Here is a 124,384-nt window from a genome sequence, read left to right as displayed (position 1 = left end):
TTGTTGTGTGGTTTACCGCAGCAGCAAAGTCCCTTTCCCTTACCTCCGCTGTGTTTATCGATCCCTTTATTTAGCCCGATGTTACTTTCACTCATCACACGTCTCCTCACGGTTACTGACACCGCGGGGCTGCTGCAGCCTCTTGGTCTGTGACACAAACACCACTGCTGTGAAGACAAACCCAAGGGAGCAGAGCAGCAGAGCTGAGGCCTCACCTCTGACGCTCCCGGTGCGCAGCAGCCATGGACATCGCCGCAGCTCCTGCCCTGCGGAGCACGAGCTTCGCCCCGACGCCTTCACAGCACCAGGAACCTGCTCTCGAAAGGAGTTACAACAAGGACATGGTTCCATAGAATCACAGGATGGTTCGGGTTGGAAAGGACCCTAAGATCACCCAGTTCCAACCGCCTGCCATGGGCAGGGACACCTCACACTAAACCATCCCACACAAGGCTCTGTCCAACCTGGCCAACGGGCAAGAAACGACCGCAGGGAGAACCTCCTGCCCCCACCTGACCCCTGCCAATGGAAGCACTGGGAAAAATAAATGGGAACCGATACCAAACTGATGATGACTGCTCTTCCCTGTGAGGGTGCTGAGGCGCTGGCACAGGGTGCCCAGAGAAGCTGCGGCTGCCCCATCCCTGGCAGTGCTCAAGGCCAGGTTGGACACAGGGGCTTGGACCAGCCTCTAGCGAAAGGTGTCTTGAACCACTCCTGTCATTTCATGTGTTCGCTAACTTAGCCTTCAGCTTCCCCAGCCTATACAATGGAATGGCATCAGCCCAAGTGCTGAGTTTTCAGGTGCGGAAATGAAGAATACAAGTCCTGCAAAGCAGCACCCACAGAACATGGTGGGATGCAGGGCTCTTGTTCTAAAGATTTTCACAGCAAGAGCAGATTTCCTCACAACACACAAGTAATGCTTTTGTTATTGCCAGGCTTACAAATGTAGCCTGTAATGCGAGTCAAGCTGTGACCTTTCAGGATGATGCAAGATCAGCAGTACTAAATCAAACACTGACACTTTAGTGATTAATCCCACAAATAAAACCATTTCTGCTCAGAAATGCAGACAGAGGAGTGTGAGATCTCCTCCTGCTCTGCCTTGCTACAGCTGAGCTCTGGGTGCAGTTCGGTCCTACCGGCTCTCACAGGAAATGTGAAAAGGCCTGGGCAAAGGCTGAGCATTCAAGTCAATAGCAGCAGATCTACCAATAATACATCATTGAAGAGAGGCTAATGAAGGCAGGAGGAAATATTCTCCTATTCATATGAAGTTCGTTCCTTTTACAGCTGTCCCTGACAGATCCCATCTTCCCTCCCCTCTGCCCTCCTGTGACATCCTCCCAGATGCATTTTCCCCTAAGGGAAGTGTTAATTTTACCAGCACAGCCAACCCCGCTCACACAGCAATCCCTGCCCTCCTCTCTCTGGATCTGCTGCTGGCCCCTTCCCTCCACCCGCAGCAGATGTACCAAGCTGAGCTACGGCACCAGAGCCCCTTCACACCACTGTGGCTGCTGAAGCTGCAGTAACCTGGCACAAAGTGCCTTGGGGCTGCCATAAAACCAGAGCAATTTGCCAGACTGCAACAGTGACATCTGCCCAAGGCTCCAAAAGCTGCAACTGTGCAGAGCTTTCCTTGAACTGACTTCTTCTAAAGCATAAATCCTTCCTTTGAGCCATTAACAGCAATGCAATCTATATGCAGAATGCAGATCTCCAGGGCTCAACAGAAAACTGTGAGCGCATCCAATCTTATTTGCTGCCCAGAATGTAACATCTAACGCTGGTATACTGACACATAAAGCATCATAGCTGCCAACTATGTGCTCTTGCTACTAGAGAATGAACAGCACTTGGACTTGGGGACTTCTTTACACTACTCCACAGCCATTCAAAACCGTTTTTTCTGCCTCTATAATACTAAAGAAAGGATCCAGACCATTGCTTTTGTATTACTTGCACAAATCTCAACTGATTTGCTGGCTGCTTTTCCTCCACAGATACCAAGGCATAACAAACAGAACACGAATCAAAGTGTCGCAGGGACAAGGAAGCCTTCTTGCCATGCAGGTATTTTGCCTGTAACTTAGGTGAACAACGCTCTGGCATTGTAAGGTGGCAAGGCAGTAGCACCAGTACCTCACCACAACCCTGCTCTGTATTCACAGAACTCCCTGAAATCATGAGAAAATATTCCACTTGGATTTTTCAGAAGCCAAATTAAAATCAGGTTATTATAAATAATGACATTTGGGAATAATCCTGTTCTTGAGCCCTTTAGCTCCACATTTCCAAGCCTTTCTACACAGCCACAAAACAGATGTGCTCATTTTTAAATTGAAGAAAAAATAAACCAGATTCTTGGGAAGCGAAGGAACACAAAACAAAACCCCCAGTGTTGGGAGACCAGCAACAACATTCTGAGAGCTGAGAAAGCTGTCATCTACCCAGCCGGTCAGACTGGAGAACAGTGAAGAGTCTCTCCTCAGGAAGCCTCCATTGCTGAGCTCTGCAGCCCTGATGTGGGAACCAGCTACACTACAACCTCAAACCAAAACACTTCAAGAACTACCACAAAGGATGGTGTTTAAGTCTGCTTAAGCAAGTGTATTGGTCTAATTCCTCTGCAGGTGCACATTAAGAATGCTCCTCTCCTTCCTGAGAGCACTAGAGAAGTAGGGTGACAAAAGAGAAGTAGCAATTTCTGCAACAGAGAAAGGGAGAAGCAGAAAGTGTCTGGCTATCCTCTGCTCCCTTAATAAGCTCTGAAACCCTATAGCTTGAGCAACCCAAGAAGAAACCCCAACACAGAAGAAAACTGATGCTAAACCTCAGGAGAACTTCCCATAGATGGACAGGCCCTGGCCAGCGGAAGGGCCAAGACCTGTCAATATGCATGGAAACAAACCGAAGCTCTTAGGAAGAACGTAAGTTATTCCATAACAGTGACAATACCTCTGATGGGAAAGGTCCCAAACTGAGGCATCCCTGATCCACTGCTCCTAAAGCCTCCAATAGGAAGCCAATCTCTTGATAGCCGTGTGTCCTTCCACGTTCCTCTGCTTCTGGCACTTCTGCTTTTCTTCTGCCCCTTCATACCCTCTCCCATCTAGAAAGGAAACGGGAAGAACAGAAAATACTAGCACGGTAGGACAGCAGAATTGCTGGAGCTTCATTACAACAGAGATCTGGGGCAGTGGGCAGTGATTTCAAAGGATCTCAGTTCATTTGCTCTTCTCTCGTAACTAAAGTTTTGTATTTCTTTTTGTGGAAAGTTTCACTGGAGAAAACAGCCAATGACTAAACTGTGGAAGTCCAGTAAACCACACAAACATCACTAACACCACTCTGTACTCCAACAAACTGCAGGTCCTGGCAACCTATTCATACCTTGTACTTGGTTCAGGACCAGTTCTCTGCATTTCACTCAGGTGACAAGGAAAGGGTTCTTTCTCCCCTGGAGAACAATTCCACTCTAGGGTGAGATCTAATCAGAAATGCTTGGTAATTAAGAACATTAAAAAAACCCAAACAAGTCCAATTCTTACTTGCTTCTTGCTTCATTCTTCTGTTCCAATACTGAAGTCAATGCACACCTTCCTCCTGCAAATGAGTCCGAGCCTTTAGCTCTAGGGGACAGAAACGTGAAATGGCAGCGCAGGCCTTGGAGAACACAACTGGTATTATTTCTAGCCACTCTCAGACTGGTTTGCTATATTGCTACCCTGATTTCCAGTGGTGCTAACAACCCAAGCTGAGTGTGGACCCGAGTCCCTTAGGGAGCAGCATGCATGTGCTGTGAAACAAACAGCGAAGTGTCCCCCGGTCAGACTGGTAACAGCCAACACAAGCCTCAAAACCAGAAGCTCATTTTAAGAAGTGCACTCCACTAACTTCTTCCTTTTCTGTGTTTCTTTTCCATGCGACTAACAAAGCTCTTTTATCCTGGTAAACATATTATCCAGCACATCCATGCAAGAAAGAGCAGAACTGAAACAGCAAGCATTTAAAAGTTAACACATTTATTTAATCCTCTTCTACACAAATAAAGATTTTAAAATACATGCTTAAGATAAGATTCTTTTTTTCTTTTAGAATTCCAAAACCCAGTTTAAGACATCATCAGTCTGGTTTAGAGCATCCAAAGTTGGGCATCCAAAAATCAAGGCAAATGAATTTTACTTCTGTCCAAGCTGATTAAAAGGTATTAAAAGACAATGCTAGAGATGAGATATACCTGTATGATCTCTGTATGTGTCCTGTGTCGATGCCTAGCTGACTCAACCAAGGTTGGTTTTGCTGTACTATGCACTTACTCAGCAGAAGAGACTCCACCACAAGCATGCTTAGACAGAGGATGGGAGGTGGAGATGATGTGACTTTCTTTGGCCTCACTGGACCTCTCTGGTGCAGCCTGCATGTTCTGCCTCAATCCATCTTCCCATGTCTATGAGTACTACGTAGAGGACAAAGCTGTTTTAAGTAAGCAGTGTTTTAAAATTAATACTAAGTAATCGCATTAGTCTCCAATCTGTGAAAGCTGGAACACAACATTTTAGCTTACAAATTTCTGAAGCCACAATCGCTGACTACTATAGCAACAAAATCACTAAGAAAACGTAAGCTGGTCATATTCTGAAACAATGTTCTGCTGCATGTCCCTGTGGCATTATTGTCAGTCCCCCTCCCGATACTCAAGCGACATTTAAACTACATTCTTTTCCAGTATCTCAGACCAACAGGTGTGTTGTTATTCACTCAGGTATCACGTATGTTCCTACCTGATTTTTAAGCATTGAGCATCTTGACGTTATCTACCAGAATCTCTTAATGACATTTCCAAATACTAACAAGGAAGCTAAATTAAGTAGCAGATACTATAACTGCTGGAAATGAAATGAGAGTATCTGCAGCAACAGGGGAACGCTGCACACACACTAGCTTACTTGCTCCCTGTTTCTCCCTGTCAAACCAGAGTGTGGTTAACAAAGAAGCCTATGTCAAGTTTGTAGTGCTCAGTACTAGTGAACTCCAATGAAAAGCAGTTAGCAGGTAATGGAAACATCTTACCCAGGATTGCTGAGAGCACCAGTGACACAGAGTGTCAGGCAGCGGGTGAGAACGATCTAGCTATGTACTGCACCACCAGCTGCTGCCCTGCAGGGCTCAGGGGCAGATCAGGTATAGCTCACTCGTTCCTAACTGCACGCAAGCGACATACAAGAGTAAACTTTTAATTAGTCAATTAGTTTAATTAGCAGAAAATTGTCTTTAGGTTTGTGTGACCCAGTAATTGTCTCAAAGCATTCCCAACTCAGCACCAGTAACAACACACAACTATGGCTCTAACAGCCACTGCAAGAGTCTGAGTAGTAAGAGTTTTTCCAACAGAAGCATGCACTATCCCTGCACAAAGGTAACGTAGAAAAGAAAGGAACCAAAGGAAGCTGAACAAGAACCTTAACTGGGAGACAGACCATTACTGACACCACCTCCTGGAATACATGGACCTTGAGTTTTCCTTTCAAGTAGAACCCCAATGGCACTGCCTGCTGAGTGAGAACCCTACAACCCAAGCACAACCAAAAGATGTTCCTAAAATCTCTGCTACACTGATTTCTATAGTTCCAAACCTGCTCCTATTTAAACAAAAGGGCAGCACTCCTCTGCTCTACATCACTGTAATACTCTGATAGCTTGTCTGTGAACACTATGAATAAACGACCTGGACAGACACCCAACTTGTCACATTCCGCTGATGGCAAGGATTCCTGAGCAGGAATTAGCAGCAGGTTAACAGCCAGCTCCTGCAGTGACATCACTGGGGGTTGTCCATGGAAGAAAGGCAGCTGCAGCCACTGCTTGCACCACCCCCTGCTCCATGCCTCCATGTCCCAACCCCTGCTCTTGCTGCCTTTGGAGGCACTGCAGAGGAGCCAACTTCAGTCTGGCTCCTCCTCTTTCGCCCCTGTATTTATACAGCATTATCACTGAAAAGTATCAGTTGCAGGAAAGGAAACACTGAAATCTACCAAGAACCTGCTATGGTGCAAACACATACTACTGAGAGCAGTGAGGGAGATCCATCAAAACTGCCAAGCAGCAGGAAAACACATTTCTTCTCTTTGTATTACTTCCAAAGTAATAATGGAAAATTATGCTCAGACCTTTTCCTTCCCCCATGCTGTCCCACCTCCTTCCTCCAGACCAGGAGCGAATTAAGAATGCTTTGTAACAACAGAACCTCTAACAAAGGCCTAATCACAATTCTTTCATTCATAAATAGCTTGTGTAGAAATGTGGATCTCCTGCTTTAAGTCAACATCAGCATCAGCGATTTGAGGGATCTGAAGGGATAAAACACACACAGTGTGGTCACTCACAATGGCCAGGCTGCCTTAGGTCATTAAACCCCCTCAGCCCCTTCCCCCTCATGAAAACACAAAGCTGCAAGTACTAAAAGAAAAGCCCACAGCCCCTGTTTAGGAAACGGGCAGCTGGAACACCCGGTGATGTCACCTCATTTCTGCACTGCCTGAGTCACAGGTTCCTGAGGAAGTGGGAACACCTACAGCGTTACTGTACAAAAGTATGGAAGTCTGGAAAAAGTTTGGAAGCATGAAATGAAAATAAAGACACTTACAGACAAAGCAAAACCGCCCAAAAATCACACCTACGTTATAGAGCTCCCTGCCTCTTAACACCAGTCTGAAAGAAGCTACATTAATGTGCATGTCCATCAGCAGCTCTCCTTTACACGGAGGCACTGAGCACCGGGGTGGGACGGAGATATTCATAGGGAGAGAAAACCACAGGGGGAAGGAACACCAATCTACTAGTTGTCAAAAACTGGAGCTCAAAGGCACTCTGTGGAGTGGAGCACGCCTGGAACCTCCACAGCCCCGTCCTTTCTTCCCAGCCCACTGACAGGACGCGGAAACAATCCAAGCAGCGTTTCTTCGCACAGTTTTAGCCCATACTGGTTTTGATTTAGATCGTAAAATCACTGCAGAAATGAGATGCCAGCTTGCATTCCCAGCACAGCAGCTCCTGCAGCGCTGCCTTGCAGGACGCACCCACTGCGAGTTCTGTGGAGGGGGCACACATTAGACCCAAAGGGAAATTGAGGGAAACACTATTGACTTCACCCGTGTGACGGAAACCAGACTAATGCCTCTCCTTTGTTAGTTACGCAGTGCACAGTAGTATTTCACTAACAAATCAAACAATGAATCATTCTGCTGAGATCTTGCAAAATCAAACGTCCTGGTGCCAAAAAGCAAGCTGAAGTTATACACAAGCCTAAATTTTTGGATACTCAAGAACTACTGAAACAGCAATCCACAGCCAAAGAATGTAAGAACAGAAAGTGACTGTATGGGAAAGGAGAGAAGTTACAAAGAGCAATTTTAAAGCGCCTGTGCTTTTGATTTGCAGCAGTACAACACTATGTATGCTGCTGTCTTTTCCTGTTAGCTTACTGAAACATTTTGTTAAGAAGTAATTTGAAATTTTCAGCATTTTAAATGAAATGCACATGTGAGTATGACCTTCAGTTCCAGAGGCAAAGTCCATTGTACTTTATGTCAATGTCCTATATAAACATCTACTCAAAGATCAAGAGGAAACAGGCATTTAGACAGCTACAGCAGATGGAAAGACAGTGTGTACTCCACGCCAGTCAGGAAACATAACACACTTGTTTTTAGGACTCCTGATTGTCCCTTTTTATCCCCAAGTCCAAGGCAGCATTGGCAAGGAGCTACAATGGCAAGGGAGCCCTGGCCTGATTAAACAGAAAGAAACCATGCTATTTCATTTGCAAAGTTCCAACAAACAGCTGAGAGGTTCTGAAGATCTCTTCAGACTGTCCTAAATAATTCCACCAGATTTGGACAAAATGCTAAGGTGAAGTTGCAACAGGCAGATAATGTTGTCAGGTACTGAGGGCAACAACTGGAACTTGAAATTACATGTGGCTGGAGTACTCATCTGCATCCTTGTCCGGGGTGAGATCACCTGTACTGGGAAATTAGGTGAAAATACTGCTGCCCCAAGATACAGAATACCTTAAGGTACTTAACATCATTGCTACTCGAGCTCATGCTATTAATTCTTCTGGGAGTAGGTTCAGTTCCCCTCCCGCAGTGCCAGTTTCCTTGGCCAGGTTAATATAATCCTCAAGTGACTCACTCCAAAGACTTCACTACAACCTGGACAAAACCCCAGTGGACTGGCTGGTGGAAGAACAGGAGTCGCTGAGTCTCAGCGACTGTTCTTATGAGAAAAGTGGCTACAAACTGGCACAAGCCATAGCCTATTTTGGTTAACTTTATACAACAACAATAGCCAAGAATACCTCAACAGAACAATGGGCCAGAGCACAGACCAGTTTCTTTGACCCAGGGTAACTGAGAATGAAAACCATAGATATTCTTTGCCAAGTACATAGATCCAATTTGCAGATATTTTTGGTTGGGGAATTAAATATAAAGCACAGAGTCCTCTGTTCTGTCCTGTCTGTCAATCACCGTTCACTAAGAAGAGCCACTGTTATCAGCAGGAGTGAACAGAAGGGTATCAATAAAATGAGAAAACACTATCAACAAATTGTTAGGGGGGTTTTAATGCAAAACCTGTCAAGTGCTGCACAGATAAGAAAATTAACTGTTTTAGAAATTATTACACTGGGTAGCTGAGGTGGTAATAGAGAGGGTATATTAACTGCAACCCATATATACATATATATATATATACATACATGTATAACCTGTGTGGGGCCACAGCATTTTTAACCACTGTTAGGTTCCTGGAGAAGGTCCAGGCAGCTGCAAAAGGGAAAGAGAGCTGGAGCTGACATGGGATAGGTAGGTAGGGGTTTATAAGTTAGGAATTTACATGCTCCTGTGATAGTCCCAAGTCCTTCTAATGTGGTATTTCTGTCTTTAAAAACAGTGAGTCCAGGTGCTCTAAAAGACAGAAGGTGCACAAGACTCTCATAATGGGAAGTTTCGTTTTGGCAGGATATACATGAGCACAACATCTGCACTGAAAATTAAAAAAAGAAAAAAAGAAAAAGAAGAAAAGGAATTAATAAAGCCATGTCAAAAGATTCAGGAAAGAAAAAAAATGCTAACAGGCTCGGGACATCTTCCAGACTATGTTTCTCAGGAAGTCTGCTACAGTTTACCATATTACAAATACTTCTTTAATGGCTCTCTTCGGAGTATAAATGCTCATTTGCTTCTAAGGAAAGTATTACATTAGTATTAAAAAAAATTGGGAAAAGCAGCAAGGAAAAATGCCCATCTAGCTCCTCATGCTCTCTTCAGCTTTTGTGTACTCTTAATGCAAAGTCCCAGCACAGCCAACCCCAGATCCATGGGGTCTGCAGCACAGGAACGGCTATTTGCACTGCTGGCCTCTCACGGCTGGCACAGTGACAGGGAAGGCTGGCTGTGTGCTAGCTTGAAACGTATTTATTTTTTACAGGAATGTTAGCTATCCTTCCTATTCCCATAAGAACAGAGAGTCAGAATTCTCCTTGAACTCTAAAGATACGATTCTACTTTGAAAAGAAAGTATATAAATATATCCTCATGGCTTCTGTCATGGCTCTTAATGATGCTGTAAGGCAGAGCTGTTGTTGATCAACAGCAGGAAAGCTGGCATCAGAAACTTAGTGATCTTTTCACACATTACTGGCACTAATGAGAATCCTACATACCAAAGTCTATTCTCAGTCACATCTCGGCCATCTCACTGTTTTTATGATTTGGCTTGAAAAAGAGGAAGAAAACTCAAAGGAAAGTTGGGAGCTGGGTGAACTCTTCATGGCCCAACACTGTCCCAGAGTATGCAATGATGAAGCAAGTACTGGTGGACTTGGCAGTGCTGGGTTAATCTTAAGGATCTTTTCCTATCTATTCCTATTCCTATTCTATTAGCAATTCCAATTAGACTAGTAAACATTCATTTAGAAGGAATTTGCTCAGTAAGAGGGAGAAAGAAGTGCTATGATATGATTATTCTACATGCACGACATAAAGTGCAGAAATACATAAAACCCGTTTTGTAAGACTTTTCAATGAGAGCACAGGTGAGAAACTAAAAGAAAATGCTTACGTACAAAAAATACTCAATTTTGATAATACTTCTCTTGCACATATTTAAAGCGAGAAGCCAAATCTTATACAAAGAAACAGAATCAGAAAGAACATTATACAGGAAGATGAAATAAGAATATCAAAGATGACAAAAAAAGAAATTTTAGCTTATGTCACAGGACACGATGCCAAAGCCATACAGAACACAGGGAAAGGAAAAATATTTTTCCAGGCTCAAGGTTAATGATTTTAAGGGCTGGAGCAATCACTACAGTTTCCTTTGATGTGACAAACTAACTACTGTGCCGCTGACTTCTGCTGAAGCACCCTCTCCCTTTAGATCTTGGAACTTATCAGCTTCCTTGGAATATAGATCCTATGGTTCCATTCCTCAGTGATTTTCTCAACCAACCTGTCTCGGCCATCCAAGTGCAATTTCATGGATGTAAGTATAATTTTCAAATTTGTGCCCTTTCTCCCTTATAAAGCCCAGCATTGAAGGCTTAAGACTCAAACTAGCCCCATGCTCCATGCAATAGTCTCATGTGGGCTAAATCACCTACTGGCTACGATTCTGCTGGCTTTAATGGCACTAAGACAGTTTACACAATAGAAAGGGCATGCCCTAAGTGAAACTTAATCCCAACCGACAGTCCATGACACTAGGGAAGGTGACTTCACAGCAGACTGTGAAAGCATGGATGAAAACAAGTGAGGGTTTTAAATAAGAAAACGCTCACATAAAATCTCAAGTTCTTCACTCTCTTGACTGCAGTACTATTCCATAACAAATTCTGGTCCCCAGCCAGCAGACACAGTGAATGGAGGGATGCCATGAAGAAATATTCTAGTTAGTAGAAGTGTGAAAGCAAAGCAGAGGCTATCATGCCATGAGTTTCTGTAACACTGAGCACAAAAATGATGTCAACAGCTCTCTGTTAAGATCTGCAATCTTCTAAGATTATTAAATGCCCTCAGATGTGACATGCGGGTGTTCCAGTTGCCTTCTGTGAACTACAGTCCCATCCACACAGCCATACAGTGCCATTACACTTCTGTTGGATAGTTGAAGAAGATGAGTAGGTTCCTCTGAGGCTGTTCGTTTCCCTCTTCCCAACACATTAGGTTTATTAGGGTTCTACAATGGAAGTTGGAGTTTGGGCTCTTCACTGGTGCCTAGGAGGACATGGCAGCACAAATCAAAGTCCTACTTCTTTCATGAAGAAAAGTAAAGATTAGCTTCTCCCATTAAACAGCAATAACTGGAGCTGTGGACTGTGCTGATATCCTGCATTAGTGCACACAAGCCAGTAAGCAAATATTTTTATCTGTTAATAGTATCTGAATGTGCATTCATTCATTTCAATGGATTCTCGTGATTTTTCACTCAGTAAATGCCTAGAAATTGCTTAAAAGCAAAGTAAGAACAATTCTGGTCTGCAATGAGAAAGAAAACAACATTATAGTTAGACAACGGAAGTTATTCCAAGTGCAACTGAAGTGTTTCTGAGCATCAGAGACATCTGGGAAGCATATGTACAGGAAACCGCTCAGCCTGAGAGAGTTGTGTTACTGAAATTACAGAGGTAAGGAAACATTACATTAACCCTGAGTTTTGAACCTTTCGATCTTGTATCCTTGTGCAGTTAAGATACTTTCAACGTAAAGCTACAGTGTGACTTCAACATGTCAAGCACAGTTTCAGCTGTTTAAGAAATTACTGATGTTCATCAGTGTTCAGAAAGATGTCTCCATTTTAAGTTTTAGATAACCAGAAACTGCAAAGAGATTTTCACACGCTATGGCCAGCAACTCCAAGAGATAAAAATACACATCATTCCCTTTGAACTACCCAGTACTGATTCATGATTCCTGCTGGACTATGGCATGGCTAACAAAATGGAAGTCATTCGAGCTCATAACTAATTATGTGTATTAACAAACTGCTTTCAAATGGTCATAGCATGTCATCAATCTTATTGTTCACTGCCTGACCACCAAATGAACAGTTTCCTTTGATTATTAATCTTTCAAAAAATATATTTCATTAATATATATTTTTATATTACAACGAAGTCAGTTAAACACGACATTCCCTTATGGCTTCTTAAGAAATCACATACATAGAATGAATATGATACTTAAAATAAATATAAATAATAGCTATTTTAGATACTTGATGCAAACCTCAGCATGTTTCAATAAATCTTTCATGACTGGAACATGGGAGTTGCAGATATCCTTGTTTTAGGCAAATGTGACCTGACAGAACTTCTTCTGATGTGGCAAAAGAGAGAAGCTGTGACATTATCTCCACCAAATATTCAGAGCTTATGTTAAGGAAGGTACTACAATTGGACTGACCAACTAACTTTCATAACATATACAGGAAATAAAGACTGCTTGGCAGATACAGTACTTTGCATTTTTTCTGAGTGAGTTAGCCCAGAAAGCCCACAACAGAAAGCTATAAAAGGGATTTCAAATACTCTTTAAAACATATTCCAAGACAAAACCCCATAGATTCGCTTTCGATTTTGTCATAATGCATTTGGGTATTTCACAAATCCTTTCTTCTCAAGTTATCTTTTCAATGCAAGGATTCTCAGAGTACAGTTTGTGCTCAGCCATAACCCCTGAAGCCATTCCTGACACTGCAAAAACTGAAAAACTTCAAATTCAACCAAAAAGAGCATCAGAATTGCTCTTTTGTAACACCTGTGAAGCGAGGAATGGCGACATCCGAGAACAGCAAAGTCCAAGAACCAATTTCTTATTTCAGTTAAGCATTTCTCCGAGTTTTGACTGAATCAATGATCTATCCCCCAAAGCAATTTTTGCTATGTAACTGAGCCTTCTCTCTAAACTTCAGGGGAGCCTGATCACAGTACCAATGCATTTTGGTCTTTCCTGTCTGAAAATAAGTCAAACCACATTGTTTCCACAGCATGAAATTATGAGATCTCTACAGAGAATAACACCTCCATTGACAAAGGCAAGAACAATCAATTGCACTATAAATATGCACTTTGAAACAGCAAGCAATGTTGTATAGGCCTTAGGTGTAGGTTCTTACCTACTCCTCCTTTCCTTAAAGATGCAGTTTAACTCCAAATATCAGAATATTCTTAATCTCTTAACAATAAATTCCAACTAAAAGGGCACAAATCTGGGAAAGATGAAAAAAGACATTTAGACATCCTGCGTGGACATGTCCATTGAGAAGCAAAAACTAAAAACTGCAACAAGTACACCACCAAAGTTTGCTTAAGCAGCATATTTTATACATAAGCCATATTTAGAAGCTAAAAAGAAAAAAAAAAAAAGACAAAAAAAAAAGACAATGAGGTTTAAACATAACCACATTGCTTTAGTTATTTACATAATAAAACTTGGAGACTTAGATCCATAACAGACTGCTTTGAAGGTGAAGGAATTAATGTCAAAATGTGGATTCTATTTGTTTGTATTTGTAGCCATCAGAATGGTTAAGCAATCGTTAGCTTGTCAAGAAACAGGTAAAAGGCAGGCTCCAGTCCAAAGCAGGTCATCTTCCATTTTATTCAGCTGATTCTCAGACTGTTTCATCATCACTCATATCCCAGATCTGCAACAAAAAAGGGAACTGTCATTTTCATTTCTGCAGTTCAACCATGCTATTAATACCCTTTTAGAAAATATTACTATTTCAAAGGAAGAATGAATAACGTTTTGTGGATTGTTGACTAGCATCAGTGGAGCTTTAGATAAAATTCAGTATTTTTTTGTTAACAACCTACACACCGTTCATTTGGGGGTATCTTTTAACATACACTTCAGCATTTGCTCCTGAAGTGCCAGCAATGGCATCAGTCCTTTGTCCCCATGGGGAACGACACTGAGTTCATTTGTTCCAGAACATAATTTGTGTGTTGGCATGGAATGGCCCACTAAGTTATCCTCTCATTTCACATCCTGACCACTAAAATATATCCGAAGAAATACAGAATGTGAATGGTTATTTCAACTGTAAATGCTTCTGCGCACAAAGCAGTATTTTATATGCCTCGTACACTGCAGCAGCGTTCACACTTGCACTGGTTAGACAAATAAGCACAAGCAACCCCATTTCTAGACAGGCAACAAGGACTGTTGACCTATAGCTTTAATAAACCCCTTCCAGACAACATGTATTTCTGGAATTTGCAAACATTCCAGAAAAAAGCTCCTCAGACCCAACCTGGGAGAACATCCCCAATAAAACATGCCTGTGCAGTCCTACAAGCTGCGTGAAACGAGAACTCGGAATGGTTACGTTTTCCCAATTCCTAGAAGCGTTGCAAAATGGTGTAAATCCTCATGGAAAATACTGAAGGAACAGTTTGTTTACAAAAGGGGAAAAAAAGTTTTCATCCTGCCCTAGATGAGCAGCTTGGAGCTTGCCAAGGCAAACAAGTCCAGCTCACCAGTCCGGGTCAAGGATGTGGAAAATAAATACAAACCCCCAAATCTTTAAATAGAGTTTATGGTATGATTCAAGCTGGCAGAAAGCAAGAAATCAGAAGTTGAGGCCAATAATCCCTCTTTGTCCAGCCCATTCCCACTGTTGAAAGCAAGGCCCATAGTCTGTAGCACTTACAAACACACGTCTGGCAAAGCAGCACAAAAATACCTTTAAAACTACACCATGAGGTGAGTCAAAGGCAAAAATGAAAAAAGCCAACCAGCAGCCCTGAAAGTGCCTCCTTTATCCACCGAACAGACACAGCAGGAGCGCACCCAGCTCCTCTGCTCTGTGCCTTCCCACCCACGGTCCCAGCATGGGCGAGGAGGCAAGTACACTGTACGCTCTCCCTTCTGCTGTTTGCTCTTGACAGAGGCTGTGAGCGTGCCTGTTACATCAGCAAGTCCGTGTGAGGAGAGCACTTCCAGGCAGGAACTGGCTGGCTGCTCCAGAATTCCTGTAGTGCTCAGAGAGCCCTTTTGCCTTACACGTTTAAGGGGCAGTGCTTGCCTCACCCTAACGCCCCACACAACACAAACTGCAGCTCCCTCGACACTGCCATTTCTGTTTGTTGAACCTAAGGAGAAGAAAGCAGCTCCCTGCATGTGGCCTTGACAGCCGGGACACACAGCCATGGAGGGCCTCAGGGAATGTGGAGATTCCCAGCCTGCGCCCATCGCACGCTAGCAGCAGCACCTACAAGCTCATTCAGGAATTACAGCATTGTTAACAAGGGATGAAAGTGAAGACTGAGAATGACTATTATATTCTTTCCTGTCTGAAGCTTTGGTCTTTTTTAGGAGGCTTTTAACATAAAGATACACACAACAAAACTGAAACTGAGGTTCACATGTATTAAACCACTACGCAAACATCCTGCACTGAGGAGAGTTACTTGTGAATGTTTTAAATGCTATTATTCTATTTCCAGGAGAACAGACAGTTTTATAACACAATTTATACTTCATCTTATGATCAGAGCAGTCACACCCACAGAATCATAGAATGGTTTGGGCTGGGAAGGACCTTAAAGCTGATCCAGTTCCAAACCCCTGCCATAGGACACCTTCCACTAGAGCAGGTTGCTCCAAGCCCCGACCAGCCAGGCCTTGAACACTGCCAGGGATGGGGCACAGCATTGTGTGTCAACTCTTACTAAGGTTTATAAAGAACAAGGCAGTAGTACTTTAATAAACACAGAGGAGAACATGAAACAACAGGAACAATTCAACGCAAAAGCTAACGAGTGCATGTTAAAGAAAACAAGCTTTGTGATATTGTGTAAAAGAAGTTGTGTTAAATGTCAATACCAACTGCTGAATTATGAGACATCACACTCTTACTTCAGAGGAATACACATCTTCACGGAAAAACATTTAAACTACCCAGACTATGACTACCCAAATTTTGGATATGACCCCAAAGCAGTGAAACTCTGAAGAGGAGAAATCATGAAATACTGAAAGCCATGAAAGACAATATCTAAAGTGACTGTCACGACAAGAATCTGATATCCAAGCCGAGCTGTGGATTGGGAATGTGTTTTCACTTCTCTCCTGTTCAGCAGCACAGCTGGGTGAGGCAAACCTAAATGCAGCTCAGGCAATGACAAGAGCAGTCATAAAACAGGAAGATAAACCAGCTGTGAAAACCAACCTGGTCTGGACAAACCCTGACAGTTTATCTGCAAATACATGCTTCTTTGTAGAGGTTCTTAAATCCCAGATACAAATTATGTCTACTCAGCGTAAGAGAAAAATCCCCACACTTGTTTTCTTGAAATTACAACTATTATCTTCTTACACAACAGGGAGAATAGGGGGGAAAGCCCTGTGTGTTAACTGCTCACAAGTTCCCACTGCTTGATTTTGAACAGCTCCACGCTGCACGTTCAAGAAACCCTACTTGCATTTCCTTCATACAACAGTAAGACCTGGTACCTGAAATTTAACTTCCATGGGAATGGTTCCAAAACTGTGTTCGCCTCCTGAAGCTGGTAGTGGCTTTGCATCTTAGAACTAACATATGTAATTCAAACACGTAACTACTGTTTTATCTTCTAAATAAACTTGCAATGTATCCAATATATCCTTAGGGGGTTCTTAGAAGTTTCTTGCCAGCTAGATCTAACAAGGTTTGCCTCAAAAAGGGCACCCTCATTAAGAGAGACAAAACAAACAAACAAACAACCCCCACACATACTATTTTCTACACAGAACTGAGATAAATTTACATACATGGGTACCAAAACGCTCTGCTTAGAAAAACCTGGAATAGTTTTGTTACGCAAACTATGCTATAAATGCTCCAAATATGGTGAAGAGTAAGCGAAGAGTAAAATTCCACAGGCAGAGGAAAGGGCTGAAAATGAGACATTACACACATGAAATGGCACAGCTGAGTACCCCATGAGAACACACTGCTTCCTGATCAATTCAGGCTTATCACAGGGAAGGGACCTTAAAGCTCATCCAGTTCCAAGCCCCTGCCACGGGCAGGGACACCTTCCACTAGAGCAGGTTGCTCCAAGCAACCTGTGTCCAACCTGGCCTTGAGCACTGCCAGGAATGAGGCAGCCACATTCTTATGTATTTATTATTAGGAAATACCACATCTTAGTCTGATTTAGAAACATACACTTCAGAAATCTAAACAAGAGAAAAAAAGAATACATTCAAGCATATGTTTAAATTTAAAGTGACCAAATTATGTTATAGCTATAAAATGTAAGCTTTTTGCTAGTTATTAGCTTAAACATGTTTTTGTCCTACGCTCTACCACTGAGACAATACATCAGAACTTTTGGCAACCTAAATACAAAACGTATGTGTCTAAATATACTTGTACTAGAAATGAGTGGAACATCTCCCTTATGAGGAGAGGCTGAGGGAGCTGGGTCTCTTTAGCTTGCAAAAGAGGAGACTGAGGGGTGACCTCATCAATGTTTACAAATATGTGAAGGGTAGGTGTCAGGATGATGGAGCTAGGCTTTTTTCAGTGATATCCAGTGATAGGACAAGGGGCAATGGGTGTAAACTGGAACATAGGAAGTTCCACGTTAACATCAGGAAGAACTTCTTTACTGTAAGAGTGACAGAGCACTGGAACAGGTTGCCCAGGGGGGTTGTGGAGTCTCCTACACTGGAGATATTCAAGGCCCGCCTGGACAAGTTCCTGTGTGATGTACTGTAGGTTACCCTGCTCTTGCAGGGGGGTTGGACTAGATGATCTTTTTAGGTCCCTTCCAACCCTTGGGATTCTGTGATTCTGTGATTCTGTGAACTGGACATAGGAGGCTGCATTAATACACCTTGTGTGACTTCAGACTTCGGTATTTCAGTATTCTTCTCAGTCTGCTGGCTGCACCTTTCATGAATGGCAACAGAAAAGAAACTGCAACTTGAAATTCATTAAATAGCTGCAAGTTTTAACATGCAATATTTTCAGTCTTCATAGTATAGACTGAGGGATAATTACAAAGTTCAGCACCCTCCTTTCATCTTGGATACTTGATGCACAGTAAGCACTACCCTTCATCTTACTGAAACCAAAACACTTCAAGCATTTTGCGTATGCAACAGTTCTTTCCCCATCCCCCTTTCCCACAGGGGAAAAAAAAAGGCATAAATGAACAACCAACAGAACACTACTCTACACTAACAAGAGCACATAACTTTGCTCATAATTTATATCTAGATGCATGTCAGAGCCTGCACAGTGCACACTCTGCAGTGAAGTATTTTCTTTGCTCTCTAAGAAACCAAGGTGATGCACTCCAACAAGGACCCACTCTTGCTCTCAGTGGCAAGAGCTTATCATAGTGACTGCAGTGGTTCCCCCCACAGCAACTTCTTTCAGAAGCAGCTGCTAACTGTATGTAATTAAACTTTAGCTAAAGTCAGTTTTGGACAAAATCTAAAGACTTAACTATCAGTTACTTCTTACCTGACACAGAGGTTACAAACTTAAACACACACAAATAGAAATTAACCTTAAAAAAAATAGTAATTAAAGCCAAGGATTACAAAACCTGCATTTCTTTGTTCAAGCTGCTTTAAGTTGCAGGTAGAGAAAACCATGGATAATTTTTCCAGATCCCTGTACACAATAGCTTTACCCTAGCTAGTTGGCATGGCTGATGAATTCCTGGCATCCCTAGGATCTCCAACAAGTTCATTTTTTTCTGTCCTTGCCTTCACAGGCTTTCTGGTCTGAACAGTTTACTATATTACAACAAAATCCACCAATTCCGTCCTTTTTTCCCAGTGATGGTGGCCCTTACTAATGACTGTTTTCCCTTTATAGTCTTTCCAAAACTATTTTCAGCCCATAACCACAGCCTAAAAGGTTACGGTCATGATGTATTCTCATTCTGATCTCAAACAACAGCAACCACTATTCTTAGAGTTCTTGTATGCCATTCTCTTGAATAAATATTTAATACTTCTCTTGAACAGCCCCACTTTTCATACCAAATGCAAGCATTACCCCTCTCAAAATCACGCTGCTGATTTTGATCTTGCCAACTACAGTATGATTAAGAATCCTGCCAGGACCTTTCAGGATATCTCTTCTTCTTTCCTCTGATGTCCTCCATTTTATCAAATTATAGGTGTCCTGAATTTGATTTTCTGTTCCTTTACTGCTCACTCAACTCTTGTATCTTCTTTACAGCACCTAGCGTTCTAGAAGTTTGGGACAGAGGGATCACAGCGTTTTCTGAAGGTATCTTCTTCCAAGATGGGTTTTACACTTTCTTTGTCCTACCCACAGTTGACCTATTACTGCACCGGTTGGTCAACACGCAAAGTCAGCTTACCTGGCTCACACACCTGAAACCAGAGCATTTTCTATTCCAAATACTTCAAAAGGTATACTTAAGAACAAAACAGAAAAAAACCCCAACCAAGTAAACAGTACAGAAAATGTCTGTTGACATTATAAACTTAGAAAGCCTTTTTAATATCCTCTAGTAAGAAGTTCCAAACAAATCTACAAATAGTAGTGCTGGAAAGTAATTAGTCCATTCTGGTTTTATAGCATTTTCCTAGGTATTTGTCAGAATATTATATGAAAACATTCAAAAAGGATTTATTTTTTTTTTACACGACTAAGTTAACGAAACAATACAATGAAAGAAACACAGAAAATGCATACTAGGGTTTTTTTTGGTATAAGAATGCCTCCAACACATTTCCTTCCATTGTTTCTTATTTTACCAGGGGAAAAAACCAAAGCAGAACAGCAAGCAAATACAAAACCAATTTCTCTCCCCCTCTCAAAGGGGCTGGAGCTGAAAAGGCCACTTCTCAGGGCACAGCAGTGGAGCTGCTGGCTGACACATACCTAAAGAGGAGAGTTTCTACTATTAAGTCTTTTCCTCAGGCTCTTAAAAACTGAAAACAAACAAGTGTGAAAACAACCACCCCCCACCAAGCAGGCCTGATGATTGCCATTATCCTGTTTTGTGTAGGATTTTGAACTTCATTTTGCTACTGCCAAAAGGTGCCTATTCAACAGAAGGAGTGTTTGAATGAAGCCACATTAATGTAAATACTGTCACAGTAATGATTAGATCTGATATAAACCCTTTGACTGTAATGAAAATGAAAACACGGTATATAAATTATACATTCAAATTCTTGTATCATCCTCCTCCTTTGATGTGCCCAGAGTTCACATTAAAAATAAAGATATGTAACATGTGTTACATATCTAAATCCTGCAGAAAAATTACAGTGTAGATGCAAATTTACACTTGTTTTCAAAGGTTTCACAGCCTTGTACAGCAAACCTGGATCAGGCACCTAAATGGGTAATTAACACCATTTGAGACTATGCCATTTCAACCACACAGACTTTGTTTTGCTGTAATGAACAGCTTGCTATGTTCCACTGCATCTTTTTAATTTACAGGTGATACAGACCTGCTGTCTAACCTGTACATTAGCTTTGGGGTCACACAGAATCAAACCTTTCATAGTTACTCATGAAAAAAGAGCACCAGTTGAGCTACACAAGCTATTCCACTGATAAACAAACAATTCAGAAACAATGAAGAGATTATCAAACATGATACTTAAGGTAGGCTCAGCGCTCTAATACAGGGTCACAGAATCACAGACAGATCTCAGATGGAGGATACCTCTGGAAATCATTTTGTCCAGTCCTTCACTCCAAGCAGTGCCAACAAGACCAGGTTGCTCAGGGCATTTCTGAGCTTTCACAGCCTAAGAACCCTGCTCCACTGTTTTACTTTACCTCCAAACACATAAGATTATATCTTCTCTTGAAACAAGGATCATCTTTGTCAAACTAGCCCTTACCCATCACATAACATAAATAGGCCCACTGTCATTACTATCCTCACAGTGCTTCTTTATGCATGGGTGACAGCAAGACCCACCTGTCAGGACTCCTCTACTGCCAGTCTTTTCAACAGCTTGAAGATGCTAAGTGATAAAGGTACAGTTCTGTTCACCTAGTATACCAGGTAACCCTTATATTCAACAGAAACACAGCCCATAACCAGCTGGTGGTCAGACAGGAGACAAACATGTGCGTTCTGACTGCCTGTGTGAAGATCTCAACGTCTCACCACTCTTCACAGAGACAGAGGTTTGGGGTGGAAAAAGGAACCAAGACTTTGTCGTATCAGGAAGGGAGACTGCCAAATGTTACAAAGACCCTTCAGAACTGGAAAAATCTCCCCCAGTTTTTAACACACCCCCAACTTCTACAAGTAACAAAAAGAAGTCCACAGAAATCCTTTGACTTGTACTGCACGATGAAGGTGCAGAGAACATTTTCAAATGAGACAGAATCCCACAACAATAAAAAGTAATGGAGGGTGACCTAGCTCAGTCACGTTTCAGTCCTACACCTACAGTATTTTCTTGTTTTATCAAGCACATTCCATCTTCACAAAGCATGGCTGGCAAAGACAAACAGAATATGCATTATTCGAAACAATGCTGAAATCAATAATATGGATCCTTTTGAGCTCATTCCCATTGTCAGAAAATAATACTTGGCAGGAAAAAAATAACACAGATTTCCCACGTGCAGTTATGTCATCTTACATGCACAACTTTAGTACAAACATATTTCCTCTAGTGCTCTGTCTGTAACACATAAGTGATAGAAAACTTGAAAAGCAATCAAAATCTTGATTTGTTAACATTTTGCTTTATCCAGTGACCTCACTAATATCATCATTGCTTCCATGGAGATACACGTGGTGTGTACACAACATTCCTGGTTTGTGGAGGAGGCATCAAGAAGTTATGGAAAACTTTCTCTTCTCTCCTCTTATGCAGGAAAAATTGCTTTTCATATAGTTAGAAACCAGAATAATTTCTGAGGACACCAGCTGAAGCTAAATGAATAAAGAAAGATGGTTTCCAGTATTAAACACATAAATGATACTGCAATAATCAGATTTCACATTTTATAGTTCAACAGCTTAGAGAAGGTAAGTGCACTTGTGTTAAAATCTGACACGCAGTTTTCCCCATGACTATTATTAAAATCCATCATGTCACTTCTCCCATTATGTTTATCAAACAGAACAAAAATAAATATTACCCAGAAAATTGCAAGCCTTGGTACAAAAGCACAACTAGTAAAATATTTAGAGATGTTCTAGGAATACAACAGGCAGATCATGTTTATGGTTTAGTTCTACTGAACCACTGTTGTTTCAAATGGACAGAAAAGGAATATGAAGAAGCTTAAGGTGCCCCAGAAAGCACAGACGTTTCCAAGCACATTGCCCCAGTTCTGAAGTATTCCCTACGCCCATACATTACACAACCTTCTAAATAATAGAGGTAGCCTCAAGTTCACTGCAAAACCTATGTAACAACTCAGGAAACAGTTCTGAAACTACGGGTCTGACCCAAATTCAGCTGAAAACTCATACAAGTGTCAGATTTATACTTATAACTTTCCTCAATACAGAAACAACTGAACAAGCATTCTCATGATACTGTGCTGAGATTTCATGCTAGGAGGGTCTTGCATGACTCTTGGGATGCCGTAACCCTCTTCCAAACTGCTTTTGATTTTCTGACCACATAATTTCAACACCTGCTGGAATAACAGATCTTTTGTGAATACCCACATGTGCCCTAGCTCTCAAATCTCCTTATTTAACTCTCATTTCCCTTTCTTTATCTGCCCTGCTGGACCTCCTTTAACAAAGTGGAAACCCACTTCCTCTCCTGTTGCTTTCTTCATTCCCAGACTCCAGTGGGAAAGCAATGTTTTAACAAGCTCCTGATGGGAGGTGAGCCTTACTGCTGCCTGATGACACAAAACCGTTACAAGATGGCACTATCACATGGAATGATTTGTTACTTGGACTGCACAGCACCTTGTTCACCAATTCAAAATCCAGCCCACCCTGTTGCACTTCATTACTTGTAACCTGGTGCTCTGGAAAAGGAGAGAAAGAAACACAATGCCGACGATGTCATCTATCTGGTACAACCCCATCTTCTAATTCCAAGTCTATCTGGTCTGGCAGAGCTTGGCAAAGCGCTGCTGCAGCATTCCTGCAGCGTCACAGTCACATGAAGCCTGCAGCATGCCACGCTAGAGAGCTCTGGAATTCAGAGTACGTTGCAGATGTGCTATAGAGAAGACTTCCAATTGCTTACAAGCCAAACAGCTTGTTTTGGCTCAGAATGCTCTTTCCCCCCCATGTGGGATTACTTTGATCTTTTTGCCTATTATATGATTGCAATTACGCTGAGTTTATGGGATCAACAGGGACCGTGGAAAGAACATGTTAATCCAACTGTGAATGACAGAGTGAGAAGCTACTTTATAAAGCCTGACTGCAGGGCAGCAAATACAGTTAGTATGTTTTCAAAATGGGAATATAAACCAAGGCTGTAAAATGAATGTTTCATAAAATTAATTAATAATCTTAAAACAAGCACTAGATCTGCCACACTATGGAAACAAACTTTCTGTCTTCGTGGCATTAAATTTACACTACCTGAAACATCATTTGCTTTCGCTTCCTCACCTCCTCTTCCTCCCCAAAGAACAAACTGGAATAGATAATATTAACACTTGGGTGCTTTCATTCAAACAGACAATCCAGCAGGGCCTGCAGGGATATTCTCTCATGCTGTGATTCTATCAGGTTGCAGGAGCCACATCCTCGGGCTGCGCTCATCAACCTGTGCCAGGAGCAGCAGGGTCAAGCAGCAGCTTGGCAACATGAGATGAGTGACACCTCCTCAGACAGTTTTCAGAACTGAGGTCACATTCATTTATAAACAATTTGGATCACGTCACACTTCAAAAAATGGTTTTCTTTTCACTAGTGAATAGAATGATTCATCTCGCTCAGTTTATAAAGCTCTTCAATTCCTTACAGAACAGATAATAACCAGAAATTAAAAGGAGCCTGTGACAGTGTTCAAGGCCAGGCTGGATGTGGCTTTGAACAACCTGCTCTAGTGTGGCAGGGGGTTGGAATTGGATGAGCTTTAAGATCCCCTCCAGCCCAAACCATTCTGTGGTTCTATGGTATAAATATTGCATAGGGGAAAACTGAACACTTGATATAAGCCAAAACACAGGAGGTACTCCATAAATAAATGAAACATTTATGTATTGTTTGCAACTCCTCTTTTTAAACTAGGAAAAAAAATACTCTGAGGAGCTTTCAGAATATTAATTTAAATGCTTGGGTCTAAATTTGACAAACGTAAGATTGTGCTGGATAACTGCAGTGTGGGACTTGGGCAGGCAAGTGATTTTATCCAAAATAAACACCTCACAAGCACTATTTTGATCATCTCTTTACTTTGGCAACGTATGATTCTAGTGCCTAAATATGGATCTTGTATTGTGTAAGCCAGTATGCTTCTGCTGCTCACTGACAAGCTGCATTCTGGCTTGCAACTCCATATATAATTATCTCATATTCATCCTTTCTGACTTAACACCAAAGTTTTGTTATGGTTTTTTTGGCTTCATGGAATATTTTCACAAAACACCAGTGCTGCATTTACCTGTGTGCAATGCAGAAGACTTAAAAATAACCAAACCCAAACAAAAAATCCCAAACAAGCCTCCAGAAAACATGGAACACAAGGTACAGTTTTCCTGGGAGTAGTATTCTTCCAAAGCATCCTCACTAGGAGCTCAGGGAAGTGGTACAATGTTGTGTTTTCTTTAAGGCCAAGCCCTCTCTTAGATTAACCTTTTGAGTGTCTGCTACTTTATAATAAAATCTATTCATAAGCTCTTATGTGATTCTAATATATCTCTTCTAGTGTGATAAACAAATGAATTGCTACTCTATAGAAACAGTTCTTTTTCCTCATAAGAACCAAGGTTTGATGTCCTCCACATCAGAGATGGATGTTTTTCCCCATTTTGTTTTTTATTACGGGCAATAGAAAACACTTCCTAAGGAGCTAAATCTGAATTGTACCTAGGCTGTGGTCTAAGACACTACAAAAATACCAATATTAGAGAAAATGAGTTTCAAATGACATAAATGGCGTCTGGTTTCTTCCTAACTGTGAGCGGGGAAGTGTTAACTAAGCACCAGTCATGTCTGCCTTTGATATCCTCTCATTTTTGATCCTCTCAGTAATTCAAACCATCCTGGATATTAACAGCCTGCCTTTCTTTGAGCTACACATCAAGCCAGTTTTTTCTTTAACATATTCCTATTTGTCCAGAGGCCCTTGTTAAAGCCCCACATCACTTCATGCCTTGAATTCCCCCAGTCTTCTCAAAGTTCTGAGACTGTGCTCATTAAATTAATACCATTCAAAGCACAGATCTACTACTTAGGTCTGTTACTCCAGCTACAAATCTTTGCGTATGTGTGTCTGCTGGCAATACATCTCCCTGTATCACAAACTCTTTAACTGGGTGTTATTTCACGGTACAGCTCAAGCCACTTCCTATCTCAAGTCACAGACTGCATGTCATTCTGCCAGCAACGGAAGCTTCTGTTGTCCACTCCTTTATTTTATCAGCTCCTATGGGGCTTTCTCCCACACTGACCTATCCACAGGGGATAAATCTGTAATAAGAATCATACGAAAACAAGTTGATAGCTTGTTCTCTGATATTCCAGAAAGCGGAATATCAAAGAATTAATCACATTCAGGAAACAAAAGAACCAAGTGTCAGGCTTCAGTAAAATTATGCTGTTGAAGTAGAATTTGTGAATACACTTTCAAGCTAAAGACAGCAAATTCATTTTGGGGGGAATTAAAACAGGATATTAAAAGCAGGAACTATTTTCCTCATTGCCCTTCTACTCAATATTTAATGTAATGGACCATGGTTTAGTTTCATTGTAAAGAGAAAGCGAAGTTTTCCTTTGTCTTCAAAGTCATGAGCTTTTTGTTCTGCTGGTAAGACTATATAGTCAACAAAGCTATAAAGGCATAGCCAGCCTTTAGAAATTATTCCAGATACACATAGCTACAACTGAGAATAAGCTCACTGAATTGGTGATTTTTATAAATCACTGCCCTACTTATAAATCACTCTTCAGATAAGGCAAGCTTTGAAGAAACAGCAACAATCCTCCTAGTCACATGTATTTCACCTAAATGATTTTCTTTCAAAAAGCAATTTTTTCTTTCTCTAAGACTAAATATCAATTTGATAACTCCATCCACTCACTGTACCCAACAGCAAAGTTCAGAAGAAAACCCTCAATGAAAATAATTTTTAAAATGCATTTTGCCCAAATTTGACTTAAACTAGCTTTTAGCACTGAAAACAAAGGTTTATCAAGAAATTCAGGGAGTAAACAGCATGTAAAGTTCACTGTGTTAGATACTCTCTGTTGTAGGCAATAATCACCTGTGGAACCAGGTAACAGACTCCTCAGAGTAGCACGTGCAGAAAGAAGAAAAGGCAATGGGCACAAGCTGCAACAACAGAAATTCTGCCTGGCCATCAGGAAGAACTGTCAATGACAGTGGTTAAGCACTGGGACAAGCTGCTCACAGGTTCAGCCTTGCACTGAGGATAAAAGCTGCATGGGATGACCTCTCGAGCTCCCTTCCAGTCGCACGTTCTATGATTGCAACATAGCAAATAACTGGTAGCTAGGTGTTATAATTCAAGTTGTATCAACATTATTATGTCACTTGGATGACTTGAATTAAATCCTCTAAGGGGTTTAGCATCTTAACTGAATCTTTCTTACTTCAAAAGCTTGCTGTTAGTATGGGAGGAGGGATCTTTTAAGTGTAAGAAAGAGGACAGCACTTCTTTTTCATGTGCTGCTCAGCATGCACCATGGTGAGGCTCCATTTCCAGCTGGAACACCTGGGAGTTTTAACCAAATTCTGTCTAATTCTTTTAATACAGAACAGATAATCTATACTTTTTACAAATGCTTGCTTTAGAATTATTCTGCTGAAAGTCATGGAACTGTTCTCTAGTTCCGAAAGATGAAAAGATTAGCTGTCATAGCCTGATGTAGTCATTTCCAGCTAATCTGATCTCTAAACACTGTTGCTCTGGGTGACTTTGGTGATGTAAGGAAGTAGCTCCTCATGGAAACTTTTGTATTCCTTTGTCTTGGTTGTAACACGGCTCAACTAAAATTTCAACAACAGAAAAAATTCCATACCACTAACCAACAATACTGAGGGACTGAAAAAAACCCCCAACCCATTAACAATCATATCTCAGGTTTGATCTGCATGCTTCCTTTCCTGTGATGGTTCCTCTGAGGAGCATGAGGTACTTTAAACTCAGTAGATTCTGAGCTGTTATTAGTGACTTTCCTGTTCCTTGTCTTGTTTAACGGCAGAAAGTTGCCCCTGACATCAGTCCTCAGTTCATTTGCATCCTAGGGACATCACCTGAGAACTCTAAGCTTCCATACAAGAGCCAGCACATTAAAGCAACATTCTGAGCAGAGATTCTCAGACTCTTTTTGTGAGTCATGATGACAGGAAAACTGTTGTGGTCAGGAATAAACATCGCTGGGTTTTCTTCCTTTGTTTTCCTACCAAGCAAGGTTTGCTTTTTTGGCTATGGTAAGTACTGCTTCCAGGGAATCAGAAAAACTAGAAAAATCCAAAGGCTGGAAGTGGCAAAGACTAAGATGTTCCATGGAAAGTTAAAGTTCTCGAGTAAGCCCTAAAATGAAGAGAATATGGGCAGCTAAAATATTTTTGCATAAACTGAAAAACTCCTCTACTAGCTGGGAACAAGCTGGAACTTGCATGGGGCCCTGCACACACTGGCAAACATCTTAATTGTTCAGAGCAGACAAAGTCTGTTTAGTCATGTCTGCTGAAGTGGGAAGGATATTACAACACATCTCTGCAGTCTGTTTCCACATAGGTCAATCAGTTCTTGAAGCTTGTTTTTAATGCACTTTCATCCAGCCAGAACAGGAGGTGTATGGACACCTTTACACAGGTTGGCCACACACCTGGCTAGCAGACAAGTCATCTCTGAACAGGAGCTCACAAGTGAGCAATCAAAGAAACAGTCTGGAGTCCCAGCAGACATGTAGTGCCAACACGCATTAATGTCCGGGAGGGATTTTGTAAGAGTCTAACTATGCCTCAGTGAAATTTCAAAACCAGTTTCAGTGCCCACTGAGGATAACAGCAATATATTTAAAACAGAGAGGGAACCGCAGCACGGCAAATACAAGAGGCAGCAGCTGAAATGGGTAGATGACTTCAAATTTGTTTCTTCATTTCTCAAAGGATGGGGCAGGCGACACAGGATTCTTCCTAAGATACTCTGGCAAGTTTTTTAATCCATGTTCCAAAACAGCCAAAAGCCATTCACCTCCTGAACACGTTGCATGACACAAGAAGGCTTTAAAACCGCACTGAGGTGGATCTCACGCAAACTGACTATGCAAGGAGGTAAGTGTGGGTTCGTGCTCTATCAACAGCCAAACATTGTTTTCCTGCTTTGGCAGCAGTACCTCAATTTTCAACACACACCTTCTCTTTTACCTATACTGCATTATTGGAAGGCAGACGTTTAAGACGCTTCTATACATGGATTATGAAACGCCATGTGAAGTGCCAGTTCTGTAAAGAGCAGCTCAATGTAGGTCAATCTTGCCCCACAAGACTGTGTTAAGGTCCAGACAACCAGCTAAATATTAAACAAAACCATATACCAGCTAGCCTACAAATCTTCCTGTGTTTGGATCTATCTCATCTTGCGTATGGTATGGCTCCCTGAGCCCAAAGGTGTATTGCTTTTGTTGAGTATAGAGAAAGGCCAGCGGGGAACCAGGAGGAAATGTTCTATTTGCATGGAAATAGATACTCTTCCCTTCACCTTAATTTTGCATTCTGGAAAATCTTCAGCCTTGCTGATGATAAAGGTACACTATCAGGTGGTGGCTTCTGTTATTATAGGCATTTTAACAAATTCTGAATTAATAAATACGAATCAATTTGATAAATAGTTTAAACTTATTTTAAACTTCACCTCTTCAGAACAGAAAACCATGTCTAGGCTTATAAGTCCCATTAAATAACTGAGTAGGATTTGGTTTTCACAAGGAAAAAGCCCTAAAAGATCAGGTTCAATGAAAGAAATGATGTACCTCCTTTGAAGGATCCAAGCTGCAGTCAAGTTCTAATCTGGGGCAGTGATAACATCCATGACAGAAGTTTGGGAGCAATCGCTGTTTGCTTTACTTAGAGCAGCCAATCACAAAGGGATTTATCTCTAGACCAGTACTTTTCCCACACCAAGGAAAACTGAAATTCATCTGGAGACCATGTATGAAGCAGTGCAGGCACCTCACAGTACTTCATTTAGGGGAATTTGTTTTTACATTATGCCATTGCTGCAAACAAGAAGAAAGAAATCAAACCCCAACAGATCATTCAAAAGGCAGAACAAATTCCAAATTATTCCAATTACAAGAGTTCAAGCACAAAGATTAGAAGTACCATAAAAACTTAGAGAAAATTATGCAGCGAGTCAAGGTTTATTAAAAAACAATGGGGAATTTAACAATTATTGCACTTCTTGCTGCTTGTGAACTGGACTCAAAGAACACTAGATGAGAAGGACAGTGTCGCAGAGGTGATACAGTTATTAGGTGTACAGTTATTCACGCACTGTGATCCATACTAAAAAGGTGAGTTTGATGCATCTCAAGAAAGGGTAGCACCTAAACTGAAGAAATCAGGCAGCAGGGAGAATGAAGAAAAGAGCCTATTTAAGTTGTCTGATTACTGGTGATGGCTTTATGAAAAAAAAAGGAGACTTATTAGAAGTGTTTCATGGAAACTGAGACGAAAAAGGTATTAAATGGAGCTCTAATATCGCTACAGACTGGAAGCATTCTGCAGTAAAAGAAAGGAGTCAGAATGCTGACAGCAGTGGTGGGTGCTGAGAGTTCAAAAGGAGATGGATATAAAGTAAAATTCTTTTTAAGCCAAGCTGGTCACAAGATGCCTGGATGGGGAGACATCAAAAAACTTATGCTGACTGACAATATAAAGGACAATTAGGTGCCAGAAGGACATAATTCCTTAAGACAAAACAAAGGTGAAACACCAGGCAAAGCTGACATGGTCTGTAGGGGCAATGTCGGATGAGACTTAGGAAAAGACAAAACCCTGGATATCAAAAGGTATCAGTGCCACACCAGATTACTCCCTGAGAGAAAGTAGGCTTCATCAGGGTCGAGGTTGCATTTTGCCTGAAGAATTAGGTTTTCCTTTGGAAGTGTCCAAACAACGGTCCAGCCCAACTTGAGAACTACAGAGTAAAACGATTTTTGAAGTTTAAGAACCTGAATAAACAATACAGATGTCTCCTGATCATAATAAATCACTTGGTTTTTAAGGCTTGATGGCAACAAGTTGGTTACCATCACTGTGGAACTCAGCTAAGTCCGGACAGACAAACAGCTGTCATTATGATAAATAACCGCTTCAGAGTTGGTTACTGAAGTCATATTCTCAAGGGCTGTACAATGGGAATTCCAGCCTCCTTCTGAACCTAGTCCTTTAAAATTGCTTTGTCTGTTTTGGCCCTAGGCTGCATATTAGAAATGATAAAAGTAGTTCTTTCATATTCAGAGCGAGACAGTTTGATTGCAGTGTCAACACGACAAAGCGCTTATGGCTACAGAAGTGGGGGGAGGAAGCAATAATAGGAAGGGGGCACGAGAAAAAGCACTGTAGTTAACACTGGGCAAGTAAGAACAGAACTTTTCTCTCCAGTGAAAGCCCAGACTTATCCCACCTTAGTTTTTACCTTCTGTATGCTGACTGCACTCAGAATTGTTGCTCTGGCAGTAATTATAAACCAAATTCACTGTAATTATTCTTGGTACACAGAGATGAAGAAATGTCACTGGGAACAGTTCTATGCCTTTGATAAACTTTAAATGCTGACTTAATCAGTGCTTCCTTCTTTTCTTTTTTTTCTTTTTTTTTGCAACAGTGACAAGAAACAACCAACACGGAAACAAAGAATTTCTGGAGACAACCCCAAAACGCTACGTTTTATGCTGACCTACACACATAGGGCAAGGAGATTTTCTTCTCCCACAAAGTTAATGTGAACAAATAGTCAGTTTCAAAAGTAGAATACTCGTTTTTGACAGCATATAAATTTGAATTAGGGACAAGAGGCATACAACCCAATCAGACTGTAGTGGCTTATTCTTAGTACTTAAGAATACCCAACTACAGCCAAATAAGACGTGTCACATATACAATTAAAGTGATACGCAAGATGCACACAAGTGTTCCCCAAGAGCCAGAATACAAAGTCTAAACAGTTCCTTACTTCATTTTGAAGAATTATTCCACTACCCAAGAAGAAGTATTTATAGTTGGAAACATAAAGATCAGTAGAGATTGTGTTTCAGGCATTTGCAATATTCAAAGGGAGTTCACAACACTCCAATGTCGATTTGAATTTCTGACTGGTTTTGACTCATGCTGTCGTTCACTTTATAAGAGCAGAAAATGGTCTAACAAATACAGCCAAAATATCCTCAATCTACAATTCTATACTTCAGACCCACAGGCTGCGTGTAACTTATGGAACATGGCAAAAAAGTTCTGTCACAGTGCAATGCCTGGAATAAAACTGAATGCAAAACCAGTAAGTCAGCTTGCTGAGCCCTTTAAGACACTACAGAGCACGCAGTAACCTTAAATTTGATTTTAGTACAGTAGGTTTCCACATACTTTACTTATAAACTCTTATTTGGCAATTTCAATTATTTGATTCCCTAGTGCTTCTCCTTTTTTGGACCTCTGTGTCTCCACACATCTTGCCCCAAAGCAAATCAGCTGCCTTCACAGCTGAATGAAATTCCCTTCTCTTGCTCAAAGGGAAACGGTTTTTTGTTTGTCTGTTTAACTAGAAAGAAACCAGCCATCAAAACCCAGAAACCCTCACCTGTAATCAGGGTCTTCAGATGCTAGGAACATTCTCCCCACAGATATCCATATAGTCAGACTGAAATGCGTGAAAACAAGCTTGTCTAGCACAGATTATTGAGTCCGTCTCAACTGTCTTTACTAATATGAGGCCTTCTCCTAAACATGTAGTAAAAAGAGGTAATTGCTGGAGTTAAGTTTTGTTACATGAATAGTTTTCAATAATCCATACCGAGGCTTCTGGATAAAAAAAAACCCCATAAAAACTCAAACAGTAACAACAAAACCCAAGCACCAACCCCCTGGAATGTTCTTATACCCTGACTATCATTTGCCACAGTAAGATGCTACCACCAGTTAGCAGTCTTCATCAGTTCCTCCTAATAGCAAACTGCAGGCTCAGGTTCAGGTAACACCTTAGTGAAAATGCTGGGCTGTCTTCAAAAGACACTGTCCTACTTTACTGCACTAAAGCAAATGTGTGATTCATAGAATCATAGAACAGTTTGGGTTGGAAAGGACGTTAAGATCATCCAGTTCCAACCCCCCTGCCATGGGCAGGGACACCTCACACTAAACCATCTCCCCCTAGGCTCTGTCCAACCTGGCCTTGAACACTGCCAGGGATGGAGCATTCACAGCCTGCCTGGGCAACCGATTCCAGCGCCTCACCACCCTAACAGGAAAGAATTTCCTCCTTATACCCAATCTAAACTTCCCCTGTTTAAGTTTGAACCTGTTACGCCTTGACCTGTCACTACAGTCCCTAATGATAAGTCCATCCCAAGCATCCCTATAGGCCCCCTTCAGGTACCGTAAGGCTGCTATGAGGTCTCCACGCAGCCTTCTCTTCTCCAGGCTGAACAGCCCCAACTTCCTCAGCCTGTCTGCATACGGGAGGTGCTCCAGTCCCCTGATCATCCTCGTGGCCTCCTCTGGACTTGTTCCAGCAGTTCCATGTCCTTTTTATGTTGAGGACACCAGAACCGCACAGAGTGCTCCAGGTGAGGTCTCACGAGAGGATTCTATGATCTGGTAATCAAACAACTCTGCCAGCAGAAAGTAAACCCATGAGAACTGGTGTTCCTTGTAACTCTCTTCAGTGCTTATTGGTATTAAATAACTACGGCACAGAAGCACTCCAGGACTCTGCTGTCATGATGCCATCATTTGCTGAGACACGTTCAAGCTAACCAGAAATCTGTTTCTTGAGCTGATGCTGAGGCCTGTTCCCTGCCTTCTTGATGAAATCAGGGCACCCTACAAAGCCTCCCTCCTGGTACCAGCTGTCCTCTTGGCCATAGCCTTCCTGCAGATGGAATATTCTGGCCTATCTGTTGGTACATCTCTGCCTTCAAAGTATTTTGAATACAGTATCAACCAATAAGGTATCTATTATCTGCACTTTTTCCTCCAAGCCATGATGATTAAATGGATAATATTTTACGGATTCCATATACTAACCAAGTTGTGATCAGTAACATGAAGAAGCAAAAATAATGATCCTCTAAATCAGTGCAATCACAAAACCTGGCGTGTGGCTTGGAATAATGCACGGTGTAGCCGCCTTCATTGATTCAGAAGAGAAAGTCAGACACAGGAAGGGATAGGAAATGCAGAGAATTTGGAAGGAGGAAGTTAATAAAGAGCTATATTTAGGCAGCTTATTTTCATCTAAAATCTTCCAGAAAACGTATTACAGCCAATAGTCTTAAGAAAAATGAAAAGCACCCAAGGCTCTCTGGAATATGATAAGCATCCAGTTATCGCCAATAAAGCCATTTTCATAAAATCATCCATCCTTCTCCATCACATCAAACCATCTCTGAGCTCACATTCCTCCTGGAGGCCTGACCATTCTACAGTCTCCATTCAGACAGCCTAAAGTTTGCAGCTTTTCCTTTGCATGTAGATGTTCTACATCAAAAGATTCTTTTGCTTTTCCAACTATGTTAGTACATCTAATATATTACCTTCTCTACAAACCTTTCTGTGCTTGTTCCTTGGATTGCCAGAGCTACATGACCACAAGCTGACTGCCCACATCACAAACTCGAGACCGAGAATCACCATAATGATTTAAAAAGAGAAGCGAGCAGTAAGTTGGACAACTGGAACACTGAGGGAGTTTACTTGTTACACTCAAGCTAGTAGTACTTGATGGTTTAACAATATGCCTAATGAGGGACATCCTTAACATCAGGTTGCGTTCCCTGAGCAAACTAGCACACACACCTTTGGTGCCGATTTGAAGGGAGAGGTACTTTTTTGTGTCTTTCAAACAAATTATCATGCATGACCCTCCTGTTTAGGAGATAAAATCACAATATGTCATTTGGTGACTAATATCTTAATTCTGCTCTCTTTGAAGTCGACTGGAATTTTGGCATGTATTTAATGATGAAGGATCAGATCCCAAAGTGTTTGTTCAGCAGTTTTGGAAGAATGCCAGTCTTAATAAAATCAATTGAAACACATTTCAAAGCCACAGCCAATCAAAATACTTATTTTCAGCCTCAGACTCATCTCAGTATTTGGCATATCTTTTCAGCTGAAATGCACAATGATGCTCCTTGGCAGAGGGAATACAGCGCTGCAACATGTTCTACAGATTTCATTATACAATATTCTTGTTAATGCAAGCACTTGAATCAGGAGCTTGTAAAGACTTAGCAGCACTGAAACACTCTTCACATTTTCTTTCTCATCTTCGCTAATGGAATAATGCCTTTGATAAATGCAGCATATCAAGATCTTAATCCTGCTGTTGGAAGAAGTTCATGAACTTACCAAGGTTTTCCCTTTGAGAAAAGAATCCTTTTCAAGATAAGCTATAATGTTTAGTTTTCAAAAATTAATTCTATTGCTTCAACGAAGAACACGGAGCCAAAAACCCCCAACCCAATGTTGAGGTTATTACCACCACTACTTTCTAAAAGTAATAAGTAACAATCAAAATGGAAAATAAGCCTTTTGTCCACTGTCGCTTGTTATCATCGTGTTCCTACATTTTTAGTACAAACCTACTATGATGATTTCCTATTTTCAAAGTTTTTATAATCACATATAGAATTACAAGTCGAGATGTAAGGATCTCTGAAGGCTTCCAGGAACACGACAAAAGGCAGCAACCATTCCTCAGACATACACCACTTGACTCAATTGCACCGTGCATAGGTGAAGAGATAACTGAAAGCAGATCCACAGTGCAACCACTTCCTAGTTCTTAGAAGTCTTGCATGAACATGTTTTTAAAAGATTAATAAAAGTCCAGCATTCTTTGTAATCTTGTTTATATCTTGCTAGATTATTACATCCATAAATTCTCCAGAATTTCAATTTCAACACTTTTGGAAGCTCACAGTATCCTTTAACATCCATTTCCACATTTTGCTCTCTCCATTACAGGAACAAAGACCAGCACGTATTCTCTACTCTTAATATTTAATTCATCTTAAAATCTCTTTTCCATTACGACAAGGCTTTTTATTTGGGGGAAAAAACAAATTCAATTCTTTTCGTAAAATGTAACAATAGAGAGGTGTAAAATGGTCTAAAAAACCAAAAAACCCCACCCTAATCTCTATAGATTGATGGTTAGTAAGAAATCAGTGATTAATAACACGCAACGTTCTGAAAAGCTGCAGAGATAGCTGTGTTAATAAAGAATTGCTAACTTAAAGTAACAACTGTGTGTTTATCCTGTCTATGAATACCTTAACAGCCAGACACACAGTAAGAATAACTAAATATTCCACGTGGAGGTATAAAATTTCTATAGAATTCTGAAATGTATTTTTGTGTCTACTTCTAAGAACAATAAATAGATTAATATTTTAATTGGGGGTGGTTAATTTGCCCATATATTATAAAAAAATATTGCAGTTTTTGTGGGGAGCAAAAGAACTTCTGGTTTTCATTACTGTATCACAATTAAATTACCTAATGTACATAAGATCTGCTAAGTTTTGGAAACAATAGTGGGTGGTGTTTCCTGGAATAGAGCGATGTCTTGTGACTGGGAAGGAACACACACCACTCCATTTTAATGTGAAGTCACACAGTTCAATCCACACAGACAGGCAAGAATTAAGGACAGGAAACAGAGGGACATCTTGTTAGGGTAACTACTCAGAGAATGGAAAAGTTAATTTAGTAGCCCAAGGCAAACAGTTAGAAGTAGCTAAAGTCAATTCTATTTGTTGCTACAAAACAGCGCATCCACTGCTAGGTTAAACGAGACCACAGAAAACACAAAAACCGGATTTTAACACTGGTTTTAAGATTTACATATTTCTAGAGCACAAGACACAACACTGTAAAGCACTGTGAAAACTAGTGGAGAAAGTCAGGAGTCTTTCACCATCCTACTTGATTCTAAAGAAGTTACAACACTTAAATTAATGCATGCCTATGCACTGCATTTAGATATACAGAGTATCGAATACAAGTCTTCCAAGTAACCTGCAAGTAAACTGAAAGCCATTTCATACAGTGCCATAAAAAACTAATATGCTAGGCCACATTTTCCATGTTTTCTTTTTTTCACTGCTTCATGGGTGATTTAAAAAATTACAGCTTAAACAAGTCTTGCCTAGTTTACACCCAATTGCATTTTTTAAAGCTTCATTCCCAGTTAATCTAGAGGGCATTCTAATTCATATTCTGTTTCCAGCAGGCATAGCTAGAACCAATTTTCACTTACTCATGTTGTGAGACTCTGAAAGGGAAACTTGAAAATACTCCCAAAACTTAAAGCAATTGAATTGACTGCTCAGTACTGCATAACATCATACTAAACTTTCAAACAATGTTGCACATTAATCCCTTAGAGAGATAGTCAAGGTATACTGCCACATTTTCAACCAGTGCACCAATAAGTACTGTTAATTCAAAAGTGCACAGCTCGAAATGTATTGTAAAAGATACAGTGCGTTAGAACAATCTACTTCCACACCACAGAATTCACAAGTGTGTATAATAAATCACTGAAGTTTATACTGCAGCTAGAGACATAACATAATGAACTTTTTAGCAGTTTCCCAGCACAATACCTGGTTTGAAGTAGTTGACTTCCCTTGCACACAATTTGTGTGAAAAACTGGTTGCATGGATCACAGTGGAGCTAGTGAATTTATGCAACTACTGAGTTCACCAAAACTGCCACCATTCAGTCAAGATACTCTTCTCAGTTTATCTTCAAATCACAAAGGCTGAGTCAGCTTTCAAACGGATCAAGGAAGGCTTCAACCCTGGTACTTTATAGGTAAATCAAGAGCAAAACTGCCTTTGGCTTCCTTGGAAGATTTTTGCCTTGTTCAAAACTGGTTTTGTGTGTTTATTACTAAACACACTCTCAACATCGTTTAGACTTGTTCCACACAGTTACAAGCTCCATTGTGTCTCTGGACAAAAAGCAGCAACGTGGGAACAAGCTGCCTAAATTCAATGATAATGTGGTCTAGCACAATCATTTTTAAGGCAGATCTTTGCAAAACCTAGGCTTATGGGCCACAGTTATTAACTTACATTGATGACAAGCCTGAACAGAATGGTTATGGTCAGCTCTGCTTCCACAGACTGCACAGGGCAGTCCTATCATGCCCAAACAGAAGTCTCAGTCTGACAGAGAATATATTCTACTAATGAGCAAATGCAAGAATCAAAACCATTTTTGGTCTTTTCCTAGCAGTGGAAACCACGAGGAGGAGCATGATACAAAGCCTCCAAATACAAAGATATTGGAGCAATGTTGTCCAGCAGGACTTCTTTTAAATTTGGAACAGCAATTATTTTCCCCAACTGTGTGTGCTGACAAAACAGAAAGAGCAGCTTTGCTACAGGGGAAAACAGCAGGTCCGTGAGGCCGGAGAAAGCTCTCGTAATTATCAAGCTGAAGTTCAGTAAAAAGTGACCTTTTTCTCATGTGTCAACACAGTGCTCAGTTTCAGAAGCAGTATCCATGAATAATTGATGTGGATAATAACAGTACTTGTCTCCTAATACCACGTTTAAAGCCAAGCAAGGTGGAAAGTCTCTGAACGTTTAGCGATCTGCACAATTAGCTTGTTTTCTACTGCAGCAAACCCATTTACCCTTCCATGCCACCAACTCCATTCAAATCCATGAACGAAAAGGTTTTCTAATGATTTTTATAAAAAATGATATTAAAAAAAAATAAATCAAGCAATACAATCAAGAGCAACTCTGATTTCTGCTAACTAAGCAGCATGGCTGAACACTTAAGGTCAATATGAACAGTGTAGTTCAAATGTTGTGAGTGCAGCTTTCAGAAGTGTAGGCTTGGCAAGGTACAAGACCTGAGCACAGCGACAGATTAAAGCACGATACATGTTCTTCTCCAAGAATTACTATACATTTGCTTAGAATTACAGAAAAAACTAAGTCGGGGCACCTGGAGGTCATTTACTGCAATGCCCACACCAAGCAAGGTGAGGGAAACCAGGCTCAGGTCTTGCCCAGTTCAGTTTCAAGTATCTCCAAGAATGAAGGTCCCACAACCTCTTCTGTCCCTGGTCCAGTATTTGACTACACTCATGATAAAGGGAATATATAAAATAAACCACACAACCTTTTTCCTTATATCAAAGCAGACTTTCTCATGCTACAACTGTCCTGCCACCACGTGCTTCCAGCAACAATCTGGCTCCATTATTTTGTACCCTTCAGGTACTTGAAGAGGGCAAGAAGATCTTGAAAACTCTGCCCCCCATGCCCTACTAAGGAACATACACCGAGATGGCGGCAGGTGGCTGCTGAAGTATGGCAATGCCTGATGTAATGACAGGCAGATCTGTCAGAAGCAGAGAAAACTGGCTCTCCTTGGGCCAACCCCAAACTGAGCAGTCATTTGTGGATGCCTGCGGAAGTGTAAGATGATCTTTTGGGGTCTTATTTATTCGAGTGTTGCAAAACCAGTTTGCACGTAACTGTAAAGGGAACTCATCCCACCTTAAACCTTCTCAGCCTGGACGAAGGTCACTGTCCTCACCCTCAGGAATTACTCACACCAGATTAGGAACCAGTTACAAGCTCTGCAACTTCTTTTGACACATCAAGACAGAAATCAAGGCTAAAACCATGAACATCTACCTCTTGCATACAAGCATCCAGTACCTCCTAGGTGACAGCTGTAATCACTCAAAACCAATCCTACTCCCCAGGATTCTCTGAAAGAGTCTCTCAGTATCCAGACCTCTGTTTGCATTGGTAATTTAAGGGAAAAATCTTGACACCTCACCTCATTCTTGTTGAGCAGACAACAGTCAAGACTATTGCTTCGCCAAATTACAAACGTTTGCCACCAAAGGCTTTTTCTTCACAACAGCAAAATGGGTTTTGTTCAGCTTCATACAAACCAAGTCTTATCGCTTATAATCAGAGCTGCTTTGCAAAGGGCCCCTTTCCTTTAAGTTAACCTTGATCTTAATTAGAAACCAGGTTTCAATACCTATTCAAAGATGTGACTTCCCTATAAACAATCCCATGACAATACTACAGTAAATGAAACAATGGACAGGTATAATCTTACTTTTTTGACTAGGAGGAAAAGTTCAGGCAAAACAAACAGTTAAGAGCTTGTTTTATTACTTGAGGCTCACAAGTCCAAACAAGCCAAGACATACTCTCAGTTTATTTCCCCCCAAGCAGGAAAAGCCTATCTTTAAAGTCGAACGACACTTGATTCTTTCTGCTCCAAATATTAAAATACCCAACACATTTAATTGGGAAAATCTCCCAGAAGACAGCTTGCACACAGTAAAGAGCTATTCCCTGATTGCTAAATAGCTTTCTATTTAAGACAAATAAAACAAAGCAACAAAGCATAAATACTTCTCAAACCCAGCACTTACTGAACCCTTTCAAAGAAAGTTTTACCTCTTCATCTTCAAAACACAAAATACACCAGACACTTGAGTTTTCATGTGCAAATACATTTTAATATGCTAGATTTTGGGCAGCATTTTATATAATTCAGAGGTTTGTATCTGCACACAGCCAGAGAAGTACCTCTGCAGTTGCCTGGATGCAAAATAGGAACAACCCCTCCAACAAAGCATTCCATCTTTGTAGCACATTCTCAAGGACCATCCTGCCACAGCTACAATTCCGGTCCATAGCTTGGTAGCCAGCTAACTAAAAAGCCAAGCCAACCCAGAACGAACCTTGAGGGCATCCCAGCAGTCTAAATGCACACACCCAGAAGCATGAAGCGGAAAGGAAAGCAGGGAGGGAGGGAAGCGTGGATCCAACACTATGGCTGCTCCGGGGACACTAGCCAGATACAGCTATGAAGATTCCTCGTAACTCCATTGCGAGTCTCACAAGTGAGTTTACTTTCCAGTTCCATGTCCATACTTGGTTGATTTTTTTAAATTGCTTTCTTATGACTCTTATGCACCCATGGAAACAAAGACAAGCAAGGGCTACTGTTTTGTTGAAGAGCTGGAAGACATCTGTGAGGGCAAGCCAAATCCCTCCCCTTCTCTTTCTTACTCAAATATTTGATGAATAACAACACCAGCACTCAGAAAATGCTAAGTCTCTTGTATCAACTCGGAGGGCAAGATAACCTGCTTCTTCCAGGCTCGGTTTATTTGCCTAACATTTCTGAAGACTCACAATACATTGTTTAAATCATGATACACCACTCCACAAACACGAAGCCCTATCAGTTTGGCTGAAGTATTAAAAACAAAACCTCCCTTCAAATAACAGCAGCAAAAAATGTCAGACACAGCCCTACACATTAGCATAGCTTGGGAGCAAAGTGTGTACAGAAGCCACTGTCCAAATCTGCACTTAGCGTTATTTTTATCCCACAATTCAAAATATCTGAAGATGAGTATTTCGATACATTTGAATGAAATTTGACTTTTGAACAGAGAAAAACAGATGCAAGCCACTTCCAATACAACTTTTATATTGTGATCTTTTCAATCCCTTCCTTAGCAACAAAACACAACAAAGCATAAATAAGAAGTTGATTTATTACCTACATCTTCATTGCTTAAGCTTCTTCTTTTCTCTGCTAGTCAGCTAAATGTGACAGAGCTCCACAAGGAGCAGCATCAACTGGTGGCCTAAAGGAGAAGTGGCAATACAGGGGGCCCATCTGCTGAAGGGACACTTCTTTTGTAAATGGTTTCTTCCTCTGCCCGTGCAGAGGGTAATGTGAGAACACTGCGAAAGCCATTACAATTGGGAAGTGGTAACGGATGAAATGTCAAGTGTAAGGCTACAGAATTAGGAATCAAACTTTGTAATACTCACATACTTGTTTATTAAGTTTGAATTCCTCTTATTTTCCCAAGAGAAATTCCTAAGGATAGCTGGGGAAATCGGCTACCCAAGCAAGAGCTTTCAGGAATTGAATATGTGAATTTCAGTCAAGATTCAGCTATGTTAATTATGAACTGATTTATAACCCAAAGACGTTCACTAGCATTTGGTAACTTCAAGGAGCTTAAGATCTCAGAGAAGATAACTGCATGTGAAAATTCTGATAGATATTGAGAAATACCCCAGAGGCTTCACTGCTCCAATGAATCCATCTCCAAAACACACAGCAGTACTGTAAGCATCACAGAAATGCTTCAAGTGTAATCTCCTCTAACTCCCTCCCCACTTCAACAGACCAAATCATACAGAGCTGTAGTTTGTAAAGATATCTACAAAAAATGTGTATTGTTTTAAACTGTTAAAACACAGCCCTTAAAATGGGACAATAACTGCACAGTAATGACACTAACTGTAACTTACAACATAGAAGAGGAATACCACTAAATACTGCTGAATTCTAATTTAAGCATTTAATGTTAACACAAATACCTAAATGAAATACAAGTAACAGGAACAGGGAAACCCTGTCGGCACTATGGAAAGAACTGCAGGAATAAAAATTAGCATTTTAAAGTTGCAATCATGAGAAGACCATGCCCAAACCCCTGACTTCATTGTCAATGCACCACAACAATGAAGCTCAAATGAACATTCTTCAGATAGCCACAGTCCCTCTATCATCCCTAGTCAGAGAAAAGGGCTGGTGGCAGAAGCCTTTGTGCACAAGACTCTCCCAAAACCACATAATATTTGCACAGGAGCGACCTTAACATCATTCTATTAGCAACAAGATCCTGTGCGTCAGTTTGAAAAGACTTCTGCTACTTTATACATTGACATCTACATTTCAGAACTAAAATGAACCAAAATACCCTCTAGTTTACCATGATTTTTTTGGTTATGTTATTGTCAGAATGTAACTGCCCATGTCAAATCAAGTACATATGCATTTATAATCAGGCACAGAAAACAAAGCAAAGCTGCAATAGATGCTAAATAAGCTCACTGGAAAAATACGTCTCTTTTTGCTGGACTATAGAAATAAATGGAGAAAGAATGTATGCTCAGCTAAGAACATGCACTTTCAATGTCAGAAGTTTTGTTTTATTACTAGAGCTATCAGAGAAGAAATAAACATCAGCATTCAGTTTTGCCTTCCTTTTCTTTTTGTAAACTAGGTTTTGCTTTCTTCCTTTCTTGTGGCTAACTTCCACAAGCACCAAATTCAACAGGGTAACTGTTCTTCCCTGTGAAGGGTGGAAAGGCCCTGGCACAGGGTGCCCAGAGAAGCTGTGGTTGCCCCATCCCTGGCAATGTTAAAGTAACATAGAGTCACAGAATCACAGACTGGGTTGGGTTAGAAGGGACCTTAAAGTTCATCTAATTCCAAACACCCTAGCAACAGGTATCCTTGTCATTCTCCAAGATCTTTCTCTTCTTAGGAAGTTGAACTCTAGGGAATATGTATTAGGAAGAGATTTTGGATTTTTGTTTTTAATCAGTTTAGCTGTATCCTAAGTCTTGTTTCAGAAAGACTGGAATCCCACCCTGTCTTGTACAGAACAATAATGACCTGACATACAGCACCTACTCCAGAGAACTTAGCAAAGAGAGACATAGACAAAAATGAGGCAGACCTGGGAAACCAGTGTCACAGCACAGAGACATAAGCACTGGCCCACTGACTACACTCTTCTTGGCAAAACTTAGTTCACATGCCTTTACTGTATACTTGAACTACTGCCTTAAACAAAAGGAATCTCCCTCTGTCCTATACCTCTAATATCTCTTAAAAACATAGCAAAGAGAAGAGGGTTAGGAAAGAGGAGAAATGAAGTCTGCTCGCCATTACTCTAAACACCAACGGTGCACTAAATCTCAACGTACAAGACGAAAGAAGCTTTGCATGGGTGGGCCACAGTGAACCAAAGCCATAGCAAATATTTATTGAAACAGAAATACCTCTAGCTTGTTTTTCTCACAGCTATAATGGGTAATGCTCTGGTTATTGACTCTGCAGCCATATAAGCAATTTTCTTTCTTCAAAAGGAAATCCCTTCTGGGTCATACACGAGTGCTCAGGCACTCCATTTGAAAGCCTACTGTGAAGTTACACTGGAGGTCCAGTCGACAAACTTCACATAAGAACCTTTTCTGCTCCCTTCCATAAGGGGGAACTGATAAACATCTGGTCTTTGGAAATGACTCTGTGTTGTTTGGATTTTGTACCAGCAAGCTGCTCTCACACACTGTGGTATATCATCACATGATACTAGACTTTTCCAAGAGAAACCTAGTAAAATGAAAATACTTCATTACCATGAACTCTTGTTTCTTAAAAGTTACATAATTACTGTGCAATCTCTTATAAGATCTTATTTATTTTAGTTTTAATTATTGACTTCAATGAAAGGATTATTTAATACAAAAATAATTCTTAAAAAAAAAAAAAAACCCAACCAACCACAGGTCTTTTTCTCTTTGCTGTATAGATTCTGTTTACCACTTGCCAAACTGTTATTTCACATATGTGAAAACTGGAGAGAATACATATGAAACAAGCTATTGGCAAGGGAAGCGCAAGGGCTTGCCATTGAGAAAATGAGATTCACGGGAAACGTCTTTTACCGTCTCCAAAATCAACAAATGCGTTAAAAAAGAAAAAAAAAATCATAAAAAGGAAAAGCTTTGTCTGAAAGGACAAGGGATACTTCAGGTAACTCTGAATTTCCAAGGTACTTAAATCACCCTCAAAAGACTTGCACAGTTCACTTGCCTTGGTCGCTAGAACACTGGGGTTCACTACACTGAGTGAAGACAGAACATCATGAAGTACTGTTTGCATTCCAGTCTATATTCCCCGCTTGTTACGCAAGACTAAAACTCCTGCTTACATCACCAGCAACTCTGATTAGATTCTGTGGGAAAAGCACTTTAATTCTGCAGCTTTCATTACTTTTTAGTCCATCTTGCTTAGTCCATAGCCTACAACATAATCTATTTCAGCCCATAACGCATGTTGTATTTCCTTAACATGAGAGAGCAAGAGAAAGAATGTATTAGAAGTGAAGTTCTGACACACTGCAGACTAATAGTTAATTTCAAGACGGGAATTTGTTGCACACACTGTTTGCATGTCTCTAGTTCTCAGCTGTGGTAGAAAATTGCTCTCAGCCAAATACACACCTGTAAAATTTTAAATGAAATTATTTCATTAAGCAGCTTCATCTCACCAAACTTCCACAGATTCAGTTCCCAGAGAAGTTTTTCAGGTGCGGATAGAATCGCAGGATGGTTTGGGTTAGAAAGGACTTCAAGATCATCCAGTTCCAGCCTCTGCCATGGACAGGGACACCTCACACTAGACCATGTCACCGAAGTGTTAGGTGATGGGGTGCACGCAAGTCAGGGAAGAAAAGTGTTGCAAAGCTGCCACATAACTTCACTGCTCTAAGGAAATCTTTTCTGAAGTTTATGATAGTTATCACACGTATAGTTCTAATTATCAATAAGGGACTGCTAAGAATCAGATTCAATCAGACTCATCAGCAGCTATTTTATGCTATTTCTTGTCCCTACCACTTCAACCATGCAGCTAAGACAAGCTGACATTCCTGTCAACTCTGCAACAGCCAAAACACAAAAGCAAACCACCTTCTCCCCCATGCAACAAAAAAAATTACTCACTTAAAAAACATTTCAACCTAGTAATTTTTCAAAACTTTACAGGTGAAAAAACAATGCAAGTGCTATTAAACTCCCCGACAAAAACCATACATGAGCACAACCAAAACCTGGATGGGATCCAAGGATCCCGACTGCTCCTTTTCTGCCAGAAATGCACATTCCTTTCTAAACTGAAATCAAAAATAAAAGATGGGGGAAGATTTACTACAAATGAAGCTGTCCTTTTATCTCTGTCACCACCTCAACTTCTGGTTCGAATGTAGTTATTATGCAGAAAGTCACACTTCCGCAATAGAGCACAAAACACGGCCAGATTAGAATGCTTAAAAGCCTTATTAGCAGAAACTGCTGCCTTTCAACTCTGGCTTTTTCCTCCCTTTCACAGCTCGCAGAAGATCCTAGCAGGTATAAACATGCACTCTTTTAATTACAGAACTGGATTACCGCTGTAACCGATTCCCAGCCTCAGCAAATTATAATCAAGTACCCATTGTGCATAACAATCATTTAATGGCCCAAAAACCATAATAAAGAGAGCTTTAATGAAGAAAGCTGGAAAGCTGCCACTATGTTATGGCAGCGTGCTCCAAAAGAAAGAGTTACAATCTGTATTTAAGATTAAGAGAACCTTTTAATCCAGATGGCCAGAATTAAACAAGGCAGTGCAGGGAAATTTTGATCAAAAGCTAGTACAACATGAAAGTACCAGAATTCCCCCAGTAAACCACTGCTAATTATTTCAAACAGAGGTTGCACGTTCGCTTTGTGTTGTGAAGAGCTTTGAGGAAAACGCAACATGAGCATGTTGCCTTCTCGGAGATAATTCACTTACCCACTTGCTTCTCTACAGAAGTGCCCAACAGTTTGGCAGCAAGAAATCTATTTGCCAGTGTTTAATTGGGAAAATACCTGGAGAGTTATGGTAGAAATATTTTTAAGGGGTTTGCAAAATGAACTGCAAGTTAGTTCAGATCAGTATATGCGCAGTTTTAAGACACTGCTAAATAAACTACAGCTGCTGCAACAGAAATGTGAAAAGGCCCTTGGTTTCAGTATTGTATTACTGATCTAGATTTACCTCCAAGTTTCAATTTGCTCTCCTCTCCCTTAGCTCACTTGGAACTGCTGACACCCTACTTAGTAATACCAGCTTTCCCTGATGCCTCTCCCAGTCAGCAGAGAGGATGTGAGATCTCCTATTGTGCATAAAGCCCACTATGAAGGGACTGTACATCATTACAGATGTGTCACTGGTGGGTGCCAACAGGCTGCTTACTGTACGGCCCTGACAGCTTTGCCTCCGCTGAGTCGGAGCAGCATCATCTGAGATCAAGGGCATTTCTAGCCAGTAAATAGGTGGGTATTTCTGAATCTCTACAACTGTAGTTATACTTGAGCAACAGAAACTTAAAAATATCATTTTTAATAGAGCAATACAGCAGTAAGAGGTTTTGGTTTTTAATGACCCTCCTTCTGCCCCCGTGAGTTTTATTCAAACACCAGAGTGGAGAAGTACGCAATGAAGATGATCTCACTGCTCCTCTATAATAAAAACTTTTATCTTTTGGAAAGGTTTTTTTATGCTGATGAAATACAACCTCTGTAAAATTTGTGGATGAAGTAGAAATCACGGACTCTAGTCAAGCCAGAACTTACACAAAACCAGCAGTGTTTTACCTTCTTCAGAACACACAACAAGAACCCATTTTGTACACCTACTTGTTCTTACTCTGATGCTTACACCCTCACTGCTTTGATCTTTTTGCTGAGGCCAAGTCAGTACTGAACCATGACATAAATCAGTCTGGCACAGTTATGAGTTAGGAGCACTGACTCAGACCAAACAACAAGGAATCCTTGTGAGGATCTTTGTAACACTGACAGTGAGCAAATACCAGTGTCTATAGAGAGCAGTGCTGCATCCTGTACCCTTCCTCAGCCCTGGGAGCTCCAGAGCATGATCTGCCCTATCTGCACTCCGATGCTACCCCTGAGCTGCTCTGCACAACCAAGACGCAATCTGGTTTTTGACAGAGTGACTTTTTGCTCTTGGTTAAGACAGTTTTAGTTGGAAGGAGATCACTCTATCTCTGATTTGTGTTTCTCCATTTTCTAATTTGCTGACAGCAGTAACCTTTGAAGGTCTGCCAGGCTCCCTTAAATGAAAATGATCCTACAAAATGTGATCAGTCTAGGGCTCTGTACTGATGTCTATATTTATGCTTTACACTTCTGTTACTCATGTGCCGATACAGAAGGCAGCTTTAGTTATCTCTGTTAAACCAGCTAGCTCCTGCTCCCAGCCACAGAACACAGTCTACTTATACACCCAGGGCAGCACAGCACTGTAATGTTTCTGTAGCTCTCAATTATACCCAACACATTACAGGCATTGAGAAAAACTTGCTGAGAACAGGACTGATGTACACAGGTTTGACAGAAGAGTGGAAACTAAGGCTGAAACATCAGCCTGAAAGCCCAGGCAGCAGGTCCCTACTGGCTGCAGAACATGTTTCAATTTCTACATGTTACAGCTCACTCAGGGTGAACCAAGTATTACTGACATGAATCAACACCGGAAAAGATACTGCAGCAACCAAGCACGATCTGAATTAAACATTGTACTTCTGGTGATAGTGGGATCTCCTGGATTATCTGCAGATGGAGCAGTAGAAAGTAAATCTTGTCCAAAAGCAACAAGGACAGCTTCCTAGGGCGTGCAGCATTCCCTTGGGGCAATGAACAATCCTATCATCCCGATTCCCCTTTACCCCAAAGTTTTCAGGCAAAACTCTTTTGCAGTATCAGCAATGTTAGGGTTTCTGCGTGCCACAAGCTGCTGGTGCCATATTAATGGCGCACTGGTTTATTGTGCCAGCAAAAGATGAACTATCATTTGCCACAGTTTATACACAGGGCAGAAAAAGCCAGTACTCATTAACTATTATGATGATTGATTATTCATCAAAACCAGCCCTGAAAGAAGCAAGAAAACAAAACCAAAATCACATGTGAAATATATTAATGGGAAAAACTAGCTGAGGAAAAAAGATCAAAATTGCCAAAATAATTGCAAAATGCAGAAAGAAGACAGCAGCTGGTCTATGTAACTGCACTGTTCTGGCTCTTCCTCCAGAGCCATGGAAAACCATGCAGTAATGTCATACTTGGTCCCACATCTGCACTTGCTAATTGGAACCACATTGCCTCATGCTCCAAAGCTCTACTCTCTCTGCTGCTACAAGAGAATTCTTGGTATAATTAAGTTAAGAATTACAAAATACCATACTGAAATAAACACTGGAGAACAAATTATTATAAAATACTCATAAAAATGCCCCCCCAAATCAATGCATTGTTTATTTGTGGAATGCTTGCAATTGTTTTTTAAGGGAGTTATAAAAATTCCTTGCTCACCAGGAGTCCATTCATGAAGGCAATGAATTTCCAGAGGACCCGATTTTTTATACAACCCAAGAGAAATATTTTTGGATACAAATTTAAAAAAAAAAAATGTTTTAAACTAATAGTTTTGTTCCTTAAAATGAGCAAAGACTTGCCTACAATGTAAACAATGAGAATTAGAAAAGCTAAAGAACACAAGTCTGGTAACCTAAATACAATACCCATTGTCTGGACTTCCCTATTTCCTTGAATAACATCTGATTTTCATTTTGGGTTAGAACATTCTGCTAAAATTACTAATATACTGGCATTTAATTGAATTAAATTGCAAAATTTCAAGATAAGCAACCAGCTATGATCTGATCAGACTTCCACAGCTGAGAACTCACATTCTAGCTCTGCAAACAATGTAATGTTGATTCCTGATTGAAAGAAGTCTTGAGGACATCAGAGCAAACAGTAGTTCTCAGAAGAAAAACCACCACATAAAACTCAGATCAACTGGCAGCTTAGCCAGGGAAAATTTGGCAGCAACGTGATAGCTCTGTAATTCCAAGAACTTCCAGTATTTTTCTGTGAAGAGATACTCAACTGCCAGAGATAAAAACTACACTCATATGAGAATACTACTGCAATCTTCTCCCCGGTATTTCAGTTGCTTGGCTGTTCTGTTGAGGGTATGAAGGTACAGACCCAAGCTGAACATACAGTCTGAAAGAGAAGGGGCTTCTTCTCCTGTTTATGCGGGGGTGAAAATGTAGATAGGAATTGTCAGTCGTATCAACATGCTCCAGCTTGTAACGAGCAACACCGCATGTGACCAAAGAGGCTGACAATGGTTTCAATACAAAAGACTTCATAACGGCAAAACAACAGATTTATCACAGAATTTCAGCATGGTTTGGTTGGAAGGGACCTTAAAGCTCATCCAGCTCCAACCCCTGCCATGGGCAGGGACCCCTTCCACTGGAGCAGCTTGCTCCAAGCCCCTGTGTCCAACCTGGCCTTGAGCACTGCCAGGGATGGGGCAGCCACAGCTTCTCTGGGCACCCTGTGCCAGTACCTCAGCACCCTCACAGGGAAGAGCTTCTGCCTAAGAGCTCAGCTCAGTCTCCCCTCGGGCAGGTTAAAGCCATTCCCCCTTATCCTATCACTACAGGCCCTTGTATAAAGCCCCTCTCCAGATTTCTTGTTGGCCCCTTTAGGCACTGGAAAACAGCAATAAGACTGCATTTAGTCCAGCTTTTTCATGTGCTCCACTCATTTCATGGAATTCTGGTGAAATAATAGAATTGTTTAGGAGATTCACACAAAAAATAAAATGAAATAAAATAATAAAATAATAAAAAACCCACAAAAAACAAACAAAAAACAACAAAACCAACAACAAAACCAACCAAAAACAAAAAAAAAAAAAAACAACCACCACCAAACTTCAATTAAAAATATTAGAAATATAGAAAGCCCTAATATAAAATCTTGACAAAAAGGGTATGGGCCAGAACTAGATGGACTGACTTATGCCTGACCTCACTATGAGTGAAGACAGACACCTATTTTTGACAATGCACAAAAACATCAAAAAGAAAAAAAACAGAGGTTGCTCTGCATTTAAGGCAGATTTGGTAAGGTATATATAAGGTATCGATATAGAATCATAGCCTTAATTTTCCTTAGGACTCCATGAAATTACACGACATCAAATACCAGTCTTGGGCAGGAAGGAGCAAAAATAAATGAAAAAAAAAAAAAAAGATTGATTTTTCTATATAAATATTTGTGTTTCAAATGTATCTTTGATGTTTAATTGTCAAATCTGGGAAGTAACAAGAATTGGCACGGCTGTGTATGGAACAGTACTCTAGGCACAAACTGTCCCATGAGTGAAGAAGTTGCTGACAAGGGGCAATGGACTGAAAGAGTTTTTCCCCCAAATGACTGTTAAATTACACCTGACACTTAACAGTCAAGAAAAAACAGGTATGGACAATTTCTTATTGCTCAACACAATACCACTATTGGAAGATGCCTGTCTGGACAAGAAGAATGGGCAATGAACCAGACAACTACATTGATTTCATGGGTAAAAAAAGATTACCACGAAGGCACGGCGATTCTGCTGTGCGCATGCAGACAACAGCACACATGTCATTTACACAGAGAGTAACCAAAAGAAAGAAATGACATACCAATGCTGCACCTGATCCTGACCTTACATACTGGTCTTTGTAAAGAACAAATTTAACTATCTAAAGACAACCCAAAATAAACGATATAAACCAGTTAATGGCTTCACAGTATTGCTAATGCAATTCAGTGAAGCTGTGTAGTAGTTGCTGAAAATGGAAGTGTTTGCACAGATAAATGCCGCATCATTGATGTACTCGGATTATTGTGACAGAAAATCTGTAAATCTGAAAAGATAACTTCAATCATGCAGATGCACACAAACGACACATGCCGATGATACAAAGCAGACATTCAAAGTTAAGGCAAAGAGGTGTGAATGAAACAGAGACGTTACGGATGACCTCGGAAGTGAGAGAAAAAGTAATAGGATACAGTTACACATACACTCAGGGGCAGACTGGTTTGAAGTGAATGAGAAAGCAGAATTTCATCACTAAAATGATGGCGATGGTAGAGTCTGGAAAACTATGGCAATACTGGGAAAATGTTAAAAATAGTGGGAATTGAAGGTTTAAACAAAACTTCATTGGAATAGGACTGGAGCATTTAATAGTAAACTGGAAAACACAGTAGAAGGATGCTTTGAGTACTTAAAAGAAAACATTTGTGGCCCATGAATGAAATAGTTCCATCTCCCAACAACAAAACAGTCATCACAGCAAAAAAGAAACCAGGAAAGCATTGAACAGAAATGAATAATAACAGTGGTTTACATAGTAACGACATCTGTGACTAAGTCAGCATAAGCACAAGGGAGAGAGTAAGAGCTGTCTTCCTCCAAACAGTTTTAAAATACCTTTGGTTGGGATACAGTGGGAAAACTAGCTGAAAGCTTGCAAGACGAGATGAATTCCAGCTGTTGCATTGTGTGGACTAACAGATTTTCCCTAACTGCCTATATTAAGATATAATACTGGTAGGAGATCATTTCTGTTCTTCCCTTCTGTCATCAAACTCTGAAGATACAGAACACCAATGGGCTGTTAGCAGTTTAAGATTTTGATTCTGGAATGCCCTGTACCGCATGGAACAAGACATTAAAAGTTGATATATTCCAATGCATTTTGGAACACAGGTTTTGCAAGTCAGCAAGTGCCACTTGAGAGCAGACAACACTTTCCACACCCTCTAACTGGCAAGGCACATGCACTTCCAACACCAGGCGGGTCGGTGGGTTGGGCTGGTTGTGAGACAGCGCTCACAGAGTTCTGCAGGATCCTCCTTTGTGCTCCCCTACCTGCTCACACCTCCTGTGAGCGCAGACACAGGCACTGTGCTGGTGTGCCTCAAACTCCTGCACTGCACACAGTATCAGACCGCTGAAATAAACCACTCGTGACGAGGTTGTGACAGGAACCACGCTTGACTTCTCATTACGTAAAAGAAATAGCCCAAATAGCATATTGTTAACAGGAGTTCATACATCACTTTCAAATGCTCTGGCATATGCTAAGCATGTCACCCTAACAAATCATACAGCGTGCACCTGCGTGCTGTTTTACCCTCTCTTTGCTCTATCTACCCAGGGATTCGCTCCACAGCCTTAAAAGCTATACTTCAAAAGGTACAAAACAACACAGATGAAAAATTATAGGTTTTAATCTGCAGGGGAATGATTTATTAATGCTGACAGCTTAATTTAGTAATTGGACACTCTTTGAAGAGAAAAAAAACCCACCTAATCGTGGAATACTGAGATGAGGAGCCTATTCCAGCTTTTGATGTAGCTTTGTCCCAAATTCAAAGTTAAAAAGACTGGGAAAGAACTTTTCCAGTTTACTGAAATCCAATCTCATCCTGGATTCCATCCAGGTTTTTACCTCAAAGGCAAAAGCGACTTAGTCATATTTTTACATAACTAAATTCCTGAGTCACATTATAGAGGGAGAGTCAAATGCAACTCAAAACCAATTTCTGCCATTACATATTTTCTTTTTATAGCATTGCTTGTAAGAAACAAATGTTGTAAGGCTGTTTCAAAACCTAAAAGCCTTTCATCATTGGTTATTGCTCATTTCTCATTCAGATTTATTAACACATTAATACACATAACACTAACTCCGCATCATGGTAACGAGAGCAAATGGTGACTGCTCAGCTGAGTCTAACACCCCAATAAATAATTTGCAATTAACCAGCTGCTAAAATAATAATGGTTTTGAAACATCTCTGCAGCACTACAGACTCCATAGGATGGAATGGAATGCAGCTGTCTAGAGTAATGCATGTCACAATAGTCTCTGAGCTGGGTTAATGAAACCAGTGTTTCATTGCAGCCAATTTTATATAGCTGAGATTAATGGAACAATCAAATTGACATGATATGCATTCACTGAACTCTTAATTCACATAAAAAAGAGACACTGCAGTACACCCCAGTGCCGTTATCAATTTAGATCTTCTCGTCCCTTCTAATTACACTGTGACTAAGTGTTGAGGATGCTGCAGAAAAAAAGCAGATTTTAAGTCCTCTGTTTCTAAAGCCACATTTCCCCACTTCCTCTTTGCCTGAGGCTTTTAATGTCTGTTCTTCTGAACAACTCTATGCCCCTCGTAACTTCAGAACATCTAAAACTATCTCGCTCAGCCTACCCAGCACTTCAACAAGCTCCAGACCTCTTTCAAACTACAACAGCTGCCAACCCTTTGTCCCCAGGACAGCACAGCCCAGATTTCCAATGGCACTTGGTTCTCGCCTTTCTCCGACACACAGGACCAGAGCGCTGCCATCGTTGTCACTCATCCTTGTGCCTCCTCCTGTCATCTTTGCTGCTGACTGTTCTCACCATGCTTTGTCCCAAAGACCCAGCCCACCAACACCTCCTCCACAAACAGAAAAAAAACCACAGAAAAAAAGGCCATTTCCTCTCTCACATGAATACATACAATAATTCATTAAAGAAATAGGCTTAAACTGATGCCTGGATCATGTCAACGCTGATGCACGTCGCTCCAGTTAGAAAGAATATTACTTTTCATTTCTATGTGCACATTACTTTCTGTAAATTATCTAGCAATTCGGAGACTTAAAGAATACTACAACAAAACTCTTCATTCACTCTGCATCAGATAAAAGCTGTCAAACCTGCTGATTTATTTCCTCAACATTTATTGCACTTCATTAATTCTACATCTAAACATTTTCAGCAAAAAACTGAAGTTACATATAACTCAATGCAGCAGCGCCTATAAATCCTTCAAGCCTCGTGGCAACTTCTTTAATCCAAAGTCATCATGTTTCTCTGTACAACAGGTCTTGTGATGCCTGTAATAGCATCTCACTATAGTAACAACAGTCTTAATGTTATAGCTCTCTTGAATGCCTGAAGTATTAATCAGATCCCATATTTAAATATGAAATCAGAGTACTCTTGATAACTCTTCCTGAAACAGATATGCTAACCAGAGCCTCTCAATCATTTTAAAGGAAGTGCAATAAAGATCAAGACTATGAAGTTGGTTTTGATACCGGAGTCAAGCATTGCAGCTTTCTGGTTATGTTTTACTCCATTACCTCATCCTTTTACACTGAAAAAACATTTCTAAATAGCAGTTCATTCTATGTGCAGTTTTCTGTGCCACACGTCCTTTCCTTTTGCTTTTAAACAAAAGAGAATAAAGAAAAATCCCATTTTAGAATGAAAGAGAGCAGATTTGATGCTAGAGCTAGGAACACCATTCTCCTTTGAAAGCAAAGGACTCAATGATCACAACAGTCATTCTTCAGTGTAGAGATTTCTTTATGAAAACAAAGTTTTCTCTTTCAGAAGTGAGCCTAAATCCTAGCACGGTTTTCCAAAGGAGACTGACCTTTTCCCAGTATTGTCCTGAAAACTCACGCAGCATCCTCCACCAGCTATTACTTATAAGGATGTTATTAATGCTACATTATAAAAAGTAAGATTTTTCTTTTTTTTTTTTTTTTCTTCTTTTATGACCAACCTTGCTTGGTCATAAAACTGAGTTTAAGCTCAGTTGACAGAAATACCATATTTGTGAGCTTTATGCCCCAATTTAACTAAAAGCATATTTAACAGCAAGGATTACCTCCTTCTCCCAAATCTCCAATTTCCACTGTATTACAAGAAAATTCAGTCAGCTCATTGAACTTCATCAACATGTTTCAGCTCTAACCAAGATTTTACTTTGTTAAGTAATCCAAATATAATCAGCAAGCATAAATCTATATATTAAACACACATTAACCAATATTAAATTACATATTAAATGCATTAAGCAATTTGATCCAAATACTAAACTCCAGATTAAACCCAGAAAGCAGAAATCTCAATAAAGTAGTCCCAACCAACACAAACCCCGTAATTCCAAGAATGGCAGGATTTCAAGTATCTCATTACCCATCTAAAGACATGGGGTTTACAGTCTGGACTCAATCCAAAGCTATCCTCAGTTAATTCACCCCTCCATAGGGAACCAAAGACAGCTGGAGAGGATGCTGACCGTATTGATATCCACGCGTGTCATGAATGCAGGCCGGCACAGTTGGGCAAACCCACAGAGTATATGTAATTCAGTATGGAATTCTTTCACGGGAGCTTGCCTCTCCCATTGTGCCATCTGAGAAAATGTGAAGTACTGCTGTGAAAGCAGCAAGAAAGCCTACAACCGTGGCTGGTCTTTTGAACACTGCCAGGGCTGCCTATAATGATAACATTAAAATAGACCACCCAGCAGTCATTCACATATGAAAGCTACAACAGATGCTCTTTAATTCTTTATCTGAATGAGCCTCAGTCATTTAGCTTCCGTATTTCTTTCTAGTATTTCTTGTAGCGAGCCAAACTCACGCAAAGAGGCTTCTTTTGGAGGCTGGAAATAACATCTTAGTTTGCATTTGTCCCTTCTTTGTCCGTTATCTTTTAAAATTCTACTAAGAATTAAAATCAAGCCTCAACTTCATGACTATCTATCCCTGAAAACACACACAAGATACCAGAATTTATTACATGTAAGGCCACTGCCTATGGAGAAAGAGCCTGATACGCTCTACCAGCCAGCTCTGTTCTTTCAAACATGCAAGCACAGCGATCACAGGTACAGAATTACCACTGTTTTGGTATGCACCATGTGTGGCAAAAGCAGATCCAGAGATTAGTACATATAAATCACTCACCCAGGAAGAAAAAAGTCTACACAACTGCCAACTAAGACAACTAATATGAAATGCATGTTTTTACAAGGGCTATTCAAAGAAATAGCATGTGTGGGAAGAATGAGTCATAGGAGGGCAGACTTCATATACTACAGTTACTCAAAGTGAGAAGACAAAGGGAGCTAAAACTTAGACCATTCTTTTTCTAAAATAACCAAGAAACATTAGCAAAACCAGCTGTGGCACTGTAATGATTTTAAATAGCTGTGTTATGCCTTCAGATTCTCTTCCAGTAGTAGATTTCTCTTTTCTTTTTGACTTGCATTCAAGTTTGCTGTTGTTGGCACACTGTCTCAGCAGACACTAGATAAATAAACTTTTCAACAACATAAACACTTTTAAAACTGTATCTCTTAACCCCTATTCCCTGGAGAGGTTAGAAAGTAATTACTTAATTCTTTACAGGTTTCCTTGTGCATCCCTTCTCTATTTCTATGACTTTTCTTTCTACTTTAGTTACAACAAAATAAATAAGCATCTTAGCTCCATCTATATCACAGATTGTATCTTTTCCTTAACTATGTATTCCTTGTGTAATCCAGAAAATAGCACCGTGCTTGGCACACCGAGCAGCATTCATTCATGTCACACGTCTTTGGGGCCTCACTCTGCTGTCGAGTTTCCCCTGGCTCCTCCCTCCTTGATAAAGAGATTAAACTTGACCCCCAGTCAAGTTGATCAGCAGGCAGGTGTCATGACTGACTCCCTCTTCACATGTAGATGTGGGACATGGTTTAGTGGTGGACTTGGCAGTGCCAGATTGACAGTTGGACCTGATGATCTTAAAGGTCCTTTTCAACTTGATTCTGTAATTTCACACTTAACTTGCAGGGCATGAGATCATTGCCAGGTAGGTTTGATTCAGTGCTATAAAACGATAGAAGTTTATTCATGTATAGTAAGTACTTACATAGAGCCCATACAAGCCCTCCTGCCTTCAGTGACAAAGTCCTAATAACTTGAGAAAGTTGAAGACAAAACTACTAAGATTTGCTTCATACATCTTCTTACTCATGTTTTAGATGGGATTTTCACTTCTTACTAAGGCTTGCAACTCAACCTAATTTTTAAGAGTATGTTCTTGCATGTCAAGGACCTCTTATCAATGCCATTACTATTCACCCAGTAAAACTGCATGATTTTAAGGTTGCTGTATAACAATTAACACACTTTAGAAGTCACTAGCACTCCTTAGAAAGACAGAAGCTTTCCTGTATTTAAAAATAAACTCAGTCACTCACAAGCTCTCTTGCTTCATGAAGTATCACATGTGAAGTTCAGGTCCAGTGCTCCAGACTCAATACCTAGCGAATGCGACAACTCCTCACTCATTTGGAGCATGGTATTTAATGAATAGAGTGGGGTTTTTAAAAATTGAAAGCTCAAGAAAACAGAAATTCATCCTAAAGCATTTTTTATCTAAATACCAAAATATTACGTTCTTCAAACTTAAAAACTGTTTTTCTACGGGTAACATTTTTATTGTATGCATAATGCTACAGACTATTTTGATGTCTCTTATCAGGTCAGACATCTTTCATTTACAAGGGGATGACTTTCCATCAGTTTGCCCTTATATCGATTAAGGGATGTCATTGCTAAGGAAAAATTATCGCTGAAGTGATAAGATAACCAATCCTTATCTTCTCAGAAACAAACAGGCTCATCTTGGAATCAAATCTGGGTTTTAACTATGGAACTGGTTATTAATTTTTATCACTCCCAAGCTGTCAGGTGGTCTTTCCAGGACTCCAGCCAATCCCATGAAACCAAGACTGTTGCACAGCAGATTTCAGCTAAAAGCGAAGTTATGAAGTGTTCAAGAAAAAGATGTTGTAAAAAGGGAACTTCAGGAGAACCTGAACTTAAGTAAAGCGAAGGAAATACCAGCACTTTACAGAGATGTTCACTGAAGTGGAAATGCCAGCGAAACAGCCAGAATCAAACAGAAAGAAAACTCAGGGCAGTAAGAGCTAGGTTGGTGCTAACTTTAAAGGCTTCAAATTTGCCCGGTTTATGAACCTCTGCAAAATTAGCATCAACTTTAGACAACAGCATTTGCATTACAGTAGTAATACGGATGTAAATCTTTAAACACACCATGCTGGGAAAATTACTCCATACATCAGAAAGAAAGAAAGAAACCCTAAGACATTGTGAAAATTTAAGCTGAGAAGTAGTTTACCAAGGGTTCTTGATGACAGATTTCCACAGAGGCTAGGAATAGGTCCTAACACTGATGTTTTGTTATTACAATTTGCAATGCTTACTTGCCCCGATTTTGACCGTGGATTAGCAATCACTGGCATTAAAGAGAAGCTGTGGTAAATCTGTGTGACTTTTGGACAATTCTTTGCATTGTTATCAACTTCATTTTTTACCACTTACTAGTTCCACCTATGTTTACCGGAAAACCAACAAAGCTGGACAACAAAGCTATTGCTATTTGTACAGAAAGTCTTGTAGTTAAAACGACATGCTGGCAGTAATGAAATACCAGTGTGCACGGTATATGTGATAACTGACAGCACAAGCTTGCTTGCACAACTCTAACACGAACGCCTTCAGAGAAGTTTGAGGCATTTCCAGAGGAAATACTGATTGCCAGAAGAATGCAAACACCGTTAACAGCTGCATACTCTTGCAAACAAAATTTAATGGTCTACAGGATGAAGAGAGTACGTTAACAACTGGGGGAGGGGTGGGAGATGGAATGTCTTCATACATAATACAGTAACTCAATTAACAGCCAAGCATTCGGCAGCTTAGTGAATGCAGAGGCAGACTTGCCTCAAGGAATTCATAGCACCTTTGGGTAAGGCTGCAGCAGTATGCGTTTATTGAAATCTGCATCTGGTAGTAATTTGTCCAGCAGCAAACTTGGTTTCTTTTTTTACTTGACTGATCTAGAAGGGCCCACATACTCTGCAACTGTTCACTTGCACCAAGATGCACAGGGTATAATTTATGTTCTTAATTATAAAACAAAGTTTATCTGCATGCTTGGCTGTGTTATGTCTAATTCTTCACATGAGAATAATAGAATGCATCTTGAACAGTCTGTTCATTCTTCATTGAAACAAAATAGATTGGAATGGGGGAGATTTAATCCCTAAATTATTTTCTTCTCCCTTCTTTACTGGAGATTTTTCCTTTAGAGAAAAAGGAGCCAACATGGTTCGAAAATTTTTCTAGAAGAGTTTTTCTAGGGCTCCTCTGCCCCCAAAAACGAAAAAAAGAGAGAATGCAGGTTATAATCCCAATCTGCCAAATATTGCTTTAGTAATGACACACCTCATTTGAAGCTGGGGCCTAGCCCAAAAAACTGTCAGCAGGGGCTCTTACTAGCCAGGTAACAAATACCTCTCAAACAGATGGTTAGTGTTGCGAAGTAGTAGTCTTCTAGACAGAGAGAAGTCGAAATACAGCACAAGGAGAGAACAGACCAGAAGCCCCCCAAAACTGAGATCCAATTATGAAGAAAGATTTTAGGATCTCAGCGTGTAACTCCCTATGAGTTTCAAGGTGTGAGACTCCTAGAAGATCAGGCCAGAATTCACAGGAATTTAAATGTTAATGACTGCACTGTTGTGAAGGGATACACCAGTAACCCTGTACCAGTTTTTAGGCATGGTCACTCAGCATTTACCTTAAAACTCTGGATAACTGTTACACAGAAGGAAGAAAAGTACTTTGCAAACTACCCCCCTGTTCAACTCAGCTGATTTTTTTTAACGCGTTTGATCACCTTTCTTTAGATCATACAGGACTACATTTTGTGCCTGGATTAGTAGATTAGTAGAGTGTTTTGACTGATGGAGCAGTCAAAATGCTCAAGATAGTACTTCCTTACCTATACACAGGGCAGGTGAAACAGAAACACGGAGAATTACACCAAGACATAATGCAAGCAATTTTGCAGCACTTCTGTCTCAGGGGGTTTCAGTCCATGTGACATCTGGGTCCTCGCTGCTTCCTCATTAACTGCTTAGTAAGTGTTGTTAATCATTTCCCTGAAGCTTTCACAACCTTCAAGTTGCTGAAGCGCTCAGTGCCATAGCAGGGTACTCCCAGACTGCCGAGATGCTTTAGATGTACCAAGTCCCTATTCACTAGATTTGCCACTTCAGTCACAGAAGTAACTTGTAACTTCTTCACCTTGCAATGTCAGACACTGGCAAAGAAATTAGGCCAGAATATTGAACCTGTTCATTCATATTAACACTAATTCATTGTGATTGATCCTGCTGAAAAAACCCAGGGGTACGTCTCCTTCTGCCTCATAGAAGGCAACAGTAAAAAATGTAATTAAGAATACTAAATGCCTTAGAGGCATGGTAAGTTTCTAAAGGCATCAACAAATCCATGTTTCAGATTCTACAGCTTCAGTACAGTAGTTCACTTCAAAACTCTGGGTGCTGTGTTCATCATGAAAACATTCTAAAACCTTAAAGTACAATTTAATATCATTTACTATCATGGCACAAAACAAAGCATTGCTTTCACCTCGTTTAGATACTGATCTCATGAGAGCAATTAGAATAAAAAGGAAAACTAACGTACCTTTGCAGCTGTACTTAAGGTGCTGGTATTATTAAGACGGGAGATACGAGAAAGCACGGACACTTTGAGCCCTCTTGGTAGAAACTGTCTGCTATTGAACAGTACTAACCTCCACTGATCAGTACTGTTTGTAAAGAGGACAAACACTCCAGAGTTATTACCTACACAAGCCAGCACTCAAAAGCTGCACAGGCGTTCTGAAGAACACAGACTAAATATTAGTGCTACTACAGCAGTCTCACAGCACCTGGAAAGGTGCTATAGTCCTAGGACTGACTTTCTTACAGCTATTTGTTGCACAGCATTTTCCTCTCACATAAAACCCGATTTATTTATTCACAGCAGGACTTTCCATTTTACAGCTATGCAAGATTTACTGTGCAATTTTATGTAGAGATAGATTTAAATTCTATCAATGTTTTGGCACTGTGACAGTAATTCACAGTTTAACACATGAAAAAAAATGACCTGTTGCTCACCCAAATGCCATCATTCCACTTCCTGCAGGGATTTTAGGCTAAAATTTTCCCATATGTTTCAAATTTCAAATAAAACCCCCCAGCTTGATACCAAAGCAGCTTAAATAAAATATAAATATATACTTACATATATATTTTTATATTTTATATATATATTGTATATACATATTTTATGTACATATTTACACTGACTAGTCATTATTTTCTCTGTCACAAGTATTCTTGCATTCGAATTTGAAGTTTCATTTCATTTTACTAATAACCACATAAGTTTAATGTATCTATCGACTTACACAGCTCATCAGAAGCACCTTTTACAGCCAGCATTTCCAAGTCAAAACTTGTAAGTAGAAGTAATTTATCAAGTTGTTTCCTACTTTTGAGATAAGCTCACACAGCATGTTGTGACAACACAGATTTAATCATTTGAAGAGATATGGGTAGTGTTTCTATTGCTGTCCCCACTTTTCAAATCTCTCTTTGGAGTTCAAACATTAATGAAGGTTGACTGATGCAAATATGTTTGGAACTACAACAGGCCACGCTCTGGTCTTACAGCACTCTCAGCTCAGAAGAATGACAGGCCCTCATCCTTGAGACCTGCCTTGAAGCATTCCTGTACACAAAGAAATCATTCCGTTCTGTACAACCCTACCATTACCTGCCCTTCCTCCTTCTTTCCCTTCAAGTAGAGTGACTGCAAAAGGCCCCTCCTGTCCTGAAGGCACAAATACATATTTAATCAAAACCAACACGAAACACAGGTATTTGAGCACACAGGCTGATGATGTAAGTCCTGAGAACAGCACTGAGCATTATTAGTAATACTAAGTGAAGTCACCAGTACAGTTATCCGGGGAAAGACAAGGAGATCATGTTATGGTACAAAATATGACAGTGCTGAGGCACTGGCACAGGGTGTCCCGAGAAGCTGTGGCTGCCCCATCCCTGGCAGTGCTCAAGGCCAGGTTGGACACAGGGGCTTGGAGCAAGCTGCTCCGGTGGAAGGGGTCCCTGCCCGTGGCAGGGGTTAGAACTGGATGAGCTTTAAGGTCCCTTTCAACCCAAACCAGGCTGGGATTCTATGATTCCATGAAAACAGAGGAAACACTTCACAGATATTTCTACATGCTTCAAAGAGCAGCATAAGGTATCAGTAAAAAGACCACTCCTGCGTGTGTTCAAAGGCTATAAAACTCAGTTTGAACTGTTTTGTGTCGATGTAACAATTACCTCTCCCTGGCAAAATTTCAAGAGCAGAAATACCACAGATTCAGCTAAGCACTGCATGAAGGACTGACACACTCAATCTATTTTAGGCATGTAACAGCAAAGCATAAGAACCAGAATGCATTGAAATTTACATACATTTAAAAAACTACCATAACAGAGACTCGTTTTTCATCTGGACCATGTTCAACAGTAATTCATTTGCAGAAAAAAATTACCATTATTTGAGGCTCTGGGAAATATAGTTTGATGAATGAAGGAAAATGATGACACTAATGGATATCATGAGAAAACTCAAAAAGAAAGAAACAACCCAGCTCCTGAAAGAAACCAGATTAATCTCTTAAACTCTTAGGAAAGAGATTCCAGGGCAGGCCTGAATATGTCAAAGTGAATTTCTCCTGAAACACACCAGATTAAGAACATGAAGGAAAACAAAAATGCTCAAAGACACAGCAAAGTCTCAAATACTAATTCGGGTCTACCCATCAGTGGTGGGGTTTGTAGGAAGTTTTTGTAACATCAAGCAAATTTCAATCCTGCATCCCGCCTGGCCCACTAACAGAAACAAACACCAGAGTTACAGAATTGACTGTTCTAGCATTGCTGAAGTAGGGATTTTCTGGTTTTGTTTAGGGGTTTTATTTTCATACTTATTTTGTGTGTTATTGTTTCAGAATCAAATACACTGCACAATCAGAAATAAGGTTATTTTTCACAGCAAGGCACACTGGAAACCCTGAATTTTCTTCCCAATTTGGAGAAGCACGAAGTGCACTTTTAATACCAGCTGCCTATTATACAGGTTAATTTTGTCCCCCAAGAAATGGCTGTATAAATAGTCAGGCACAAACTTCAAGAGCAGAATCAGAATAAAAAAGGGGTTTCTATGTTTTCTTTTATCCAAAGGGCTAAAAGGATATTCGTGGCATGATTTAGGGTTTGCTTTTGTGCTGTTTTAAAAATTATTCCTAGCCTTCCATAGGATAGGAATTCTAATCTGCATCATTTGGGATACAGAACACCAGCACAGCAAGGGGATTCTGCAAATACCAAGCAGGGTTCATTCGCTGACCACAAGAACTTGTCATAAACTAGAGATACTTTGTGAGAAACAAAAGAACTTTAAGTATAAAATTACTAAAGAGAAATAACATAGACATCATGACCTCCTGACCTTTATAATCCCATTCAGACTCTACAATCACAGCTATCTGACCTTATAATCACATTCAGAAACATGAACTCGGGTCTGGATTTGATTATTTTGCAAACTTCTTTACGATCCTCTTAAGATTGCAAAAGTTCTGCCACTTCTTGCGTTTTAACCAGTCACAAAACATGTATTTGTGCATTTTACGGTTTTCTTTCATCCCAATAAAGCATACAGTAAAGCTGCCTAAAGCATCAAGTAATTTAGGAATAAGTACATTTATACTTGGGTCTTCTTGAGAAAAGAGAGAAATTATGTTTATTTCTGAAAATGTCTGGTATAGAAATTCAATTACATACACTACAGCAAACTCATGTAAAAATCTCTCTTCACTGTTGTTATTGCTCCTTCTATCGATACCTGTCAACAGATGCTTCATTCCCAGTGTTTTCAAGAGTACTTACATATGTTCAAATAGGGATAAGCTCAGTTACTTTGCTTAACTGGGCCTGGAAGAACAGTGTCAGTTGTTTCTGAACAAACAGGGTGACCATAGAATGAATATCCTTAAAGAAGGGAGGTTCTTAGAAAATCTCACAAATGGGAATGGTTCTTCCACAACTATGGAACCATCCTGACCATGGGTTTTACTAACGTATCAGCTTTCACTTCCAGAAGCGTGCCTCGCTGGTACAAACCGATCTTTAACACAGAGCAGTCGAGTGTGTATCGGGAAATCTGTAATTTTAGACTAGGTTAAATAAAAAGAGCTCTTCAAATCAGCAAAACCCAATACACTTTGCACTGTTAAGTCTGGTGTACGTGACAAGCAAACCAGCTGGTTTTAGAGATGCACTATGATATGCACCCATTTCTGGGCAGCCCAGCCAAGTTCTGAGCTGGTAGTAATGCAGTTAATTGTTGTTCTGCCTCCAAATCAATGCCTCCAGTTTCTGACTAAGAATTTATGAGATCCATAGGCTTTCTCTATTTTAAGCCCTGCTATTAAACTCGACTACACAGTGAACAAGCATCACAGAATCACAGAATTATTAGGCTGGAAAAGACCCTTAAGATCATCAAGTCCAACTGTTAGCCCAGCACCGCGAAGTCCACCACTAACCCATGTCCTTTAGCACCACATCTACAAACATCAGAATTTTTAGTTTCTTGTGGAATACTTGTTTCACCAGCACTAGTATAGACTACCATAAAGCGAAAAAGTTTTAGTTAGGAATAAGGAGACAAAGCTATCTGGAAAACAAGAATGCAGCTTTTACGTGAGCTTGGCCAGGTCCCAAAGTGAACTGCATCCAGTGGAAACAAGGTCTAAGTGCTGACCTGGGAGTTTCCCACAGCTCCCACTGGCCTTCATAGCCATGCATGTCACCAGAGCCTCTTGCTGAAGCCATATGTAAGTATCTAACTGGTATTAAAAAACCCCAAGAATAGAACCTAAATTAAAGCCAGATGTGGAAAAAGCAGATGCCTGAAATTTACTGTCATTTCAAGGCTGAATAGAAGCACTTGCTAATTTTATTATTTACTAAGTAAATTGTCATGCTAAGTAACTCATGTAGAACATCTGTAATTTCCTGATGCATCTCATGTTAAAGAAATAGGTGCTCTATTGACTAAAGCTCTGTAGTTGGAATGAAATTTAAACCACAAACTAAATCAGTGTTATGATTCCTACTCTGGTTGCACACTGAATTATGATTCTATTCTTATCAGTCATTTTAAAAAGCTGAGGTCAAGGATGTCAAGATGGCATTAACACTTAGGTCAACAGCTCAGCACTGGAACAGGAAATTGAACAATGCAAGCAAAAAGGATATTCAGTAAGTGGAAAGTCTTCCATATCTTACTGCAAATTGTATTGCTTTGATCCGGCCAAGAACAAAGCATGCAGAGAGGGAAGGTTTTCATGGAAGCTTCAGGCCATCCAAACCCATTCTATTTAATGTACTCAAGCCACTCCTCCAGGACATGCGTGACTTATCTGGACTCTCTTTTAAGCAACTCCGAAGCTATTTTATAGAATTAGTTTAGTATTTAGCTCATTAAAGCCCTTCTGTACACACATCATGAAGGCAGCTAAGCATTTGTTAGGTGAATTAAAAAAAAACAGGAAGGTTAAGTGTGCGATTTAACTTAACATGCAATATGCTGAAGCATAAGACCAGTACGACAAAACCTCCTGTTCTGACCACAACAAAATATTCTAAGCAAAGCATGCTATTAAACACTCTCAATGAACTGACATTTTAGGAGTGATCCCTTTAGAAAAAAGAAGATTGAGTAGTTTCAGATCAGTTTTCCCTATCAGGTACTTAATATCACTTCTTTCATACGCAGAATTGCAGCATAATCATAATGCTGCTGTCGCAAATTTAAGATTGGGTGGGTGACATGTAATTTTACATGTCCATTTTCTTTACAGTGGAGCAACAGCACTGGTCAAATTTTCCTAGCTAGGAGGAAAGGAAAATCTTCAGTTATTAGGAGCCATTTTGATGGTCACCAAACCCAACAATTATCCACAAGATCTCTTTGAAGAGTCTGAGTGCAGACAGGCAAGTAACTTCTCAACAGAATGATCACACATGGAGCCATAAAAATGGCCCATACCTGTCTTATGAAACCTCCCTCACTACTTTTGTTGCTGTTTTTAGAAATCCAGGAATCAAGAATATCCTAAACCAACCTCAAGAGCACTGTTCTTCATAAATCTAATGTCTCCATTTTAGAGAATATATTCTGCCAACAGCAGCTCAAAAGCAGCCAGAAACCTGAAAAACCATTTCACAGTTTTAAAACTCGGTAATATAAATGACACAATCTGCCCTGCATCAGAAAAATGAGCTCAAAAGACAGGAACAATTCAGCAGAAAATATACTGAAAGCACTCTCCTATGCACCCCAAAGTTTTAAAAACTGCCCCAGATCATGCAGAGTGGAGGACAACAAAACCACCTCTTTCAGAGTCACCAATGGCAGAACGTAATAGAAGAGTTAAAGAGAGTTCAAAGGCAACTTTAGAAACATCCACGCGATATGACTCCACCAAAATTCACTTACACATGTAGAACAGCACAGACATTCACAGACAGAGGAAGGATTACACATCACTGCTCAAACACAATAGTAAGGCAGATACCTGTTTCATTTTTTATGGGACCAACTCAGTATCACAAGTCTTTAGACAGGGTTATCACCCATGAGAGCAAAACATACCCCAGTTTCATTCCACATTACAACTTCTGTAAGTAGAGGAATAAACAGCATTGCTTTCCCCATATAATGATCCATCAGGCAGTATAATAATATTTCAGATTGAACTAAAAAGATTCCCGACTTCCTTACAACACATGACATAGGTTCACTTGGTTTATTTAAAAGCAATTCTTGACAACTCAGACATAAGAAATTCAAGTAATTGAAGATAATATCTAACCTACGTAGGAACCTGTGTAAAGACTGTGGCTACCTACAATCAGTACCTGTACACTCATAAGGCTTGCACAAACTGCAGCTTACACTGCCACAGGAACAGCCTAACAGACAGGAGCTCTCCTGATACACATTCAGAGCTGTCAAGCAACAACTGTTACTTAAAATATTTCTGTATTTCACAAAATGAGACAACAATAAAATGTATAATAACAATGATGCTGCACATCTCTAACTGGCTGTCAACCTGCATCACATCATCTGTTCTTACAAAAAGAATGATCTCTCACATCCAACAATATTTCTTATTCTGTAACATCAAAAGGACACATCTTATTTTACCGGATGGATTATCCATGTGGCTTGTGTAAATCATCCTGTAAATCAAGCACCACTGCTGATGCTATCAGCGATTCATTTAATCACATGGTTATACAGCTGAGCATAAAACCAAGCACACTTGACTGCCATCTCTTTATTCTTATTATCCTAATTACATTTTCTTACCTCAGCAGCCTGTGTCTCCTGGTGCAATAAAGTCAGACCCGTCAAGTCTTCTAAGAAGGAATGTGAAGAATTAAAAACTTTAGCTAGGAAATTAAACCCTTCTCGTTCATACTGGTCAAGGACCTGTCAAAGAAACAAACAGAAAAGGGTTTTAGTGTCCTGAATGTGATTCATCCTCATCACATTTTGCTTACAAAATAAAAGTACAATCTTTCCGAACACTCAGAAAATGACTTTATATTGTAAACAGGTAAAAATTATGGAGAAAAGAACCACCACTTCTCCCAACTCAATTTCTAAGGTGAAGAAAGGAGCAGGTATGAGGGAAGAGAAGTGAGGTTTAAGATTTTCTGGTTTAAATATATTTTTTAAGCTTGTAACAAGACAGACGACATGGCAAGTAGAAAAACTTAGCTGCAAAGTCGTGAAAGGAGCATTCGAGTTACACAAAACACAGTAAAAGACTGTTCCAATGCATCAGTTAAGGGAAAGAACCATGCTGGGACAGACGAAAAGTTCTCCGAGTAAGTGTCCAAGTCCAACATCCTCCCAATCTCCAGAGATTCATGTTTCTGAGACCACTGTATCTTAAAGGCCTTTTTATTTTCCTACTCTGATTTTCCCTATTTATCTTTTACTGTTAGAATCTTACAGACTAGCAAAAGAATTGTCAGGAAGGTTTTAACTTATGCTCCTCTCAAACCCCTAACCATGACAAATTTTATTTCATAGAGACATAGCTTAAATGACTATTTCACAGGCTGATTTCATAGAATCATAGAATGGTTTGGGTTGGAAAGCACCTTAAGATCATCCAGTTCCAACCCCCCTGCCATGGGCAGGCACACCTCACACTAGACCATGTTGCCCAAGGCTCTGTCCAAACTGTTCTTGAACACTGCTAGGAATGGAGCATCTACCACTTCTTCGGACAGCCTGTTTCAGTGCCTACCCACCCTCACAGTGAAGAACTTCTTCCTTGTATCTAACCTGAACTTCTCCTGTTCAAGGCTGAACCCACGGCCCATTTTGATGAAACATTACCATTAGATTTCAATCAAGTGTGATGGAGATTGAGGAAAGAGAAGATAAATGTCAAAGATGACTCCGCAAGTTTTGTGAAAGCAGGTAGCAAGAAAGTGGAAGGAACGTATGATCAAGCTCTCAATAGCCACTGTTTTCCTCTTTTTGTTCCGAGTTCTACCAGTGGCCATTTATAACCCACTCGGCTACCACCAGGCTCAGTTATTTTGCAATACATGGGGTTTGTGGATTTGTCCAGTGACCCATGCACCTCAGCAGAAATTAAAAAAGAAAAAAAAGAAAGGAAATAAAAGATTTTAAAACCACACAGGAACATATCTTTGGGTTTTTCTTCCCGAGATAGACACACCAAGACAAGCTCATCTGACTGCTCACAATGCAATGTAGAGAACTGGACAACTTCAGCATTTCTTCTAAGTCCTCCGTTCCATTATGTAGTGAAATTGCATTGTGGATACACACATACATTTAATGACTATACTGCTTCAAAACTCTAATACAGCAACCAGACGTGCAGAAGTCCCTCGCATCTGGCTCCCTCTGAAACACCACATTCAGACATCAACTGACAAACCTGGATGATGTTCACAGCCCTGTCTGTGTATAATCCTCAAAGCTACTGGCATTAGCAGATGTGTTGCTATTGCTTTCATTTGTTGGAACTACAACAGGAAGCTTATGAGACACCTCAGGAGTGATGTAGGCTACATTGTAGTTCGCAGTATATTGAAACTGTAGCCTTATTCTAAAGTATTGCAGCATATCAAAGAAAGGCAGAGACAAGAATTTTACCTCTCTTCCTAAAGGTAAAAAATATGGGATATGCAAATGTTATGAAGAGAGCAGGGAACGAGTACAACCTTACTACATATGAGAAGCCTATCAAATAGTCTTCAAATCTGGTCGATTTTGTGGCTCAACTAACTAGACTCAACAGAACTGATGGACAAGGGTAAAGCAGTTGATGTCATCTACCTGGACTTGTGCAAAGTGTCTGACACTGTCCCACACAACATCCTTGTCTCTAAACTGGAGAGACATCAATTTGATGGATGGACCACTCGGTGGATAAAGAACTGGCTGGATGGCTGCACACAAAGAGTTGTGGTCAATGGCTCAATGTCCGGATGGAGACCGGTAACGAGTGGTGTCCCTCAGGGATCAGTGTTGGGACCGGAAAAAAAAAAGCAGCAAAACAAAACTCCTCTCAAATTCCTATGCCAAGAGACCACACAAGGAATACTCTGCAGGTCACCAGGAATAAAGCCAGGCTAGACATCAAACTGGCACAAAACATTGCTAAAGAATGTTTCCAGATTTAGTAAGTGCCCCTGTGTGGAAAGGATATTTTCTCCTATTTAATCATGCCCAGCAAAACGTAAAGGCCCATGTTTGGCAGGAGTTTGCTTTTTCAGTTCTTATTTCTCTTTGCTGTGAACACCATACCTGGTACCAACGGGAGCATTCTGAATGGCAGCTTTACAAGAGAAAACTACTTGAGAGATGGTCTAACTTTCCTTATTATTGAGCTTCAACCAGTTACTATCTGACCTCAGGTGCAACAAAACAGCCTCACAAACTGTTTCTGGGTGTCACTGAGCAGCATTCAGCAACATGTCACTATGCAGCAGTTGATTTTCTCAAGCAGAAAAAACTGTACAGCAGCAACAAAATGATCCAGGACATAATTCTTCTACCTAGCAAGGTGAGCTGGAGCAACGCAGACTGATGAAGGAACTCATCTTTTTCTCACTTATGGGTCACTTTTTAGAGCTTAGTAGGGGAATTCCAAAGTAACCTGCCTTCTGTATTTCATGTCTGTGACAAACACTGCCACTGTGACAAACGCTCTCTTGCCTGACACATGTAAATCTCCTCTCAGGCTGATGCTACAAGCTCAGTTCCAGTCTCCATTGTACAGAGCCAGAGCTACAAGCAATTTTTTGCATGATGGCATTTTAACAGAACAAATGAATCTGTGCATGCACATTATCACAACAGGGACAAATTAATGGATTGCTGAAGCGCTTCGTGTAAGTGATACACAGTAACCCATTTTATTAGCAATCTTTATTCTTGTCTGTTTACTGAAGGAAAATAAAACAAGTCTCATGGTAGGAGGAAAAATAAAATAGAGGCTTAGAGTAAAAGAACTTGTTTTGAAACAAGAAACAGATGTGCAGCCTTGGTGTTATATTCTTTTTAACAGCATTCTGCACAAAGAAGTCTCAATTGCTGGGTAGAAAGACATTCAGAAAAAGACCCTGGCTCCAGGACTGCTTTATAGCATAAAAGTTAATTTCTGGTTAAGTCAATATACAGACCTCAAACTCCAAATCCCGAGAACCTGGGCACTGATGTGAAACTGGCTCACATTTTATGCCTCATTTCTGTCACAGAGTTTTTAATCTTTTCCCAGTACTTCCATTTGAGTTAGTATTTTTTGTTGTCTAAGCAGTTAGCATCTGCAGAGCTCCAAACAGTGGTGTTTACTTTCCAGGAAAATAAGAAATTACTGCTACCAGATTTATTGATTACACTAGAGAAGACATATGGGTATAGCCTGCCGCCAGAACAATGCAGCTGCTGTGTTTTAAGCTCTTTCCAGCTTTAAGCACTTTCTACCCCAAAAGGACAGCTCGCTTGCCCTCCCCACCCTGGCTTCCCCCGAAGGGGACAGACCTTCACTAAACATGGCAGAGTCAGAAACTCCACCAAATTCAATATTCTACTCAGGAATTTTACATGCCTAGATATATTATTGCACACTACTATCCAGTTATCACAGGCATTGTACAACGAACAGACTACTGTGGGTGTTAGCATGTTGGAAAGAACCATTTCAGTTTCAACAGCTGCTTGGAAACGAAGGAAGACATGTAAAAGTCTTGCCAGTTCAACTCTTCAAAGCTCAATGTATCTGCTATTAAACCACAAAGTTTAGCAAAAGACTACAACACTGTGAAGAATCCTTCTAAGTGAGAACATGATGAGGCATATGAGGCATTGGGATCTTAGGTGAAGGTAGTTGCACAGGCGGCACTGTTCATGTTCCCAATTTTATCATGAGACCCATAACTCTGGTTTCCTTAAGAAGTTCCTCAGCTCCTAGACTCCTGCCTTTTCATTCATTTCTTGATTTTTATGACCATTTGGTCCTAAAAAGTTGTAAAGAAAAGCTTAATAAGGTGATCCTGTAATACGCTTGTGCAAAAGCATGGAACAAAACTGAACTTTTCTGAAGAGCACTGATTTCTCAGGGACTCAGTTCATGACATTGGCACAGAGAAGTCTGACAATGCCACATAAGCGCAAAGATGACTTTTAAGACACTTCATCTTTTGACAATACTCCAACTATGTAAAATGTGTCTACAAATGGCCATTCAGAATTGTGCATTCGGACATGATAAAGAACAAGGTCATAAAGCAAAGGTGTGAGGCAGGCTGTATTTCAGGTGCCTGCTGAAGAAGGCTATCCTGAAAACGCTGCGAGGTTACAAAACACAAGTCAGGAAAGGCCTTGTCCAAATTTCTGGCTCATGTCCAAATAATTAAAACACCCTCTGCAGACACAACTGTCTCCATACCTTCCTATAATCAGCATTAAAATCAAAGCAAATCAGTATAAAACCTTCAGTAATCCCAGTACAAAAAGCTGAAAATTCATTTAAGAAACTAAACAGACTACCGGTTTAATTTAGAGCAGGAGTGTAGTGATACAGATGTGCTTTGTTTGTTGCTATTACTTACACTGATTCCGAGTTGCGATGGACAGAAAATGGATTATTAACTTACTGAAGAAGAGGCCCTGAAAGGACTCGACATGATTTTTTAGCTTAGGTCTTTCCAGATTCCTCTTTTGACTAATGAAAAGGAGGAAAGAAGAGTTCTTAGAAATTGAAGAGATGTAAATTTAAGCATGGTCTTCTCAGGCATGCATTCTGCGCTGCTCTGCAAGAACCTTGATGTGCTGGGTACACAAGTAACCGTTTTTCCTGATTTGATAGACTAACACTACAGACAAAACTGAGAGCTTCATTTTTGCCACTCTTCCCTTTCTAAAATATTTCTCCCAACTAATTTTAAACCAAATGACATCATCAGATTACAGTCAATATAAGGGCTTTCTGCTGGATGGTGTACAAGTTTAAGGCATTCCCCACCTCAAAGCATTAGTAAATAGAAGTTAAGGTAAGGGATAAGAGAGAGGGAGAGTAGAAGAAAATAAACATCTCTAGTTTAGATACTGGGAATACAGGAACAAAAGAGTTTCAAGTAGACACCATCATTAGATCATCTGTCCTGACCTCTCCATACATGGGTACATCCTTCAGTCACCTAACAGCCATCTCTTGCTCGCTCCACATTTTACACTGGACGGATATTTACAACTTTATTTATCCCCGTTCTGCTTCCTGTCCAAAATTTATGCTGATTAGCTCATCGGCAGTTACAACATTCTTGGCTCCAGTTCATCCTGGCATTAGTCACTCTCTATTGCACAGCAACTGCAGAAAGCCACGCTTTCTCCCCCGTCACATTGGAAGTTACTGACAAGTTGTGGCTGGATCATGTTTGTTACCCATACGCTGAAGTTTTGCCTTGAAGTAGCAGTCAGAAACAGCACCCTTTCCCACAGACAATCCCTAGTGCTGGGAGTGAAGCAAGGTCACCTCCCCACTCCCTAGAGTTCTCACAGAAAAGCAGCCGTCCCACACTCAGTACCGTTTTGGCTGTCTCCACAGGTTGATCTATAAAGACTGGAGTGGGCCATCTCTGATGCGTTGACTTCAGCAAGCAAAAAAGCCAGTAATGACTGGGTACTGCATAGGAAGTCATTTATTCCATCCTACCATCGGCTGTCCCCTGCCATCAATGCTTCAACAATAAGGCAAGATTTGCCAGACACGAAGTACCCAAACCCATCACTGCCTTCAGCAGAAACTGCAGCTGCTCAATAGCTCCTAAATCCAGATCTCTAGCTCAAAAATTCAGATCTTGTAGACTGTTTTAGAGAGAGGTTTTTATTATGCTACAATACCTATGCAAAACAGCACTGGAAGAAAAGCAGCATTTTCCCCCAAACCACACGTATTTAACGGATTTCAGTTTCAGTTATTTTACCATCTTTAACTCTATTTCCTTAATTTTTTTTTTCCAATTTCACAACCAGAAGCACTTCTGCGAAGACACAGATACAGGCAACACTAAAAATGTGGAAAGACTGAATAAAGGTTAAACTTACACTCTCCAAAAATGCCTACATGGGCATTTGCAAACAAAAGAACAGTTGCCCAATAAAGTGAGGCTGAAAATTTGTTAAGTTTAATCAAATAAAAGAGGAATAGATGTAGACAGACTCCTGTCAAAGACTGCAATGAGAAGAATGCAGAAGAGCACCCAAGAAAAAACTGCTACAGTCAAAAATAGGAAGGTACTAAAAAAATATCTGAGAAAATATGTAGTAGCTATCCCTGAGATCGGAGTCATGAGATTAAAAGTGTAATTCAAATCCAAGTAAACTATATAGCATTTAAATACCACAATTTAACATTTTTACCATGATTTAAATATGAGATTATAATAAAGCAAAATCTATTTGCATAAAGACTGGGGGGGGGGGGGAATAATGAGGCTCCCACATGCTCACCCAATTCCATGAGATAACTCTTACAAGACCTGACCATCGAAGAGTGGAATATTGATGGAGTTCTAATTTCTCACTGTTGCATGTTGGAATTGCTTTTTAATGTGTACAGATAGAATTATGGCTGAAACTGTGAACTGCACACAGTGCTGCACTGTATCAATGTGAAGTACTTATTTGTACTGATGATTTTGACAAACGAGTGATTTGGACCATATTCTGGCCTAAGAATTTGTATTCATGTGATTGAGACTTGATTTTTCACATTGGTTCAAGTTTTTCTTACATATACTCAGACCATTAACCTTCTTTGCATGGAAGTGATAAGAACAAATACTTTTTTCTCAGTTATCGCACTAAATACGTCAACATATTAAACAACTCTTTTCCTGGTCACTGATATTAAAGAATAGGATAAGTTTATATATATAATTTCTAGGATTAAAGGATAAGATTATATATACAATAATTTACTTAGAGCGATCCCTCAGCTTCAAAATAAAAATCTCGAAGCATACAAGGCAGACATGAAGCACATTGTGTCTGTGTATTCTGCGAGGAATATACACTGAGTCCTTAGAATAGCTGAACAATAAATATGGGAATAGAAGGGCTCAGGTTGCCAGTATGCAAAACCTTATGAAAGTAAAAAGAACAACTACAAACTACTCATCTCAACAACCGGCCTTTGGAGTTCCAGAAAGAAACCTCCAGGACGAGATTTTAACTGGTTCTACACTCAGCAGTGGTAGGATGAACATCATCACCACACTATCACCGCATACTGTATGCTCCTCCACTTCAGTATTCACCACCTTTGGCTTTGCAAGCCTTATGAGAGTCTGTCAGCAGTATTTTAAGTCAGAGCGTTTTAGTTCAGGTTTGTTTTTACTGACACAGAAGGAATTCTGCAACAGCTTCACAGAGAGATAACAAGGCAGCATACAGCTGCCATTAGAAATAAAATTGGTATTCTAGACAAAGTTAGGTATTGACCATGTCAATACTAGAAACTTGTGGTGATGCCATCTCTTTCTTACTGATTGATAGTGTTTTACTAAACTGTAGTTAAAATTAACTGTAGTTAAAATTGAAGGAAGAAGAAATACTGGGAAACAGAACCAAAAAACCTCTAAGACCCACAGAACTTAATTTAAATGGTACAGAAATACAACCTGTCGGAAACATCACTGTTTTTAACAATGGCAGGTTTCTTCTTCCCCTCAAACCCAGTATTTTACACTTAAAAATGTGAAAACTCATTTTACTGATGGTACAGAAACTATACTATATGTGTCTTTCCACTTTTCCTTTTAGTGCAGATAATAGTTCTATTTAGGTTAGACTTCATTAACCATTCTTTGTCCCTCTTACAACTGCTTAGAATAGCATCTCGCATACATTTAAGACCACTGAACAATCACTGTAATGCACTTTTACCTCTTTTAATAATGTTTAACTTGGAGATAAGGAAACTAGTCAATACCATGTCAGTTAGTCACACCAGCGGCTCCTTGGACAGAGCTCTAGATTCTCTGCAACACAGCTTTGACTCTACCATCTCACATGGTGCGCTGCCACAACAGTGCACATCAACATGCAATTTCATTTAAACATCAGGGAACACTTGAATTCACCCAACGACAGAAATACAGAATAACAAAATCATTTGTTTTCTTCTCTGAAGGGCAGAAGTGTGTTATTTATTGCTAGAAAGGGATTCTTAGTCTGGCAACTTTACTATTCCGAAACCAAAAGCAGTGACAAGACTGCTGGTTTTCTAGAGCAAAGGGAAGTGGGAATAAAACAAGCTTCAGGGTGCTGCACGTCCTTTGCTATTTTTTCTTGTTCCCTCTTTCCCTCTCCCTCTCAAGAAATCTTCTTAAGCAATTAATCAGCGGGGTTCTGTACAGACACCTCCAGACCTTCTCCAACGCACAAAACTGACCATACTGCTGATTCCACAGGCTCTCCTCTGTTCACAAAACAGTGATGTTTAAAGTTAATGATACTTTTAAGATTCTTGGTGTTCTTGATGATATTTGCCCTCCTCTAAGGGAACAAAATTCCATCACAATGGTCACATTACCATGGTCACCATCTCTTAGGGTATGATGTGGCATTCTTAGCACACATCACAGCTTCCTTCTGTTAGTATCCTTTTACTTAGAATCACAGAATGGTTTGCACTGGAAAGGACCTTATGATCATTCTGTTCCAATTCCCTGCCATGGGGCAGGGGGGGCAGTGTTCAATGCCAGGCTGGACAGAGCCCTGGGCAACATGGTTTAGTGTGAGGTGTCCCTGCCCATGGCAGGGGGTTGGAACTGGATGATCTTAAGGTCCTTTCCGACCCAAACCATTCTGTGAGTCTATGGTTTTATCTTTCAGGCAGCCAGCAGTAAAACCACCCCCACCACAACTCATTTTGAAAATACGTTGTTTAAATTCTCTCACTGAATTAAAATTTATATCCAGAGAAGTCTGCCTGAGATTGACAAAGTTATGGGTGAGATAATGCCACCTTCTGCTCCCCCCACCTAACAGGGCATTTTGTTTTCAAAGAGAAAAACCAAAAGTGACACATTCTGTAAGCCACTTATAAAACAAATTTCTCTGCCACCTTAAGAAAAGCATTATATTTAACTCAGTATGCTGAAAATATGCCTCAGTATATTAATGATGCATTCTTTAAGTCTGAATGAATCTATCCAACATTAATACAGATGCTGCGCTGTACATAGAGGTGTCTAATTTTAACATATGCAAATTCAGGAAATAAGGGAAGTTGTGAGTCAGCTCAATTACATAGACTGAACATTACAGCACAGCTACATATATAACTCTTTTTAAACATTCTTTTGCATTTTTGCAGCATTCATTCCTGAAGGACAAACATTTACCCCATTTCCTCCATCATTTCTGCAAGCTGTGCGAGAGTTCACTTGGTTTAGTACAGGAAAGACTAAGGCTTTCCCCTTACCCCCATGATTGACACCTGTCTAACATCCACACATGCCTGAATTGAGACGTGTTTAATGTAAAAAGATTAAAGAATTTCCTTGACAGATCGTGTAATATGCTGTTACTGGGAGAATGCAACTATGAAAGTCCTTTCTCAATGCAGGTAGGGCAAATGCAAAGGGTCTTGCTGGAATAAAGGTTATTCCAACTGAAAGACGTTACTGAACAGTGCAGGTTAGTATCATAACTGATTGGAGCCATTTAAAGCAAAAATGCATGCAAAGCAGTTACCAGATGAGAACAATAAAAGCACTGTTATGTCTACATGATGATAGATTTCCAAACTGAAATAGTCATGAATAACTTACGCAACACAGGCACTTAGTAAATGTCACAGCAAAAGTGTGTAACGTATTCCTGGGATGTTAAAAAGGGAAAACATCTGCAAGGGTAGGGAAATATCCTGACTGAAAACAGAAACTGTAACATAGTGCCTAGAATGCCATTCCTGATCGTAGTGTCTCCTGCTTTATTGTTTTGATAGAGGAGATAATTACATGTCAGAACAAATTTAGTAGGGGAAGGAGAGATATCTCTTTGAGGCAAATAAGCTATCTTCTAGCACATGGACAACAAATCTGACCTCTGGAGGAAACAGTCTGTGAGCAATATGTAGAAACAGAATGGGCAGCTGCATATCCAAGTGGCTTAGCAGTGGTAATCTTTTTCTGACATTAAACTCTGAACCTATGAGGTCTCCTTGTTCATTCCATGACACACAAAGAGGATGGAGAAGAGGTAACAGGAAAATTTTCATTACCCTCACTAAAATCTAAACACTGGCAGTTTTGCATTAAGATAGATACATACTTTAATATTCATGTTTTAGGGCTTTAGCCGGTTGCCTGCAAGGATCAGGTAGCAGAGGATCAGAATCACTCAGACAGCTTAACTGACAGAATCTGTAAGGGAAACAGTTACTACAAATGAACATCTATACTATAGAACTTGGGCTCTCCCATCAGAAGCACTTACACTGCTCCTAAGACTCACCACTCAACTGCCAGGGCAGTGCAGTGCTGTTTGCTCTAAAAAGGGATACTTTCCATTCTAGCACGTGCTTGTGCAGAACCAGAATAAGACAGGGGGGAAATCATACAAAGAAAATGAGGCCCAGAACAAAAATAGACTGGTTTCCTACTGCTGCGACCATCCCAAAATTCCTGAACAATTGCCTGCAGGAAGCTTCTCTGGCATGCAGCCTGTTTAGGACAATTCTGGGTAAGGAATAGCTGCCTGCTTGGATGTCTGGGCTCTTCAGCTTCAAAAACAGAGAAATGAAGTCATGACTGTGAGTCAAAATGAAATGGAATCTATTCTCTAAACATGCAGATCATTAGCAGCTTCTCTCAAGTCATCCAGCTGTACTGGATGGTGTAAGGATATCCAGGATTCTTCTTAAATTCCTAATTCATTATTTTAAGAGTTATAGTGACAAGAAGGAGAATGCTGACATAAGAAAGAGGAAAACAGATAAGGTACCAGCAAATTCAATCATGTCAGAAAAGCCACTTCTATGCTAAAAGTTTAGATCTACAGTAAATCTGACATAGATCAGGATGAAATTATGTTAAACCAATGCATTCAAAATAAACCCAACAGCATCAACAAACAACCAACATAAAGACTACAATTAATTGGATTTGTCATTTCAAGGTATCAGCATCAGATTTGCAGACAATACAGGGTGACAAACTCTTATGCTAATAAATAGAAAGTTAGCAAAGTAAACAGAGGCCGTGTTTCTACTGTAAGGAAATACGTGCGCTGATGAAGCAACGTTTTCAGCACAGAAGTAATTGAATACCAAAACCACATGAAAAGTGATCTCTCTGGGAATAGCACAGCTGCTAAAATCCAAGGCATTTTTTATTAAATCATCAAGTCTGTTTATGTAAAACAGGGCTCTCTGGAAAATGACCTCCAAGAGGAAATGATTTCCTCACAAAGAACTGATACCTGCATTGAATTTGTCTACATAGATGTATGGTTTTACTGATTTTATATACCAGTACATCCTTACTAGAGATGATAAAGAGAAAAAAGCTTATTCTAGCAGTTTAACTTCTCAGGCTCCATCATCAAAGTTTCAGCTACTGCTGAGCTTTCAGCTATTCAAGAGTGTAAATACATGTTTCTAAAAATAACAACAATTTTAAGTCTAGTGCTTCAACTTTTGAGGAGAAAATGGGCGTTAATAGTCCTTCAAGACTTGTCGAATGTACCCAGATGGCCCAGAGAAATCAAAGCAATTCTGCAGAAAAAGAAGCTGTGCAGGTCCTCAAAAGAACAAATTCTAGCGCCTCAAGAGCTTTTTGTAGCTCTTTGAAAGGACAAGTGCAGTGAAAGGAATTGAAAGAACATCTAGCAGTAAGTCTCAAGGTCCATCAAAGTGAACTAAACCAATGGCACTCCCAAGCAGTCCAAATCATGAGTCAAACCCTCTGCATCTTCACACTGAGCAATCCCAGTCAAAACTTCTTGAACTCTCACTGCAGAGAAAATCTGCCAGAAAACAAACTTTTCAAAGCCACAGTACAGGAAAACAATCCAAGACTAAAGAGGCCTCACACAGACCCATTAGTGGGCTATGGGTCTCCAAGTCCAAGTCCCCAGTGTTCTGGCAGGACAGCTCAGATCCAGGCAACAGCTGTAAAGCTATTAGGTGACTCAGGACTGTCAACACTAGTGTCAAAATGAAACAGGCTTTTCAATAAGGAAATGTTATGGAAGTAATTTATTTTTCTGAAGTGCTCTTTATGTGCTTCTTTTGTCTCATAAACCAGAAATTTATATAACTTCGCATATTTGTAATGGTACTAAAAAGGATATATTTATACACTGGACAACAGGCATTTCTTAACCGACTAGAAATGATACTGATTTTGTTCCTTCCTACAAAGCTACAAGATATTGACTGTATTTATGTGATACACTTCTCAGAAATGTGTTGGTCCTAAGCTCTGCTTGGTTTCTTCAGCTGACTAATTATTACGTGGATATAGCATGCTAATAGGTGATGCCAAAGAAATTTGGAAGACAGCTAAAAGAGAAGGGTATGAGGGCAAAAGAACTTCAGCTGAAGTAAGAACACATATTCCAAGCCTTAAGGAGGAGAAAATGTCAAATACAAAGCAGTCCTCAGCACCCTACGACTGACCTAGAGCAACACCATTCAGTATACATATAAATAAAGTGCAAACTCAGACTCACTTTTGTTGAACAGGCTGTGCACTTATCAAAGGCCAGGCTGACTGGAAGAACATTATCAAACCTTGATAAAAACCCACGGATCTGGAAGATGAAACAAATTACAATTTTTTTACCACCATAAAAAACATGTCCAAAATTTGACATGAACTGGAGACATACTTTCAACAAGGACATCTATAACTGGGGTAATGCTGTTCTGACAGTGACTCCAAATAACACCTGCAGTCAAGTTATACTCAACATATATTGCAAACATGTATACAAACAATGGCCCAACTATCTAAATGCACCGTTATTTAAACATTAATAGAGGCACAGCACCACCTGGAGTTTGACTTTTCTGACTGCAAAGTTCAATCAAAATCAAAATCAAAAGCCATGGTGTAAAGTTAAACACAGGGGTGATTCCTAGGAGAAACCAGCAAAACTGTGACATCTAACACTTTTATTAAAGGGGTTAGATGTCATGGTATTTGAAAAAGAAAAATGTCTATTTTCATTCATATTTGTCTTAGAATATCTAAAAGAGAAGGTACTGATAAAAGTCACTAAATGTATATATGAAAACGGAGGAGGCCTGACAGGAGTCATTCTTCAACTAAGAGTTTTCTGATTAAAATACATATTTTAAATGGATCATACTGTAAACCATAGCCCAAACCAGAACAGTAATGCAGGTAGAATATTATGGGGGTAAAAAACAAACCAGACAGGACTGACTGGACAGTTAACATTCTCAGAGTTCATGTATGTCCCGATGATGAGATCGTTATTTTTCCAGTAGAAACAGTAAACTCTAAAGCTACTGGGTTGGTTTTTTTTGTTTCTACTGGGATTTTTTTTTTTAATTAAAAATATTCCAATCTAATGTAATATTTCTAGTTTCGGGGTTGGGGGGAGTAACTTCTTCACTATTACTTTTTAAGAGAAAGTTCAAATTACAGATCTGTTTTCCATAGGTCTGGAGCACAGTCACCATTTTGCAACAAAGCAAATGAACAAGAGTTAGAGCTGGCTTTTTCTTCCTATTGAGATATGAAAGGTCAAATTCTCCTTCAGGTATGCTGCAGCAGTTGGCAAAGGTTGAGCCTGGCTCACAACAGCATTAGCATTTTAACTAATTATTAGTTTAATTAGTAATTAATTAATTAGTAACTAATTAAATAACAAGTAATAAATAACAGATAAACCTATAGCTATAATAAAAAGTGAACTCCCTTATCCTAAGTAACTTGTCAGTTGTCGCTAAAGTTATCAATGAGTGACAAAGATGGGAAGAGTCATGAATCTTCCAGGGGAGCAGACTGTGAGTGCCAACAAGGACAAAAGCCTCACACTGAGAGTATCTCTAAGCTACTCAAGAACTGGATATTCCCAACCAATCCTGCAGCTGGCAGTGCCCACAGTAACAAGGAGAAAAACCTGCAGGGTATGGGAGACACAAGCTTAAGAAAGAACTGGAGACACTCCAGAATTACTGAAGAGAGAGAAAACCCAGGGGGACCCCACTGCATCAGATGAGCCTCGTGTAAACACTAGTTACTACATAACATTATAAACACAGGCTAATTTTATGTAGACCAGAGCCTGTGATTACCCGGATGTTGCAAAGAAAACATATTGGTAGCTTTAACTTTTTCTGAATTGGGATTTATTCTTAGTGCAAAAATAAAAACAACCCCAACACAACAAAACCAATGGAATATAAAAATACCACAGAGAAACCAATAAATTACTTATTTATCCAAGCAGAGCCACTCAGCAACACAAAGAAAGAGGCACAGAATACTCTGAATGATAGTATCACAGGACAAAGGATTATAGGGATAAGATCAGCAAGCAGTTTTTTGAAGGTCTACCAATGTAACAAATAAACCCCAGTCTATCCAGCAATTTGAAAAACTGTGTCCTTACCACATTTGTAACTAGAGTTTGGCTTGAGCAGAAGAATAAAGGCTGCTGTATAGCAACAGAAATAGTGAGTATTTTGGACAACTGTAATAACTGTGAGCTGGCTGGAGTCCATTTTTGGTTTTTTTCCAGTCAGAGGGGATTTAAAAAGTGAGCAAAAGTAACCTGGAGGTGTATATATTGTCAGCTCTGAGGGGGAACAGACAAGCATGAGGCTGCCTTATTCACATGCTGCCTGCTCCAGACTAACTCCTGCTAAGTAGGTAGCAGGAATTGTGCGCCCACAGGTAAGAGAGACAACAACAGGAGCACAACTACCTTGTGTGATTGATTTATTTCTTTTTTGTATCTGTATTTTGTAATGAATATGGAAAGTCAGTCCTTTGGGGAATGGAAGCAGCATACAGTATGTTTCTGTTAAGGAGGCAAAATCTGTGATGCTTGCTATGTATCAGTTCCCAGCTTTTAAACAAAAGGATTTACTCTCAAATTATTTACCTGATGAGGAACAAGTCCAAGAGAAGTAGGTGGCTCATTCATTCTATCATCACTGCTGCTGGCCACAGCATAACCACTGCCAAAAATACAAGAAGGAAAATTAGAACAAGACAACATAGTCAGAATTTCCAGTAAGCTTCAAGACATTTTTTTACAGCTTACAGTTTAGAATCTGGAAAGGAACCTATCTGGAAAGTCTGTTTCATAGTAACTAAGATTGAGCATGGGAATATAAAACCCTCTTAGTCTCAGACACTTGTAACATATCCAGTTCCTAACTCACCTTTTCATTCATAGATTGTAAAGACAGAAAACAAGCCGAAAATTCAGATTACAGAATTTCAGAGTAATTTCTGTATCACACACACTTTAAATAAGATTTCACAATGTTAGGATTATCTTGAAGCCCTTCAGAGTGACATGTGGAGTTTGGATAGCCCCTCATTACACTCAAACACTCTCTTGAGCAAAGGAATGCCAAGACCCACCTACAGGAATACTTTCTTCTTTTGAAACAGTTACAGAACTTTCCTACTTTGAAATTTAGAGAGAAACCTGCCAATTTCTAAGATAAGAACTTAAAATTTGATGAATCAGTCCTCTCAAACACTGTTAAGTTACACTAATACAGTAGATACAATGACCTACCCATTACATTAACTTACAGGCAGCATTACACCTTACAGAATTGTTCTACTCAATATGTACTTCCTCCTTCTCCCAAAAGAATTTTATTAAGTAGATGTTATTTCTCAGAGAACACCTTTTGAACACCAATCAGAAATGACTCACCCTTCTGGATGCTGCAAAACAGAGACCATTAATTCCACTGCAAGCGCTCCAGCTACCATGGCTAACCCAGGCCGACTGACTGTGCACTGCTGGTCCAGTGTCCGATCCCTGGTGGACTACAAAGACAGACAGCTCTAAAGGAAAGAAAAAAGTAACTCAAAAGTAACCAGCCACCCTGCCACACAAAACACATTTAGTTGTGTGCCTTTGATGTTCTGAATAAAAGATAAGCTATTTCTTAATCCTGTGTACATCAACATACACCAAAGCCTTTCATGAAACACCATTTAAAGGTGATTAAAAAAAAAACCAACCACAAACAAGTCACAATAAGAGAGATATATAATCACCATTTGCATACGGTTCTACTCACATCCCCTGGTGCCACAACATCATTGCAGAAGTAGCAACCCAGTTTATAGCCAGGGATATTTGAAAAGAGTGATGACCCCAACAGATCGGAAGAACCAGCAGTGTTGTTGAAACATGCATCACCAGGTTCTGACTGTTTTGGTTTCTTTAGTCCGTGTCTCATAACAACAAATGTGTCAAATCCCAATGCTGCATTGATGACCAACTGTGAACAAAAAGAAAGAGAACAACAGATTTTAAGTGAGCTAAAATGGGAAGGGAAAAAAGGCCTCAAGGTTTTATTCACTGTAAATGTCAAAAAAACCCACATGCTGCAGATGGGTGAACAACCTCTTAGCTGCCTAGCCACCACCATGACCAGCAGATTGGCCAAGAGGTGTAAAATTCCATCTGTCAAGCATTTAGAAGAACCAAACCCAGAACAAAAGTCTGTTTCAGAATTCCACAAACCACTACCTTTTTCTGTGCCTGTCAGGGAAAGATGATACAAACCAGCAACTTCCTCTAATTGTTATACAAACCTATGCACAATTTACATCTGAAGCGGGGTTCAGATCAACTCACATCCAGTGTCTCAGGGAAATGACTGAAGCTGCTAACATCCATATATCCAAATTTGGCCAAATATTCATATAATGATTAATATCATTATTGGAAAAACCTCTTCTGCTTCCAGCTCAGAATTTATTTTCAAGGTGCTGCATATTCTGTCATCACTTACATGATTCTCTAGGTGCTCAGATATTCTAGGTGGCATTTAAGTACAACAGTGGCTATCAATAACAAGTTCTCATGTCATTTGAAACTCTGTATGTAGTCTTTTCAGTTTGCTGTAATCTGAACTATAACTTATTAAACACTCCTGTGTGACAAAGCAATGAAATCAAGTCTGCTATCCCAGAAAACCTCTGCTCAGTGAGGAAAGCGATTAATGATTACTTATGGCCTTCACATGCATCTGTTTAGTCACATGGGGAGCAGAAGCAGCTGCAGTGAACAATTACACTGTCATTTTTCGCTTTCTCTGCAGTTTGTGACAAATGCTTAGAGTAATCTGAAGTTTATGACCAGAATACCATGAACTAGTACTTTAACACATTTAAACTAAGATTTTTAAACTTAATACAGGCAAGCCTTTAAATACAGGAAAACACAAAATCAATTACATACTAGTGATGGTCACCAGTAAAACATGAAGGAAGGCATGATACTGCTTTGTATGCAGACACTTTGAATGGAAATTCCAGCCCAGCAAGTTTGTCATTTTTCATTCTTACAGCCAGGAATTCTTGAAAAGAGGGAATCTGAGGGAAGCTGTCAAGAATTAGCCATGTTGACAAGTAAGCTTGTGAGTTTCATCATCATTCTTGGCATCTCAAATAATTTCTGGATATTCATTTTCAACCTTGTAGTCTATTCTTTCCTCTGTCCTAAAGTAGAACTGTAGACTCATAGAACGGTTTGGGCTGGAAAGGACTACAAAAGGAAATTTAATTAAATTCATCCGTACATAAACTTAATGAGAAAGGGGGATATACTGGGAATGTGTAAGAAAAACTAGTTTGCAAATACCACAAATCTGCATTCTCTCCCCTTTGCACTGTACGACTGTTTCAGAAAAACACAAGCAAAAGAAACTACAACCAACTAACAACTATTAGGAAACAACAGGCGTCATAGCTGAAATATCATAGAAGTCAGGAAATGCAAAGATCTAGTAACAACACTGACCAGCTGTCACATGTAGGTGGTCTTTTACTCTCGTGTTAAGTTCACAACTTAATAAATTGCTATGGACACCATTACATTTCTGTCCCAAAACACAGGATGTGCACTGTGGTTAAGCCAACATGTTAAAAGCTTAACACTTGCATTTTCTGATTTTGTGCTATTTTAACTGAGCAAACATGAAACTGCACAACTCCAATTAACAAATATCAGGATTACTTGAGATGTTTTACTAAAATCTAGATCCTGGTCGCAAGGGAATTCAGTGTTCAGGATAATTTAGTTGGATACTTCAGCATAAGAATATTGTCAACACTGCATTCATTTGAAGAAAGATGATGCTTCCAGAATCCTGTGTAATTCACAACATTCTTTTCACAGGAGAAGTCTGGATGCCACGCATGTTCATCTTATGCTTTATTTCTCAATCTGGTTCATATGACCAGGTCTATGTAATGACCACAAAAGATCTTTTAAACATTTTGACTACAGAAGCATTTATGCATACAGTCTCATGGATCTCATATACAGAGTATGAGCCATGAAGTTTTACACACTTCTTTTAATATAAGAATTCACAATCTTAATTTGATGTACTGTAGCTCTCTCCATTTTTCTTTGTTTGCAACATGAGGATATAACTTCTAAGCTACAGAAACAGCTGCAGCATTCAACACTACCTGGGTAATTGTCATGGCCAGAGTTTTGATGCATTGGCTCAGTACAACAGTGTGTTTTCTAATAAGGCAATGAGAAAAAACCAACAGTTAACTTTGAACCAGGAAAGCGTTAGCATACTTTTAAAGTTCAGAATTCGCTTTCTCATTTTACACTTTTGGGATCTAACTTGAAAACATGGTTTCAGATAAGTTTCTACAACTTACATCCCCTTTCAGTCAACCATTAATGTCTTTCGACCTCCTCAGTATGATTCTCTTACTATGAAATTATTTCTCTTAATACTACTGTGAAACATCTACCCTCGGAGATGCTCAAAAGACACTGACAAGACAAGACCCTGGGCAACATGCTGTAAACTGGCCCTATTTTGAACAGGGAATAGGACTGGACCTCCTCCAGAGGTCTCTTGCAACCCGTATCATTCTGGGATACAAAAGTTTCTATTTTCTCTTTTCCAACACTCTCTTTTTGTTGTCTACAGTCTTCGAGGTTACAGAAAACAAGAAAAACATTCTGCACAATCACAAAAGATTGGCCAAATATTTTAATACCCCATTAAGTTCTTTTAGGTAGCCGTAGCCAGTTGATATGCATGAGTTAAAACACATTGACAAGGATATTAGCAAGGTATAGTACAATACCTTCCTCTTGCTGGCTGCAATGACAGCAGGAAGCCATCGACTCTCTCTAGTGTCCATTAGTAGGAAAACAACATCATGAGCATCAATAAGCTCCTCAAGTTTAGCCACATCCTTCCGAGCCTGTGCCATTGTTACTTCAGAAAAATTCACTGGGTGGCCAGGCATAGGAATGCTCATGTTGTAGCCTTCTGAAATCTAGACGGAGACAGACAGAAAACATCACATTAAAAACATAACCTTGTGACTGAACAGAATTATTGTAATGTTCCATACAAAATGGGGGAGTACAGACTAAATTGCTGTTTGGCAGAATGGTATATTTATTCTTTACACCTCCATATCAGGTCTGTGCACTAAAACACAGTGCAAAAGTTTCTGAGGAAGTGCCACTCTCGGGTCTGTTTATCCAGAACAGAGCAGCTCAATGCAAACACACTAACTTGGGCCATGACAGCAGATTAACCATGTTTGGGTGGCTTGGTGCCTGAACTAACAAGCCCAGGCTCTCAGAAGGGCTTATTAGGTCTGGCAAATCCCAAGGAGGTAGCTGACTGCTCCTAACCCCAGAGCTTACAAACACCACTACAATTACAAAAGCAAGCATCTTACATATTATTATGATCATGCTACTAAACTTATCTAAAACCTTTGTCCTGGACTAATCTATGCAGCCACTTGACACACAATATAAACTACAGCCTGTTAACATTTCTGATATTGCATATTAATTCAATTACTATAAGACAGATGCAAAGTATCACACATTCTCCTCTTTGTTTTAAACCCTTTATGAGAACAACAATAGTCTGGAATTACCTTCATGTAATTTGACCCACCATATGTGAATTTAATTTAGGGAAAAACTCACTTATGAGACTTGTTACTCCAGCGCTTGGATGTCTGGAGGCTTGCACTATGCAGATGCTGAAAGAGCTTGCCCCTGTTGCAGGAACATATGCTTCTTCTAACTCTGCATTCGGCCAAGGCATATTGAGCAGAAAATGGCTGAAGAGCCAAATAAGCACATACACAATGCACATACAAACCAATCAACTCGCTCATTTGGAAATACGTTAACACAATCTGTCAGCCATCTGCTATGAGAGAATAATGGATCTTTCATGTATGTTACAGAAGCACAGGCCTTGCCAAAGTCTCCCTGCTTCTCACTGTGCAGGGAGCAGCTAAGAATTTAAATGCCAAAATTTAAAAGCTAGGGGAACCACACATAAAATTACATGGGAAGAGGGGAAAGGAGGGTTGGTGGAATGTGCTTTTGAATCGACCAATTACATGCACAACTCCTAAATCCAGGTGAGCCCAATAACCACAAGGGTAAAGTATACATTCTGAACATCATAAATATCCCTGATGATAAAGAGGAACAGACACATAGAGCAGTTTGGAGAAATAAATCTGGGCAAGGTCTGCACTAACCATACCAAAGGATGCATCTTTTTTTCCCCCTTTCCTTCCTCCCACCTCCAAGGGGAAAAATGTGAAGCCCACAGTGATCTAGTATGCTGTTAACAAGGCAGCTCCACTGTTTCCCACTGGGGACAGCTCTGCATCAGCAGCACAGACACTGGGTAATTGCTGGGGGAGGTTTTACCTTCATTGTCATCATCTCCTCCAAAAACCTGGGGCAGAAACACAAAACTTAATCCATGCTGTATTTGAGAAGTGTATTTATGGATAACTTTATCGAGCTCCTGTACTGCAAACAAGTGCTGACTGATCAGATCAGTATAACTGACACTGTTGGGGACTTTCATTCCACAAAATAACAAGTAAACAAGTAAGCTGAACACTTTTTGCATGGAAATATGGTAACAAGGTATGTAAAATACTAAAATCTTCCCAGAATTCAGAACAAAACTATCCAGTGTCTGTAGCTGTAGGAATACACACATCTAGTAATGTTAATGGCTTCCATTTTATTCAAATAACTGTCCCATGAAAAAAAGACACCACTCACTACCAAAAGCAGCTGAGGTACACTTTTACAACCAGAACCTTCATACTAATAAATGATTTTAAATTACCCAAACCAAAATACTTAGTTATCACCCCATAAAGTATTACAATCATGTTTCTATTAAAAAAGGGACTGGCAAACTGTGCAAACATACGCAAACTCATAAAAGATGATGAACTTTTCACCACTTGACTGACAGCTGACCAAAGCTGTGCTCCAAACCTCCAGTGCTTTTGCTTAAAGCAAACAGACATCAAGATATTGCAATTTATGGTGCTGCCATCTCTCTCATTTTTATTCACATTTCTATTCACTTTCTGCATTTTTGGTTAAACCATGGCTCACATCACTTCAAAGGCATCTGTGCTCAATGGATTTTAATATACGAACCTGGTCACATTTGTGTTATGGGCAGTAGGTGCACGGAAAATGAAGATGCTGCCATCAGTAAATTGTTCCACTAGAAAGAGCTACAAAGTGCCCACAATGCAGTACAGAACAAAGGATGATAAAATGCTGAATGCACTGGAGTTCCCTGCCTGAATACTTCAGGAAATGATTGTGTAAGTGATGCAATGAAGTTAAATTCCACAGCAGCTACCCAAATTAGTCTGTGCATTACCTACTTGCAGTGAAAGGCTGTGAATTCATGAATTCTGCTATTTCCAAGTCCTCCCTTCTCTTTTATTGTAAAACTCTAAGCTACAGCTAATGATATTCTTAGAAGTGGAAAGAAACAAATCAAAGCTCCTTGCCAAAGCATTCCTCCTCGTTTTGTTTGTATGATGATGTGGTTGCTCTTCCAACTAGAAAGGATGTAAAATTAAAAACAATAAAGAAGAATTCACATGGAGCAGTCAAGCATTTCAAAGTTAACCAGGAGAAACTGCATTTTGTGTGCAAAATACTACTCACACTGAAATCAGCGTAAGGAAATTAGACTGCCAGTGAATTGCACAGAAATGCAAACCCAAATACTCAGAAACACCTTCAGAACCAGCATTGCTGCTTGGATCCCCAGATGTTTAAAGGACTGTGGGGGTTTCCAAACAGCAAAAGACAGCTTTGGCTACTTCTTCAGTATGAAAGAAAGAAGCAGGTTCAAAATGCAGGACAACTGATCATTTTATTCAAAGGCATTTCCACTGCTGAGCAGGGGGTTTGGTAAGGAGCAGCAGTGCAGATGCAGCTGCAGTTTGAGAAGTCTAGCAAAGTCAGCTGGGTTATAAGAATTTCCGGTCACAGCAGCTTCACTGTCCAAAGGGTCCCAAAGCACTAAGACTTTACCCAGGCTAATTAGAGACTGTCAGCCTCTATGCTTGGCCTGCTGCCTTAATCTCACCCCTCTCACATACTGTCAGCATGATATTAACTGTTTGACACACTTTTTACTGTAAAGCCCCATTAATTGTTGTTAATGCTAAGATGTTCTTTCTCTGTATATTTACTGATGGTCAAACATGAGACCTCTTCTCCATGAGTTACTGCAGAAACGACTTTCACTGAAAATTCTTCAGAAACAGTCTATCATAAGAGTACACGGGGTCTGTGCAACAGCTTTCTCCTCATTTGTGCACAAAGCTATTAAACTAAGTTTAAGTACCACTGAAGGCTGATCAGATCTGATCCACACACGGCATGAGAAAATAACAGAATGCATAACACTGTGCTAAGAAAGCAGTAGTAGACGCAGAGTATTTGAGGTGTATGGTAGAGGAAAAATTCCTTATACACAGTGTGAGCTGCATGTTGTATATGCTACTACTGCACAGGAACATTGGGTTTTTTCCTATGTATGCCAAATGCCCTAACACTAACTGATACAGGCTCACTAAGCCATTGTTACTGGTTCCCCTTATTACTGGAAACTCTTCTACAGGTTATATCTAGCTACTGTTTTAAGCTTCAACCTAATCTCAGGACTCCAGCGCACAGCCTGGCCTTTTGCTGCCTTGGTTATTTCTAACAAGAAAACTCCTGACACCAATTTCTGATCTTTACACACACAAAACTGTATCATTCAGGATTTCACAAACAGTTTTTATTTCTTTCAATTAAAACTACTTTTTCTTAATAGTCCTGTGTTTGTTTTCTCAGGCTCAAAAAGCAAAAAAACATGTGATAAGTCCTAGTTTGCATCATATGAGTGCTCTGGGTGATACCACACAGATGCTTTCTTTTCTGTACTTGTTCTGCTATTTAGTATTTCTATAGTTAATAATTTCCAAGTGACAGAAACACTACAGTGCAGTAAGGATAAACACAATTAAAGGAACTTTCGGAGAGCCTCTTCTGATTTCTTTGTATGCAGTTCTGAAAGTGAAATGTTAAGTATTTTTATGTACCAGGGATCATTGATATTCAAACACTCATTGAATTACTACTTAGTACTAACACTGCTTTAATAAATAATGACAATCATAAGATCAACAGAAGAAGACAGAACTAAAGCACAGAGCAATCCTTGGGTCAAACTAAATGAACCTGAAATTGTTTAGAAATGATATCCTGTGAAGCTGTTCACAGCACAGATCATCATCAACAACATAATCTATATTCCACTGTTCATAACTCTTACTTACAGAGTTGCACTGTAAGTATACATAACTCATTCTTACTACACTGAGTGGTTAAGATACGGTTTGCCAGCTGAGCAAACTACAGCTACCAATACCAAGCCTCAAGTCCAAAACAAAAGCTATAAACCACTGAATTACTTCCATCACATGTATGTCAAATGAACATAACAAATTTTCTTCATGATAGAGAACTTGCAGGCCAGATCAATTCTTTTCCCAAACAAAGACTGAAATGTAGAGAACTGCAAATATTTACAAGGTTGGGCTTTTTTAATCTACTTTTTTCAGCACTGAAAACCAGGTGTGTTTGAACATGCGCAATGACTAATGTTCATATGACGCACAACCCTGGAGTCAAAGAGGACAAAGGCTGCCATTGATGGATCTTTCATCATAAAGCTTCTAAAACATCTTGTCTTGTTCCCTTTCAGCTACTTCATTTTGATAGTAAGTTATTACTCCCCAAAAGAAGAGTACTTTGGTCAAAGGCCAACACTTCTCCAGGCTGCTACAAACTACTTCCCTTTTCTGGAAGTTAAAGATTAAGATATTTGCCTCTAATGCAGAACAGAAACTCCAAAAAGAATGCAAATATTGAGTGTAAAAAATAAAAGGAAATCTCAACCATTATTACTGCCCTCAAGACCTTCTGCTCCCATAATAGACAACTAATGGGTCTAAACTCACATTTAAGAGCAGAAAGGGAGAACGTGGCATTAAAAGCTGCCATTACTGAAAGTTCCTTAGGACATACCAGACAGGGAAAAGTTTACTTCACCATCGGCAAGCTATAAGATTATTCAGGTGATTCTTAATTATATTCCACTGTTACAACATTGTCTCAATAACATCTAATAGGTATTTTTCCACTCATAATAATGCTTAATTACTAGAACTTGGAGTAGTCATTTAAAGTCACTGGTTCTCTTCCAAGAAAGATGTTAACACGTTTTAAGTACTAATCTTACCACTCCTGGGAAGATTTTCTGCAGTCTGTCTGCTGCTGCAAGTGCCTTGGCCTTTCCCCCGCTAAGACAATCTTCAAACTCATACAGTGGCTGTCGTACTGGGTTGGAATAAGAGATCTTTGCATTGTCCACAAATGTAATCTTCCTGACTCCCCAACCCTAAACAAGAAAGTAATTTAAATAAGTACGATGGGCTTTTGAGTATACTTTTGAGTAATGCCAGGAACTCGAGAAGAGCTTTGGACAATTTTTCTAGAAATATCAAGCTACAAAAGCTTTTGAATCTACTCACAGCAGCAACCTTGCTCTTGCACTGAAATAACAGAACAGAAAATTTGGTCTGTATGAATACGTTATTTAACAGTAATCCTTCAAAACCCTATAGAAAAGTAGTAAGTAACTGTGCTGATATTTATAAGTGCTTCACTGTGAATTTGCTCATTAATTTGTTCCAGAATTTCTTGTTCAATCTTTTTTATGTAAATTTAAAATGGATTACTATTCTGTTAAGGTTCTCTTACTATCTACTATTCTACTATTATCAGAACTTATTTCTATCAGCTACAGATCTTGCCTCTTCCCTGAAATTAGTAGTATCGAATAATATGAATTTTGCCTATTTTAATACAAAGGAATTCAACTTTTCTCTTACATTCCATGGCAGCTGCTCAAAAAAACCCCCAAATCATACAGAATTTATGAGAAACAGCAGATTAGTTTTAAGATTAACTCGGGACTTACCATCAAGGTCCTTGCAACACTACAACCTAGTGTACCAGCTCCTAGCAGCAGACACTTGGCAGACACAATTTTTTCCAAATCAAGAGTAGGCACCAACCTCCAGCACATTAATTTCAAATTCAGATCCACTGATGATTCTGCTAACCTATACCATTAAAAACAGCGACACACTTCTGAACGTTCTTGTCTTTCTCCAACAAAGCAATTACTTCTATTCCATCTCAAGAAGTTCAAAACTTTATTTTTTTTTAAGGAAAGAATTCAACAATTCAGTATATAGGTAATATGAAAAGCCCAAGTCCCAGAAGCATACTTCCACATAATAATAAGGTATATGTAAAGGAGATGAGGAAAAGGCATTTTTTACACTGCTTGCTCTTGTGACACATGCAGTATGTTCATGAGGGTCCTACCCATAAAAGTGTAACCATTCTGGCTATCAGCTAAACAGGAAAAACATGCAAAGAGAAGATGCCAAAAGTCATTTCTATGTAAATACACAAATGGTTCCTTGTAAACAACGTGTTGACCCAACACTGCTAATAAACTTTGCTTATAACAGCTGTGACTATACTGCGTTAAAACAGAAGAGTAAATCACTACTGGAACAAGAGTAGAAAGACAGCAGAAGCTTAAAAACAACCAAATAAACCAACCAGTTTGCAGACATTCGACAAGATGGTTATTAACCAGGAAATTCTGCTAAGAAAACATTCTCTTTCAAAAGCTAGGGCATACGGGAGCGTGCCAGCTGGCTGCTCTGGGCTTGGTGTAGAAGTCTACTAAAGCCACATACTTCCTTAGGAATCGGAACATGTTTGTAAGGGCTTCTCAAAAATGTAACAATCCAAAACTCAAATTTTGGTAACAAAATTGATGCAAGCATGGAAATAAAAATAGCACCTTGGCTAAGATTCCTGTCAAGCTAGTGATAAGACACAGACCATTTGTCCATAAACTTCTGTTTGTTTTTTAAATTATCTGGTTTCTGTGTTCAGTTACATCTGTCCTTAACATTAAATACTACACTAATCCCTAAAGAATGTGGGCAACCTTCTGTGGGGAAAATTTAGAAGGAAAATGAGGTAGGAAATCCACGCTCAACCTAGTGTCAGGTTTTTATATCATCAGAACACAGGGTGTTAAAACTCTCAAGTCAGGTCATCACAGTTCTTAGATTCCTGATGGTTTCTTTCCTTTATATATCATAAAGGAAATCTGCAGTGTGCAGTAAACTGTTTGTTTAACAAGGATTTAAGATTGCAATTGCCAAGGCCAGCATATTACCAACATGCCTCCATGGGAATTAAGAGAAGGGAGCATACACAGAAATAAAGGTCACATTACATTTACTTAAAGAATAAAGAGCCCTCATATGAGCCTTCTCTAACATCTATGAACATACTATGAATTGCAATGACTGCAAGACAAAAATGGCTGACCTTGATAGGTGAACTATGGTAACCTAAATCATTAGATCACCATGCTCCTGCAGTTTTTCAAAGTCAGTGAAAGCAGATGAGCCAAGAGGCTGTATAGCTTAGACTTTTCAAGCCATTTACCCTAGATTATGTGAAGGATGATAAAAATTACTGTCATGTTTCCTGAGCTCTTTCCTGTTACACTCTGACAAAGGCTGAACTTTTCTCCATGCTTATTTTGATTAATAATCTGCAGGTTATAGAATTCAATGAAACACACAGGCCTGTAACATTGTGACCTATATCCACTCCATTTTAAAAATAATGCACTTGAAATTTTGAGCTAGAGTCAAAAACTGCAAACATTTCTGCTGCATTCAGAGCACTCTGCTGTACTAAAACCTTTTTCCCCAATAGGACTATCAAAACAATAGACAGTTTATGCATTCCTGTAGATTATTACCTAACAGATAGTCCTTGCATTTCACATTTCAACTTGCTAATGGCTTAAACCCAAGTAAGGAAAACTACAGAAATATAAAAGATAATGAACAAACCTTTTTGGATCCATGCACTCACTGAGATTCACCATCCTTGGACCCATCCCTCCCTTTTGGTTCTTCTCCCATCCAACAGCTTTTGGACAACCTGACATATTTTTTTAAAAAAGGGCGAAAGAAGAAAAATTGAAACACTAGTATCACAGGATGGAAAAAAAAAAGATTCTGTTTTTTGATTAACCCTCTTGGAAAAAAATTCCACGAATTCTGAACCAGTAGGTAAATAATCTGTATCTTAACACCTAGTATATGTTACAATACATATTTTGCTGCTTTATATCAGCTGAGAGCACTGCTTCTTGGATAAGTGCTTCATGGTCAGGTGCCCAATGTGCTATTTTTGCCTGTCCAGCTTGCTTCAAACCTTGGACAGAGATGGCATCATTCCTCATAAAGCCTCTGCATGTTTAATGTCAAACACACTGCTATGTTTAAAACTAAGGAAGATCAGCACATGAAACTTAATAAATTTTGCCAAATTCAATCATCTTCTTGTTCTCTAAGCCCCATCTATAAATTCAGTATAGAATTATATACCCTAATTCTATAATAATTATTTAGTTATATAATAATTCTATAATAATTAAATAATGTAAAGCATTCACAACTTCTTGGATGAGGCAGAGGAGTTTTGTGATGCTGCCCTGTATCCATAAATTAAGTTTGAGATTATTTTCTAATGTTACAAGTTCATTGCTTTAAAATACATCTGCTTACATCACCATGGGATTGAACTAACAATTCCATGCTATAGCAGGCTTCTACCATTTTAGCCATGTACAGAAAGTTTGCAACACAAATTCACTAGCATATGCATTTTCTCTAGTTGAGGGACTGCATACAAATTTGACAAGAAAGAAACTACTTGCTAATTGCCTGAGTTTGTGTTTCATATGACACCAGAAGGACCTTACTTCTTTTGTAAATTAGGAACACAATTGAAGGAGGAAAAAATTACTACAATATGATGGGAGGGGGTTTAAGTATAAATTATTTCCTTTATAGATACTCAGAAATTCAAGCCATTTCAAATCCATTTGAAATACCTCAGCATAAGCAATGACTTAGTATTCATTTAATTTTTCCATCTTCACAGTGATTGAGGAGGGAGAAAAAACAATTGAAAGAATTTTTTTAAGCGGCTTACCTGGGCCAAGGGCTCTCTCTGGAAGTTTTATTTCAAAGATAATGCTGTGTGTTATGTCTCTGACCCCTTGCATGGTCCTATCTCTGAAGCAGAGCACTTCAAATGACTGGAGAAGGCTGCCCCTACCATTAAAAAAGAAAAGATAGAGAGAGACACATGCAACTTCTTCAACAGGAAAGGGACTTCTTTTTCACTATTTCACAGAGACTCAGTGCAGATTCCGAATAAGTTTTTTCTGTTAGTACTGGAACACTGGCTTTCTTATCAGGAATTGAGAAAACAACTGCTTAGGATGTGAAAATGACTAGTCTGTTGTGAAACAGCTCTAAAGAAATGTCACTGACTGCCCTCTATCATTTATACAGTGCTGCCAAACAAACAGCATTTAGGGGAATCAAAAGCATTGAAGCACTAGAGCGCGCATCAGGTGACACGATGTACTCTGCCATGACACAGGCAAGATCCTTCACATTCTTGATATTGTGCCATTTTTGGAAACAGATATAAAGGACTGCAGGGTCTGAAACATTCCCAGGTAAATGCATGATCGTCAGGATTAGGAATAACAGGAAAAGTAAAAAACAGAATAATATGCAAAATCAAAATCACTAAAGGTAAGTTAAAATGTTCAAAGTTAAATCTCAGGTGGGTGATACCAGTAAAGTACGATGAGGGGGAGCAATGCTAATTTGATGTCAACCATAAACAATCTTTGTGGAAAAAAAATTAAATAGATACCATTTGTGGGCTGCCAGGATCAGGAAATTTCTCAGTGGCCATCCTGGATATTGGGATAAGTTACATGGATCATAAACTCCAACTGTCACCTGCAAATAAAATTGCTCTAAATGAGAATTCATCTACCCATACTGATATTCAGTTCACAGTACAATTTATCTGGCCTTTTTAATATAAAACTGCTGGACAGAGAGGGCCCACATACACCTTTTATGCATTTGCAAATGTTTAATACATTGTGACACTAGATTTCAGCCAAGCGTTTGCCACAGCTTTTTCAAACATTTTTCAAACCATTTGTAAATTAAACATTTTTAGGTTATAAAAAGACATAAAATTCTCATTACCTTTCCCCCTTGGTCATAGAAGAAACCATCCCAGTTTTTCAGTAGAGATACCTCAACAGAATTGTCATGATACTTGATTAAAAAGTAAGGCAAGGCTGTAACCCCCTCTTTCTGGCAAAGTTCATCATAGGCTTTCTGAAGTGCTTGAATCTAAAAGCAAAAAGCAAACTGTAATCAACAGTTTTAACCATCTTATACAGAACCACAGAGAGTGTTTTAGCACTGGAAGGAACCGGATGATCTTTAAGATCCCTTCCAACCCTGACCATCCTAGGATTCTGTGATCTGGGAAGGGTAGCTCACTCCACCTTAGAACGCAGCTCATACAGAAGCCGTAAAGCCCATTATGACCACAATACCTGAGATCAAAAATTCAGCTGCTAAAAGAGTGTAAGTCAATGCGAATTTAAACCAGAGCATTATCGCTGCTGCAAACTGATCTACCAACAGAAACTGTACCAAGGTAAAAATCTTATTCTCACAACCACAGTAGCTTTATAAGAAGGTAAATCTGACCCTCTATTATTAGCACAGGGACTGAGACTCACTCGATTTATTATATGTATTTTCAGTGTTTAGCTGAAACTCTCTTTGGATCATGACAGGCATTTTTGCACTACTTATTACTACAGAATTAATGAGGGTCTTCTGAGAAGAAGGGAACGAAGTATTTTTCACTGAGAAATCCCAAACTGTTTATTGATTATTATGCCATTCAAAAGACATTCAAGGTTATGCAAAGCAAAAAGGCATATGTGAGCTAGCATTTGTCTTTTTTCATCCTTTTGCACTGTAATATGAAAGAAAGAGCACAAATTTGCTAAATTTTCTCCTAGAAAAAAGTAATACTACTTATCCACTTCTTCTTATGAACAATCTTGTAATTGCTCATGAATTAGCTCTGCCTTTTAATAAAGTTTCTTAAAAAGATGAGTTTCAAACCCCATATATTCAATAAGCTGTATATAAAAATGAGAATATACAAAACCACCTCTTCAAGAACTTGTTTGCCATAAATCAATACAGCTGAAAGGATTTTAAGCTGAGGTGAATAAAAATACTACATGGAAATGAAAAGAAGTGAAGATTTTAAAAGAAATTAGAGTCTCAAGTTAATTCAGTATGTGCTAACGAAAATATTAAGTTTTACAGCCCAGAAAACTGCTTAGTGTTACAGACTCACAACATCTAGTATTTTGAATACCTGATTTAATGAGAATCTGTTACCAAGACACACTGGTTTCTGAACTATATGGATTCCATCAGGGAAGCAGAGAGCAGGGTAGCAAAACCAGTAATAAAAGTGGTACTTTTTTAAATCCTAGGGAAAAAAAAAAGGAAAATTAGACAATAAAGACATCAACTAAAGTAAATACTGGTTTCAAATACTGATCATAACACTGATGGTTGATGACACTAACCATATTAATCGCAGTTCGCCACACTGCATAAGGCACTGTATCATGACTTTAGAAAGCAGTAAAAAAAATACTAGACAACTTCGCCTTCTCTATGTTTTTATTTCATAGAAACATAGAATCACAGAATAGTTACGGTTGGAAAGGACCTTAAGATCATCCAGTTCCAGCCCCCCTGACATGGGCAGGGACACCTCACACTAAACCATCCCACCCAAGGTGCTGTCCAGCCTGGCCTTGAACACTGCCAGGGATGTAACATTCATAGCTTGCCTGGGCAATCCATTCCAGTGCCTCACCACCCTTACAGTAAAGAATTTCTTCGTTATAGCCAATCTAAACTTCCCCTGTTTAAGTTTGAACCCATTACCCCTTGTCCTGTCACTACAGTCCTTAATGAAGAGTCCACCCCCAGCATTCCCAGCTCTGAATCTCTTCTCTGACCAGCCTGTAGCTGTGCCTGGGACGGTGCCGACCCAGGTGTAGGACCTTGCACTTGTCATGGTTGAACTTCATAAGGTTGGCATCAGCCCACCTCACAAGCGTGTCAAGGTCCCTCTGGATGGCATCCCTTCCCTCCAGCGTATCAACCAAACCACACAGCTTGGTGTCATCGGCAAACTTGCTGAGGGCGCACTCAATCCCACTGTCCATGTCACCGACAAAGATGTTGAACAAGACCGGTCCCAGCACTGATCCCTGAGGGACACCACTCGTTACCGGTCTCCAGCCAGGCATTGAGCCATTGACCACAACTCTTTGTGTGCAGCCGTCCAGCCAGTTCTTTATCCACCAAGTGGTCCATCCATCAAATTGATGTCTCTCCAATTTAGAGACAAGGATGTCGTGTGGGACAGTGTCGAATGCTTTGCACAAGTCCAGGTAGATGACGTCAACTGCTCTGCCCCTGTCCATCAGTTCCACAGCCCCATCATAGAAGGCCACCAAATTGGTCAGGCAGGATTTCCCCTTAGTGAAGCCATGCTGGCTGTCACCAAGCACCTTGTTGTTTTCATGTGCCTTAGCATGCCTTCCAGGAGAATGTGCTCCAAGATTTTGCCAGGCACAGAGGTGACACTGACTGGTCTGTAATTCCCTGGGTCATCCATTTTCCACTTCTTGAAAATGGGGGTTGTATTTCCCTTTTTCCAGTCATTGGGAACTTCACCTGACTGCAACGATTTTTCAAATACGATGGACAGTGGCTTAGCAACTTCATTCACCAGCTCCTTCAGGACCCGCGGATGGATTTCATCAGGTCCCATGGACTTGTGTACATTCAGGTTCTTAAGATGGTCTCGATCCAGATCCTCTCCTACAGTGGGCCTAGGGTCATCATTCTCACAGTCCCTGTGTCTGCCTTCCAAGACTTGGGTGGTGTGGTCAGAGCCTTTGCCAGTGACTTAAACAGATAATGTGCACAAACTACCTCAAGTTTTGTCACCTGGAGCATTATTGATTGAAACTTTCAAGTTGTTAAACATAAAACAACTGTTCTACTTATACTAGCAACTCTAAGGTCATCAGATAATCTTATACATTTGTAGGAAACAATGAGATGGCACCAGCATTTTTTAAAGGACTCATCCTAAAATATTTTGTATCTGATGTAAGAATGGCTTTTTAGGGTTTTTTTTTAATGTTTTCAGACATTTTAAGATGTCTGAGAATGATCCTGGTAACATCAATATGCTAATACTAGCACAGCATTTCAGAAAAACCTACTTCACCATTTCCACTACAACATTCTCAGTATGAGACATGTTATCTTTACTCACTGCAAATGTCAGCAGCAGAAACCTGTTCAAGAGCATAGGGTTTTCCAGAGCAGCTCCAGATTTTATTGATTCCCATATCTGTAGTGATTGTGGGGAAAAGACAGAAGAAAAAGGGCAGAGAAACAAAACAGAAGTAGGATGAGAACAGTTGCTGAAATCTTTAACTCTTCCAGCTGCCTTTAAAACACTGAATTGACATTCCCTGTAACACACTCTGATCTTCCCCTAATGGATCTCAGCCATGCTATTATCTATGCTAGAAGGATTTTAAAGGCAAGACACAAACATGAACTTTACAACACAAAAAAAATATGGCAGCTAAGGAACAAAAGCAGCATTAGTTCATGTATCAAGCATGGACATCAACAAAACAAAAGCAACCTCATCAGGAACAGTCCCTCACGGATACGAAATACTAACACTAGCACCTGTAGAACATACTGTGGCATTAACATAGCCTTTTATGGTGTTTTCATCTTTTTATTCATGGGATCTATAAATACTAGAAATTTGAATAAGGTCCTAAGAAACTCAACCAAAACATGAAGACTTAGAAGAAGGCAGTACATTTTACTTTGGTGAGACAAGTTATTTAATCTAATCAAAGGAATCAAGGACTGGTCAAAGCAAAGTGTCTCAGAATGAAAAAACATTGCCTTAGTTTGACTTTCATGTCTCACCAAGCCATGACATTTAATTTGGTTACAATTGAAGCAGGCTAGTCCCTTCCTTTGACAGCCACCTTTTCCTTGCTTTACCTCAGTCTTCCTGCTGTTCTGAAGCTTCCCCATCACTTTGTTACACAGATGTATTGCAGTAATCTAAAGTTTAAACTGCGTATTTGCTGGTTTCTAGGCGTCAAAACAAATGCTAAAAACATGTCCTCCAGAATTCAAATGGCACTGTTTAGCTTACAATGTGGCCTAGTAGAACACTGAATGAAGTCTCCAAGAATAATTAACTACTTTCTACTCTCTTGTAAAAGATCAGTGAAAAGCAAACATCAAACTATTCCCTCCAGAATAAGTCAAATCCTGAGGATACTGTATGGGTGACTATGGACAGTATCTCCAATATTTGGGCCAGAGACTATAAAGCACTTCACTGCTTATTTCCAAGTCCTTTTTACCAGTTCATTTTGAGTTGTAATCTTACCTCATTTGCTTCTTTTTCCAGAAGTAATTTCTTATCACAGGATTTGAAAGTCTCAAAAGTATTGGTATTATACAATGTTCCTAAAGCAGGACAGCAACGCGCTGGTGTTGAAGCATTCCTGAATAAAAGAAAAGAACCCTATCAGTGGTAGTAGCTACTTCACAGTGTAAAGCTGCCCTGACATTATCAAATAATGAGGCACAGTAGCAAAAGTAAACAACAGTTCTAATGAAAACATTTCTATGACCGTAATGCTTTATTGAACATGGTTCGGTATAGTAACCCATGCAAATACAAATCTACATTATGACTTCAAAAATACAGCAGGCATCTATATTTTCTCTAAACAAGGTGGCGTTAAATCACAGATTGAAGATTTTTAAATTCTCATAAACTATTCACGACAAATGGGATTTTTCACTGAGAAATAAAAAAAAAAAAAAAATCAAGACTTAACTTTAGATGTATTTTATTCATATAAAGAGCTGTTCAGTAAAAAATTTATGGTTAAAAAACATACCAAAGGAAGACCCTGAGTATCAGACACTGAGTAGCTTTTATAGATTGTAACATCATCAGCTGGAGAAGCTATTTGGAAACACAGTATGTATTTTCCCTCCCTTTTTGAATGTAAATTAGGTAAAAACCCTGCAATATTCCCTTAATTTATACATCTGATTGATTTCATTGACTCCTTTAACACCATTCTCCTAAACTGATATATTTCTGACCATTGCTATAACTCAAATACAACAAATGTTAAAGATAAATAATAAATACTCCTGATGTAGTTTCCAAACTTTAGAAAGCTGAAAAGGAACTCTCCAGGATTGTCTAAAGTGACTGCCTAAAGTACAGAAACAGAAGTACAGAAGATTACCAATTACCACAGGAGGGGTAATTAAACACAACATAAGTTGACCTTTCATAATTTGATGTTCATCATAACATCTGAGAGTTCAAATACCATGATATCATCAATTTTCTCTCAACCTGAAATTCCTGTTCCAATGTCACAGCTTTCTTCCAATCTCTTTGCTGCATACCCTTTTAGTATTGTACCTAAAAGCTTCTACATAACAATTAATGGAATATCTCCTGAGAAATTGTGCCAAAATGCACAAAGCCTCTCTAGGCTCCCAGCATCCTTGCCAAGCAAGGCAGAGAAAGTCATTTCAGTGATTTACAACTTTAGAATCCACCAATATAAACCAAACACAACACAAACTACAAAGATACCTGTTCCTATCTTACTTATATTAGTGTCTTCATGTACAAATTAAGGTAAACCATGGTACGTACTTACATATCAAAGGCACTAAACTCCAGTGTCAAGCGAGCTGGCAAACCCAAAGGATCACCTAGACAAAAAGCAGCAACATGCTTCTTTTAAACTGAAATACCTAAATTTCCCTCTTTTTGTTAAAGTAAGTTATAAATTGCGCACAGACACATCAGAATTCACAGCTCACCAAGCTGTGCTTTCTAACCTTTCAGCAAAGTATCTAATACTTAGAAGCAAAATATCAAATACTTAGAAGAACAACAGAAGAAACCAAAACTACTAAGCAGGATGTTCTATTTCTACCTACCATTGTAGTAGTATCCTTTGATAACTTTGGGGGTCTCATCCAATCGGTACTCATTGAGTTTCTTCTGGGTTAGCTCATGCCAGAATCCTGCATCCAAGGCACTACTGAAGGGAACAAACTGCAGCTTTGAGATTTCAGGATCTACAGGCTGGTGCACCTCACTACTGGCAGCTGCCATGATTTTAGTTAACGACTACTGTTAAACAGAGTGCTGTAAGAGGAGATACACCTGGTAAGTATTACTCAATTGACTATATTACAACTACTCAAAGCTTCATTTTAATACATTTTGTTCAGTTAAAGTGTAGAAAGCCTTACTCCTCTGAATGTCTAACTTAAATTTTTAAAATCATTGATCAGAGGTTATTTCAAAGGATGAAGCAGAGTCCTTCCAATTTCTTGTGTGTAAATTTATGCAAGGCAAGTACATGTTCTGTTTGGCCAAGCTGCATAGAAGGATTTGATTTCCTGACAGACATTCCATGAGTTCTCCTATTATTTAGGATACTAACATTTCATTTTGCTAGGTCTTCACTCTCAGCCTGTAGTGAGAATTGAACACTCTTAAAGTCTCTACAAATTAACAAGCAAAGCTAGCAAAGGGAAACTGAGCTCTAAACTGAAAGTTTACTCATTTTAAATTTTCTTCAAGTCTTTTTTTCAACTTTTCCAGTAGGTAAAACTTTAATTTTGCTTCTCCCCTGGCCCCAAATAAGTACATGACATAACCAACACTTCTGTGCATTGTCAAACACTTTACATAGCAAGCAGCCAGCTGACAGCACCTACATAACATACATTGAAAATACGTGCCTAAAAGCATCCACTGGAAATGAATCTTAACACCCTGTTATTTTCATTAATAGTGCACCTAAAGAGTTATTGTAGAACTGAAGAAATGAAACCCGGGGGCCTCACTGTGCTACACACATGCAGAGAAGCACATAAAATCAGCTCTGATGTGCTAGTACTTTTGAGAAGATTCTCTAATGCACTTTAATGTTAATACTTACTTACATGCTTTCTTAATGCAAGATCAGTAAGCTAAGGTAAATTGGTGCAGTAAAATTAGAATCCTGAAGATGAAATGTATACATGTTGCAGAACTTGCACGAAGGAACCCATTCAGCCTCAAGTAGTAATAATGGTCATTAGGAGGACACAATAATAAAGACTAAAAAAAAGAAAAAACAAAACCACCACCATTTTACACGTGGAACAAACCTGGAGCTTTAGAAGGACCCAGTTCTGAGTGCCTGAAGTGACCAGATTGACCAGAACTCCTCAGACACTTCCCAGTTCTCTGACTGGGAGCACATTTAACACGTGTGATCAGCGCAGATAACCCAGAGCAGAACTGCACTACCCCTTGTCCAAGTTCTAGCACTTGTTCGGAAGCATGCAAGCACTTAAAACTGATCTAATGGAGAAACATGTCAAATGAAAAACGTGCCAGGACTTTGAATATTTGTCTTCCCCTTGACAGACATAATTAACCCGCGGTGAAAAGCACCACTAGCAGCTTAACAGCGTTTAAAACTGTCATGAAGTTACAGGTTTTACACCAAATTCACGTAATTCCCTAAAATCTACAGCTTTTCTACGGAACTTTCTACTCCGTGGTCCCGTGTTCACCATTCTGAAGACCTCCTCTGTATCTCGGTGGCAAAGTAAATCACTATTTCCTGCATCTCCGCAGAGCTGCCTCTCGGCCGGTGTCCGCCACCACGCCCGTTTTCGGGGCAGTCTCCCCCATTTCTCGTAACCACACTGACAGAAAGAGGCCGCCCCGGGAGCCCCCCGCCCCTCTCCCCTCACACCGCCGCAGCCCCCGCCCGCCCATTCGCTCCTGACTGAAGCCGCAGCTCCCGCCCGGGCGCCCGCAGGGGACGGTCCGAGCGTCCCGAGACCCCCGGGACACACCGGGGACACGGCGCGGGGCTGCGACGGGAGCCCGCGGGCGGGCAGCACTAGGCCGGGCACATCACCCTCACGGCACACGCACGACCCGCTCACCGGCTGCCCGCTCGCCACTTCCGGCATTGCTTGCTGGCACGGCGCAGTGACGTCACCCTGCCTCGGACACGTGATGGAGGAGGGCAAGCAAGCACCGGGGACAGGCGGCTGCCAGCACGCAGGCGCCATGGCGGGGTTCGCTCAGCCCGGGGCGGGGTACTCACGCCGGTCCCGGTCCCGGTCCCGGTCCCGGTCCCCGTCCCCTGGGGCGTGCGCTCGCCCGTCTGAGCGGGGAGACCGAGCTGTGTGGAGAAGCGGCCTGCACGTGGACGCGGGCCGGCGTTACCTCAGCCGTACCTCAGCCCGTCCCCGCCCGTCTCCACAGGCTGCAGCCGCGTGTGACAAGCGGGCGAGGGCCGCTCCGGGAGGGGCACGGGGCGCGGTGTGCACTGAACCCTGCCTGTCCGTGCGCGGGGAGCTGTGGGTTGCGTACCGCGCTGCTGTCCTAGGGAGAGAGTGTCAGGGACCCTCTGCGGGAATGAGCTGTGGGCGGAAGCCCGGTGGCCGGTCAGCAGTGGCCGTTTCCCCGTCCTCAGCAGCCGTGCAGCTGCACCTGGAGCGAGGTGCCCGGTTCCGTGGCTTCCCTCAACCTCCGTGGTAAACGAGAGGGAGCGCAGACTCGTGGAGGCCAGCAAGGGTCACTAGCGCGGTCTGTCGCGTACAGCGTGAGGGGCTGGGAGAGCCAGGTTCGCTTCGTGTGGAGAAATCGGGGCCGAAGGGGGTTTCGTGGAAGTCTTGAGTAGCCTGAAGTGAAGAAGACAGAGGCAGATTGTTCTCAGAGATGCACAGCAAAAAGCGGGAAGGAAAAAGGTGGATATCGAAACAAGGAAAGTTCCAAATGAACACGTAGAGAAAAATCCGCCTAATGTGGCTGCTTAAGCACGGAAATCGGTTTCCAGAGAGACTTTGTCATCCCCATCCTCGGGGACTTGACTGCACAAGCCTCTGAACAACATGATCCAGCTTTGAAGCTATCTGTGCTCTGAGCTGGAGGTTGGACTAGATGGCATGAAGAGGCCCCTTCCAACCTAAAGTCTTGATTAGTCCATAACCATTTTCACAGATCCAGAATACAAAGTGTGTTTTCTACAGAGCAAGCATCCCCTCTTTAGGCAGTTTATGTCAGTTGCCTATCAGGGAAAACAAATTTGCCAGAGCAGCCTTTGTTTTGGAGCGCAGAAGGCTGCAGTAACACCCACATTGCAGAAAGGGCCAGCAAAATTGGGAGTGAGCCTCAGAGGAAGAGCCACCATGAGCAGCCAGATGAGCACGGGTAAGGTCATATAAATACAACTGTTCTGGCAGCACGGGAGGAAATCTTCAGTGCTGCTAAATACGTGGATTTATACCTGATGTTTGGGTAGAGGACTTCCTGTGGAGAATGAGCCAGATAGACTTTCCAGGAATTTCACAAATAAACTGGAATAAACTTGGGAAGTTCTAGAGGTGCTATGCCTTGGATCTAACTGAATTGCGTACTCAAATTCTGCAGCTCCTCATACTGCGTGCCGCTTAATGAGTACCATTGCTCTCTCGGGTGCTTCATAACTCAGTTCTGCAGTTTATTTCCCCAAGGCTGGGTAATATTCTATTATGTCATTTTTTAGGGTCTTTTAGTATCTTTTTACATGAAATATAAAGGGAACACTGATGGCATCCCATCGAAATAGCTGTAATTTTGTTACCCCAGTCTCCACCGGACTATACCCTAGCTTAGATTCATAGTCTTTGAATGGTGCCAGTTTTATAATGTGGTTTATGAAACAGCTGTCAGCTCATAACATTGGTCATGACAAATAATACCAATACAGGGCAGAGGGACACTCTTCTATGATCCCACATCCGTGCAGTATCTCAACTAGACATGTCATACCTGAAATCAGACCTAGATTTCTGCACAACAGTTGTAGCTTCGGGGGTATGGGAGATAGGCTTGTAGTCTTGGACTATCATTTTTACACAGACTAGCTGACCTGGGAAATGACCTTGAGATTAACACATGAAACTGCTGATGTATACATACAAGCACCCCACAGTGAAGTCTTAAGATATAAGAGAAAGAGGCAGTTCCAGTCAAAGATCTCTCCATGCCTGGGATCCTCTGGAAAGTGGCTATAACAAAGCTAAGGAGGGGCCCTGATGGGCACCATCAAAGCCCACCAAAGCCCGATGGGCACTGAGATTAATGCTGGAGTTGATTGATTGTTGTAGGTATGGTTTACCTTGTGACATCTTCCTTTAAGCAAATAAAAGTGTAATAGACATGAGAATAGCAATCAACTAGAAGGCAGGCCCTCTAAAAACAAGGAACATACTGTTGGGTGGTTTTGGCACATAATTCCATAGGTAGGACTTTCAATTTCCCCAAGCAAAATTTTACAGAGAGGGAAAATAATCTGGAATTGAAGATTAGAATAAAATAGAAGCAGATTCAAACTCAACCATTCTTATGTAATATGGACTGAACATGTTTTGGAGAAGATAACTTCTCAGAACTAGAAAGTTTATCTTCTGTTAAAAGTTTGATAAAAATAATATTTATTTAGGTTCATAGATTGCTTTTCTTTTGAGGATTTAAGTGAATTTTACACACCATTCTCGGAGAACAAGACCACAAGATACAAGCAGAACCTGGCAGAACTGTTCTGTCATCACTGATTTCTCTGGCACAGTGCCTCTCTGAGCATTTTGATATGATACAGAGAAACAGTTATTACCCAGCGAAGAATAGAGTTGAAGTATAATGCGTGTGTGGTGAGGAGGAAATCAGATTGCCAGGCAGGAGACCTGAAGTCAGGTCCTAGGTCTGTGTTGGTTTGGAAAACTAAGTTATGCCAGATCACAACAAAAGGCATTTGACTTTACTAAAGGCATTCAATTTAATTACACAGGAGGCATTCATTTTAATGACGTGCAGCAGTGAGTACTGTGTTTCTTGTAAGGAATAGTTTAGTTGAAACATATCCAAGTTTAAACCCAAGATATTTAGGTAGATAGCATAAAATCATGATGGATACAGATATTGTTAAAAATGGAAACATCGTTAGACTTACCATGTCTCAGTGTGTTTCAGTGGGAACTCTTACACTTTTTAACTGCTGGAGATCTCAGATCACAGTTTGGTAGCAGCCTGGTGTGTGTGCTCATGTGTCTGTGCATGTGTAGGGTGTACATCTCACATTTGACTCTTTATGTTCCTGTTTCGGATTGTAAAATGGCAATGTAGAGATGCCTTATTTCAGTGTCAGGTATGTTGGGAACTTGGTATAAGGCATGTAAACTATTTTTATGAGCTATTTCTCCCAAAGTATTAATATTAATAGTTCTTTTTATCTTCTAATCTTCAATATACAAATAATCTGATGAAAATATATTTTGTCATTTTACTTCATGAATAAGCAAGAAATGAATATGTATGCACAGTATTAACGTGGCATTTCCAAATGAAGTAATTATCGTTCTGGTGGAATGCATGTACTGAAACTTTCAGATGTATTCTTACTCCCCCTTTTTGGGAACTTAAGCCACCCCAGCTAAGTTAGAAGGCTCATACTCCAGCATGCCTGATAAGCAGTGGGAAGATAACAGCAATCTGCAGAATGTGGGACCTTCTCTAGAACTCACTCATGTCTGTGGTGCTTCTATATTAATATTTTAAGATTAGAAATACATTTTTAAAGTGAATCTTTCAGCTGTTTTCATTTATTGTACTATCACAAAGTGCATCACAGAGTGGTCTCACAGAGAATGTAATGGAGTTTAGATGATGGAATGAAGCCAAAATGTGCACCTACACTAATGTTTCCTGTATCGAGTGCTGCATTTCCTGAAAATAATGTGGGAAAATAAACATGGATTAGATAGTGAGATGTATTTGCTAATTGCACCGCTCATTTAATAGACCTCCGTAATGCATGGGATTTGATGCAGAAGCCCAGAATTCTTGTTGTTACCCTCTAGATGTCACCATTGACACAAAAAATAAGTGAGAATGTGTTTTTCTGCCTCTCAAAAGCTAGGTTGGTGTGTCAGGGACAGTAGATAATGGTCCATGGTGAAACACACAAAGACAGAAAAGTACTGTTTGTCCGCTTTGGCTCCTCCTCGGAGAGTCCTGCTTTGGCTGCTCTCTGGAAAGTTCCGCTTTAGAACTTCCTGGAAAAGTCCCAGCGCTTGGAGACCTTTCTAGATGTTGCTAGCCACTTCTTCTGACGTAGGCTGGCCCCCTGTGTCAGAATGAGTGTGCATTTTTGTTAGCATAAAAGCCTGAGCTTCATGTGTTGTGGAGAGGCAGAACCTCATACCACCCAGGTCAACGTTGCCTCCGTGGGGACGCCCATTAAGGTTGAGCCTGCACCTCGCACTGTGATGGTGTTTCTCAGAGCTGGTTTCCTGATCATCATTACATGGTCCTTGGGGTTGGTAAAATAACCAAACATCAGAGATATCCTTTACTATATCTTTTGTTACCTCTGTATTTTCCCTGTATTAATAAACCAGTTATTATTCTTTATTGTGTTGCATTTCTCTCAACCCGGAATCCTTGAACTCCAAAACCGTTGGTTGTTCTCACCACACCTTAATCAAAGTAGAACTCCAGTCCAAGAAATTTCAAGGAATTTATTATGTTCTCCTAAATGTGTGTGTCCTGTGACCTTGTTTGTTCACTGGCGAACACTGGAAATATTTTACAGGAAACAGCTCCTGGAGTATTCTCAGGAGGCTTGGCCTCACGTGGTAGTAGTGTTCTCCATACTTTACCCTAATTTGCTTTCCTCTGCTTCTCTTACATCCAGAGCCATTTGAATTGCCTGTTCAGTAAAATAAACTGGTAAACCCTGTTATGTACCTTGATGTTGTTCAACTGGAAATTTAATAGGCAGTATCCCATTTTCCTATTTTATTATTATAAGTATCACATCAGAGAAGTCCATGATCACAACTTGCTCTGTCTTTATTAACACAGATTATGGATAAAAGTGAAGGGAAATTACAAAATATTCAGGCAGCTTTATTTGCCTAGGTTTAGCTGTTCTGTCCTTCAGTTGTACCAGAGGTAGTCTTTGTTATAATCATCATAATTTTTAGACCAATTTTCACAGTTTTTGTTTAAGTTGCTATTTCATGTATTAATACATGTTAAAGTCAGAAAAGATTTCTTGATAACCCTGGTAGCCCATGGGTGAGATTGTTTTGTCAGTCTGCACTAATAACTGGAGCTGACTTATTTCCTCTGGGATCACCTAAATTGCCATGCATTGTGGCTGGAGTTGCTGTTGCTATCACAGTAGAAAAAAAGATGGTAATGGCTGTGAATCTGAGCAATTGCTTGTGAAAGGCCATTGGATTAGAGCATATGTTTCAAAAAGATGCTGCTTTGTAGTCCAAAAGAAGGGGTATTTTACTATTTGAGCAGATGCAGCTTCTGCAGTAGCAAAGTTGTCTTAATTCTGGAATGAATTTTGCTGCCTCTATATTCTGTCTCTGTATTTTTCCTCCTAGATTTGAGTTCCCTAATTGCAGTTTTTCCTGCATGGTACTTGAAACCAAAGTCAGCTAATCTCAGAACCTCGTATGATACATTAAAAAGGACTGCAGTTTCTTCCTTTAACATGTTTCCAATTTATTGAACTGCAAATATATTAGAGCTCCATTTAACATTTAATACTTTAGATACAACTATCAACATCCAGGTGTTTGATTTCAGACAAAATTGACAGAGGATAATACTTTGCATTTAGTTAGTGTATTATATCCAAAATTTGTGAGAATGAAGATATTACATAGAATATCCCTTCAACACGCCGCGCCAAAATCTTGACAGTACTCAGTTGAAGGAGTCCCAGTTACATCAGGACTTTGTTGTTAAGCTAATAGAGCAATTTTAGAAGCAAAATATTGTTCAGAAGGTGGTGAATTCATCAGCACAACAAAATGAGTGTGAAGACATTATTTCTACATTGAGCTCAGCTTTTCCAGATGAAGCTGGTTTTACAGATGTTAGTCATTCAAGTTGTGGACCTGAGCAACATGACATAATGTCAAAGCCAGCCCAGCTCTGAGCTGTAGGTTGTACTTACACATCTTCCTGAGATCACTTCCAACGTACTCTGTTTTTTGTGAGTGTCTCCTGAAATGTTATAGCATTTATAGCATGATTCATAAAATGCAATTAAATATAAAGGATAGAAAAGGTAAACACAGTTCATGTGTTTTATTTTTGGTTTTGCAAGCTTGAGTTGTTGCTCATGAGTTTGCCTCATTATAATAAGAAGAGTTTGCCTACTACAAGATAAGGGTATATGGATTAGTAGTGCCATTGCACACTTAGGTTAATTGCCAGCTTGCAGGAAGAAGAAAATGCATGCTGTCTAGAATCAGCTATATTCTGTGAGTCTAGAAACAGCAGCATACCCCTCCTGCATAAACAGTGAGACTGGGTTGAGTCAGAAAGTCTTAAAATTTCTAGGACATAAAACCCAGTTTGTTTTCGTTTCAGTGAAGTTAACATGTACAGGTCTAAATGAAGCAAGCACAGTATCAGAGGTGCAGTAGGTTACAGGATGACTTGACATTTCAAGAAAGTTCATGATTTGATCGAAGCTATAAGTAGATTTTTTTAAACAGCTGAATCTTCTTTCTTTGACTATGCAAAGTACCTCTACGTGCAGATTTCACTTCACAAGCAATGTTCCTGTGTTTAAGTAAGTTTAAAGAGAAAAGATATTTGGCCAATTGCAGAAACATTATCTCTTCTTTTGCTGTCGCTGAATAATTTATAGTCACTGAAGATCTCTATTTGTATCTCAGTTTTTTTCTACATGACGGAAGATGTAATATCAAGTTGTAAGCAGTGTATCAGTTCTGAGATTGCCCTGAGTTTTTCATATTCCTGATGTGAATTAGTGCCTCTTCAAATGTGTAAAGCTGTTAAATGCACGCTTCCCACTTTTACTAACACTTGTTTATCAATTACAGTTTTCCAAAGTCGTGTACGTTCCCCACTGTGTTTGTCTGAAACTGGAACATTTTGGTTAGTTGAAATCTTGAGCTGCTTTTAAGCTGACAAAAATCAGACCAATATCAGTGAATGTGAAAGATCTTTTTGAATGTCTTCTTGAAATTCTGGTTACAAAGAGGATACAAGAATGGATTCAAGGTGGAGTTCACATAGCCAAGCCATATAGTGAACATGTGTAACTGTGAAAATCTTTCATGCCCCTGGAAAGCTATTACCATAAACAATACAAAATAGGGAATCCAGCACAGCATAAAGGCTGCCATTATGACCCCTAACTGCTTAGCTGCTTTCCTCTCCCTGTTCACATGCAGTCCTTGAGTGTGTGTTTTGGAATGGGCATGCAGACTTTGCCAAGTTTTCCTCAGGTAAGACAGTCCTTTGGAATCCTTGTTCTCCGTCTTTTCCTGAGGACTGCCAGCTCCTTCAGGGTTAGGATTGGAGCCCTCTCCATTAGGTACCTCGTCACTGAAAGTCTGGCTGTCTGATGCATCACTAAAGTCACTGTCTTGTGAGCAAGGCTCCTCTTCAGTTTCGTTCTCTTCTGTTACACACATATGCTTCTTTCCTGCTTCACCCTGGCCTGGCTCAGACTGGGCAGTGGTGAGAGGGAAACAGCCCCATTTAAGGACTTTCCTATTACTCTTGCCAACGAATGCGTTTGAAGACTTGTCAGGATTACTGAACTGAAGCTCTGCCTCCATATTTTCAGGCTGAGGGGAGCTTTGTTTGTGTTTGGGAGGGCTGTTCTCATCTAAGATTTGATTTTGGAGGCAGATGTTTCGCTTGTCCTTCTTCTTACGATGATGTTTGGAGTGTTTTTCTGAGACAGACTGATGTGATCCATTGATGAGCTCTCGGTGTTGACAGTGTTTTCTAACAGCTCTGAATATTTTATAGTAGAACCACAACATCATGATAGAGGGTATGTAGAAGTTCACAATGGCTGTCAACACTTTAAACCACGTGACTTCAGAGAATTCAGTTTCACACTTGGTTTCGGTTACTTTCCTTTTCCCATCATTAGCAAAAACATGCCATCCTAGGATTGGAATGACCCACATGAAAGAGAGCAACCAAACCCCCAAAATCATTACCGAGGCTCTCCTTTTTGTTCTGTACCTGAGATATTTCAGTGGTTGCTGAACTGAACGGTAACGATCAATGCACAATATGAAGAGATTGAAAATGGATGCAGTACTGGCCACATAATCCATTGACAGCCAGAACAAACAGGCTGGTAAGCCTAGAATCCACCGAGAATTGAGGAGATAAACAATGTTCAGGGGCATAACAGCTGAACCAACAATCAGATCTGCAATAGAGAGGCTGACAATGTATAAATTGCCAACGGTTTGCAGCTTCTTTTCAGTTTTCACAGCGCATAGTACTAATATGTTCATAACAATAGTGATGAGTGAAATGCTTCCCAGGAACACACCTATAACAGCTGGTTGACTGATAGTTGAGTTGTCTGTAGTGTTTTTTGACATCTTTTGCACAGGAACACAGAATGAAAATCAGAGAAGATGTCCAGGCCTTGGAAATTCTTTTTTTACTCTCCTGGATGAAAATAAGTGCTGGATTGCTCTGTGATTTTTATTTCCACAACTGTAAAAAAGAAATGTGCTCAATCACTGTAGGATTAAAATAAAATAATAAAACTAATTGTGCTTATGCTCAACACTGTCCCTTTTAGGGTTCTCCCAGATAACATGGTTTTACAACATTCTAATTTGTGTTCTGTGAAAAGCACTGGAGCAAGCTCCATGAACACAATGGTTTGCAGAGATGTTTCATGTGGCTTCATAGAATTCTGACCACAGAATCCAGAGAAGGAATTTCCGTTCTAGCTGGTTTACCTTATTGTATCTCATTAAAGTGGTAATGGCTTTAACCTGCTAGACGGGAGATTGAGATGAGCTCTTAGGCAGAAGCTCTTCCCTGTGCGGGTGCTGAGGCGCTGGCACAGGGTGCCCAGAGAAGCTGTGGCTGCCCCATCCCTGGCAGTGCTCAAGGCCAGGTTGGACACAGGGGCTTGGAGCAACCTGCTCTAGTGGAAGGTGTCCCTGCCAGTGACAGGGGGTTGGAGCTGGATAAGCTTTAAGGTCCCTCCAAACCAGTCTGCGATTCAGTGATCAAATAGCTATCATGAGCCATAACATAAAGTACATATTGGCAGACCGATTTAAAATGTGTTGATATAAAGCAAATTAACGTGTTTTGTACTAAATGGTTTTCAACAAACCAGTGATTATTTACAGATTGCTTCTAATAGGCTGAGCATAGAGCAGCTGGATTTAATTATCCACCCATAATAGGGTACCATATCATAGGATCATGGAATGGTTTGCATTGGAAGGGACTTCAAATATGTCAAGTGACAATGCATTCCAAGCATTAAAGACTCCAGCCAGTACACACCTTTAGCTGATATAAAATCTCAAACAACTCCTAAGGTCACAGCCAGCGCCTGTGTTTTCACTGGTAGGCAGTTGTTCAAATTACATATAATGAGTGATCTCTTCCTACCCACACATTTCAAACGTTTAAAGATGGCAGCCCTATTTTATTTCAAATACAAACTAATAAAAGTTCAGGGAAAACAACAGGATCTTTCAGGATTAATATGCATCTTGCAACCTCTCAAATGTATATAAATACAGGGTCTTTTAGGCTGAAGTCTGCTAGTTGTTCAGCTGCCCAAGAAACATATGCATGAAGTGTCCTCCCATAGCTTTGAGAGGCCGTGCCACTCCCACACGCCTGCTGTTGCTGTTTGCTGTATTAAAGTGGGAAGTAAATAGGAAATAAGAGGAGTTGGGACTAAACACATAGCAAACCCTTCCTTTATGCTTAAGAAATTATTTTAATAATTAATCGTTAATAGATGAGCTATCTTTATTTGCTTAGAACTTTGTCATAAGCCATGTATAAAGCCTTCAGAATGGAAATTCTTTAGAACCTTCTGTATCCCCATGATTAGAGTGCCCAAATTCCAGTACATGCATTGCAGCTAAAAAAGCAAAAGGTTTACCTACTGAACACCCACCATGGCATGTACAAAACCTATTTTACAGTGTTTTCTAGTCGCATTCATCTCTCCTTCCTATTTTGCAGGCACTATCAAGGAGTGGGAGATGTCATTTGTACAGACACAGTGGTGTGTAGCCTTATGGTGACTTGATCTGTATCAAGGAACAACTGTAGGTTCATACTTCACTTGTGAATGAAGGTTATATATCAAGATCATAGGCCTTAATAGTAAAACGTGTTACGTTTTCCATTTTCTAACACAAGCATAGTAACTCAAATATTTGCAATAAAAGGGAAAAGGGAGAGAATGTAGAGGTAAGGAGAGCCCCTTTTCAATGTTGAGTAGTTATGCTATTCCATTTCTGGAAATTCTCTATGCCTTTCGTGTCTTCTGCTTCCCAACTGCAAACTTCATGAGCTGATCTAAAGTCCAAAAAAGGATTAATAATATTTTAAGTTTTGGAGCTTGTGATCTGTTGACAATTCTGTCTCCAGGGTATATAAGAAAAATGTCCGTGAGGGTGATACGTATTTTCTGCCCATTTTCTCTTACAGTGCCTGTCTGAGTTCATGTTCTGGTAAATCTGTTAAAGCAATGAGGAAGGAAACTGAGACCTTAGACATAGCACCTTAGAGTATTTACACAGCTAAAGCTGAGATATGCAATTTTTCATCCTTGTTATTCTAAACATAATCAGAATTATTCAATGCAATAAATTATTCAACGTTCAATATTTCATATTGAAATTAAATAATTCAATATTTTATGCTAACTTTATCTCTTTCTTATTCCAGTAATCAAGGTCAAAGGTAGAATATTTGTGTGCTTTCTTCCATGAGGTCAAATTCCTCCTTCCTTACACCTTAATTGCAATGCCTGGTCTTATGAAAGAAGGAAGGGTGCTTGGTAGCAGTAACATCCATAGGTAAAGGGAATACTTACACTGTGGGTATGAACTCCAGAGCTGTATTCTGTAACACTGTGTTCTGTACAGCCTTTGGCTTCTCTCATGTGAAGCTCTTCAGTGACAGCTAGTCACAGATGTGAGAAGATCAGAGAGGCCTCAAGCGTCTCCCCTTTGAGAACAAGAACAGAAATTACTCCGTAGATCTGAAACCAACATGTCTGATCATGAGAAGTATCGCGTCTGGTGACTGAGAGTCAGCCAGTCTGCCATTGTCTTTCCACAGCTAAGCACTGTAACCTCTCTGCTGGTCTTAAGTATGTGGTCAAGGCAAGAAGCTGATGTTAATTGCTTCAGGGATCTCATAAAGAAATGACTGATTTTCACCCCCACATATTTTCATTGAAATTTATAAATAAAGGGAGAGAAGGCAACTTTAACTGAGTCTTCAACAGAAAGAATAGCAGTGAAGAAAGGCAGCTGATTAGACAGCCCTTCTTGGTTGTCTGTGAACTGTATATGGAATAAAACATGGAACAGGATAAAATAAGTGATACTAATTGCTTCACAAACTTTCTTTTAGCACTGCTGCAGTGAGATAGGGTATGATTTAGGAGGCAGCCTGCAGAACTTCATCTGAAGTACTTCTGTTCCAAATGAGGCACAAAGCTCTAATTTTTCAACTCATGCTCCACTTTTATTAAAATGCCCTTTATTAAATGACAAAGCTTGGTTATGTTTCTGTTTGGAAGAGTTTGTACATTCTAAAACAATCCAAGAATGATGTCAGGAGATGCAAATCATTTGAGAAAGCTAAGAGCAAGAAAAAATTGAGGGTATTGCGTTTGCTGTTTTAAAGGTAATGCTAACAGGTACTCCATATTCTGTCATTTAATGTAATTTTCATCACAATGTCATTTGAGCAGTTCATAGCCCTGATGAATTTTATCTTCTCTGCTTTATAGAGAGCTGGACCTGTACTATTAGATTTTAAAGTGAAATTAAGGAACAGAAAAACAGTGACCTCATAGCAGCCTTCCAATATCTGAGGGGGGCCTACAAAGATGCCAGAGAAGGACTCTTCATCACGGACTGTGGTGCTAGAACAAGGGGTGATGGGTTCAAACTGAAACAGGGGAACTTCAGGTTAGAATTAAGGCAGAAGTTCTTTACTGTGAGGACGGCGAGATGCTGGCACAGGTTGCCCAAGGAAGTTGTGAATGCTCCATCCCTGGCAGTGTTCAAGGCCAGGTTGGACAGAGCCTTGGGTGACATGGTCTGGTGTGAGGTGCCCCTGCCCATGGCAGGGGGGTTGGAATAGGATGATCTTAAGGTCCTTTCCAACCCAAACCATCCTGTGATTCTATGACCTACAGTATTAATCACTGGAGTGGGCTGGCAAGAACCATTTGTTCTTGTCTAGAGTGAGTAAATCTCGAGACCGGATTAGGATATTGAAGCTTTACAGTAACACTACATTTTATCTGCTGAAAGATTTTGGTTTTCACATATGATCTTTTGCAATGATGACTTTATAATTATTCTCCCACCAAACAGAGTTTTGTTAAGCTCTGAGTAATTTATGTTTTGGAGTATGTTCATGAGAAAAGAAGCCACTCTTAAGTGGAAAGGGTCTCCATGCCTGCAGCATGGTACAAGAGAAAACAGTAAGCTTCTCCTAAGAAGTAAGAGTGACAGCACACTAAAGAGCACACAGAGAAGTTTGATTTAGTTGCAGAAATGTTACATTATTGGTCAGTGCCCTGTAATACTGCTCTGTATTTGGAGCTTTGGCCCTTCTGTCACAGTCTTGCCCACTAAACTTACGTTGAATGTTACACCACTGCTACTCTTTGGTAGAATTAGCACATTTTGCCACAACTTTGTCCACAGGAAGATAACTAGAAAATAGTAAGCCTTGCTCCATATAATGGAATTCACTGATCACCTCTTCTGTGCTTTAAGAAAGATTATAATCCACAGGGTATTTTTCTCAAACTTCCTACCATCATCATTAGTAGTTGATGGTACAAAGTATCAGCAGCATTTAGTCATCCTGAGAGCACTGTCATTTGCAATAGCAGCTTCTTGTTCTTCGTTGAGGCACACAACATTTTGTAGTGGCTGTAGACTGTGGTATATGTACCCCAGTTCAGGACGTACTGGTTTAACTCCTTATCTGTAACTCAGTTCCCAGCAGAGGAACTGCAGTAATACTGAATAAGTGTGTTGTAACATTTGGACGGTTTCACTCTCATTACATTGAACCAAAGCTCACTAATACAGAACAGATTTTGAAGAAAACAATCAGTGTAAGAACTTGGGTAGCTCTTTGGAATTTCTAAAACCTGAGCTCACCAGGAAATGTCCTCTTTAATTTTTACTGTCTGCAAAGAGCTTTTTCTACAAGGAAAATCAGCAATCAAGACTTGTTTGTTATTGTATCACAGTGAGAATTCTTCCCAGGAACAAGAATCTCCTGAGAGATGCCAAGCGGATGCTTTCCTGACTCCTTAGTGCAGGTGCAACCTATTAAGCCCTGACTAAGGGGGAATTAAGTCTCTAGAAACAGATGCTGGTGTATCTCTTATGGATAGGTTTTAAAGAAGCCACAACTACAACAGGCAAAGGCTAAGCTAGAACAGATTTCCTGTTCATCAGACTAAGTTCAAGGCAGAAGGTAGGATTTGATTTCAGATGACCTCTGTTGATTGTGTTGCACTTAAGAAACTTATTAAACTACATAATCTGAAGCTTTAGTGTCTGGCCTGTCAAATTTTGGTAATCCTACTGGATTGTCCTCTTCCACTCACATACCTATTTTAAGGGCAGTGAGAATTATAAATGAATCTTTTACTATGTGAACATACTGAACATCCTGACTTATAAATACTTTTATTCCTTGTTTCTATTATGATTTTTCCTTTGTGAGAAACTCTTAACCAGCAGATTTAGACATCTGGCTGTCTAGTTTTGCATGAACTTGTACTGCATGCATTAAATGTTAGAGAATTTTTAGTGGTTCTTGATGTAAACACTGGCTTGGGGAAAAATGAGGTCAGAACTAATGTAGCAGATAGACACTATCGCAGATGTGCTGAAATCTGCTTCACAGACTAGCCTACAGAGAGAAAATTGCTGTCTGAGTTGTTGGAGTGGTGATCTGCATACTAATTTCAGGAGCTGGGTGCCCTGGGAAACAGTTCAGGTCTCCAGTGTGCCAGTAGTGATTGGCAAAGGTACTGTTCTGGGGAGAGTGAAAGCAGGCAGCTTGTTTCTGAAGCCTTCTCCACACTTTCACATCCAAAGAGAGTGTATGGTCCAATCCTACAATTATTGCATTCATTTTTCTCCTCCTGTTCAGTCACTTGTCCTAACAGTGTGGTGAACAGGCTGTATAGTTTCAGAGCAAGAACAAAGCAGAATGGGAGGAGTAAAGTGGTTGCATACTCATTCCTAAGACATGTTTATTCAATTATCTCTGGGAATGCAAATGATAACTAATTTTAAAGTAATTTAACTTCAGGCCCCTTGAAATCCTTGTTTTGAATGGGCAGGACGCTGTGAATGATCTTCTAATGCTTAGGACAGCAAGTGTGGACCACTGAATGCACCATTGCAAATGGGCTAGAGCAAGGTCATCACTTCTGCCCTTTTATAAAGGAGCTGTATTGCTTGGCTGTGGTCTGGTCTGTGCCATCAAATTTATCTTTATTCCTCTAACTTGGATGGTGATGTTCTAAGGAGCAAGCAGACCTTATGAACAACAAGAAGCATTCCATATTTTTTTTAGAGAGACTCTTCAGGAACCTGCTTAGTAAGGTTCCATGGGATATAGCCCTAGAGGGCAGGGGGGCCCAAGAATGTTTGTTGGTATTCAAGGATCACCTGCTACAAGCTCAGGAGTGCTGCATCCCGACTAGAAGGGAGAGCAGCAGGAGGGCAGGAGACCTCCTTGGATGGATAAGGAGCTGCTGAGGAAACTGAGAGAAAAAAAAAAAAAGCTTATAAAAGCAGCTTATAAAAGGTGGAAGCAAGGACAGGTGGCCTGGGAAGAATACAGGGACGTTGTCCGGGAAGCTAGGGACCAGGTTAGGAAGCTAAGGCCCAGTTAGAATTAAACTTGGCTAGGGATGTGAAAGATAACAGGAAGGGGTTTTATAGGTATGCAGCAAACAAAAGACAGACTGGGGATAAAGTGGGCCCTTTCCAGAAGCTATCAGGAGAACTGGCTACCCTGGATTTGGAGAAGGCTGAGGTTCTGAGTGACTTCTTTGCCTCAGTCTTAACTGGCAAAGGCTCTGACCGCACCACCCAAGTGACATGGACAGTCGGATTGAGTTTGCCCTCAGCAAGTTTGCCGATGACACCAAGCTGTGTGGTTCGGTTGACAAGCTGGAGGGAAGGAATGCCCTCCAGAGGGACCTTGACACGCTTGTGAGGTGGGCTGATGCCAACCTTATGAAGTTCAACCATGACAAGTGCAAGGTCCTACACCTGGGTCGGAGCAATCCCAGGCACAGCTACAGGTTGGGCAGAGAAGAGATTCAGAGCGGCCCTGCAGAGAAGGACTTGGGGGTGCTGGTCGATGACAAAATGAACATGAGCCAGCTTCAGTGTGCGCTCGCAGCCCAGAAACCAACCGTATCCTGGGCTGCATCAAAAGGAGCGTGACCAACAGGTCGAAGGAGGTGATCGTGCCCCTCTACTCTGCTCTTGTGAGACCTCACCTGGAGCATTGTGTGCAGTTCTGGTGTCCTCAATGTAAAAAGGACATGGAACGGTTAGAACAAGTCCAGAGGAGGGCCATGAGGATGACGAGGGGGCTGGAGCACCTCCTGTATGAAGATAGGTTGAGGAAGTTGGGGCTGTTCAGCCTGGAGAAGAGAAGGCTGCGTGGAGACCTCACAGCAGCCTTCCAGTACCTGAAGGGGGGCTATGAGGATGCTGGGGGTGGACTATTCATTAAGGGCTGTAGTGATAGGACAAGGAGTAATGAGTTCAAACTGAAACAGGGGAAGTTTAGATTGGATATAAGGAGGAAATTCTTTCCTGTTAGGGTGGTGAGGCACTGGAATGGGTTGCCCAGGGAGGTTGTGAGTGCTCCATCCCTGGCAGTGTTCAAGGCCAGGTTGGACGAAGCCTTGGGTGGGATGGTTTAGTGTGAGGTGTTCCTGCCCATGGCAGGGGGGTTGGAACTGGATGATCTTGAGGTCCTTTCCAACCCTAACTATTCTATGATTCTATGATAGAATGCAGAGCCTATTGTGAAGGGAACTTGAGTATTTTAAGTAACATTGTGAAGTCTTTCAAGGAGAAAAAAAGTATTATTAAAACTGTATGCTATACAGAATTTGAAGCTTGCTTAAGTAAGGATATTTTCAGTCAGTGATTCTACTGTGCTATTGCTATTTTTTTATTTATATTGTTGGATATTAGTGTATAGGCTGTCAGGATTGCAGATAAATACTTCTGGTTTTATTTATCCGAGGAAATGTTAGATCTGGTTTTGTAAATGAAGCTTAATTCAAATAAAACAAATGTTTGGACAGGCTGAAAGATTTTCAGATGTAAGTGAATGTTATGCTTGGGGCTTGTAGATGGTGCTTGACATGATTATGCTGGATATTTTCAGGGCTTAGTTCTTTCAGAGTTGCAGCAGTTGCTTCTACAGCCACATGCATCAGTCACATTGGCAGGCTACATGCTGCTGTCAGCACGGATTTTCCTGATCTTTATGCTTTTATTTGGCTGGGGGTCCTGGCTTTAGTGGGGATGAAAAGATCTACAGTTTTAGCTCTCTGCCAGCAAAAGGTTTATTTCAGAAGGCTGTGCAGGTCTAAAGTTTTAGTATTATATCCATTCATGCTCTCCTTATGTGCATCCATGTATCCTGAGTCCTTAGCTTTATATAACAAGCACTGAACTTTGTGAGGAAATTGAGTGCTTGAACCTGAGTCTCACTGCACTGTCTAAGCTCAAATCTTGATTCAGATGCTGGAGTGTGGTTGTGAAAAGACCCTTCTGTCTCTGGCGCTCTGACCTTCCCCCTACTTCCCCCTTACTGGTGTACTGTTCTCTCTGTTGGATTAAGAATACGGTGCTGGATCCTCTCTTTGATCTTCCACTCTCTTTGCACTCTGATATCCTTGGGTAACTACTAAGTGTATGTGTTGCTGTTAGATTTCCACATTAAAATAGCATGCTGTGCTTCACATGCATGGGAGGAATGCAGTTAGTCCCAGAGTCTACTACTGCATGTCTGTGGCATGGCAGGGTGGACAGTCACTTTCCAACTTAATGAGTAGGTTAAATTATACATCACTGCAGGGGAACTGTACAAACTATTATAACCTGTCAAAAGCAAGTTATTTCTGTAAAATATGGAGGCTTATGACCTTATGGTACAAATGCAGTTTCACACTCAAGTAATTGAAAGTTTGAGACGTTTAACTTCAGTTGTGCCTACACAGGCACAACTGAATACAGGGATACTGGTTTGAAGCAATTTGGCATGAAAAGCATGACTAACTACTTGCTTATGACTGTCTATATGGAGAAATGCCTTGTAAAAGAAACATTCTTGAAGCAAATCTAATCCAACCCTGTTGCTGAGCTGATACTGACTTTGCATCTGTCCACCTGGTACTAGGTTTCTGTTCTTGGACACTGCCAAACACGAGGTCAGTTTCAAAACTTAGACTCACACCGTAAGGACCAGTTCTCAAGCAAAGATGGATCACAGAAATACTCCTGTGAGGTTTTTGCTCTCAGTAGTGTAACCAGAATGCAGTCAATGCTCCTTTCCTTGAGACAGGGCAGTCTGTCCTGTGAACTCCATTCTGGGTTTGGTGTTTGCCTTGTATTCCTCTGTGTTCTGCTTTTCTGTTGTTGTTATAAAGCTGATTATTTGATCATCTCAGATGACAACAAATACAGCTTTTACTATATGGTTCATATATGATGCTGAGTATGTGTGAACCCAGAGGTATATAGTAGGTATTGTTTACAATATACAAAAAAAATCCCACAAAACCTAAGGAGGAGCTGATCAGAAGGAGTATCAGAGCATCACTTCTGCTGAAAATGATGATCGGAGCAGTGCCAATCTGTCAAAGCCAGATTCGAATCCAAAATACCGATATTTTAGTCTAAGGACATGTTCACATAACTAGTAATTTGCAATAAGCAGCAAAATATCAAATACCTGCTCAGAAAAGACATTTGCCTTTACTACGGAAGGTATATACCCAAGAAATGAATCTTGGTGTGCATTCAGAATGCTTTCCTCTGTAGTGAAATCCTTGTGTGAACAGAACATAGTGGCAGTAGTAGCATTGACTTGTATAGGCATGCATGTCCCAATTAATTTGCAGAGATGAGAAACAGCTTCGTGCCGAATAATATTTGAAACATGAAGGGGCCATGCCAAGTCCTGTGAAGCTTGATTTGATGTGGAGGGATTAGGAGCCAGACCACTCTCCTGAAACAGAGAAGTATTCAAAGGCCAGTGGGTAGTAGTGAAGGGCAAAGATATTTTTAATACTGTTTTCTTCTTTAAGGAACGATGACCATTTGTGCCATGCAGTCTTACTCTAGGTATGTCCTTACCTATAAACAGCTTATCATTAATACTCTCAGATTTTACATACTGTTTATGCAAAAGTCCCTTCGAAATTGCTTTTCCCTGCTGTATTTATGGAGTTGATGTCACTGCATGTCATCTCTGTTCTTCTCTTTAGAACTCACAGATAGTGTTGAAAGCCTAAGTGAATTACAAAGTTCTGCAGGCTCACACAGTATCTACTAATCCATGATATTGTTCTAGATTCTTAACGTTATTTTTTTAGGCTGAGAATTGACTCTTTGAGAGCATCACTTTTTCCATGCACAACTAAGGACAGAGTGTCTATGGCTTTGATATTTTTGCTCTGGAGTTTGCATACTCCAAATCACATTCTGCTGATTTGAATTTCCATTGTTCCAGTACTGATGCATATTCAACCAAGTTTTGTAACTCCTGGAGACATAAATCAAGAGTTGAAAGCAGGCATGGAAAGCAAAGGATACTATTAGAAGGTGTATTGTCCTGTGCATTTCAATACATCCTGCTTTGTGCCAAAGCCATGATGTTCTCTTTTTTCAGTTCTCTACTGCAGCTTCCCTGAACTTTACCAGGTCTTTCCTGATCCCTCCTTGGCCCTTTCTTCTGGGGGGAGGGAAGCTTAATA

General features: G+C 40.1%; 2 protein-coding genes across 8 annotated transcripts; both read right to left on the bottom strand.

Moving 5' to 3' along the window:
- Positions 1 to 4,014: 4,014 nt before the first annotated feature.
- ATG7 (autophagy related 7) lies at positions 4,015 to 105,245 on the bottom strand. Of its 6 annotated transcripts, XR_010614273.1 has the most exons (21): positions 105,195 to 105,232; positions 104,196 to 104,352; positions 103,179 to 103,389; positions 102,893 to 102,947; positions 101,587 to 101,704; positions 100,432 to 100,509; positions 98,440 to 98,556; positions 97,236 to 97,385; positions 96,889 to 96,977; positions 96,151 to 96,272; positions 95,001 to 95,091; positions 93,023 to 93,167; positions 92,282 to 92,440; positions 86,757 to 86,951; positions 83,708 to 83,911; positions 83,335 to 83,450; positions 82,543 to 82,618; positions 80,134 to 80,214; positions 67,204 to 67,326; positions 10,856 to 13,722; positions 4,015 to 9,057 (listed from the first exon to the last, which is right to left on the bottom strand). XR_010614273.1 is itself a non-coding variant. In XM_065687114.1 (20 exons), the coding sequence occupies exons 3-20, from the start codon at positions 103,354 to 103,356 to the stop codon at positions 13,690 to 13,692; spliced, it is 2,130 nt and encodes a 709-aa protein (XP_065543186.1). In that variant the 5' UTR covers positions 103,357 to 103,389; positions 104,192 to 104,352; positions 105,195 to 105,232; the 3' UTR covers positions 4,015 to 13,689. The 6 variants fall into 6 exon arrangements, 5 of the variants coding, with proteins under 5 accessions (XP_065543186.1, XP_065543184.1, XP_065543187.1 ...); XM_065687114.1 differs by having other exon boundaries at positions 4,015 to 13,722; positions 104,192 to 104,352; XM_065687112.1 differs by having other exon boundaries at positions 4,015 to 13,722.
- A 5,602-nt stretch (positions 105,246 to 110,847) lies between these two features.
- HRH1 (histamine receptor H1) lies at positions 110,848 to 116,319 on the bottom strand. Of its 2 annotated transcripts, XR_010614288.1 has the most exons (3): positions 116,192 to 116,319; positions 111,275 to 113,823; positions 110,848 to 111,179 (listed from the first exon to the last, which is right to left on the bottom strand). XR_010614288.1 is itself a non-coding variant. In XM_065687228.1 (2 exons), the coding sequence occupies exon 2, from the start codon at positions 113,703 to 113,705 to the stop codon at positions 112,278 to 112,280; it is 1,428 nt and encodes a 475-aa protein (XP_065543300.1). In that variant the 5' UTR covers positions 113,706 to 113,823; positions 116,192 to 116,319; the 3' UTR covers positions 110,848 to 112,277. The 2 variants fall into 2 exon arrangements, 1 of the variants encoding a protein (XP_065543300.1); XM_065687228.1 differs by having other exon boundaries at positions 110,848 to 113,823.
- Positions 116,320 to 124,384: the final 8,065 nt, after the last annotated feature.

Source organism: Lathamus discolor, chromosome 7 (assembly GCF_037157495.1).
Source record: "Lathamus discolor isolate bLatDis1 chromosome 7, bLatDis1.hap1, whole genome shotgun sequence".
NCBI lineage: Eukaryota > Metazoa > Chordata > Aves > Psittaciformes > Psittacidae > Lathamus > Lathamus discolor.
Note: the sequence above shows the minus strand (reverse complement) of the source record. Positions and strands in the feature narration are given on the sequence as shown.

Excerpts from the sequence above, each read along its gene's own strand:
- ATG7 (XM_065687117.1), bottom strand. The coding sequence starts at position 103,356 with ATGGCAGCTGCCAGTAGTGAGGTGCACCAGCCTGTAGATCCTGAAATC. Across the intron at positions 101,705-102,892 it reads GAGTTTAGTGCCTTTGATAT|GAATGCTTCAACACCAGCGC; the intron begins GTAAGTACGTAC and ends TCTTTTATTCAG. Across the intron at positions 92,441-93,022 it reads GTGTTGCAAGGACCTTGATG|GGTTGGGGAGTCAGGAAGAT; the intron begins GTAAGTCCCGAG and ends TTTCTTGTTTAG.
- HRH1 (XM_065687228.1), bottom strand. The coding sequence starts at position 113,705 with ATGTCAAAAAACACTACAGACAACTCAACTATCAGTCAACCAGCTGTT.